This window comes from Lichenostomus cassidix, chromosome 26 (genome assembly GCF_008360975.1).
Source record: "Lichenostomus cassidix isolate B80296 chromosome 26, HeHo_3.0, whole genome shotgun sequence".
In the NCBI taxonomy this organism is placed as follows: Eukaryota; Metazoa; Chordata; class Aves; order Passeriformes; family Meliphagidae; genus Lichenostomus; species Lichenostomus cassidix.
In genome coordinates this window covers 1,442,234-1,578,899 of record NC_139506.1, presented here as the reverse complement: position 1 = coordinate 1,578,899, position 136,666 = coordinate 1,442,234, and the positions used below count along the sequence as shown (strand labels likewise).

The window sequence follows — 136,666 nt, the reverse complement described above, 5'->3', positions numbered from 1 at the left end:
GGAAACCATTCTCAGGGGCTATCCCCTCAGCCCAGTGGTACTGCTCAAGCCCACAGTGTAGACTGGATTCCTGAAACCAAAGGGGGAACACAGGGCTGGGCTTGCTGAGAAGCCGTGGTTCCTGTCTGGAGGGGAGTGGGGCCAAACTGAGCTGTACTGCTGCACTCTGCCCACAGTCCTTGGCCACAGCTGGGTGAAAGGCTTTCTTTCTACTTGGTGACCCTGTCTCCACTGTCAACCCTAAGAACTGCTTTTCAGGGTGGGAGGCAGGAGAATGCCCTACAGAGTCCCTGGGCAGAGGTGCTTCTGCTTGTTCCTGACTAGGATGGTTTTGTAACCAGTATTCTCTCTTCTGCCATGCTGAGCCCACTTTGGCAGCCAGGGAAGTCCTTCTGCTCTGTCCATTTCCTCACATGCCCCTTGTTTTCAAGCTGAAATAGAGCCCAGAGACATGTCAGCCTCAATGCTTCAAGCTACACGGGCAGTTGTGTTGGCCCACATGTCACTGTTCTTGCATTCTGGTTGCAGCCAAAGGTTTTCCCAGGAAACTGCTGGGCTTTCAGAGGGCATCAGGGCCAGGTGGTCATCAAGTTGCCAGTACGAGTCCAGCTGACTGCCATCACAGTGCAGCACATCACCAAAGAAGACTCTCCAAGTGGGACTGTCATCAGTGCCCCCAAGGACTTTGCTGTCTTTGTAAGTCTGCTGGGCACTTCTGGTGGGAATCTGGCCCTGGGGGGAAGTCAGGGCAGGGTCTTGCTTTTGTGGATCCTCTGAGCTTTGTGTCCTGTGCTGTCCTGAGCACTGCTGTGCCCCAGCGTGACACTTCAAGGGCTTGAGAGGTCCATCCTTATTAAGACTTGTTCTGGCCAAGCACTTAAGAGTTATTGACCAAGTGCAAGGCAAAGACTGAGCTCTGCCAGTAGCCAGACTACTGCTGGAGCCTGGGAGAGGCTGTACATAAGAGGGCTGATCCAGCCTGTACATTCCCTCCTTGTCGGGATGAGCCCAACTTGCTCTCCTTGTGCTTTGCCCCTGAGGGAGTGGATGCAGACAGAGAAGAGGAAACTCTCCTAGGGATGTTCACCTACAACGTGGAAAAAGAGCCCAAGCAGACTTTCCTGCTGAAGGTATGCTCCATGCATGGGAGCCAAATGCCAGGGAGCAAAACAGGTTGCTCACAAGTCCGTGGCAGGACGGGTGTGAATGTTTCTTCCCCGGGCAGAGGGTCTTGGATCACTGCTGAAAGAGATCTGGTGGGGCTTGGAGGGCTGAGTAGCACAGGGTTGTGGTAGCCAAAGGACAGGGTCAGGCCCATGGCAACACAGCTCCTGGGAGATGCCTGGCTGCAGCCACTGCCTTCAGAAAAGCCAGATACACATGCAGCTACTGCACCCAAACAACAAACGAACCTTGTGCCATGGAGAAACAGGGACAAGTGATGGCAAAGCTGTCAGGCACCACTGTTGCTCCACTCTGTGCCCTGCTGACAAGCTGGACAGTGTCGTCCCAGCACAGCATGCCCCTTCTGTCCCAGTGCTCTCAGCCTGCCAGGAAGAAGGCAGGCAGAGCAGCTGCTCAGTGGGGTGACACACCAGCCCCATGCACAGGAGCATCTCCCCAGCCCCTGTGTCAGTGTCGCTGTTGAGCAGCTAGCAGAGTAATGAAGGCACCAGTTCTCAGTGGCAAGAAGGAATGACCTTTATTGTTTTGATTTCATCACATATATAGAGTTCTCAAAAGTCACCCAGATTGGTCAGTCAGAAGCCTTCCCCCAGGCCTGATTGGCCAGGCCTGCACTGTCCAAGTTCTGGGACACTGTTCCAACAACATCCAAACTTTATTTATAAAACACAAGAAAATTTCTCATGGGAAAAACCTGTGCTAGCCACATGTCAGCAAGGGGCAGAGGGAAAGGAGACACAGTCCAAGCCAGGCCAGCATGCAGAGGATGTCAACTGCCTTCCCTTGTCCCCAGTGTCCCCAGCAGCCCCAGTGCCAGCACTGAGCTTCAGATCTCTATTCCTTCTCCCACCTACTTTAGGGAGCTTTTCCTGAGCAGAAACAAGGCTGGCAGGGTAAGACATGCTGATTTCACTGTTGCTTTCAATGGACCCCTTTTCTCTCTTCACAGAACATGCTGCTTCCCAGAGCCTTTTCACATGTCAAACTTCTTGTTAAGAGCAACTGGGGAAACCCGTGGTATACCTGCATTTACCGTGTGCAGGTTCATGGAAAGATGGAAAACCAGAAAGCCTCAACTAAGGGCCAAGATAAATAAAGACGAAAATGCAAAAGAAGAAGAAAGGTGTTGGAGGTTAGGATGTCTCCTTTTTTTTTTGTTTGTTTGTTTCTCTCAGGGAATTTCCTCCCATTTGTTGCCTAAGACGTGGTAACAATGGTACTTATGAGACAAAAGATGTGGCTGTGAGGGGGAGGAGGGGGAAGGGTGAAGTTGGCTACTTTCCAGGCTGGAGGGCTTTTTCTTGGGAAGTGCAGAGATACTGCGAGATTTTGGCAGTGGTTGAGGCTCAGCTCCTCGCTCTGTCTCGCTGTTGGATCTGAGATGAGATGGTCAGGCTGCGGCTGTTGCTGTGGACAGAATTCACTGTCACTGCAGAATTCTGTCCTTTACTGCTTCTCCTACTGTGTGAGAGGCTTTGCTTGTAAGAGCAGCTGTTGAACTGGGACCTTATCTCACTGGAAAGGATCCTCACCATCTACTTGGGTGCCTCAGGGGAAAACTTGTGACCCTGAGCCCCTCCCTTCTCTGGAGGGAGCATCTCCCAGCTGTTTGAAGGAGCCTGGCTGCTGCTGCCCAGCCCTGCTGTTTTCTGACACCGCTTTGGGCTGTTTGCTACACTTTAACACCATGACACTGACACCACACCTCCACCCAGACCCCCATGGCTCCTGCCACAGCGTCAGAGTTTTTGCTACACTTTGTCACCTTGGGGTGTGCCCATCTCCACACTTCCAGCTTGCTGCTCTGAAGTCCCTGCTAGAGCCCATCTCACCACCCGGAGCGGCACTGGCACTGGCTGTCCCTCTCCTGAATTTGCAAAAGAAGCCTCTTTAGTCTCTCCCGCCGGCTGAGCCGCCGTTACCAGGTGGAGAGGCGGCTGATCTCGCGCCACAGCGCCCCCTGCAGCCGCGGGGGAATCATTGCACCTGCCCTGCCTGGGTGACTGTAACTGCTCCAAAGGAGAAAGTGCCTGACAGCCCGGAGCTGTTACTGGGTCTCTGTTTTGGTTTCTTGTTGCTGCCCTTGTTGTTGTTTGCTTCCCTTGTTTTAGATATCTATATATATTCTAGGAAAGAACTGCTATTCCTTTTCCCATATCTTTGCCTGACAGCCCCATAATCTCACAATTACAATAATTTGGAGGGAAGGACATCATATTTTCCATTCCAAGGGAGGCTCCTGCCTTGCTTGGCAGGCACCTGTCCCTTAAACCAGGACACCATGCAAAAAAAAAAAAAAAAATCAATTCAGAGAACAAATATTCTTCCACATGACCGATATATGGAAGTAGGTCACTCTGCTCTGTTGATTTTCAAGTCTAAGATGCTGGGGAAGCCTCTGGCAGCAAAAGCTCTAAGAAGTGTAACTGACACTCCTTATAGATCAGAGAAGTAAAGAAATCCTACATGGAAGCACCAGAAAGTAGTAAGGAAGTCCAAACTATGGCACAGAATGAGCAGTTGAGCAGTGAATCCTGCTGCTACTAAAAGCTATTCAGGTGTCACATTTTCCCAAAGAATTCCCACTGTTTCTCAAATAATGTAGGAAACCTATTGTTGGAAATGTGAGGCTCTTTTTTTTTTCATTTCATGAAAGATTTCAAGTTTAAATCTTACCTGACAGTTGAATGTCAAGTCACAAAGCTGTGCAAAACTTTGTTTAAAAAGTCCAGCCTTCTATACACACTGGGTCTTGATAACAAATTCTGCACTATACAAGGGTAAATAAAATAACAAATACATATTTCATAATTATTTACAAATTTTATAATACCTGTCACTCATTTCAGAACCATTTACTCAATTGTAAAGCTAAGCACGGATGTTTTACACTGAACAAACTGTCTCTAGGCAACACTTTCTAAAAGTGCCTTAGTAAAGGAGATCCCTTTCCCAGAAAGAATAAAAACTTGCCTAGAATAAACCACAGTCACAGTAAACCAGGCAAAAGCAACCACTGGATTTAATGTATCTTAAAACCCGCTCACACTTCAGGCTCGAAACCACCGAGAAATAAAAAGTAAAAATTGGCCACATTGATATTTATCACAAATAGCTCTATACACATCGGCTGTATAGCAGATTTAGGATTTAGGAGAGAGAATGATGGCATCCACTAGAATATGAGGTCACCACCTCAAATAATGGCAAACCTCAGCCAACTGACACCATTTAAAACCAAATTGGAAATCCTCTGCAGAAGACTAAAAAGCCCTCCTGCACTGGCAAAAAGCTCAATTAAATATGACATCCTTCCTATGAGATAGCACAGTTCTCAACATTATAAACTATGGTTTAAAGCCCACCAACACTTGGGTTACTCGGGGCAGAGATCACCTGAAATCCTAACACATTATCCCAAACCCACTGAAGTTTCTCTGATCAGGCAGAGCAAAACTTCCCCCATCACCACCCCACGCACACTTCGTTATCCGGAGCACTGATCACTTTTTCAGGGGTGCCCACCCCCACCCCAAAGATTAACATCTCACAGACACCACTTTAGGAAAAAACCTGGTCTTAACTGATACTTAACAGTCATTAGATTGAGCCTTTCAGAAGTGGATAAATTCTGTGCTATAAACTTTACCTTATTTTCATTCCCTTAAACTACCCCAAAAAACGCTACCTCCCACAGCACAGTATTGCTGCTCTGAGAGCACCTGGGCTGGTCTTGCTTTGGTTACACACGGTTGCACTACAGCCTTAAAACCAGGGTGAACAGGAATCTTCCCAGCTCCCAACCAACTGATACAAATGAACTGCATCAGGACAGCAAGCCAGGGATTTTAAATCCTGCTTTCTCGCTTCATTGGTTTTTTTCTTTAAATCGGTTTAAGACTTGCGTTACAGCTAAGCAGTTCCTCATCTGCTGTGTCAGACTTGGGTTCTGTCACATGGCATCTACACACTCACTCACTCCCTTGCCAGAAGGATTGGGGAGAAATTCAGAAAGGTAAAAGCTGGAAAATTCATGGGTTGGGATAAAGACAGTTTAACGTGGAAAGCAAAAGCCACACACACAAACAGAGCAAACCCAGGAATTCATTCCCTGCTTCCCATGGGCAGGCAGGTGTTCAACCATCCCCTGGAGAGCAGAGTTCTGTGACACACAGCAGTGACTTGGGGAGACAAACACCATCACTCCAAACATCTCTACCTCTTCTTCCTTACAGTGAGCATGATGTCAGATGGTCTGGAATATGCCTTTGATCAGTTTGGGTCATGCGTCCCAGCTATGTCTCCTGCCATCATTGCACTGTGGAGGGGGAGCAAGGCTGTCTGTGCCCTGCAGCTATGCTGTCTGAGTGAGTGGCACAGGCAGAGTGCAGGAACAACCACAAACCACGGGGAAATTGCAAAGAGTAAATTAATGTTTATTACCTGGCCAGCTGGAGGATCCCCAAAGCAGCTGCCAGGCATCCATGGGATGCCAGCATTGTGGAGCTCGGTCCCTGACAGACCATCACCAAACCTGCTGCTTTCATCTGTTGTTCAGGGATTCACACAGCTGCAGGTTACCACTGTGTCCTTTTTTCACAGCAAATCCAAGGCCTGTTTTGGAGGGTCTGTAGGGATACACTTTTATCAGTGGAAGCAGAATGATGCTATTCCCCTTGGAAGAGGTGCAAGAGGACTCCCATAAGCACCTCACTGAGCAAAAGGGTTGTAGAGGCTAGGACTCCTTTCTTCTCTGGAGTTCAGGGTGAAGGTGAAGCCTTTGCACAATTTCCTCCAGCCTAGGTGTGGTGTCAGTTGGCATAATAGTCCGCAAAGAAGCCAATGAAATGATTTCTCCTGCCAATGCCCTCTATGACTACTACAGAATAAAAAAGAAGCTCTTTCATTCAACACCTCACCCACAGCCCTCTCCCAAAAATACTGTTTACCCTCAATCCTTCCTTCTTCAAAGCTGTATGGCAGCAATGTTAGTATGAAAGGATAAAGAGCTTGCTTTGGAGCTAGAGGAGGAAATAAGCCACAGAGGGCTTGGAAGTCCCCTTTCAAGGATTGAGAAACCTGAAAACATGGAGAGGGAACATAATTCCTGCATCCTGAGTTTGTCAGCCAATGTCATGGTTTAGCCCCAGCAAGTCACCAAGCCCCACACAGCCGCTCACTCACTCCCTTGCCAGAAGGATCAGGGAGAAAGTCAGAAGGGTGAAAATCATGGGTTGAGATAAAGACAGTTTAATGTGGAAAGTGAAAGCCACACACACAAACAGAGCAAACCCAGGAATTCATTCCCTGCTTCCCATGGGCAGGCAGGTGTTCAACCATCCCCTGGAGAGCAGAGTTCTGAGTCACACAGCAGTGACTTGGGGAGACAAACACCTTCACTCCAAACATCTCTACCTCTTCTTCCTTACAGTGAGCGTGATGTCAGATGGTCTGGAATATGCCTTTGATCAGTTTGGGTCATCTGTCCCAGCTATGTCTCCTCTCAATTTCCCATGCACTCCCAGCCCCCTCACCAGCATGGCAGCATGAAAAGCAGAAAAGCAGTTACCACTGCTCAGCAGTAACAAAAACATCTCCATTATCGTCCCTACATTCAACACAAATCCAAAACACAGCCCCGTGCCAGCCACTGGGAAGGAAATTACCTCATCCAGACCCAGCACAGTCACCTTTTGCTATTTCTTCACTGGACATGCCAATATGAGACACTCCTGCAACTCAGCTGTGACACATCTTCTTAGGTTTATGTCTTTGATAACCATCGCCTCTTTTTATTTCTACCTTTCAAGATTTTTTCTTATCCTTATTTTCTTGAGCTTTTTGATGCATACAGTATGAGAAAAAAAACTGATGTCAAACACAGCCTTCTTGAGGTAGTGACCAATCAACTTAATGTCCAGTGATCGGCCATGGCTCATAACATACAGTCCATGTAAACAAAAACATAATGAATCAGGTTTCTTTCTATCGTATGTCTTTTATATTTCAGAAATATTTTACAAGGGATAGTAGGAGGATTAATTAAAAACATAAGGTTGGATCCTTCTTTATTTCCTTCACAGGAGGTTCAATTCAAGGACATTTTTCATGGTTGATTCTTAACTCATTGCTGTTCCCATTAAATTCTTTTTATCTTAACCTGTGATCAGAGAGGCTGAGGGGAGTGGCTTGTGGTCTTTTTAATGGGACTACTAAATAGGGGAATATTATTCCTAAACCATGATGGGGGAATGCAAGGGAGACAGCTGACCCCCACTGACCACGGAATATCCCAGATCATGTGTAGTGTTATGCTCTAAGTATAAACCAGAAGGAAGAAAGAGGAAGGAGAGGGACTTTTGGAGTGATGGTGTTTGTCTTCCTGAACCACTGTTAATGTGGTGGAGTCTGGTTTCCTGGAGGTGGCTGAACATCTCCCTGCTGATGGGAAGGATTGTGTTACCTTTTTATTTTGCTTTTTCTTGCATGTGTGACTTTGTTTGCCCCATAAATCTGTCTGTATCTCAACCCACAAGTTTTCTTTTACCTTTCCCATCCTACCTGGGTGGGAGAGATTAAGTGACTTAGCAGACTGCTGGAGTTAAACCATGACACACCCACACAAGTCAACTACAGCCTTTGATCCATGACATTTGGAGTAATATCAAACTGAGGATTGCTGGATTGTCTGTAGAACACACATGCTCCAGCCTTGAAGGACCAGTGAAATAGGTACTGGCACCCTCCAGGAATTTGGTTTGGAGTTTGGCCCAGTTCTTTATTGGCTTGTTACCGTAAAGACCGCCCAGACTACCCAGACATGCTTGCTTAGCCAGCTGATCCTCCTCCTGGGAGCAGGAATAAAAGGCTGGCATTGCAGGCAGTCCTGACAGACAGACAGCTCAAGTTGCTTTGGCACGGCATGACGAGAAAGTCGATGCTCTTCCTTGGCTTTCTTCTAGTGTTCCTTGGGCTGGCTCTGCCAGGCACCCAGGGAAAAATCATCCCCAGATGTGAGATGGTGAAGATCCTACGTCGGAATGGCTTTCAGGGCTTCGAGGGCACAAGTGTTGCTGACTGTGAGTATAATGAGCTGCCACAGCACCTCTCTGCCTGTACCACCTTTGTCCCTCTCAACTTCTTTTAGATCTTCCAGCAGTACTATTCTGTCTCCATTTCTTTGACTTCGCCTTTTCTCTTCCTCATCCCCCTCTTTGCTCCCTTCTATAGCTGACACAACAAATACCCCTCTAGAGCTTTGTCCTTCCAAGCATTTCCCCATATAATTCTCAAGGTTATGAAATCACCAGTTTAATTACTTCTCCAGCACTTCATTCATCCTCGGTCCTTTCATATCTTTCCTCTTATTTATGTTATTTATATGAGCATACCTTAATGTTCTCCTCTGGATTCTCTCTTCCTCCTGCAGGGATGTGCCTGGTGAAATACGAGAGTGGTTATAACACTAGAGCATATAATAACAATGGTCCGAGCAGGGACTACGGCATCTTTCAGATCAACAGCAAGTACTGGTGCAATGATGGCAGGACCTCTGGATCCAAGAATGCCTGCAATATCAGTTGCTCAAGTAAGTGGTAGGACAGAACAAAGAACATTTCTTTGCTCATTCCATGAAAGCACCTGCTCTGTCCACAACACCTGCCTAGCAGCTGCTCCAGGCATTTTTATCTGTCCTACTATACATCCATCTTCTCAAGTGTTCCACCTACATTTCCTTCCTGATGGACCCTTTTCCTTCTGCTAATCTGTCCCTGCTCTTCCTCTGCCCAACTTTCCTCTCTACTGATCTTTTCTCCCTTCTCTACAGAATTCCTAGATGATAATATTGAGGATGATATTCGATGTGCCAAGAAGATTGCTCGAGAGGCTCATGGCCTCACTCCCTGGTAAGGACATTTGCAGTGGACACTGGGGAAGAGTGGGCAGAGGTGATCAAAGACAATCCTGCTATTGACTGAGGGAGGCAGGGGGATCAGTGGGTGGGAAGCTTTATTTGGTGGGTGTTTGGCACAGTCCTTCTCCTAAAGCTGAATGGAGAAGATAGGAATCCTGTCTCACAGCACCTGCTCTAATTCCCTAAATTTCCCTCGTCTCCCAGAGCTCTCCTTTTTGTTCTCTTCCCTTCCTCCAGCTCGCTTAGATTGAGCTCATGATAATTTTCATTTATTCATATCTTTCAGAGATATCTTTGAGAGTCTTCACCCAAGACTCTAAAAGACTAAGCAAGTCTGTTTTTATAAGCAATTCAATCATTATCTAACTCCTCAAATTACATGATGTATTTGTTTTCCAGGTACGGCTGGAAAAGCCACTGCAGGGGAAGAAACCTGAGTTCCTTTGTCAGGGGTTGCTAAATCACTCCACAGGCGTTGATCCTCAGGACCACCAGAGTTGAAGAATGACAGTGTTTGTAAAGGAGGCAGGGGAAATGGATGGGTGTGGGAAATTAAAAGCAGCATATTATTAAGACAGAGAGGGTACTGGCTAGTGCTAACTCTGGAGGCCTTTGCACTGCTGCAATGCAAACAGAGAACTTACAGCTCGTAGATTAATACAAACAAGGTTTAGCAACAAGCCACTGCACATGGAGTTTCAATCATTGACTTGCATAATCCTGAGTCAAGATTTTGTTGCCCTGACTAACAGGGCTTAGCAATATTTAGGGATTCTCTCTCTTTTTGTAAGTTTTGCTGTTCTCCTTCACCCCTCCCTTCCTCCTCTCCTCCCTCCCCTTAATTTTTTTGCTCATTCTTTTTGGAGTGTCTGTCGTAGTGAGAAAATACAAAAATTAATGAACACTGTATAAGACCTGCAGAATTGTGTTGCCTTTTGACTAAGACAGTCACTGATGGAGGTGGGGAGTAAGTTCATTGACAGAGAGAGAACACTATGCTGGAACATGATGCTGCTCCTTAAATTTATCTGAGCATCTACTCCTGGCTGGTATGAAGGACAGGACACTGGATCGTATCTGGCCTGAGTGAATACAGCTTTTCTTATCATTCTTTGAGGAAGCCAATCAAACTCAGCCTAAAATGCAGGCAGCATCTCTGTGAGGAAACTACGGCTTGGAAAGCCTATTGGGAAAGGGAAATATTTTGCTGTTTAGTTCACAAGTCCTTTCTCCAAATGAAAGCTGAATTCAGAAACAGTGCATGAATGAAAGGTGATAACATTTGCTTCTTTATGTGCTTTCTGCTGCTGCTAGGGGAGCAGTGACTTCTTTGGTACTTATGCAATAAAGGGATGCTTATACTCTTTGTCTTGTGTGAATGTATAAACCAACCATGAAAGATGGCTGCATCTTAAAAAAAAAAAAAGAAGAAGGAAAAAAGCTCAAAGTAGACTTGCCAGAAGACCCTCTTCCCCAGCCTCTTCCCCTCTTCTCCAGCTACAGGACAGGCAGTGGCTCTTTCACTTCCTGTGACCCACAAGACTTAATTCTCTCATCAAATAACTCAAGGCAGAGCTATTTTACATGCTGGCGTTGTCTTGGTTTAAGACAATTTAAAGAGGTGGGCACTCTGAAATGAGTAACCTCACCTTAATTCCAACCTTTCCACCACTAAGGAATTAAATATGAGCAGATAGAAGTGAAAAAATAACAGTTCACTAACAATGAGCAGCAACAGGCAAAAAATAACAGTAATGAACTGCTAGATATAAAATTGCTAAACCTCACAAACCCCACAGGAACAAAGAGAGACCCAAAATATTGGAAAATACCCTTCCCAAGTTGGCACCTGGCAGAGGCTTTCATGTGGCTTGAAGGACAAAGGGACAATATGGCATCAGATCCTTCCCAGGAAGGCAGGAGCTTACGGAGCAATTCCAGCATCAGTCAAATTCCTGTCAGGTCGTCTGACTGTAACAGGAGTTTTCTGTGACCAACTAAAGTGGAGAACAAAGGATTAGCAGCTATCCTTGTCATTAGCCTTGGTAAATCATTTACCTGGATTGTAATGAGTGGAACAGTACCATTGTTCCCATCTTGGGTTTTGGCCAGGATGGAAACTTAGAATTTATAGGAACAATGTGACAGGAAAGATGGATGCTAATAACTCAGTGGGTGAGGGTCTTTAGGAGAAATAGGTGTTCATGTCTTCAAAATGGGTCCAAATGTCTCTACAAACACCAAGCCTGGGCAATTTTTTTACAGAACCCAGACAGGTTGAACTTCTAAACTTTAGGGTAACAGGAGAAATGGGTCCATGCAAAGTCTATTGCAGAACTCAGTCTGAACTTTTGGTGGATTTGCAGAACCCAGATAGCCTGAACTTCCAAACTTTGGGGGGAAATGACAATAAATGTGCAAGGTGGAATATGTAATAGGTGGCTTGGGAAGGCTGTACCTTCCTAGTACCTCCGCCAATGGGGAAAGGAAGAGGGCAACTTGTGGCCCTGAGTTTAGGATAAAAAGAAGCTCCTGCCTCTCAAACCTCAAAAGAGAAACCCCACGGGGTTTGTAGTCTAGTGGATTCTCTCCCTTTACTCGAATAAAGTTGCAGGACTCCTCTGTCTCCTTTATGGACACTGGCTTTTCACAGCGCGATTTTCCGTACACTCTCTCTAGCTAATCAGTCTCTTGTGTGGAAAAACACATACACACACACACCCTCACACGCGTGTAGGTCTGTGCACACACACGTGCGGATCCATGTGCACACAGGGTGTCAGAAGCCAGGTCAGCATCTCTGCCCGCCCGGCAGCTCTCCCTGCATGCCGCCCAGTCTCTCAGGGCAGCTGCGGGCACCCGCAAGCGCCAGGCCTCGCTGCCCCACACGAAGGCGGCCCGAGCGAGTTGAGGGCCCTGTGGGGACGAAACCACCCGGGCAGCAGCAGCTGCGGGCGCGACCGCCGTGAGGGGAGCGGAGCGGGATGGGGAGGGGAGCGCGGGGCGGGGAGAGGGGCAGGGAACGGGGCCGGGAAGGACGGGACGGGACGGGACGGGACGGGACGGGAGATTGATCGGCAACGGGACCGGAGAGGGAGCCGGGAGCGGGGCGGGGCGGGGAGGGACCAAGAGGGACTCGGAGGGTGGGACGGGGGAGGAACGGGGAGGTATAGGGCGGGGTGGGAGTAAGACCGGCAGCGGGGCTGGAGTGGGAGCCGAAGCGGGTTGAGGAGAGGGTCCCGAGTGCGGCCAGCAGCGGCAGGACGAGCCCGAGAGCGGAGTACGGCAGTTTGTGGCTCGGTTCGGCGGCAGGAGATGCACCTGCGGGAGTCTGACCCGTCACGGCCCAGCTCCCTTTGGGATCTTTCCCAAGGCCGGGCCAGTGCGGTGATGGGGCGGCAGAAGGACGTGAAGGCCCAGAAAGTGTGCTTGGAAGAGGAGAATGGCCGTGAAGAGGTTTCGTGAGGAAGGAGTCTCTCCCTGCCGAGCCGGTAGGACACGGCTCCGTCGGGCAGAGCGCTGAGGGCTGTGTTGGAGCCGTGCCGGGTCGGTGTGTGCCCTGTGCCCAGGGGTGTGCCAGGCTTTCGGCATCCCCTGCACAGCCCCTTGCTGTGCAGCTCCCGCCGCCTTCCTCCTCCACTTCCCAGGGCGTCCCGGGCAGATGCTCCTGCTGGAGATGCCCGCTAGATGGGCCCCGCGGCCTTGCGGTGCCTGGACAGGCTCTTCTGCGCAGGCAGCAGCGGGAACACGGCTCCTGGCTTTCGTTTAGGGTTTAGGGGGAAAATGACGGCTGAGTGAGAAGCGGGATCTGTCTCAGACGGAGATGGGGCTGGACCCCGCAGCAGAAATTATTTGACTCTGATTTGAGCAAAATACACCAGAGTAGTGTGGAAGGGGGCAGATGGCTAATTTAACCCTAGTGGAAGGTGCCCCTGGCCACGGCAGGGCGGTTGGGACGAGATAATGTTTAAGGTCCCTTCCAACCCAAGCCATTCCGTGATTCTATTAACCCCTTTACAGCCGAGGGCACCCTCCTCCAAACTACATCAAAACTGGCTGGAGCAGCTGCAGGAGTTGCTCTGCCATGCGATCTCCCTGCCGTGGGCTGGGATCAGCACAGCTGGCTGCACACCTGGCAATCATTTCCCTCCCCAGCAGAATGACCCCCCAAAGCAGAGGAAGCTGTGAGCAAGGCAGCACAGTACCGTGGGTAGAGCAGCACCCTGCGATGCTCAAGGTGGAGTGGAGCACAGCTGGTCAGTCACACCAACTGTAACATCTGTAGGACAGGGATGCCATTTGCTGTGGGACATTACTGTAAGTAATTAGATCGGTGCAGTTGTTTTGCTTACAGTCTAGAAAGCCCCAGGAAAACCCCCATGAATAACACTTCTGGTGCCTCAGTCCCCTGCTGTGCAAGGTGCTGATAACCTGCCTCTATCCTTACCTCAGCTCGGAAGTTACCATACCATTCATCCAGATTGGCTTTCCCAGGCCCAGCTGGACTTGGTAGGACAAAATCCAGCCTAGGCTTGTTGGTTTCCTCCACACCCTGCGTGCAGGAGTTATCTGAGCAAGTGGTTGTTTAAATGACTGTTTAAACAGCCAAGGGTTTCCTCTGTGCCTCCAGAACAGCAAGCCAGAGCCCTGTTTGGACTCGCCATGATTCCCCGGAGCTCTGAGGTTGGACTCTTCAGTCAGTGAAATGGACCCAGCCTCAAAGACCTTACAGCCCCAGTATCACACGGTCCAGGGCGCAGGTGAACAGTGTGCCCCAGCTGAAGGTGAAATACTGCAGAGGAGGGGCTGATTGGATGAAGGGGGGAAACTGTCTTTGGGAACTGGCCAGAGCTGGCTTCTCCATCTCACCCTGAATAATGTGATTCAGCAAATGCACCTTGCTCCAGGCTGCCCGGCTGCTTCCCGGTGCAGGTGGGGAAGGTGGGGAGAGAGCTGACTTGGGACACAGGCGCTTGCTTCTCTTTTGGGGACAGTGTGCCCAGCCCCGGGCAGCCTGTCCCACCCCCAGCCCAGACAGTGGCACGCAAGGCACTCGCCCAACTCCCCATGTGCTGGGTAAAGAGGGAACAGCTGCAGGGGCCCTTCTGCTGCCTCAGGAGCTGGGACAGCACCCAGAGTCAGGCCGGGATCTAAATTTAAACTCATGCTCTGTGTGTTTGTACATGCGAGTGCAGGCTCCAGCCCCCACTCCCGCACTACCTCCCCCGTTGCACGGAGGAGACAGAGACCCAGAGGAGCTCCATCTGGCTGGGACCTGGGGGAGGGGGGCTCAACTGCAGGGCAGGAGGGGAAGAGACAGCTAGGGGAGCAACACCATGGAGCCTGCTTCTCCCCAGGGTGACGTGAAGAAGAGGCAACAGAAGGAGAAGTCCAAGAAGCCGGTACCACCAGTAGCGCCTCGTCCACCCCGGGCTCTGTTCTGCTTAACCCTGGAAAACCCTCTGCGGAAGGCGTGCATCAGCATCGTGGAGTGGAAGTATCCTCTGGCTGCAGGGGCTTGGGAGCAGTGTGTGTGTGCCTGGGAGCAGTGGGTTTGGCATGGGTGCTGGGGGGCAGGAGAGCTGTCAGCCTGTTTCAAGCTTGTGCTGACTGTCTCATCAGGCCTGTAAAAGGCAGTGAGGTGCTCAGGGAGCACTGGTAGGATTCATTGGCAAAGGCAATGGCTGTGCAAACTGGTGAATGAATAGGCGGGTGGGGAAAGCTGGGGCTGAGGAGTGGGTCAGGCCATGGGGCCTTTGGTGGGGTGGGGCAGGGACAGGCAGGGACAGCCTGAGGGTAAGGGACTTGTGGGAGTGATTGTGTTGTGTGTGTTGTGTGCCGGGGAGAAATGGGGGACAGACCATTGAGGGGAGGGGGTTTGGTGTGTCAGGAGGGGACACAGTGCCCATCCTGGGGTGGGGATGGGGTCAGGCTGGGGGATTGAGGGCTAGGGACAACATGACACTCTGGGAGAGAGGTTTGGGGGAGGGTAGTGCTTGAGATGGCTCTTTGTGTCTCTCACCATTTGCCTGATCCCACAGCTGTGCTCTGCCCTTTGGGGGGGCTCCCCCAAATCCTTGCTGACACCATTGTCCTCTCAGCTCCCTTTCCCATTCCTCCCTGGTACTGCTGTCACAGGTGAAGGCTTTTGTGGGTGATACTGTTCAGAAGGATAGTCTTTCTTTGTGCCTTTGCCTTAGTGTTGTAGTTTGGGTGTTGCTCTTTGACCTTTTCACTCAGGCATTGTAGCTCAAGAATATAAAAATGTCATGTTTGTGCCCTGCATCCAGGAACTATCACTTTGTTCACCTATATTTTGTGTAAGGGAAGAGAGTGGGAGATGAAACATTTCGTTTTGATTTCAGCAAAACATCTAGGCTCTAGCAAAAATGATGGACTGGGGAATGGAATCAAGTTCTTCCACCACAACTTTTCTCATTTCAGTTGCTGAACCTTATCTGTGTGTTCCTGGCAGGATGATCCCAGCCCTGGCCAGGCTTTACTCCTCTAGGAGGTGGCTTGGTCACATTAGGTTGACTGTGTTGCTGTGGAGATACCAAAACCATGCCCAGAGATGCTGCTTGGTCTGAAGCCCAGGGATCCTGTTGGCAGGCAGGAGGGCATGCTCTGGTGGTGCTGGAGTTTGAGACCTCATTCTTTTACTGCAGGGGGACTCTGTGTCCTTCAGGGAGTGAGAGCAGCGCCAAAATTGGGGAATTCACATTTTCTGTGTCTCTAGCAAGAGAAATGATGCTTCTATGGGCACATAGAAGGGAACTGTGCCTGTGCCTCAAACAGGCACTGAGTAGGGAAGAAACTTGTGTGTACACTCAAGTGGCAGGGGAAGAGCTGGAAATAGAACTTACATCTTCCAGCATGCTCAAATACATTCTTCCTCCTGGGCCAGCACGTGCCAGAGCAAGTGCATAGCACAGTGGGGTCTGTCCTACATCAGTGCTCTAGAAGGGGAGAGGGGTATGGAGAAGTGGAGAAAGGCGGCTTGTGCAGGTGGTTCTGACCTGTGCAGGACAAATGATCCAGGGAATCAGCTTTCTCCAGTGCCTGGCTGTATTTATACCCAGATGCACCTGGCTGCCCTCAGTCAGGGATCAGGGTATGTGAGGCGTGACAGGGTCGGGTCGTTCCAGTTCCCGTGGATTATTATGGTCTGCAGGGCCATGCAGGCTGCCAAGGGGAGATTAGCTGTGATCCTCTTCTGTGGAGATACTGGGCTGTAGGTTCAGTGTGGCTGTACATATTCCTGTTCCTTGGGCTCATCACTGCTGTGTAGCTACTGCTGTCAGAGTACAAAGCTGAGCCATAGGAGTGGGACAGGGTCTTCATCAAGCAGTTGAAGGGTGGGGAGAATCACTCCACTCAGCCCAGGGTGGGTGAAAGTCAGACTGACTTGAGGCAGAGGGGATTTTATGCTGAAATTTGCTCATATCTCAAAAAAAACAACATTAGAACAGGGAGATCTGAATGTGCTGCAACTTACTGGATGTTGTGTGCATGACAGCTGGTCCAACAGCTTGGTAGTTGTTGGGACATGTCTCTCTTTGTTACGTCACTCTGGTATTTCAGGTCATTTTGTAGCCAGGAGAACTTCAAGGCAGATGGGTGAGAAGTCTGGGGACCCTGGAGTACCACAGAGCTGCAAGACACAAAGTCCTAATTCATGCTGCAAGGCAGATGTGGGCACCCTTGAATGCTGTGTGGTGGGAGCATGCTGGAGAGAAAGAAGTTAGATTGCAAGCCAAGGAGATGAGGAGGATGCTGAGGCTCTGGGTCAGTGGCAGGAGGCAGAGACACTGTACCTGGTTACACCACATGTCTGGTTTTTGGTTCAATCTGTCCCATGCATTTCTACCTGATAACTGTGTCAGACTCACAGAATCACAAACAGCAAGTGGATTCCAGCTCTGGTTACAGGAGCTCCAGTTGAGGTCACCCTTCAAGGAGGGCTCATCTTACCCTGTCCAAGCAGGCAGGGAAGCCTCCAACCCCTGGGCTCTGCCTCATTACCTGGACACAGAGGGGAGCAGCTTTTCCAGCTGACTTCAGACTTTAAGTATCATCAGGTTGATGGATAGAAAGGTTCAGAAAAGGTAAAAAAGTCCATGATGAGCCCAGTACACACCTGTCAGCCAGCTCAGCAGGCCAGTATGGATAGCATGCTCCCCAGGTGCTCCTTGCTCTGTAATATTGGATTTGGACAGGAGTATGGCCACCAGAGTCCAAGGCAGCCCTCAAGGGAGAGTGCTGGGGGAAACCTAGAGTAGGGGTCCCTGGAGGGAGAGCCTGGCTGCAAATGAGGCCCTGGAGCCAGAATTTGAGCTCTGGAGGCTCTGGGAAGAGCCTGAAGCTAAAGTTTGTCCAAAGGGTTTCAGTGGCCCAAGCAGAGCAGTGACAGGAGAAGGATCCTTGGTCTTCATGGGGAAATAGTAAGTCACCCCTTTCATTCTGAGATGTCATAGGGCCCAAATGGCACAGTTTCTACCTTGAAGAGGGTGTGACAGTCCTCAGGCTGAGCATTCTGTTCACTCCCAGCCCCTGGCACTCCTGGGGACAGTCACAGGGGTACTGCCTGTACTGGGGCACTGAGGCTGTGAGGACACCTGGGGATGTTCTGCTAGAGGACACCCTGGATGAGCTGTCTTGCCCCTAGATACCTTCCTTACCCACATGAGACCTGAGCAGCAGGTGACTCCCTGATGGATGCTGAGTGCAGAGGGAGCCAGGGCCTGCTTGCTCTGGATTGGGATGCTTAGGTTCAGTGCCTACATTATGCAAAAGGGTCCTGACCTTTCAGGGTGATTTCAGTGAAGGATGAGGAGGTGGAAACTTCCAGCTCTCCATCCCTTTGTTATTCCTCCACTGCAGCCTTTTAATCTGTGCCCTCTCCCCATATGTGCTGTGCTAAAGCTGACCCTCTGCAGCAGCCATGTACTGAGTGTCCAGGCCCTGCAGCACCTGAGGATGTGCCTGCTGAGGTCTGGCTGCTCTCTCTGTGCTCTGTCCCCGTGGTGGGCTGGTTCTCCTCACCCACCCAGGCAGGACAGGGCAGGGGCAGGGTTATACTGCAGGAAAAACTGCAGGTTTTTCTTTCTTGTCTCCACTCCTTAACACCTCCTCTTAGACCCTTTGAGATCATCATCCTCCTCACCATCTTTGCCAACTGTGTTGCTCTGGCCATCTACCTGCCCATGCCTGAAGATGACACAAACGTGGCCAACTCCAGCCTGGTAAGGAGTAGCCCTTCCTGCTTTCCTGGGCGGCTGAGGGCTCTGCAGAGCTGGGTGCAAGGTGTGACATGGGTGCAAGGTGGCAATACCTGTCCTGGGGACATCTGCTGCCCTCGGGGTGGAGTCAGGCAGAGTTGGTCCAGCCAAAGCTGCTGCAGTCAAAGTTAGGCAGGGGTGGGAAGAAGTGACTGCAAAATGGGTTTTCAGAGGGGCTGAAACCACCTCTGGGGTTAGATTACAGGCAGCAGGTCAGTGTGGGAAGTGCACGTGAAGGAAGAATTGATGCTAATAAAAGATAAAATTCCCTCTGGTTTTTTTTTTATCACGCTTGCAAAAGGAAACATCTTGTTCCAGAAAGGCTCAAATGGTTTGTTTCAGCATTTTGGAATAAATTTTTCTGACCTTTCCTTTCAAAACTGTAGTTTAATTTTGTTCCTTTTTATTTAAGAGGGGAAAAAACCTGTTTCTGTTTGGCAGAAAGGTCACTCCTTTCCAATCATTCCATTTTCTTCCTCAGTCACTCCAGTTTTCCTGGAATATGATGTTTTGATGTGACCCAAATCAATAGTTCGCACTATTTTTAGTTTGTCACTCCTTTCTGCTCTTCAGATCCCCACTGTGGTTCGATCCACATTGATTTCCATTGAGAGACTGAGCATGATGACTGAATCAAAACATCCAAATACGCCTTTTTAATGAAACGTTCTTTCCTGCTGGTTTTGGGACTCCTCAGGGTGAATGCCCATGGAGGGTTGGTTCCTGGGGTGTTCTTCAGCCTCTTGGCTCGTCTGACCAGCTTCTCTAATTCCTCAGACTGGTTTTGGTTTCTTCCCTGGCTGAGGGAGCACAACAGGGTTTGGTAGGTGCAGTTATCTCAGGTGAGAGGTTAAAGAAGCAAAGCAAAGCTGGGGCAGGTTGACCATGGGAAGCAAGAGATGAGGACAGTGGGGATAGGGACTTCCCTCTGGGAGGGGGCTTGGAATGTGGCTCAGAGCAGTCAGCTGTGAGGGCAGAGCTGGGGGAATCTCAGCTGTGTGTGGCACCTTGGCATGACCTGGGGATGAAGTGGCACCAACCTCCCAGGGCTGCCAGATGGGCTGGTGCTGCCCAAGGACCAGCAGCCTTGGCCATGAGCAGGAAGCAGGTGGGCAAGGACCAAGTGGTGTAAATTCATGGCATAAATGAAAATCCATCTATTTTTCTTTATTGTCTATTAGATTACTTACGCTATACCCTACTGGGGGATTTTTAGGCTGTTGCCATGTCAACAGCCCTTGGTATCAGGAACGAGGTAGCCCCAGGCTGCTGTTCTTTCATTCCTGCTTGCTGTCCCTTTGTCATGATGTTCTTAAAATAATGAAATAACCCATAAATTTTCTGAGAATCCATTTTGCTTTATCCTGGAAGAAGTACAGTTGTTTATTTTTAACACATTTCATTATTATTCTTTCTATATTAGATTTCTTTTGATCCAGAAGGTTTTTTAACCCTGTTTTTATCTGATTTTTCTTTTTCTAATGGAATCAAAATATTTTCTTCAACCCTGATGAAATTATTTTGACTTTTCAACTTGTTCAATAATTCACAGCATTTATTTTTGCTTTTACTTGAGTTTCCAGAGTTTCAGATTCCACTGTTTTTCACTGGAAACTTTACTCCAGGAGCAAGCAGCTTTGGAGTGTGTTTAGCAAGGCAGGTTATTAACAGGGATTCAACCAAGAAAATACAGATGGCTGTGTGTGACCTGGCTGTCTGACCTCTGTATGTGACCTGGCTGTTTATGAGCAGTGAAGAAATAAAGTCAAATTTAGAGTACAGTTCATCTCGCAGGGCAGTTGAGCCATTTCTGCAGTTCCAGTGGGTAGTGTTTGACATGCTGCACCCATTGAAATACCTGGTTTTCACTGAATCATAGAAGTGTATGGTTTGGTTTGGGAGGCTCATTCCACCCCCTGCCCTGGGCAGGGACACCTTCCACTATCCCAGATTGCTCCAAGGCTCATCCAGCCTGGCCTTGAACCCTTCCAGGGATCCAGGGGCAACCACAGCTTCTCTGGGTACCCTGTGCCAGGGCCTCGCCTCACTCACAGGGAAGAATTTTTCCCTAATATTTAAATCTACTCTCTGTCAATTTAAAGCCAACTCTCCTTTCAGTTTAAAGTGTTTTCCCACTAGTGGGACTCAAGGGTGACTGCTTAGAGGGAGGCCACCCTTCCAAACCACCAAAAAAACAGCTATCCTGAGTCCTATGGGTTTTGTAGGAGTATCAGGAGTATCATGGGGCCCAGGGAATGGGGAACAAAGTTGGAGCTCAAGCTGTCAAGGAGACGATTTAAATAGCACAGGTAATGGCCTCTGTGTAGGCACACTGCAGGTGTCACAGGTAATGGCTTTAGGTACTTTTTAGGTAGAATGGGTATTTGATGTCAAGGAATGTGCTTCTGAAAATCCTACCGTTTTGGGTTGTATCTCAGCCCTGGGGTTAAGGAATTCCTGTGTTTTTAAAGCCTGAACATAGCCTCAGGTACAATTCAGTGACAGGAATATAGGCATCTGATGCAGTCAAAGGAGTCTCAGCTTTTCATCTGCTCTGGAGAGCTGTAATTACTTGTGAGTCCTGCATAGTGTCTGTCACCCCAGGACTGCATCATGGGCATCTCCAGGAACAGTTGCATTTTGGCAGTTGACTTGTGTCCCACAGTCCCTGAGCAGAGTTTGCTGGTCCATTGCTGGTTTTGAAGAGCTGTGCCTGGAGGTTGGCATGGGTTACTTGCTGCATGAGAGTCATGATTGCATGTGGCTTTCCTAGAGCTTGGGGTCACCCTTGATCTCCTGGAGTCTTCCAAAAGCTGTGACAACAGGCAACACACCTGCATGTCTGCATGCACAGCTTGATGACTGAGCTGCAGAAAATGCTGCTGCTCTGCTGCCTGGCAGCTGTATGAACTACCCCTGCTTCCATCCTCCCCCTCACTCTGGCCTGGGGCCACTGGCAGGGGCTGGCACCCTGCCCAGCATGTGGCTTGGCCAGCTCTGTGGTCACTCTGGGGTTTTGGGTAGGCAGAAGAGCCCCTCTAATGTCACCCTCCGGGTGGACCAGCAGAGCTCACCATCCTGAATGCTACTAATGACACTGCAGCCTCCTTCATGCAGTGTGGCCCTCATGCCCTGTGGTCCCCAGCTCCACAGCAAGGCTTCCTTGGAAGGGACCTTGCTGCCCCTCTGCTCCCAGCCCTGGAGAAGGCCAGCTTGGCTGCAGCTTCTTGAGATTTCTGTTCTTCCAGCTGGGCTCTCCATCAGGGAGATGGCAACCCCAGGTCTGACAGGCATCACTGAGCCTTTGCCCATACTGTGGTCAAATCCTTCTCCTGTTTTTAGTGACTGAGCTAGTAGCACCCACCAAAGCCTTTTCAAACCAAGCAGACCTAAGACATCTAGTCCAGGGAGAACCCTCAGCACTGCCACCAAGGTGTCTCACAGACATCAGAACAGATGTGGGACAGCTGGTGTGACATGAAGCAATGAGGAGCTCTGGATAGCCAGCGAGGGAGATGCAGTGGGGAGCAACTTGTAGGATCTGGCCACTCTGTGCTCTCAGAGCTGCTGTAGGGGGTTATGGCTTTCCTGGTTCCTGTCTCTGCAGCCCTGGTCTGTCTCTTGTTTGTGGGAAAGGAGGAGCTGTGGCTGGAGAATGTGGGAGGAAAATCACAGCATTGCAGAGCAGCTAGGGGTGGAGTGACCTCTGGAGATGATCTACTCCATCTACTTGCGCTAAAAAATCTGTGCAAACAATTCAAAAACTCTCCCAAATTCTTTCCTGCGCATCTTCCCATCCCAAGTGCTTCCTGCGCTATGTCAGAGGCCATTGTGGAGAGCAGAAGTGTTTCCCTTGATGTCTGTTCTTGGGCTGCAGCAGTCCCAAACCCTGCCTGCCTTCCACTGTGCCCTTCCCAAGCCAGGTGCCAGGGTTTCCCACCACTCAGGGGAGACTTCCTTCGCTCCATCCCTCATTTTCATCTTGTTTTCCAAAGGAAGGGGATCCTGTGAGATTGCTGTAAATGTGTTCCCATGCATTACCTGTCTTCTCTGCCTCACATCTGCAAGGTTTTGTTCACTTCCGTTCAGGGGAATGGGAGAAGGACACTAAGCTGCTCTGTTTTGCAGAGGATGATTGCTGCAAGCCTCTGGGGAACACTTTTATGGATGTTTTATGTTTACAAAGGGCTCAGAAAGACTTTGGCAGTGCAGCTCCCTGTCCTGCATGTCGGTGCTCCAGTCCATGCATGTGTCCTGGTCAACCCATTGGTGCAGCTGCAAAAAACGTTTTTATTAGGGTGGGCTGGAGCTGCAGGAGGCTCGAGGGGAGGTGCAGGGCTGATGGTACAGGAGCAAAAGGCATGGAGCAGGGCAGAGGGCTAGGGACAGTTTGGAGGAGCCAAGGGGAGTGTGAGGGCTGTGAGGTCTTGCTGAAGGTGCATGTCTTCTGCTGGGAAGCAGGGGTAGCTATCCATCTGTGTTGTGGTCTTGCTGTGCCCTTACCACCTATCCCTGCCTTTGCCCAGCTGGGAGACTTCATTCAAACTCTTCTTCCCCTACTCCCTGGTCGAGGGCACCAGGGACATAAAGGTGGGACTTGTTCCAGAGTCCTGTGTGGCTGTTGGGACTGGGAGCTGGTGATGCTGAGCAGGCTGGGGCTGTGTCATGTTGCATCACACCAGCATAGTGCTGTGATGTGAAATAGTGCACACTATTTCCCTGCTGCTCCATGGCTCATCCAGCACCATGGGTCGGGTTACTGTGTGCCCAGACATGGGTGGAGCATGTGTGTGTGTAGAAGCCCAGTGTGTTACAGAGACCTGGATGTTTTCCTAGTGGCTTCTTGAAGACTTGGCTCTTCATACCCCCAATCCCACCTGTGCAAGACAGCCCTGTGCCCTGCCCTAAGCATCCCACAGTGGGGAGCCAGCTCTGAATGCTGGGGTGAGGAGGGGACAGTGGGTGGCAGTGGCACACAGTGGGTCCCCACCTGCTAGAAGAAGTGAAGTGAAGTCAGCAGAGCTGAGTCTGTCCATGGTGTGTGCCTGGTGTGCAGGGTCTGCAGTGTGGCCCTCATGGCATGGACACAGGGTGCCAACTGGGCCATGAATGGCAGTCCCTGTGCTGACCTGCAGCATGGGCAGCACCAGGGCTGGAGGAAGTGTGTGGCTGATTTCTCCCCAAATCAGCCTGGGCACAGGAAGTGGGCTCTTCACCAGTGCGGGACACACAGTTCTTGACCTGGTGTAAAGTCTGCCAGGGTGAAATATCCTTCAGCTTCTCCCTGCTGGTCTCTGGAGACTGCACTAAGCTTGCCCTGGCTCAGGCCATTGCACTGTAGCCACGTAAATTTGATTGCCAGGACTCTACTTGATCACACTCCAAAGTGCCACCAATGTGCTGGTCTCACCCCCACAGCAGGTCAGGGGAGCAGGTGGTGGCAGGGATTCTGCCCTTCTGCTCTGCTCAGGTGAGACTCCACCTGCAGAGCTGCCTCCAGCTCTGAGCTCCCAGCACAGGAAAGACATGGACCTGTTGGAGCAGGTCCAGAGAAGGTCACAAAGATGCTCCAAGGGCTGGAGACCCTCTGCTCTGGAGCCAGGCTGGGAGAGATGGGGGTGATCACCTGGAGAAGAAAATGCCCTGAGAAGACCTCATCTCAGCCTTCTGGTACTTGAAGGAGGCTTATAAGAAAGATTGAGAAATTTTTAGCAATTTAGCAAATTTTTCTTATTAGTTATAAGAAAAAATTCTTATACATTGAGGGTGCTGAAGCTCTGGCACAGGGTGCCCAGGGAAGCTGTAGCTGCCCCATCCCTGGAAGTGTTCAAGGCCAGGCTGGACAGGACCCTGAGCAACCTGGGATAATGGAAGGTGCAGGGATTTAGACTAGATGACCTTTAAAGGTTCCTTCTAAAACAAACTATTCTGTGTGGCCTGCAGCTACACCTACCACTTGGAGAATCCAGGGAGTGTTTGCCATGACCTGCCCCACTGAAAGTGTAGGCTGAGGCACCACCTCAGCCCACTGATAAAGGTGTTAGTCTTCATAGCCAGAGGCCTGGCTCCTCTTGCTTTGCTGGCACCAGCACTTCCCAGTTTACACCCAGATAAGCTGGGGGAACTGGACCCACAACTGCAGAACCAGCCAGCAGTAATTGCTGCATGTAACCTTCCTACAGGCCATGCCAAGGCTTTTCCTTGTACTAGAGGGGTTACTCCAGCAGGACAGATCAGAATGATTCAGCTCCAGATGTGTGGCTGTGTCTGCAGGGCACAGCAGTGAGCTGGTGCTGTGAGGGAATTTGCAGTTGTGTCCCTCCCAGGCTGGGACAGAAGGCTGCCTTCTGCCTCTTCCTTGGCCCAGGTTTGGACCCTGCTGCTCACTGGCTGGACCTGGTGGGCAAAAACCCTTGAAGATGTCCAAAGCACTGTTCATCTACTGTGGGCTTCTCAAAGGGAACTCTGAGGAGCAGCAAGTCACCTTTTGATTCTGGGCAAGGGGTTTTCAGAGGAAGATCCCTTTTAGTGAGAGACCCTGGAGCCTGAGTCTGTTCTGCTGGAAAGTCAGGGCATGGAATTGACTTTTGCAGTGCTGGATCCTGACACTCATCAGCCTCAGCAGCTGCAGGCCTGCTGTTGCTTGCAGTGAGCTTTCCTGCTTTTCCTCTGCAGCTGGGGAGACACCCCACCACACCACTGACTACTGGCATGGCTCTGAAGTCCCTCTGTACCTAAAATGATCCTCATGGCAGTTGTATTTGCGCAGGATTGCAAAAACAGGCGTTGGGGGATGGTCTAGGGGGCATTTGTCCCCTAAGGGTGGGAGGTCAGCAGTGTTGAGTTGCCCATTGTAAAACCTTGGAGACAGAGGCAATGCTAACATCTCTGCTCTTACTCTAGCTGCCCTCAGATCCAACAAGAAACTGGCACTTGTAAGGGTGACAGTGGCTTGGGGACACTCAGCACAGTCACTGCTTTTGGACGTGTTAATTGAGTGAGCAATGCTTCTGTCTTGAGCTCTAGCCCTGGCTTCTTAAAAGGAGAGGAGTCTCTATTTGGCAGGGCATAGGGATCCTCCGAGGAAGGTGTGCTCACAGCACTGCAGCATTCCCCAGTGAAGACCCACTCCCAGTTTGGTCTCAGAGAGGGGTTTCTGCCTTCCTGAGGGCAATTCCCTGGAGATCCCAAGCAGGGATGCTTCTTGCCCTTCAGAGGATATAGGCTGAGGAGAGGGACCATGGAACACCAGAAATATAAATACCCCAAACACCTGGCTGCTTCAGAAAGCTTTTAATCCCAGTCTGGAAGGGACATTGGCAGCAAGGGCAGTGATGGCAGTGACAGGCAGAGCCAGGTGGGCACAGGCAGCTCCTGGCTGCACTCCAGGGACAGATGAGCTACCCTGGCCCAGCAGCAGCAGGGCTGTGCCAAGCCCCTGCAGTGGGGTGCCAGGTCTTGCCTGGGAAGGAGTGCAGCACCTCTGCCCAGGGAGTCCTAGGCCCATTTCTAGCAGGTCACTTTGCCAGGCAATTGTCTGGCATTAGGCAGGAGGTCTTGAGCCTAAGGCTTCCATTTCCGGGAGCTTCCTTATCATCCCAGGCAAAAGGGAAGCCATGATTCATCTGGCTTGTGCCATGGTGAGTGTGTGGGGTTTCCAGGACAGACCCAGCAAGCCCTCAGCTGGAGAGGATGAGGAGAAGGTGACAGTGCTGCCTATAGGAGGAAGGCTGTGGGGAAATAGGAGGGTGAGCAGCAGGGAGCCACAGAGGAGCAGAGGCCTGGGCCAGGCACCTTTGGGTGCTGCCTTGAGAAGCAGTGGCTTTGATGGAGCTGTTTGTAGGAATGGGGTACCCACAGCATCAGGGTCCTGGCAGGGGCCACTGAAGGGATGGGGGGATCATGCTGCTGGCCAGAGAGTGGCATGTGGTGGCTCAGTGTGCCACCCCTTGTCCCCAGGGTGCTGCTTGGTGTGTGTCGGGCAGCACAGATGGGATGGCAGCAGGGGCTGATCCAGAGTCACAGGGAGGTGACTGTGCATGGAGAGGGTACCAGGGGAGGTGATAGTCTGTGCTAATCAAGCATTCTCTCCTGCTTGCCTTTGCAATCCCCAGGAGAAGATCGAATATGCCTTCCTTATCTTCTTTGCCATTGAGGCAATGCTCAAGATTATTGCCTATGGCTTTCTTTTCCATACGGATGCCTATCTCCGAAACGGCTGGAATGTGCTTGACTTTTCCATTGTGACTCTCGGGTAAGGAAAAGTGGGGATTCTGCTGCTGTTCAGCTTGTGCCAGCCTGTTCCACAGCCAGTCAGGGACTAGTTTTTCCAGTGATTGCAATGTGTTTGGGGACAACTCCTTGACTAAATTCATGGCATTCTCCCATGGGCCTCCTTTCCCTGCTGTGACATCCAGTGGGATCCTCTCTAACTCCTGTTTCTTCCTGTCTTGACTCCTTCATGCCTCTTAGGTCTCCTTGCCCTGGAGAGAGGGGGTGGCATGGGGTCCTGCAGGGTTTGCACACAGGGGGTGGGAGGTCCCTGGCTGTCAGCAGTGGAGCTGTGCCCAGGAGCTGGACTTGCCAAGAGCTGCCCCCTGGGTGAGGCTGGCAGTCCTAGCCTCGCTTTTCTGCCTGCAGAGCTCTGAATCCTTGGCTCAGATTTCTTGGTCTCCGTTCTCACACCCTTCTCTTTTTCCCTGTCCTACCTTCTGCTTCTCCTCCTTCCTTCCCTGTGCCCTGGCTCTTTCAGGCTCATCACCATGACCCTGGAGCAGATCAACGAAAAGCAAGCAGGAAAAGGCGGCGTTGATGTGAAGGCCCTGCGAGCGTTTCGTGTGCTGAGACCTCTGCGCCTGGTGTCCGGAGTGCCGAGTGGGTGCTGGGTGCCCTGCCATCAGCAAGGGCTGGTGGGTGGATGGAACTCCTGGGTGGGTGGAGGGAACCCCTGTCCCTGGGAGCCATGGGGTAGGTTTCTTGTTGCTGCTGGATCAAGCCCAGCCACAAAGTAGGTGTAGAGGGGGTACAGGTTCTTGCTTGTTCCTCCAGCTCCTAGTTGTCGGCCCTGGGGATCTGCAGGTTGGCACACCTGGCTGCCTGCATGGCTCAGTGTTAGTACCTTTGGGTGGCCAGGGTGAAGGGGGCCAGGACCTCGCTCCTGTTTCTCAGAGCAGGGATTTTGTTATTCCATAACTCATGTGAATACAGCCTGGATGAGAGCAGCAGAACAAATGGAGGGGCATGAAGCAGCCTCCAGCACTGCTTGGCTGTTGTGCTCTTCCACGGTGGGTAGAAGAAAGGATTTCTTGCTTCAGAGATTTCAGTCCCACCCTACCTGTGCCCCTCTTCCCTTGGCAAGTGGCATTTCAAAGGCTGCTTGTTGGTGGGCTGTGGCTAGCACAGGTCTTTCCCATGAGAATTCTTTTCGTGTTTTATAAACAAAGATAAAGTTTGGATGTTGTTGAAAACAGTGTCTCAAGATTTGGACAGTGCAGGCCTGGCCAATCAGGCCTAGGGGGAGGTTTCTGGCTGACTAATCTGGGTGACCTTTGAAAACTCTATATATATGTTGGATTCAAACAATAAAGTACTTTTTCTATGCCACGCTGAGAATCGGGGCTTTCCTTCTCTGCTAGCGGCTCAACAGCGACAGTGGGCTGGCAGGGATGCAAGGTGCACCCAAAGCTGTTTAGGAAGTGGTTGACCTCCTCTCCTTTCATCTTTGTGCAGGCCTTCAGGTTGTCCTGAACTCCATCATCAAGGCCATGGTGCCCCTGCTCCACATCGCCTTGCTGGTCCTCTTCATGATCATCATCTATGCCATTGTTGGGCAGGAGCTCTTCAAGGGCAGGATGCACAAGACCTGCTACTACATTGGCACAGGTGGAGCTATGGTGGAGCAGAGCTGTGTCTGTGTGGCTGCTGTGAGACTGCAGGGATTCTGGGTTTAGCAGAAAGTGTGGTCTTGCCAGCATCAGGGCTGGGAGTGTGGCAGGGCTGAGGGATGTTTGAAACAGCACACAGCTGGGTGTTAGGGGTGATAAAACAAGCCCATTTGGAAGGTTTCTGCAGGAGGCATTGGGGGTCAGTGTGGACTGCTGTGTTTGTTTGTTTGGCCTGACCTGCTGCTCACACCATGGCTTTGCTCCTCAGATGTGATTGCCACAGTGGAATCAGAGATGCCAGCCCCATGCACCAGGTCCGGCCACGGGCGACACTGCACCATCAATGGCAGCGAGTGCCGCGGGGGGTGGCCAGGGCCCAACAACGGCATCACCCACTTCGATAACTTTGGCTTTGCCATGCTCACTGTCTACCAGTGCATCACCATGGAGGGCTGGACTGAAGTTCTCTACTGGGTAGGCTTCAGCACTTTGTGCCCTGCTGGGTGGAGGTGATGTTGGTCTTGCCTCAGGGCAGGGAATGCCCTCCTGGAGACAGGACCCCATGGCAGGGCTCAGTCTGTGCTAGTGAAAGACATCCTGCCCTCACCAACCTTCTTACTGTGATACACACCCCAAAACACACCAGTCAGGTCTCTGCATCCCTGCAAGCACTGCCTAAGCTGTCCTTGCTCTCCAAGGAGATTGCTTCAGCTCCTATCTTTGTGAAGGGGTATGGGCCAGGCACAGCAATGACTGCTGGATGCTCCTCCAGCAAAGCCGCATGTTTTGCAGTCCTTAGGAGACAGTTGTGCTGAAGCTTAAGCTTGGGGCTGATGTTTAAATCTGCTCTCAAAATGCTTGGGTCTGGCTGTAAACCAGATACAGAGTTCTAGGCAAGTTTATCTGCAACCATCCCCAGCACTCCCTGTGGAGGGGGCAAAGATCCCAGAGGCTGTTGAGGGGCCCTGAGCGGAAACAGACAGAAGACAGTGCCTGCAGAATATTTCAGCTGCATCTCTCCTTGCCAGGTAAATGATGCCATGGGGAATGAATGGCCCTGGATCTACTTTGTCAGCCTTATCTTACTTGGCTCCTTCTTCGTGCTCAACCTGGTGCTGGGGGTGCTCAGTGGGTAAGTGCCACCCTATCCTTTCTGCCAGCAGAGGAATTTTAACTGGTTCAAACTATACAAGAAAAAAGCCTGGAAAAGTTCTGTTCTTTTTCCTCTCTCATTCCTCACCCTTTTTTTGTTTTGCATGCTCAGAAACACTGAGACTTGAGTTACTTTTTGTGTTAGTGTCCATGGCTTTCTGAGGTTTTAGCTCAACTCTCAACACAGAAATCTTTTCCCTGTGGCAAAAGCAGCTGTCAGCAAGCCCAGCCTTGGAGGATGTGGGTTGTGATGTGTTCTGCTAGCACACAGCAAATGGAACTGAGCAGGGAGCAGTTGTCACTCCAAGGCTGTGGGTCTGGACACTCCTCACTGGTGTCTCCAGCTGCCCTCCTGCTGTGAGCACACACAGTTTTCTCATGGCCAGCCTGAGGAGAACATTTTGGATACGAGTGCTAGGGATCCAAGAAAATGATTGTTAGTATAATTACTGCTTCAACAGTCTTGTCCAAATACACCAATGAGCTGTCATCAGTCTGTTACGACAATCTAGGCCAAATTCAATTAGTGTTAATTCCCCCAGTAGTACAGTTAAATACCTGAGATGTTACACTCAACCTACCATGCATTGCTGTGGGACTGCTCCCACCCCAGTTTTGTTGCAGGGAAATAGGTGTTTTCCTGGGGAGTGTGGGGAGCTTTTCTCCTCAGGGCTGTGCAGGGTCAGGGTCTTTCTTATATGTTTCAATCCTTGTTTGTGCATGTGGATCACACTCATCATCTTCATTAGTTCACAGGGTTAGTTATACCCTAATTACCTGGACTTGTTAGACTTCTTTTATGACAAGAACCATGTCAGTGCAGCGTTAAAACAAATTGGGTATTACTATAACTGAAACAAGTTCAAAGGCACAAGATATACCACAGGAATATGACTCTTGGGTAGAGTTGGCTATAACAACAGGACAAGCTGGACTATAGTCATCTGATCCTGGAGTAAGTTTCAGGCCCAGTAAAGGTTCTGAAATATTTTTGCAAATACAGCTAAATTATGTTTGAGATCAGGAAAATTATTGTTATAGTGTGTGAGACCTATAGTTAACACATGGCAACATCAGCATAGCTGGGCAGCACGTCTACAGTCCCGCCAGACACCAGGAGAGAAAAGAAATTAATTGAAACAGAGCAAGAATAGTGGATAAGGACATTGGCAGACCTGTCCTTTCTATCTGACCATGAATAGAGTGTTCTGTTTACCTATCATATGATGAGCTCACCTTCTCCATATGGAGATTTTGGGGCAGGTTTTTGCCCCCCAGATGGGCAAAACCCCATTCTGATCCTTAGCAGGAGTGGGGAGCTGCCCTGGCCTCCACCATCTGCTGTCAGTTGGCCTGTCCAGCTGCACACCCTGCAGCAAAAAGCTCCCAAAGAGCAGCAATGGTGGGGAAGGAACCCTGCCTGCCATCAAGTGAAGGACTCCCATGGTCTTGCATCATGGGCCAAGAAAGAGGAAAGTCACTGGAGCAGCCCAGTGGCAGTGCTGGTGGCAGGGTATTTCAGGACTTCAGCTTTCTCCAGGGCCTGGCCTTGCCCAGAGCTGTGGTACCTGAGCTCCACACCATCCCTGCCTGAGTCTCTGCTGCTTGCCTTGTCCCAGCGAGTTCACCAAGGAGCGTGAGAAGGCCAAGTCGCGGGGAACATTCCAGAAGCTGCGGGAGAAGCAGCAGCTGGAGGAGGATCTGAAGGGCTACATGGACTGGATCACCCATGCAGAGGTCATGGACAGTGATCGGACCAGGGGAGAAGGTACCAGCTCTGCTTGGTCGCAGACCCATAGCGTGAGGGTTGGGTTCCTAATGCTGACCACCTAGAGAGGCAAGGTGGAAATCTTTGGAGAAGTCACAAAGACTCATTTTGCCTGAAAACCCATGAAACAAAGTGCTTTGATTTCTGCAGAACAGTTTCCTTCCTTTTTTTGTCATTTCCTGAATAATTTTGTTGAATCTGACCTAAAATAGGAATAATTTATCCCCAATGCCACCTCAACCACAGTATTGAATATTTGCAGACCACAAGCAAGGCCTGAGTCTCCTTTGACAAAAAGGCACTTGAAATGGCCCTGAGGAGTGTGTGCCCTTGGTGTGCCCTTGGTGTGCCCTTGGTGTGCCCTTGGTGTGCCCGTGGTGTGCAGGGGTACAGTGCAGGGTCACAAGTTCTTAACACTAGCAGATGCATGATTTTCTTGCCATCACTTGACAATTTCAAGGGATTAGAAGTGGCTCAGGGAAGGAGGTGTCTGGACAAAAGCTAGCAAAAGTCTAGCAAAGCCTGGGGAGCTCTACCACAGAGCCACAGTGTCTGCTGTGCCACCCTGCCTGCTGAAAGTGGTTTTGATGCCTCAAGCTGAGTGATGCATGTGTGCAAAGAGCCTTGGGAAACAGTGGGACAGACAAAACACCTCTTCCAAAGCTGTGGTCCGTGTTGTTAGAAACCTCTGTTCAGCCTTTGCTCAGATCCCAGCTGGCCCCAGTTTTCTCCATGCTGGGGTACCTGCTGCTGTCCCTCTCTGAGCTACAGCTGCTCTTCCTGTAAGGCAGGAGTTCCTGGTGCCTTGTGTTTGGTCTGCACCTGACCCTCAAAGCCTTCTGCCCAAAGTTTGCAGACACCCTGGGATAGCATTGTTTGGCATTCCTCCCTCATTTCTGATGGGGAAGCTCTTCCTGGTATGCTTCTAGATGTTCCCTCACACATGTTCCTCCCAAGATCTCCAAGAAAAGCCCTTAATTGTCATTTCCTCCTAGGTATGATGCCATCAGATGAAGGAGGGTCAGAGACAGAGAGCTTGTATGAAATTGAGGGCATGAACAAGTGGATTCTCTACTTGTAAGTATGCTCTGGCTGAACCATCTGCTTGCATGTGGGCTTCCACTGTCTCTCACTTGCTGGCCCAACTGGGTCAGGTTTTCCTGGTCAGCCACCAGTTTCTGGGAGAGAGACAGGGACTGATGCTTGGGGGAAGATGCAACCATTGGGGCTGCAAACAGGGAATTTGGCTATGGTGCTGGCAAAAAGCTCTTCAAGGTGAACAAAGTCTTTGCTGTGGGACCAGGCTCCAAGCATCCTCCCATGGCCTGTGCAGTATAGCATATAATTCAGGAGCTGTGCCTGCAGCCCCCAACCAGAGGTGCTGGAGGCCAGAATTAAGCCAGGAGGGTGAATGAACTGCAGTGCCCGAGTGAATGCACCGAGTTCCAGGGGCAGGCTCATCCTTTTTCAGGGAAGGCCCCCAGAAGAGGGAGCAGGGGTGCCTTTGCCCTTTGGGCAGAGCCCAAGGACCTGGGTCTGGCCTGCTGGCCAGCTCTGCTGATCCTTTGCCATCTCTCCAGCCGTCAGTGGAGGCGTTGGAACCGAATGTTTCGCAGGAAGTGCAGGGATGTGGTGAAGTCCAAGTTCTTCTACTGGCTTGTTATCCTGGTGGTGGCACTGAACACCCTCTCCATCGCCTCTGAGCACCACTTCCAGCCAGAATGGCTGACACAGGTGCAAGGTAAGCAAAGGGTCTAAGAGAAAAGGAGGGCCCAGGACACCCTGCTGTCCCAGAGACTTGTGTGAACTCCTGCTGTGAGTGCACAGCCACACTGGCATGGCACAGGGGCTGTTACACACAAACACAGACACACAGAGCCTGCACTCAGTGTGTGTGCAGGACCCTCATCACACAACTCACACTGATCATGCACAGCATATGTACTCTTAGGGACATGATCTTGAGTGTTGAGCACACACAGAGTGTGTAGATTGGCACCTCTACACATAAACACACATGGCACACATAGAGCGTGTACATTGGCACCTCTACACATAAACATACGTGGCATGCACTCAGGCAGGACAGCCACACACAGTTATGCATGCAGCCCCACTGACTGCACCTCCACTCACCCCACACACCCACAGAGGCACATGGAGTGCAGGTGTGCACACACACACAGCTCAGCCCCATGTACAAACGCATATGCACAGCCCAGGACACGTGTCCACCCTGCATGGACTCACATGCACTGGACATTCATGTGCTCACATACAAACACGCAGTTACACTTCAACCCTCTCATCTTCCTCCCCTGTGTGGTCCCCGAAAAGCAGCAACTCAGGGCTTGGTGGGCCAGAGGAGGGTGAACAGCACTGCCCTCCTTCCCTGCCTGCCCAGCACGCTGGGATTGAGGTCCCTGCTCTGACAGGCTGGATCTCCCACCCCAGACAATGCCAACCGGTTGCTGCTTGCCCTCTTTGTGGCCGAGATGCTGCTGAAGATGTACGCACTGGGGCTGCGCCAGTACTTCATGTCGCTCTTCAATCGCTTCGACTGCTTCGTGGTGTGTTCAGGGGTCCTGGAGATCATCCTGGTGGAGCTGGGCACCCTGTCCCCTCTGGGCATCTCCGTGCTGCGCTGCATCCGCCTCCTCCGCATCTTCAAGATCACCAGGTTGGGGAGGGAGCTGTGGGGGTGCTGGCAGCTCGAAGTCCCCAGGCAACACTCACAGTCCCCAGACTGCTCCTGTCCCTGGGGAAGGCTGCAGCATGAACAGGGCTGGTAGCTGCTGGGTGGAGGAACAAGGCCAAGCTGGGGATTTGTGTCCAGGACATGTTTTGACTGGGAGTGGCGGGTAGGACAGAGCTGAGGCCCCACTCTAACTCTGGGTTCTAGGATGCTGTGAATGGATGAATAGGCCAGGACTCCTAGCCCTTCTTTGTGGCCCCAGCCCACTGTGTGTTCACTCCTCTTCCCCGTCCTGCTTGCTGGTGTCCTGTGCAGGCAGCAGCATATCTTGCCTGTCACATCATGTCTGCAGCTTAATTTCCTCCTCCTGGAGCAGTCCCAGAGCCCAGCCTAGGTCCAGAGTCCCTCTTGTTAGGCTGCTGGCACATCACCTTGGTCTGTCTGGCTAGGTTCCCTGTCCCTGCCTGGTTCTGCCCACAGCCTTCCCCACTCTTTCACCTCCCACATGCTCCTGACTCTCCTCTCCCCAGGTACTGGACATCTTTGAGCAACCTGGTGGCCTCTCTGCTCAACTCTGTCCGCTCCATTGCCTCTCTGCTCCTCCTCCTCTTCCTCTTCATCATAGTTTTTGCCCTGCTGGGCATGCAGCTCTTTGGGGGCAAGTTTGATTTCGAGGACATGAAAGTGCGGCGCAGCACGTTCGACAACTTTCCCCAGGCCCTCATCAGTGTCTTCCAGGTTTGGGGCTGTGGGAAGGGCAGTGGGGGGCTGCAGGGCAGGGGGCTGGTAGTCTCACCTGGGCTGTGGGTCTCCAGGCAGGAGCTGGGTCTCAGGGGGATGTGGGTTTGTGGGGTTCACGTGGCTTTGAGACAGGAACAGGGAAATGTGACTGGAGTCATGAGCAGTAGTTCAGGTTCAGGGCTGAGCAGAGGGGAGAGTTTGACCATGGGGCTGGAGGGGCTGTGAAGGTTTGAGGCTGGAGCCAGAAGGGTAGGATCAGTCTGGGGTTCTGTCATGCTCTGCTGGGGATGCTCTTGAGTCTTTATTACTATTCTGCTCCCAGATCCTGACCGGAGAGGACTGGAATTCAATCATGTATGATGGGATCATGGCCTTCGGGGGCCCATCCTTTCCTGGCATGCTGGTCTGCATCTACTTCATCATCCTCTTTGTTTGTGGCAACTGTATCCTCTACCTCCGAGGATAGGCCCCGGCCCCTGCACCCAACCCCACAGCATGAACTGCACAGGACTGGGAAGGGGAGAAGCAGTGTTTCAGTGCTTGCCTTAAGCTTTTTGGTTCTGAACAACAGTGGAACAAACCATGGGTTTCAGGGCTTGCACTGGTGGCGGCTGGAGGCTGGGGTCTGGAGGAAAGTGTGTCTGGAGCAGGTCTGGATGTCTGGCAGGCAGAGATTCAGCCAGAGAGGGCAGCCAGCTCAGAGCTCAGTGCTCATGAGGGATGGATGCTGGTTAGGGATCACCAGCCAGGGTTATCACGAGGGCTAAGCTCCAGGAAGGTTTCTAAGGGCACCCTGGAGACCATGGATGGCGCTGGCCACATCCTCCAGACAGGAACCAAGTCCATGTCCTTAGCACTGTTCTTCCAGATATCCTCCTCAATGTTTTCCTGGCCATTGCAGTGGACAACCTGGCTGAGGCTGAGAGCTTGACTTTAGCCCAGAAGGCCAAAGCAGAGGAACGCAAACGGCGGAAGATGTCCAGGTGAGTGCTGCCATCCCTGGCCATGGGAGCTCCCAAACAAGGTGCTTTGGTGTGAGGGGACAGAATGACTTTTCCCATGGCCCTGCCCAGACTTCAGTTCCTGCTCTCCCCTCCTCTCTGCTCAGAGGTTATCCAGAGAAGTCTGAAGAAGAGAAGCAGACGCTGGCAAAGAAACTGGAGCAGAAAATAAAGGGAGAAGGGATTCCCACAACAGCCAAGGTCAGTTCTGGAGGAGGTGAGCCCCGGACAGCTCCTGGGGAGGGCCCAGGCTCCTCCTCCTGCTAGCCAGGATAGACAAAGGCTTGGAGCCAGCCTGGGTCTGGACTCTTGACCGGAATCACTCCTCGCCGTAGCATCCACTGGTGATGGGTGCTCCTGGTGATGGGGGCTGTCTGGACCCAGGCAGCACATGTTGCCTGGTGAAACAGCTCCATTGCTGGGGATTCTTTTTCTCCAATTAATTTCCTTGGCCACAGCCGGTTGTCAGTGGCTGAGATGGTCTGGTGCTCACCAGAGTGGAGTGGAGCAGACCAAGTCAGCAGCATCCCACACCAGCACCCCCCATATGCAAACCCCTCTGTCCAGCTGTGCTGAGTGTGTGCTGAGCTGCCTCTGAGAAGCATCTGGCCAGCAGCTACTTCCCTAACCACTTTCCCAAGATGCCCTTAGACACTCACCCAGGAGTTGCTCTGTATTTTATCCCACCCCTGGCATATTTGCATGGCTCTAGGCTCTTGCCCAGCACACATTGCCATTTCCCATGCTCTTTGTTTCAATTGCAGCATCCCTTCACCTGGCTCCAGCCTGGGCCAGCACTCCATGTGCTTGGTGCTGTATGGGCCAAATGCAGAGATGCTGCTTGTCCCACATGGCTTCCAAAATGAGAGGGTCTGGCCAAGTGGCACATGCAGCTGCACATCCTCCTCTCTGTCTCTCCCTTGTTTCAGTTGAAAGTGGACGAATTTGAATCCAATGTCAATGAGATCAAAGACCCCTACCCTTCTGCAGACTTCCCAGGTAAGACTTGTTCCTGGCAGGGCAGCAGGAAGGCTGAGGAGGCACTGCAGAGGGATGGTGTGTGAGGAGCAAAGGATGGGGTGACCTTTCACCAGCCTTGGGGTACTGAGGTCCTTCTGGCATGCTTGCCAAATCAGGATCATGGGATCAGAAGATTGTCCATAAGGTCGTATTCCTTCTTCCTCCCTGGGTGATTCTTTTCTTTTCCCTTCTCATGGTCACCCTGCAGGTGATGATGAGGAAGATGAGCCTGAAATCCCTCTGAGTCCTCGGCCCCGTCCCCTTGCAGAGCTACAGCTGAAAGAGAAGGCCGTGCCCATGCCTGAAGCCAGTTCCTTCTTCATCTTCAGCCCAACCAACAAGTAGGTACTGCCCCTTCTCCCTGCCCTGTGGAGCCAGGTATGGTCTCTGGCACCAGCTGTTCACAGCAGGGTCCTGTTTGTGCATGACAGCCAGTTCTGAAGGGAACCAGCTCATGAGGGAAAGCCTTCTGTGTGGAAGGATTGGTACAGACATGCTTCCTTGCCCAGGGCCTTCCTGTCCTCAGGGTTTAGCCATAACCCTCTGCCAGGCTGCCATGACCTTGTCTGATGTCCCTCTGGCCCCTTGCAGCATCTCATGGCTTTTCTGTCCCTGGCAGGTTTCGGGTCCTGTGCCACAGAACTGTTAATGCCACCTGGTTCACCAACTTCATCCTGCTCTTCATCCTCCTCAGCAGCATCTCACTGGCAGCTGAGGATCCCATCCGAGCTGAGTCCTTCCGCAACAAGGTGACCACAGAGATGTAGAGGGTTGGGATGGGTGGGGGAGACCTCATGGAGACTCCCAGCTCCCCACTAAGCAGGGACTTGCCAGATGCTATGCCTAGGCTGGGATTCCAGCCCTGCCTCTGGGAGGGCAGTGCACTCTGGCAGGGGAGGCTGGATGTGCTTTCCATTCAGGGTGCAGCTGGGACAAGTTTTTACTGCTCCATGCCTCAGTTTACTTCTGGGTGAAGCGATCCACCTGACAGGGTGTGCAAGATTCTTTTGGTTTGGAACTGTGGTGACTTACTGGGGATAGAGACATCTTGTGAAGGAGCAAACTGGATCTCTGGAGTGTGCAGTGCCCTGGAATGCTGCTGGCATGCAGCAGTGGGAGGCACAGCTCCTGTCCTGCAGGGTACCAGTGGGTCTGGCAGGGACTGGGGAATCTCACACAAGACAGCTTCCCAGGGCATTTGGTGGTTTTGGGGATCAAGCCTAACTCAGCTGGAAAGGGAGAGCTTTGTCCCAGCTGCAGGCTGAATCATGCACTGGAGAAGATCAGCAAAGCTGGGTGAAGATCAACAAAGCTGGGGGAAGTTCAGCAGTCCTCTTGGTACTAGGTTTACAGACTCTGTTGAGCTAGATGGGCTCCCCAGTGCACAGAGTGGACAGTTCCAGGATGTTTGAACACACTGAAGCATTTCCAATGTCACCCAAATCTCATCCAGTACTGGTGTCTCTGTCCTCAGATTCTCGGATACTTTGATATTGGTTTCACCTCTGTCTTCACAGTTGAAATCGTCTTGAAGGTGAGTCCTTCGCCCCATGGTCCTGCTGTGAGCATGGCCCAGTGCATAGGATTAGACTGTTGTGGCCGTGGACACTCACACTCCTTAGGCATTCATGCTCCTGAAGGTCTCAGTGTGGAGGAACAGCCAGCTGATCCTCCTTGAGAGTTCATTCATGCAGTCTGGGTGGTGTGTGACCTGTCCCAGAGGCCATGTGTCCTCTCCAGTGAGGTCAGGCAGCTAAGTCAGCTGTGCTGTGACAAAGGGACACATCAGCCACAGCACCAGCATTTTCATTCTGACATGCCATTAAGAAAAAGAAAGAGAAAGCAGTGAAAATCTGTGGACAAAAGGCACAATCCAAGCTGCTGCCACATGTTGTTTCACTTTGAGTGTCTTTATTATTCTCTTTAATTTGCTGACTGACTGGGAGAGTTTTGTCTCCAGCCAGTGCTGCACCAGAAGTCAGCTTCCTGCCTGGCTGCTGAGGTCTGAGCAGGACAGGGCCCCCAGGCCATGGAGCTGTGAGAAGTCCCTTGTGCCTCATCCACCCTTTTACCTATGGAGTGACCATGCCCCTGAGTCCTGCCCAGCCGCTTTCCTAACTCCTTCTGCTCCCCAGATGACAACCTACGGTGCTTTCCTGCACAAAGGCTCCTTCTGCAGGAACTCCTTCAATATCCTTGACTTACTGGTGGTTGCTGTCTCCCTCATCTCCATGGGAATCGAGTAAGAACTTCCATGTGCCACGATGTGGGCACTGATCTGTTCAGGCTGGTGGGGCAGCTGGGGATGGTGGGTGGAGAAGGAGCAGCTGGCCCAATGGCTGCCCATGTGTCTGTAATGTCATGTTTAGGGGACATGGACAACTGGGAGGCAGGCCAAACTCCTTGAGTGTCAAAGGTCAAGGAGGTCAAAGAACACTCCTTGAGTGTCAAAGGTCTATGGGTAGAAATTCAATTTGGATCTGCTTTCTCCAGCTGCCAGTGTCACTTGGCCTTATGTGGGGTGATGGTGACATCTGTGTGTCTCTGCCATCCCTTGTCCCTCACTGCTGGCCCCAGCCTGCTGCTACTGCTTGGTGGGGCTGTGCCAGCCTGCCCTGGGCAGGGAAATTGCCCCGTCTCAGCTATGCCTGCCTCCCCAGGTCCAGTACCATCTCTGTGGTGAAGATCCTCAGAGTGCTGAGGGTGCTGAGGCCTCTGCGAGCCATTAACAGGGCAAAGGGGCTGAAGGTAAGCGAGAGGCTGGGACTGGGGGACCTCCTCCCATGGCAGTCCTACCAGGAGGTTATGTGGCAGGCATCATGCCCTGTTCCCAATTCCCACTACTCATCTGTGGAAGGGGTCTGCCCAATCCCTCTGCTCTTGGCAGGCTCCCACTCTTCCTGGAGCCTGTCCCTGCAGTGGGAGGGTGTGGGACACAGAGCAGGGGCTCACCCCAAACATGGTCACATGTGCACTGTCCTCCACCTCTGCAGCACGTGGTCCAGTGTGTGTTCGTGGCCATCAAGACTATTGGTAACATCGTGGTTGTCACAACATTGCTGCAGTTCATGTTTGCCTGCATTGGAGTTCAGCTCTTCAAGGTGAGTGGTGCCTCAGGTGGGCAGGAGGGACCTTCTGCTCATCCTGGACAGGCTGTTCTAGACAGCACCTTGGCATGGTGTCTGCCAGTGTTGGGGTCAGCACAGGCTGTGCTCTCTGTGCTCAGACAGAAGAGCCTGCAGTGAGAGGAGGGCAGGAAGCACCCAGGGGACTGTCAGGTCCAGACAGCACCTGTAAAGGGGCCAACTGCCTCACCTCACTTCATGCCTCAGTTTCCTCTTTCTAAGGCAGCAGGTGCTTCTGACTGTTTCTTCTGTGCTTTGATTGTGAAGGGTTTCCTTTCTCACAGCACTACTCCTGCTCCCTGGGCCTCTTAAGGCAGAGCTGGCCCTGGCTGAGCTCAGTTTTGTTCTAATAACAGCTTAAATTCTGAGATGATGTGGGAAGAGCTTTCAGGACACCCTGCAGACTGAGCAGAGCTGTCAACATACCTTAGCTTTAAGTTAATTCTCTGGCTACTGCTTTCTTCCCTATTTTCCAAATAGTTGGCTTCCAGATGTCCCTCACCAGATAGGGTGAGCTAGGTAGGCCTCAGCTCAGGACCATGGGAGGTTTGTTCCCATCACTAGGCAGTGTTTCTTGATCTCAGCCTGGGACTGACCCCAGGTCTGCCCTGACTCCTGAAATGCCTTGTGAACTGGGTTGTGTTGGCAGGCACAGTGGGGAGGCCAGAGGTGGTGGGAGGCCAGGGCCAGAGTCTGCATGGAGGTGGCAGAGCAGGGACTGACTGTGGGCTAGCAAAAAGTCAAAACTCCCCAGAGCTTCTGAAGTCAGCAACACTATGGCCATTTCTGGTCTCTGTTAAATGCAGGGCAAGTTCTATAGGTGCACAGACCCATCCAAGCTGACAGAGAAGGAGTGCAGGTAAGAGCTCTCTGCAACTCCCAGGTGGGTGGTGGCCAGGGATGGGAGCTGGGGCGGATGTGGTGAGGGATGCTTGTGTTCCTGCATGGCAGTGTTGCATCCAAAAAGTGGACCTGAGGTGTTGTCCTGTTCTTCCTCACCCTGGGGTAAATCAGGACCAAGCACAGGGCTCTCCTTCCCTCCCAGGGAGGCCCAGGCTGGTCCTGCAGCCTGTGGGCTGAGGGGGCCCTGGCAGTGAGCACTGTGTCCCTTCTGCTGCAGGGGTCAGTTCATCAACTATGTGGACGCAGACCCCACGCAGATTGAGGTGCAGGAGAGAATCTGGGTGCACAATGACTTCCACTTCGACAATGTCTTCTCGGCCATGATGTCACTTTTCACAGTCTCCACCTTTGAGGGCTGGCCACAGTGAGTCTGTGCTGAGGGGAGGTCTGTGTGGGGAGCAGGGCACTGCCATGGGCCTTGGCCAGGGTAAAGAGAAAAGAGCTGTCCAGGCTGAGAAGCAGGACCAGTCACCATGGCAGTGGCTGTGGGGTTGGCAAGGTTACCCAAGCAGTCCTGCCCCACTGTTGTTGGATGTTCCCAAAGCTCTCCTTAACCTTTTAGAGGAGACATGGTATTTCCCTCCTAATTAGGATTTCTGTTGCCTCAATTTCGTTCCTATAGGTTGCTGTACATGGCCATTGACACTAATGCTGAGGATTCAGGCCCTATCTACAACTACCGGGTGGAGATTGCAATGTTCTTCATCATCTACATCATCCTCATTGCCTTCTTCATGATGAACATCTTTGTGGGCTTTGTCATCGTCACCTTCCAGGAGCAAGGGGAGAATGAGTACAAGAACTGTGAGCTGGACAAGAACCAGGTAATGGGGCTGCTGGGACAGGACAAGGAGGACCAATCCTGGATCTGGCACTGCTGGGGCCAGCTGATTTGGATCAGCCCTTCTTTGTGGTGACACTGCTGAGACTGAGGAGTTGAACCTGCCCCAGTTCTGTTTGCTGCTGGGGCAAGGCCAGCTGGACCCATGTCTAGCACAAAACAAGCCTTCTGAGGGAAGGGCAGAGGGGACCAGAAACTGGGAGTGGGCCTCCCTGGACAGGTAGGGTGCCCATTTCTGAGCTGGAGCAGATGGTTGTGCCCATTTCTGCGCTCCCCAGTACAAAAGCAAGATGGATGTACTGGAGTGAGTCCAGCAAAGAGATGATTGAGGGTCTGGGAACCAAGTCTGGTGTTGAGGAGAGAAGGCTCATAGGAATCTTACCTATGGCTATAAACACCTAATGGGAAGGTATAGAGGAGATGGAGCCAGATTCTTTTCAGTTGTGCCCAGTGGCAGGAAAAAATGCAATTGACACAAACTGAAGAAAACAAAAAATTCCATTTAAAAGGCCCTTTTTTAATGGTGATGGTGGTCAAGCACTGGAACAGGTTGCCCTGCAGAGAGAGGCTGTGAAGTCTCTATCCTTGGAGCTATTCAAAAACCGATTGTCCTGGGCAGCATGTTGCAGTTGGCCCTGCTTTGGGCAGGAAACTGTGGCTAGACTATCTCCAGAGGCACCTTCCGCTGCCAGCCCTTCTGTGGTGCTGTCATGCTGTCATTCTGGCTGGAGACAGCAAGGCTGAAAGCAGCAGAGGCATTGGCAGAGGATCTGGACACACTGGGGAGGACACTGGACAGGGGTGGCTGCTGGCCCAGGAGTGCTGTCATGCTCCTGCACTGAGACAGCACAGACAGCTCGAGCTGGGGGTGCCAGGGTGATGTGAACCACACAGAAACCCAGCAGAGATGGCCCTGGGCTGCTGGGGAGGGACAGGCTGTGCAGCCATCTCAGTGTCCCCTTCCCCCTGGTTCATGTGATGTCTTCAGGGTGCTCTAAGCCAGTCCTGAGAGACTGCGGGGAAGTGCTGGGATCAGCAGGCAGGCCCTGGGCTGGAGGGGCTGGGCTGAGGGCAGCATGGCCATCTTTGAAGGCAAAAGATGACTTTGGAAACTTGTCCCATGTGGGTGCTCTGGGGTGTTTTTGTGGGATGCACAGCAGTTCCATGACCCACTGCTGTACCTGGCCCGTGTGGTTGGGCTGGGAGAGACGGGCAATCCAGGTTGGGTGTGTGGGGATGTGCAGTGTTGCTGGTGGTGCTGAGGCTGTGCCCTGCAGTGGATCTCACTGCCCTGCCTCCCTCCCTGCCCTCCCCAGCGCCAGTGTGTGCAGTATGCACTGAAGGCTCGTCCTCTGCGCCGCTACATCCCCAAGAACCCCTACCAGTACCAGATCTGGTACGTGGTCACCTCCTCCTATTTTGAGTACCTCATGTTCTTCCTGATCCTGCTGAACACCATCTGCCTGGGCATGCAGGTAAGGGGCACGGGGGGGTGGAGGGGTGGCTGTGGAAGGGCACAGGCTGGCTTAGCCCTGCAATCCCTGAGAGAGCCTCTGGACAAGAGGTATTTCATTATGGTAGGATGGGGCAAAATGGGATTGGTGGGATGTGGGGAGCCCAGAGAAGAGGCTGCAGGGGGAAATTTTTTCTGAGCCATAGGCCTGACTGTGGGAGAGGGCTCTGCATCCAGCACAAACATCTGAGCTCACAATGGAGGCTGGATCTGCCATCAGCTAATGGCTCCTTCTGCCTTATATTCAGCATTACAACCAGTCTGAAGAAATGAACCATGTCTCAGACATCCTCAACGTGGCCTTCACCATCCTCTTCACCCTGGAGATGGTCCTCAAGCTCATGGCCTTTAAAGTCAAGGTGAGAGAGGAGCATGATAAGCATGGAAAACAGGCCAAGCCAGGGGTCCATTTATCCTGCGTTTGGCATCTCTTGAGTGGCATCTCTCAATCCCCAGCCTTGCAGCTCCAGGGAACTTCTCCTTGTGAGACCCTTAGGGACCCCCATGTGCAGGATCTTGGAGTTTCTGGAAGGACTACTGCTTGTTAGAGCTACCCTTGCTAGCCAAATGCCACCCAGTCCAGTTGGCCACTGTTCCCATCTTCAGGGTGATGTCACTAGTGGGGTCATAGCTCTGGCCACCCTGATCCACCCTCCTCATTTCACTGCACTGCAAGACAGGACAAATAACTGAGCAGAGGGTGCAGGGTCTGACCACTATCCAGTCTTCTGAGGGTCAGAGTCACTGAAGGACATTCTGGTACCCCTTCCTCTGGGCTGCAGTGTCTGTCTCCTCCTTGACTTATACCCTTGGATGTTCACTCTTCTTTGGCTCCTCCCTGACAGGGCTACTTCGGAGACCCCTGGAATGTCTTTGACTTCCTCATAGTGATTGGCAGCATCATTGATGTCATCCTCAGCGAGATTGATGTAAGTGTCAGGGGGCTCAGGCATGCCAGTGTCCCCTTGTCCCCTGCCCTGGGATGAGGCAGGGGTGCTGGGATGCTGTCCAGCTCTGCAGGGGGATGGTGTCCTCTCCTCTCTGCTCTGCTTGGTTCTGGGGAGGGACAAGCTAAGATCAGCACATGGCATGAGTGCATGGAGAGCACAGCTGTGGCCCTTTGAGCACTGAAGCACTATTTAAACATCCCCAACTGCCCAGCATGTCGCATTGCCCCTGCCCCTCTGGTCTCCTCGATCTTTCCTGCCTCACTTCTGACTCTCTTGTTCTCTTGACAGACTATTCTTGCACCCAGTGGTGGATTGTACTGCCTGGGTGGAGGCTGTGATGGCACTGTAAGTATCAGCTGCATGTGCCTGCTGTGCATCCTGCTCCCTCACTGGCCTGTGGCCAGCGTTTGCATGTGCCCTGCATGTCACTGAGGCACACCAGACCCTCTCTGGGGTGTAACTCTGTCCTTGCTGAGAGGGATTTGGGGTGACACGCCACACACACAGACACTCCTTCCCACCCTAAGAGGTGCAAGGCTGTTCTCCAGCCCTCTTGGGCCCATGTGAAATCCCAGTCCTGCCCTTCACCAACCCATCCCCTGGAGCTGCCATAGCAGAGGACCTTCCCAGCTGCAGGGCAGGAAAGCTTCTGCCCATTACCCACACTGCCTAAGGCCTGAAGGGATGCAGCCTCTGACACAGCCAGAGTTAGCTACACCCCACCCTACAAATAGAGGATGTGCTAGGCAAGAGCCTGGTGGGACTAAGCCTGTCTCTGGTGGCCCTGTGACCCACAGCTCTCCCAGTCCATGTGGCAGCATGCTTTCCTCCCTGCAGTATCCCATTGTCAAAGGTATGAGCATAGAGGACTGGGGAGATGAGATCCCTGGAAGGCTATGGGGAGAAGTGCCAGGGGGAAAAGTGCCAGCACATCTTTGCAGTCTGATCCTGTGTGGGTCAAGGGCTGCAGGGACAATGACTGGTGCATGGGGGTGGGATCTCCTTACCCTTCCTTACCCCAGGACCTGGACCCCTCCACCTTGAAAACCTTCAGCACTCTCTGTCCTCCAGCTGTTGTGCTCTGCCTGCAGGACCCTGATGACAATGGCCGCGTCTCCATCACTTTTTTCCGGCTGTTCCGGGTGATGCGTCTGGTGAAGTTGCTGAGCCGGGGTGAAGGTGTCAGAACCCTGCTGTGGACCTTCATCAAGTCCTTTCAGGTCTGTCAGGAGCAGTGCTCTCCTCCCAAACACACACATGCCCTGGGCTGGCAGCAGTGGCTGATCCTCAGGCTGGTAGGATGAGCAGCCTGTCCTCACCAGGCAGAGGAGAGGACAGTGCTGGCAGGCTGCTGACCTCAGACTGGGCTGGGGGCTTGTGGTGTGGAGAACATTGCCCATGTGGGTGGGAAGGCGTGTGGGACTCCCTGGCTGACAGCACTGTGGGCCAGAGCTGGGCCAGCTGCTGGCAGTACCTGCCTGGGCCCATTCATGCTGGTCCCACTTGGCTGGGATCTCCACCAGGTTGGTACCCCAGGGCATGCTGCAGCATCAGCTCAGAGCCCTGACCTGGGCAGTTCCCTCAGCCCTGGGCAGCCATGGGGTGTGCTGAGCCTCTGTCCTAGCCACAGAGAGCAGTGCTCCCATGGGGGCTGACATCAGTTTCCCATGGGTGAGAACCACAGGGAAGGGGCCAGCAAGAGGGTGGTTAGAGGAACAGGTGAGTTGTCCCCTCCCCACACAGGGACCTAGACACTGGCCTCATGCAGCACCTCCAGAGCTGACACCCTGTCCCTGGGTTGCCTTGGATGCTGGGCTGGTGTCTCACACAAGCCATGGTCCTTCTGTTATAGGCTCTGCCATATGTGGCCCTGCTGATTGTGATGCTTTTCTTCATCTATGCTGTGATTGGGATGCAGGTGAGAGGCACTGGGACAGAGGGGTGGGAATTGGTCTTCATCAGATGCCCTGAGCCTGATGGTTCCTCTGCTAGGCCCTCTCTGGGGCTTTGCACATGATGGGACCTGTTTGCCCTGGTCTGCAAGGATTTTTGCCACCCCAGCAGCCTCCCATCCCTGGGCTTTAGCCAGGGCAGCTGAGGCACACAGCAAAGAGCACTTTGGGAATCAATAGCACAGCCTAGACACACAGGCACCAGTGCTTGTGCTGGTTCAGGAGACCTTGTCTCCTTGGCCCAGATGAAGTGCAGTTGTAGTCAGGGGTGTTTTCAGCACTGGCAGGAATGTCTAAGTAGCTTCTAAGCCCCAGAGCACCCACACCCCAATCTCAATCTCTTCTGGGGATGCCCAAGGCCAAATAAACAACAGGAAGTGGAGCTCAGGGTCCAGAGTGCTCTGGAGGGTGGTCAGTGCCCGAGAAAGAGTGGCACACTGGAGACCTCACACTGTGATTTACAGATGTTTGGGAAGATTGCCATGGTGGATGGGACCCAGATCAACCGAAACAACAACTTCCAGACCTTTCCACAAGCTGTGCTGCTGCTCTTCAGGTCAGTCTTGTCCTGTTGTCTGAGCAGCTCCAGAAGGAGGCTGGGCACTGAGCCTGTGGGAACACTCAGCTTGGAGTGAGGGAGGACCAACATTTCAGTAGTTGATTTCTTTTTTGTCCCACAGAAAGATCTCCTGCAGCAGTGGGAGCATTTCAGGAGAGGCTGTGGGTTTATCTGGAGTGTCTGGGCTGCCAGAGAGAGGGGCATTTTGGGGTTGCTATTCTGAATATTTCCTTCCCAGACTGGATTTTAATTTGTGAATTGTGAGGAAACACATGGGAAGCAGGAGCTCAGCCCAAGGCTTTCCTTGACTCCAGACACTTCACTCTGAATCTTTCAGTGGCCCTACAGCAGCAAGCCCAGAATCCTGACTGCTCCTTTCCCAGCAGCTCCCCTGTGCTCTGGGCTGGCCTCAGCCCTCCCTGCATGCCCAGCTTATCCAGGACAGGCAGAGACCAACAGGTATCCATCCTCTCTTCCCAGGTGTGCAACTGGTGAGGCCTGGCAGGAGATCCTGCTGGACTGCAGCTACGGCAGGCGCTGTGACCCAGAGTCGGACTATGCTGAGGGCGAGGAGTACACCTGTGGCACTGGCTTTGCCTACTTCTATTTCATCAGCTTCTACATGCTCTGTGCCTTCCTGGTATGCTGGCTCCCACAGAGCCCCTTTGGCACCCCTGTCCTGCCTGGGCAGCCACTGTATTATTAGCTGTGTGTCTCATGGGGTGAGCCCACAGCACCTCCCGTGGACATCACCCCCAGCCCACCTACCCAGTCATTCTGTAAACTGGCACTGCACTCCTGGGGGACCCAGGATCCCCTTTCATTTTCTCCCCACAGGCTCCATGTGCTGCCTTCCAGATATGTTTGTGTTGGTCTTTGCAAGGGTGGAGAGGGACAAGATGCCCATGTGCTTGTCCTTTCATATGACCTGCTTGAGCAGGAGGTTCCTCTCTGCATAGGAAGACCCTCACTCTGATTCCAGGAGATCCCAAGCCCCTTCTGCTCCAGAACACACCTGTCCATATTTTTGTGCTGCTGGCCATCGGGTCTCTCCTCCCTGACTGGGTCCTTCCCTTCTGTTCCTCTGCCCCCAGATCATTAACCTCTTTGTGGCTGTCATCATGGACAACTTTGACTACCTGACCCGGGACTGGTCCATCCTTGGGCCTCATCACCTGGATGAGTTCAAACGGATCTGGGCTGAGTACGACCCTGAGGCCAAGTGAGTATCAGTGGGTGAATGGCATGGAGAGTTGTTCCATGGAGTGGGTTGCCCAGAGATATTCATGGCAGGGTAAGCTGTGCCACTGCCTAGGAGTTAGATTCCAGCATCTCACAGGTGGATGTGGGCTTGCTGGAATATTCCAGGTCTGATAAAAGCCATCAGGATATTTGGGAATATAAGACTTTCCCTTCCCACTTCATCCAGCTGTGGTGAGGCTGCCAGCTCTTCCCATGCCATTGCACACCTTTACCAGCTCCCCAGTGCCACAGGGAGCAGCTGCTTTCCCTAGGAGGAGCACAGGGAAGAGTAGGGATTTGCCCACCACAGAAGCATGGGGCAGACCCCAGGATGAGCCCCCACAGCCCCTCCTCAAGCCACCATCAAGCAGATCTGCTGCCTCAGTGCTGAGCTGCTGTTTCCTCTGCAGGGGGAGAATCAAACACTTGGATGTGGTGACTCTGCTGAGGCGTATCCAACCTCCCCTGGGCTTTGGGAAGTTCTGCCCACACCGTGTAGCTTGTAAGGTGAGAGCCAAGGGGTGACAAGGTGTGTGGGCACAGGGACACCTTCCCCAGGCTGTCACTGTGTCCTCGCAGGAGGTTGAAGGTGACAGTCCAGCCAGCTTCCCAGTGCCATGGCTAATATTCAGCTCTGACCTCTCCTTTTTGATGAAGCAGTGTATTCGGGGGTCAAGGAGAGGCACACTGGCCTGCACAGAGTGGATCAAGCTCCTGAAGATCAGGACTCAAGTTTAGGGAGCAGGAAACCCCAATTCTCTAGGCAGAAATACACTTTTCCTGGCTTGGCTCATTCTGAACAAACCCAGGGCCTGTGTGAGGCTCATGTGTAACATGTATGGGGAGGAGCTCAGGCATTGGTGTGATCCCTCCTGGGTTTTGGGCAAACACATCAGGAGAGTTGATCCCCAGATTCCTCACAGCAGCCTGGGACATGTTTTGGAGCAGGGAGCACAATGCAAAATGACTCCTGTCTCTCTGAAAGCAGCTAGGGGGATTCAGCCTGGAAAAGAGGGGGCTTAGAGGAGACCTTCTTGCTCTCTACAGCTCCCTGACAGGAGGTTGAAGCCAGGTGGGAGTTGGTCTCTTCTCTCAAGTAACAAGTAACAGAACAAGAGGAAACAGTCTCAAGTTGCAGGATGAGAGGTTTAGGATGGATATTAGGGAATTTTTTTTCACCAAAAGATTGATTAGGCCCTTGGACAGGCTGTCTAGGGCAGTGGTAGGTCACTGCCCTGGAGGGATTTAAAAACCATGTGGATGTGGCTTATGTGTTTTTTCTGGTGGCCTTGGCAGTGCTGGGGTAACAGCTGAACTTGATGATCTTACAGATCTTTTCCAACCTAAACAATTCTGTGATTCTCTAATTTTTTCCCATGGCACCCATGTCCCTGTAGGTTATTTCCCCTAACTCTACCCCTCACTTGCTCTGGTTCAGCTGGATGGGACAAGGGATGTCACTGCCTCTGGCAATTGTGGTACCAGGGGTGGTGCAGAGCCCCTGGGCCTGGGCAGGGCAGGTAGGGCTCCATGCCCTGAGCAGAGCCTCTGCCCAGGACAGGCACTGAGTCTTGGGGCTGCCAGCCTACTGTGCCACCTGGGGTCACAGGTGTTGGTTTGCTGTGCAGCGCCTGGTGTGCATGAACATGCCCCTGAACAGCGATGGCACTGTCACCTTCAATGCCACCCTCTTTGCGCTGGTCAGGACAGCCCTCAAGATCAAGACAGAAGGTAAGTGGTGATCTTGTCTGCCTCTATAGCCTGACAGGGACCTTCTCTGTGGTGCCAGGTGCAGGTCCTGGCATGCTTTGTCTTCATTCCTGTTCACATCCCTGAGAATGAACTGCTCTGTCCTGCTCCCTTCCCTCACAGGTAATTTTGAACAGGCCAATGAGGAGCTCAGAGCTATTATCAAAAAGATCTGGAAGCGAACAAGTATGAAGCTTTTGGACCAGGTCATCCCACCTATTGGAGGTATGTCACCAGGTGGCACTTCCCAGAGGGACAGGGTGACTCCTGGTCAGGGTGTCACTGCTCCAGCCACTTGGGATCTTGTGACAAGCAGAATCATGTTGGTTTTCTCCCTCCAGATGATGAGGTGACAGTGGGCAAGTTCTATGCTACTTTCCTGATCCAAGAACATTTTAGGAAGTTCATGAAGCGCCAGGAGGAATATTATGGGTACCGGCCCAAGAAAAACGCTGTGCAGATCCAGGTTGGTGTGTGGGTGGTGCTGGGGAAGTGATTCTTCCTGGAGGTGGGCAGAGAGCTCTGCAGGGCAGGGAAGAGGCTTCCCCCAGCCTGGGGAAGTCCAGGAGGACTCAGAGAGCTTCAGTGACACACAGGGACCCCTGTGCCTCAGGCCTCTGGAAGTGAGGGGACCCCAGGAAAACCAGCACTGAACTGCTGAGTGTGACCTTAGTGCCCAGAGTGCAGGTGACTCTGAAAGCAAAGGAGGATTTTGTCTCTCTGCTCCACTAACTCCAATTGAAGAGAGCACTTGGCAGGATCTGGTGCCTCACCAAGTAGTTTCAAGACCTGGAAACTCCCACCACAGACCATTGTGCCAAATGCTGCTCACTCAAGCCCTTACCCACCTGCTCTGCTCCAATCCCAGGGCCTTCCCCCTCTTCTCCCCTTAGCAGTGTCTGATTGATGATAATTCCATGTGCCTGGCGTTCTCTATGTTCTCTCAGCCTTACAGAGCATCAGGTGGAGGGGGGGGTCAACGTGGCTGACTTTGACTGGGACCACTGCAGTCAGAGAAGCACAGCAGGGGTGCTGGTGGAGGATTTGTGTGCCTGGCCAGAAGGCTGGGATGTCCTGACTTCATAGGGAGGAAAGCACCTGTAGAGATAAAAGACCAGGCCCCAAAGGCACAAAGCAAGGAAAAGAGCCAGGTCCCAGATCAGGGACAGAGGCCCAGCCTGCCCTTGGCTGTCACCAGCCTGACACTCCATCAGGCTGCCCTTGGCATTCCCTTTTGGGGACAGGATGAGCCCAGAAACTGTGGGACAGCTGTGGGGCAGCTGTGGGACAGGATGAGCTCAGAAGCAGTGTCACCAAGCACAGAGGCAGTGCAGGGTGTGACTCATGGCCTGTCCTTGGTAGGACACCTGGCAAGGTGAGTGTGGCTCATGTTTCCCTCTCCACAGACCAAGGTGAGAGGGGTGGTGGGGCATGGTCACATCAGCCCTGCCTTCCTGTCCCCTCCAGGCTGGGCTGAGGAGCATTGAAGAAGAAGCTGCTCCTGAAATCCATCGGGCCATTTCTGGGGACTTGACTGCTGAGGAAGAGCTGGAAAGAGCCATGGTGGAGGCTGCCATGGAGGAAGGGATATACAGGGTGAGTTCAGCCCTCAGGGCACTACATGGGTTGGTGGTCCCACCCAGCCCTGATTTCAAAGTGGTGGTGGTGGATCAGGTTGGCTACTAGCACTGGGTCTGCAGCGTGGGGACCACAAGGATGATCAGCATTTCTTTCCTTTCTGTGAGCATCAGGACATCCTGGTTGTGTCATCTTGGGCAAGCTGCTTTCTGCCTCAGTTTGCCCTCTCTGAAAGGACCCAGCCCATGTGCCTGGCAGGGCTGTGCTGAATGCTCACCTCCTGGTTTGGAGGTTCCCACACACAGGTTCTGCCAGGCTAAGGCAGGACAGCTCTGGTGTCACAGGAACTGATGCACTTCCCACTCCCTGGGAGTCTCAGAGACAGCCTGGGCAGCTGTGGGGCTGCAGAGTTGCATCTCCTTCTGTGTCCAGAGGTGCCACCACCCCAGGCTGTCCCACAGAGGTGACAGGGTTGTAATGGGCTGGCTGTGCTGTTGCATGGCCATCAACTCTCAGTGCCTCAGTTTCCCCACCTGGGCAGTGAGGTTTTGGGAAGGACCATGTGGTCTGCAAGGCCTGAGCAGAGCAATTGCTATTTCGACATGGGAATGACTCCAGAGCAGCCTGGAGCTCAGCCTTGCCCTGATGCCCTCCCTGTTGGTTGCAGAGGACAGGTGGCTTGTTTGGCCAGGTGGACAGCTTCATGGAGCCCAGCAGCCCCCTGCAGCCCCAGGTGGCCAGCCAGAGGCCCCTGCAGTTCACTGAGGTGGGCAGTGAGGACCTCGACTCTCCTGTGTTCCTTGATGACTTCCCCCAGGAAGGCAACACCAACATCAACAATGCCAACAGCAGCAGCTGGCTGGAGGGGTAAGGGAGCCCAGCCTCAGTGGGCAGGCATGGAGGGGCAGTGCTGGCCATGCCACTGTCCTCCCCAGGGCTGTCCTGGGAGCTGGCTGCACCCTGGCCACCCAGGGGCTCCCATCCCATCACTCCTTCATCTCAGTGCAGTGAGGATGGAGGTGGACAGCAGGGCTCCAGACTTGTAGGAACCATTCCCCACCCCTTACCTGCCAATCTCTGAGGGCCAAGGCCCAGGCTGGGGCCACCAGCACGTGCCTGGGCACAGGTAGAAGGGACAAAGATTGCCAAGATTGACCCCACTTCTCAGGGTTTCCACCCTGTTCATCCATTCCAGTTGTCCCTACAGGTCTGTCCCCCCAGGGTGGGGAGGTGAGGAGGGCTGTACCCCCAGGTGGAGCTGGGCTCAGTGAGTGGTCCCCACTCAGGCTGACCTACCTGCCTGCCTTTGCCAGGGTGGAGTACGAGGATGAGGTGCTGAGGAAGACAGTACCAGCAGCACACAGGCGTCCAGAGTGGGGTAAGTCTCATCTTTGTTGTTTTCCTGGGGGACTGGGACCAGCTCAGGGGCCAGGGTAGGGGATAGGGTCTGATATTGATGGGTGGGAGGAGCAGATGCAGGCCCCAGCAAGTTGGAGGTTTGCTGAGAGCACTGAGCACAGCAGGACCTGTCTGGAGAGCTCCAGGAGACCCTTCTCCCTCCTTCTGCCCTCTGGGGTGATAAACCATGGAGACACTGCCTCAGGCTGGGGGAGCACTGGCCATCCCAGGGCAGCAGGGCCACAAGACCACGTTCCTTCCCTCAAACAGGAATCTTGGGTGCTGCTGAACTCCTAAGTCCTTTGTTTTCCCCAGTCTAGTGAGCCCATTTCCAGCTCTGTTTGGCAGTGGGGTCCTTGTTCTTGTACCCATTTGATGTCCCTACCTTTCCCTCCCACAGAGCTCAACCACCCCATACCCATGCCGAGGCCAAGGAGGAGGCGAAGGGCCACCTCTGGTCCCTCATCATCAGGGCCACTCCTCCTCCCTCAGGTAAAAGGGGCAATGCATGTGCAGAGGGGACATGTAATGTGGGGGACATGGGTGAACCTCCCTCCCCTCCTGGGAAAGGCTGTCACAGCTGGGCTGGGAAGGAGCCACTCTCTAGGGCTCACTGTATTAATCTAGCCTTGCTAGAGCTTCTCCTTTGGATCAGCCTGGACATGGAGCTGAGCTCCCACCCCACTGCTGTAGCAGTCATGGGGAGCTCCTCGAGGCTGGAACAGCTGGAAGCACATTCCTCTGGCTCCTGGAAGCACATTCCTCCTGCCTCCCCAGAGCCAGGGCAGGCAGAAGGGGTGTGTCAGATTTGCCCACATGCTGCCCATGCTGCCCTTTGCTGTCCCCAGTACCTCATGCCAGAGCAGGGGGCCAGGGCTGGTTCCCAGCTCTCTGTTCACTTCGCCCTGCTGCTCCCATTTTGGGGTTGCCCAGGGGCTCCAACAGGGTGGCATGGCCTGTCCAGGCACTAGACAGGGGACAGAACCTGCTGCCCTCACACTAACATGGGAGAGGTCTTCCCTGGGCAGTGTCTGAGCCCAGGCTGCAGCTCTGTGCTACTCTCACCCAGCTGCCTGTAGAGGATGGCACTGTGACAGGAACAGCATCCAGCTCAAGGTTCCAGCAGGGAGAAACTGATGAGCCAAGAACATCCTCCACCCCAGCCATCACCTTCCTCATTCAGGAGGTAAGGCAAGGGCAAAGCTGGGCAGAGGGCACAGCAGGGATGGCAGGACATTCCAGGGATACCATGGTTATGCCATGATGGGGGGCAAAGCTTAGCGACAAGGGTGAGCAGCACAGAGGGCAGAAGGGAGGGAGGAGAAGGGGGTGGGTGCCTGCAGCCAGGGCACCTCCCCAGGCTGAGCACCCAGGCTGTGATCTCACCTTCTGCACAGGCTCTGATCTCAGGAGGCCTTGGGGCTCTGGCCCATGACTCATCATTCCTAGCGATGACCAGGGATGAGATGGCAGCCAGCAGCCAGTTGGAGATGGACGAAGTGGAGAAAGCAGCTGTGGAGCTGCTGAAGGGAAGAGAAACACTGCAGGGCACAGAAACTGGCTCTGCCCCACTGGACACCTCAGCCACGCCACCAGCCAGCTCCCCAGGGCTCCGTGCAGCTCCCTCCCAAAAGACTGTCACTACCACTCGCCTGTGAGCTGCTCAGGGTCCCTGGAGCAGAGCCACACTGCTCCCTGCTCCTGCCTGTGGCCCTGAGGTACACTGGCCAGCTGTGGTATTATTTTTGGGACAGGTCTGTGGGATGCTGGTGCAGAACAGGACAATGCTGTTCCAGTGGGGTCTTGCAAGAGCTGGACAGGTCATTAAAGTGTTCCTGCTGTGTGACTCTGGATCCCCCTCCCCTCCTTCCTCTGCCACCCTGCCTGCACAGCCTGTGCCCTCAGCTGATGCCCAGCCAGCAGGCTGCAAATGTGAGACCACATGTAACCAGAGCTGGCAGTGATTCATGTGACAGCCTCCAGTCCAGTCATTTGGAGGTGCCAAGCTCTGGGGGTCCCTTGACATCCCAGTGACTGGGCCCAGCATCTTCGTGTCTCTGCTGGAGCCTGCAGCCTCCTCCCTGCAGCCAAGTCTGACCTGTGAGGAGATGATGTGCCAGGGGCTGGGCAGCAAAATGGGGCCTGAGGGCTTCTTGGCTCCCTGTCCCAGCTGTGTATGGAACTGGGGATGGGGCAGAGCTGTGACAGATGTTCAGGCTGGGGCAGCAGCCCTGGGGCTGACCAAGAGGAGAACTGGACACTGTGATGCCATTTCTGCCCCTTCTGCTATCTCCACACTGTGCTCTTGGGGTCAGGCATCCATCCCAGTATCTGGGAAGGTCACATTCAGCCCATGTCCATCCCCACAGCTCAGTGGGGCATGGGCCAGGAGAGTGTGGAACTGTTCCTGCCAGTGCTCCCAGCACTGCCTGGGAGCCTTGGCACTAGTGCCAAGCAGCAGCTGAGGTTATTCCTCTCTGGGGCTGCCCAGGGGGTGGTGTTAGAGACCCCAGTGCCCTCCATGGGGTCTGGGTGCTGAGCACTGGGGCAGCCCCATCTCCCAGCCCAGCTTTTTGGTGGGATTTGGCTCCCAAGGGCCCCCAGCCCACCCTAACTGGGAACTGGGGGGCTTTTCATCACCTAATAGATATTAAAATGCAGAGAGCAGATGGGTCCCAGGGGAGGAGCAGATCAATGAGCCCAGCATGGCTTTTATTAACTCAATCAAGGGAACTGTCTGAGTTCCAGCTGCAGCCTGAGCACCAGAGCCAGTCTGGTGCCCAACCATGGCAGTGCAGCTTCCCCCACAGCACGCAGCCTGCAGAGATGGATGGTGTGAGGGAAACTGCTTCATCCCTTCCTCTTGCTTCTGTGCCCTGGGGCAGGACCTACACCCCTTCACACTTGACACACACACTGCTGGAGAAGGTGCACGGGGGTTGGCACTGCAGCTCTGGCAGCTGCTCTGCCAGGGGATGTCAAGGACATGTTATGGGGTGAGTGGTCATGGTCTCCTGTGGGTTTAGGGAGATTGTAGGACAGCACAGATCACTTGCCAAGACAGGTGGATACTCACCAGAGACTCTAAACATGAAGGGTGACACCATGGTGGGGACAATACCACTGTGGTGGGGGCTCTGCACCCTGTCCTGGGGTCTGGGGCTGCACAGGGGATGATTTGCTCCATCTGAGGTGTGTGGTGTGTCTTTCTTAAGTTGATTGCAGCTGAACTGGGGGACAGATGTGATTTGTGGTACACAAATATGGCACATGGGTGGGAGCAGGAAGAGAACAACATCACAGCACAGTCACTGCCACTCTCTGCCTGGAGCTTCAGTGGGGAAGAGTCCAGCCAGAAAAACCAGCAGCTCAGGGTGGGCATTGCAGCATGGACCAGGTGCCCTTGCAAATATGGGACAAAGAAAGAGCAATACCAGCTCCTCACATCCTTGCAGGAAGACAGATAGGATATGTCCTGCTCATCCCCATGATTTTGTACCAGCATACAGTGCCCTGGGACTTACCCATCCCAGCAGAAACTGAGGAGCTCCTGTAGGATGCAGAGTCCTGTGCACATGCTGCCCATGGTCCTGGCACCTTGGGAGGAGCATGAGTGGATGGGGTTGAAGGGACAGTGCTGTTGGGGTGAATGTAGCCAGACTGCAGAGCAGAGGGCAGGTGCTGGACTCTGTGCCAGGCACAGCACTGACTCACTGGCTGTCAGCCAGCAGTGCTGGCATGTCCTGGCTATCCCTCACCCAGGATACAGCCTGGACTCCTCAAAAGAAACCTCCATGTGCCTCAGTTTGCCCTCATGCTCCATTGCTATTTGCCCTGACATTGGCACCAACCTGCAGAGCTAGGAGTCCCCTGTAGGTCCCACACGTGCTGGAAGATGTTTTCTTCTGCAGAGCCAGGGCCCATTTGTGTCAGGCTGCCATCAGCCCCAGCAATGGGAATGCAACTCAGGAAAGCTGTAACAGGGACTCTTTCAGCTCCCCAGTGCTTACCTGTCTCCAGTCCTGCCCTCTGATGGCCTCTGCAAGTGTCTCCCTCACCAGCCTCCCAAGACCAGCTCCTAGGGGGGAGCCAATGGCTCTGTGGGCACTGCCCTCTGCTGCTTGGTGCCCAGCTTGCTGCGTGGACCCCAACCCTGCAGTATGGACTGTGCATGCTGGAGACCTGCATTGGCACCTGGACACCCTCCTGTCATGCTATCAGCCTCATGCCCTGTCCTCTTGAGGCTCTCACCACAGCCCTGGATAGCCCAAAGGGCTACCGGACCCCAGTCCCAGTGGCTCTGTCAGGAGCACTGAGCTCACCCCAGCCCTGCCTTGTATCCTGCTGCTCCATGGTGTCACCCCGCAACACCACAGAGGGGACGGGAACCAGTGGAGCCGAGGAGGTGTCTGAGTGATGCCAACCATGCAGAAAGATGCCATTCGGTACAGTCCGGAGCAGCCCCCGGTGTAGCCCGGAGAAGCCCCGGCAGAGCTCCGATAAATCCCGGAGCAGCCCAGAGCAGCACGTGCGGCAGGCGGCAGTGGCGCCGCTGGCCCGGCAGGGGGCAGCACGGGCTGACGAGTGTGAGTGTGAATGTGAATGAGCGTGAGAGAGGGTGAGGGTGAGTGTGAATGGGCGTGAATGTAAATGAGCGTGAGCGTGAATGAGTGTGAGGGTGAACGAGTGTGAGTATGAGTGTGTGTGAGTGTGAATGAGTGTGAGCGCGAGCCGTGCCCGTGCCCGTGCCCGTGCGCGCGCCTGGGCTCCGAGCGCGATCCCGCACCCTCTCCCGCGTGCTCGCGGTCTGGCTCGGGGGGCGTGTCCCGCCCCGGCCCCGCCCCGCACCTGGCCCGGCCCCGCCCCGCCGCGCCGCCCCGCCCCTCCCGCCCCGCGGATGCTCCGGGGCAGCGGCGGCCGCGGTGCCGGCGCGGGGCCATGGCGGCCCCGGACAGCTGCGTTAAGGTGGCAGTGAGGTGAGAGCGGCGCTCGGTGCTTCCGGCGGGGGAGGGCTGTGCATCCCGCGGGGCGCCCGGAGCTCGGTGCGCCCGGACCGATGCCGAAAGGCGGGGCGGGCGCTGCAGCTGCGGGTGCGAGGCGGGGGTTGGTGGGTGCCCCCTGGGCTCTGAGCCCCCCGGGGCAGTGAGACCCCGCCGAGCCGGTCTCTGTCGCGCCCCCCACGCCCCCGCCGCTCTCTTCCGCACCCCCCGCTCCCCGCCGTTTCGGGATGTGTCCCCCCGCTCCCCACCGGCTCCCGCGCCGCGCAGCCCCGCTCTGCGCTCCCCTCCACCGCCCGCCATCCCCCGTGGCCGGCGCTGGGCGAGGCCGGGAGCCCCCGGCTCCTCCACCTGCAGAGCCGCCCGGCGCCCAGCCTGGGCAGTTCCCAGCTGCTGCGCGGGTGGGTTTGGCCGTCCGAAGTGTCACCAGGATGCTGGGGGTTGTGGGGGCTCCCTGCCCGCCCCCCGCGGGGTGGTGGGAAACGATGCGGTATCTCGGTGTCCTTTGTGCTGGGAACAATGCGCCTGCAGCCCCGCACCTCACCGAGGAGCTGCTGGCGGCCTCGGAGCCCGCCGGGGCTCGGGGGGCTGCGGGAGCTCGGGGGGCGCGGGCCGGTCGAGGCCGAGCCCCGCGGGAACGGGTGCCACCCCCTGTGTCACCCTCGTCTTTGTGAGCGCCGTGCCCGGGCCGGTGCAAACGGTACGCGGCGGCGGGGCTCTGCCGCTCCCTGCCCCTCCAGGAGGAAGGAATCCCTGGGAAAGAGGGACTCGGAATCCCTCGGAGCGGCAGCGCGGGACCCTGCCCGGCTCGGGACCCCGCCGCGCCCGGAGCCGCCGTCAGGCAGGGGAAGGGACCGGCTGGTCCCCGCTCACCCCGTGCCCGTGCCGGGGCAGTCGCATCTGCCGGGCCCGTGGTGTGGGAGCGGATCGGACCCCGTGGGAGCCTGCCTGGCCCCGAGCCCCTCCCGGCCGGCCGTGCCTGTCCCCGCTCTGTCCCCTGTCCCCCCGCCGGCACGGGCAGAGCGGGGTCTGCGCTGGGGCTCGGAGGGCACTGCCCGCGCCCTGCCTGCTCGAAGCGGGAGCACAAAAGATGCTGCTGGTGCAGCGGCAGTGATGGAGGGAGAGCGGGTGGGTGTGGGGCTGTGTGTGCGTGTGCACGCGGATGTGCAGGGCTGTGTGCGTGTGCACGCGTGTGTGAGCACCACGACACCTCCCAGCTCCCCCTGCCCCTCCAGCCTGCTCGCCCTGGGGGCAGCCGGGGGGGATTTTTTTGCCGTTCTCCTCCCGAGAGGCCGAGGGTCGAGGCCAGGCTTTGGCTGTGAAGGATGGGGGAGCTGCTGGAGTGACGGCAGCCCCTGCTGCGGTTGCTGCTGGGGTGGCTGCACAGGGGCAGGGAGGGCTGTGCTAAGATAGAGTGGCTGTGCCAGGACACTGACCCGGGAACCGAGTTAATGCCGACGCTGGGGGTGGAGATTTCCTGGCCAGACTCTTCCCGTCTCCATCCTGCATTTCTCTCGAGATGATGCCTTTTAACACCATCCTAGAGATGGGGTGGATGCCCCACGGGATGGCGGCTGTGGAGTGGTTTCTGCTGAGCTCTCCTAATCCCTCAGGTCCCCAGTGGGGTCCTGGGCTGGCTAGTGCTTGGGTCGGGGATGGCAGCTGGGAGGTGACTGGGGTGTGCAGCATTGCAGTGGGGCTGGAGTGGTCATGGTGAGGAACCAGGGAGGGGGGAGAGGTCCGACCCTCTTCCACCCCCTCCTCGAGAGTCAACATCCCACTCAGTGCAGCTGGTGGGAGCTGGGCAGGTGGGGGGATGTGGTGGTGGAGGTGAGTCGGGAGGACAAAGGAGAGGGGCTGGGAGCAAGGAGGCTGCAAGACAAAGCCGTCAGGTCGCAGCGCCATGCAGGAAGGTGGCTCTGATGCTGAGCTGAGTGTGCAAGGGCTGAGCTGCTCTCGATGCAGACCACACACCTTTTCTGCCACAGCAGCCCCGGGGCTTGGGCTGGGTCCCCTCCCGTCCCTGGGCTTGAAGCAGAGCGAGGTTTTCCTTTGTGAGTGCTGGTGACACCCCGCTGGTGGAGCAGCCAGGCTGTGGGATTCTCTAAGACCCTTGAAGTAAACCTGCCCCAGATCCCACCTCTCACAGCTATCAGAGCATGGAGGAGATTGAATATTTCTGGGATGCAGCAGGACACGGATCAAAGCTCCCCTTTTGTCCCTTGATACTAACATGAATGGGCCAGCTGTGCTGTTTCTTTGGGGTCTCTGTGTCTGTGCTGCTGGTGGGAGTGAAGTGGGACCTGGAGAAGGGGCCAAGGACATTGGGAGGTGATGGTGGTGTTGGTGGAACGCACTGCTGCCTGCTGGGATCAAACAGTTGGGGATGATCCAGCTGATGTCAAGGGGTGCCACAGCCATCAGGATCCATCTCTGTGGTCCCACAGAGCCTTAGGGTGGGAGGAGTAGGGACAGTTGAACAGAGATGCTGGATCTGTATACCCCAATTCTTGCTGTTGTCTTGGTCTCGCAGGAGAAGGCAGGAGTGATGCTGTGGTGTTTCACTGTCAGCCTCCCATCTTCCTGTGCAAACACCCTCCCTGGTGCTTCACAGGCTCCCATCTTCCCCTTGAGACTCTCGCCTGCCCCAGTTGCACTGAGGTCCAAAGAACCTGTGTGCTGAGCCACCCATTGCAGTGTGGGGACATTATTTCATCTTTCCACGTGCTGAGAGGGAAATGGCTGATACCTGCGGCAGCGCTGCTGTCAGCAGAAGGAAATGCAGGCCCAGCAGCTCCTCCTGGCCCAGGGGCCGATTTGTGCCTATACCTTGTATCTGCAGCTCAGAGCTGCAGTGTGTGCAAGGGCAGGGCTGGATCCTGCCGCGGCCCTCGCCCTCCCTGCCAGCAGGGTCTGCCTTTGCTTGCTCCTGAGCCCCAAACCTGACTTGCGGCTCCATGGGCGGGGAGGAACCGGCAGGGCTGAGCTCCGGCAGCAGTCAGGCTGGTGCCTGCGTGCCCTGCTAGCGGTCTCAGCAGGAAACAGCCTCCTGTCGTGGTGCTGAGCAGGGCGGCTTGGGGGCCAATCCTCCTTAGCCAGCACTGCTGCTTCCTTCTCTAGGTGACCTTCAAATGGGTGTCTGCAATGCAGCCAGCGCAGCAGCTCCCCACTCCTGCCCGCTGTCTGGGAGCACAGCCTTGATTTGAGGCTTGTGGCAGGAATTTGAGGCTTATGCCTTGAGGCTCAGCAGCCCCTCTCCCCTCAGCCCCCTCCGAGACTGCAGGCAGGTGCTGCCAGCCCCTGCAGCGGCAGTGAGCTGGTGAGTGGGACTCGCTGTGCTGGGTGCAGGAAGCAGTGCTCAGCCCAGTAGTTTTGCAGTGTCAGGAAGGGCTGATGGCATGTATTGACCCCAGAAACCATTAAACTCCTTGGCTGGAGCGCTGAGTGGCCTGGCTGGCTGCAGAGCTGCTGCCTGAGGGCACCTCCAAACTGGCTGGCTCTTTGAAGAGAGAGTGGCATCCCCCGTGCCAGAGCTGCCCGTGGCACTGAGCATGCCTGGCCGGCTGCAGAGATGCAGGAAACGGAGCTTGTGAAATTGGGGAAGGAAGTTGAGTCGTATTTCAAGTTTATTTAAACTCTGCAACCTCCAGTGCTCTGCTGCTCTCGCAGGCACTCCTGCTGCGATGCTCTGTGCTCCACACCAGTGGCCCATTGCTGGCTCCTGCCTTGGGGAGTGACTCCCAACTCCTCCCCGGAGTCCTCCCTCCCCTCGCCCTCGTGCACCCTTGGGGATGCTTCAGTCAAGTGACTGAGCTGGCAAAGGCCTGGTGGTGAGATCAGCTGGGCTCCAGCCCTGCCAGCACCCTGGCATCTCCACTGCCACATGGCTGGGGCTCTCTGCCTGCTGCTGGGATGCTTTCTGTGAATCCAAAGTCTCTGCAACCAGCTGGGGTCAGTCCCCGAGGAAGTGAAGTTGTAGCCCTTCCAAATCAGCTCTTCTGGGATGGATTTGGGTCCAGCTGGAAAGGTGTTGTGAACCCAACTTGTGCCAGTGTCTGTGCTGCCCAGTGGGGAAAGGGAGGGTACAGCCCTGCTACCTGCTGCCCACCATCACCTGCTGCTGGAGCTCAGAGTCCCTTTGGTGTGTGGGGGGCACTGTGTCCTGCCAGCTCTGGCTGGTGTTGGGCTGGCTTTGCTCAGATGTCACAGGGCCATGCAGGGAGAGTTAAGGCAATCAATTCTACCCCCAGGCATGGGATGTGACTGTCTCCTGGAGGGGGAAGGGTAAGGGAAGGGGGGAGGGGAGCAGCCCATGATGTTGGTCACAGCCCTGGGGTGCTCTGTCTCCCATCTGCAGGGTCGGGGAGCAGCCCTGATCCCCGGAAGGAAATACCTCAGGAGGCTGCTGTTTCCTGGGGATACTGGGCTGGCAGACCACCGGTGTGGGCACCCTTTCTCCACCCTTTGCACCTACTGAGTGCAACTCAGCCATGGCACTGGGCCCCTGCCCCATCCTGTGAGTGTTTTGCTGCTGGGCTGAGCCCACTGGATGAGCTGCTGCTCTTCACTTTCCCTTTGGGACTCCCCAGCCTGCTGTGAGTTCAGAGAGCAGGGAGACACTGCCTCCCGGGTCTGGAGGGAGGTGCTGGGGAGCATGGCCGGCCGGCACTCCACGGGAAGTGCTGAGCCCAGGTGTGTGGATGCAGGGGGCTCTGCACCTGGCTTCAATCAGACACTCAATCAGCTTTTACAGCGGAAATGTTAGAAAGGGGATGGAGCTGGTGTGAGGGGGGAGCAGGTCACCCCACGGTCCCACCAGATGTACCACTGCCCACAGCAAAGCAGGGTGAGGAGGGTTTTGATGCCTGCACACATCACCCATGGGCTAGGATTTAATGGAATTCCATGGAGCCTCAGGAGCTTGGGAGGCCAGGGCCTCCCAAGGATCAGCCAGAGGACGGAGCCAGCTGCTGCCTCAGCAGTGAAATTGGAGGCAGGAGAAAATTGCAGGAGATGAAGCCCCAAACAAAGCTGTCAGAAACATGGCTCCTGGCCCCAGGAGAGGGAAGGTGATATCCCCTGTGAGCCCAGTGAGAACCACGGAGCCAGCCCCGGCCAGTGGCTGTACTGCTGTTCCTGCTGGGGGTGGGGGGCTGGCCCCGGTGGTCCCACAGGGCTGTTTCCTGCTGGAGGCTGTCAAAACACTCCATGCCACTGGTTAAACAGCCGGCAGATTTGGGATGTGGTGGATTGTGAGGGCAGCTGCCGTTGGGATCTGCTGCTGGAGATCAGTCTGCAGTGGGTGACTCTGCTCTCTGCTCAGTGGGTGATGGGTTTTACTTTGGCTTGGTGGAAGGAACAGTGCCTGGCCACCTGTCCACCACCCCTTGCCTCTCTGGGCAGAGCAGGAGCCAGTCCAGTGCTGCCCTGGTATGTGCTTGTGTCCCCAGTGGCACTGAGGCTGCCCCACCTTGCTTGGGATGTGCCTCTCTGCTCTCTCCATATGATGCCATACAGTTGTTACCCCCATTTCCAAGTGAGGATTCAAGGCTGAGCCCGAGGTTTGGGGATTCCAGTGGAATCTCTTTCCCTGCTCTGCAGCTCCCTGGAGCCTGACATGGGTGGGGGAGGTTTCTCATCACAGCTTGCTGGAGTGGAGCCTGGTGCCATCTCCCCTGTCCTGTGGTTCACCTGCCCCATGGAACTGTGTGGGACTGCAGACACCTCCCACTGCCCAGGCCCGACTTTGGCAAAGTGAGATGTGTCCATCCCTACTCTGGTCTGGGAGGAGGTAGCTGCTGCTGGCAGGGAGCTGAACTGCTCCTCCTCTCCCTTTGCCCTTCGAGCACGGAGCTCCCTGGCCCATTGTTGCAGGGAAAGCACAACCCAGCCCCTCCTGTTGGGGGAGAGGGGTCTCAGTCCGTGGTGTTGTGGTCTCTGCTCATCCATTATTTCAGGCTGCAGCCTGAGGGAGACATTAGGGCAAAACATTCCCTGTTCCTTGCCCAGGCAGGGGGCTGGGTTTGCTCCTGGGTACTTCACAGCATCCCCTATCGTTCTGGCCAAGGGCTTGGCATTTATTTGTATTTTGGGGAGAGGCTGGAGAGGCACCTCCTTTGTGCCACCTGCTCCTATATCTTGTGGACAGGCTCACTCTGATGTTCCCAGTGGGCTCTGGGGCTGTGATATCTTCTGCCAAGCTCAGGTTGTTTTTTCCCCAGTGGCAATCAGAGTGCGCTGGGAGGCTGCCAGCATGCTGGCTCTGGGGAAGCCTTATCTCCAGTATGATCACATCATGCTGGTACCAGGGTGGAAGTGGGACATGGGGACCTTGCAGGGACACCTGGGAAAGGGAGAGATCCTGTGGATGTGATTTACTGACTTGGGAGCAAATGGGAGCCTCAGTACTGGGGTGCAGAGTTGGGTGGGGAAGTGTTTCCATCTGTCTCCATCAGACCTGTGGTATTCCTGTGCCCCTCAGGACCAGGCTGGTCGCCTGTCAGGCCCAGGGTCTCCTGGTGAACCATGGTTTCCTTTAATTCCCTATTAATTGCTGATGCTGCTGCTAAGCCAGTGTTTTTGGGACTGGAGGGGAGTGGGGGCCCTGCTGGGGCATATAGCACATTGTGTGTACTGCCACACGTGTGTTTCCCACCCTTCCTGGGTTTTTGTGACATTGCACCCTTTACAGGTGACTGCCCTGGGTCTGTTGTTTGCAAACATCCCCATGGGCAGATCCCAGGCATCGAGGATGAAGGTGGAGTCCAGGGAGATCCCGAACTGGATTGGCACCTGCTTCCTTCTAGGCTGAGCAGAGCAGGATCCTGTGCATCCCCTGTGCCCTGCTGGTCTCTGCCTGCTGCCACGAGCTGGGCGTCCCCAGGGTTGGCCTGTGCAGGCAGCATGTCCTTGTCCCTGCCCCACCATGGGTCTCAGCACAGAGCAGATGGTGCAGCTCAGAGCTGTGTGCTCCTGCCAGAGCTAATGAGCAGCACATGGTGCCTGCCAGGGCCTGATTTAAAGGTTTCCCTAAGCCTGGGAAAGTCTGGAGTGGAGGATTAGGGGGAGCCCAGGGGGCTCTGGGGTCCAAGGCAGTGGGGTTTGCCCTGCAGGGGAGCAGGCTGGGTGATACTGGGGTGGCTTCCCTGGGGGATGAGTAGTGTGGAGGCATGTCCCCACTTTGAGCTGTGCCCAGTGGGCCTCTGGGTGCACCCCAGCTCTGTGGTGTCCCCAGGCTGCCCAGGAGCTCTGTCTTGCCCCAGTGCTGCTCCAGTCGTGCTGGCTGTGACACCCTCTGCCTTGGCAGGGTTTGGCTGGGGCACGGTGGCACAGGGGGCTCTGTGCTGTGCTTGCTTCTGCTGGGAGGTGCTTAGCTATATCTCTTAATTGGACTGTTTGCTGACCAGACCTGGCAGTCCCCGGGGAGCCTGATTCAATTTTCTCTGATTGCTGAGCCGCTTCCCTGCTGTGGTAATTAAATGCTGAACTTTGTCTTGGTTTGTGTCCAATATAACCTGTGTGCAAAGCGCCAGCCCTTGGCAGCAAGCCTTCTCCTGGGTCCCCCATGCCCAGGGAGAATGGGGCTGGGAGATCCCTTCCCTGGCAAGGGGGCAGATTCCCCATGGGGTCTGGGCCTGGGGAGCCACATTGAGGGTGGGCAGCCCCATGCATGCTTGCAGTGCTGGCCTGGAGATGTGGGAAAACCTGGAGCACTTCGTTCTGATCCTACCCTGGGGGGCTGCTTGGCCAAGCTGAATGTCCCACACACCACCATGCTGCACCCCATGGGCCTCACCTGTTGGGTCTGTGGTGCCTGGGCTGTCCTTGACCCATGAGATGTCCTGGGAGAGCATCAGAGGATGTGAGAGCTGCTCCTCCTGCCTGACCTGGGCTGCTTGGTGGGATCACAGGGCAGCAGCAAAGCATGGAGAGCAGGCTTGGGGCAGAGGAGAGTGAAGCAGGCAGGGAGCAGAGAGGACAGCCAGGCTGGCAGGGAGGCTGTGCAGGCCTGGGCTGCTGGGCAAGTGCTCCTGCAGCCCTGATGCTGGGGAGGCTGGAGGGAGCCAGTGACACGGGGAGCAGAGCTGGGGTCGTGGGAGGAGTGGGGATGGGAGCAGGGCAAGCACAGGGGGTGTGGGGGTAGGAGTGGGGTGAAAGCAGGGTTGTTCAGGAAAGGGAAATGGGATGAACACAGATGATGTGGGAACAGAGACAGGAGCAGAATGAGTGCAGGCAATGTGGGGAGGAGAGCCAGGTGCTGTCTGGGCTTGCCCAGCCCACCTGTCCTGACAGGCTTACAGAGCTGGGCTGTGGGGTCTGCCAGCTCCAGCCTCTGCCAGCCCAAGGTGGCTGATGCCTGTGGCTGTGCCTGTGGATGCCTGTGGCAGTGCCTCACCAGCATTGCAGTGGGCAGCCTTGCCCCTCTGCAGGCAAGGTGGACAAGAGGTAGTGGCTATGAGCCTCTGAACCTGGCACAGAGAGGGAAAATCCCACGGAGCTCTTCCACCCACCACTCTCCAGCTCTCTGGCTTTGCTCCCTGGGAAACCAGCCCTTCCTGGCTGGGCAGCCTCCTTGGGAGGGAAGAGGAACAGCTTTTTGTAGAGTCTGCAGGCAGCTTGCAGAGAGGTCTCGGAGGGACAGGAGCTCTTTGTGACCCCCCCAGTCTGTGAGTGGCTGCCCTACAGCTCCCTGCCAGGGCTGGGAAATGTTGGAGGGTGTGATCTCAGGCTCCTTGGGAGCTGGAACAGCCTCTGTGTGATGTGGGTGATCCTGGGTGATGGATCTGGGTCCTTCTGCCCCTGTGCCCACCCTCTTTTGTGGGCTATGCTTAGTGGGATGTCCAGGTGAGATGGATGGCTGCCCTGTGCTGGGGCAGCTGTGTCTCAGCAGGATGCTGTGGCCTGGCTTGTGCCTGGCTGTGGGTACAGGCAGTTTGGTGGGGTGGGGCTGTCATGGCTCTGGCTCTGTTCCAGTGGGGCTGTGGGAGTTTGCTGCTGTGGCTTTGGCAGAGTGCTGGAGGCCAAAGGATGCTCCAAGCCCCTTGGGGATGCTGTGGTGTTGGGCTGGGAGACAGGAAGCTGAGATAGTTGGGTGAGGCGGATGTGAACACAGCAGTCCATGTCAGCCAAACTGTGCCTTCCTGAGCAAGGAGACAGCCTCATTTCAGAGTTCAGGAGACTGGTGGTGTGTCCAGCCCTGAAGTGGGGATACTGGCTGTGCCTGGTGTGGTCAAACCTATCCTCTTGCCTCTTGTAGGGCTTGAGATGCTGGGATGGGCAGAACCCGCCCTGGGAGGCTGTGCCTGCTGCGATCAGGGACCCCCAGGCTGACACTGCCTCTGGAGCTGCCTCGCAGTGCCCACCTGGCACTTGGCTCTTAGCCCCTCCTGCACTCCCCCAGCCTGGCATAGGGCAGTGGAGCAGAACAGCTCACCCTTTGTGCCTGCCGAGGCTCCTACCCCTCGTGGTGCAGGACCCGCTCTCCCCCCTCTTCCCAGATGCTCGGTCTGCCTGGCAGCTCAGCCGTGGAGACGGCGCTTTCAGAGCGTGCCAGCCTGGCAGGGATGGGAAGGGGAGCGATGGAGACGCTCCAGCCGAGGTCCCCTTTGTGTCCCTGTGTGGCTGCAGCTCTCCTGGCACGCATGGTGCTCGTGCTGAGGGCTTTGGATGCTGCTGCTGGATCAGGCTCCTGCTGCGATGCCCATCATCGCCCCAGCGGGAGCTGCCGGTTGGGAGGGATGTTCTCCACCCCTGCCTGCTCCTCTGTGTGTTGGTCCATCCACCTCCTGCCTGGTGTGCTGGGTGCCTGGGAAGGTTTTCTTGGCAGGAGCATTTGGCTGGGACTGTGCAGCTCTGTCCTGGCTCTCTGTCCCTTGTCACTGTCCCTTCACAGGGAGCTGAGGGGATTGTGGTTGGTGCAGCCATGGTCCTGCTGGCTCTCTCCTTCCTGGGGTGTTGCCTGTGCTGAGGCTGGTGGGAGGGAGACGAGCACTGAGCAACCTGCTGGCCTCAGGACAGACTGGATCCCATGCCAAGTTTGGGCAGAGGTGGTCCCCAGTGCCAGTGTGGGGCTGGCTGGGCACAGACTGGGAGAGCTGTGACTTGGGTCACTGCTGCCAAGCTGGAGGGTGGAATGCAGCACCCTGCTGGTGAAGTGCTGGTTAATTTTGGCTGCTCCTTAGCAGGTGGGTTCCTAAGTGTCACATAACCACAGGAGTCTGTGACATGGGCTCTCAGGAGGGCAGCAAGGCTCTCGGTGGGTGTCCCAGTCCTGGAGGCCAGGGCACCCCAATGTGTTTGGCTCTGCTGTTTGTCCTGTTGGTTGGCATGAGCTGTCCTCAGGGACAGCTTGGCTGTGTCCAGATGCAGGTGAGGGAGCATCTCCAGCATTCATGAGTTGGACCCTGACAGCATCACACCCAGCTCTTCTGGGCCTGTGAACAGACAGGACGTGGCCAGGATCTTTCTTGGTAGCAGTAGGGACAATGAATGCCAGAACACACTCAGATGATGACTTCATGGCCACCAAAGTTGCTCATCTCTGTTGGAAAACTCAGGCAGAGGATGGCAAGCTCTGTGACCTCCCCAAGCATTACCAGCGGGGGTTGAGAACAGGGCCAAGGAGAGAGCTCTGTAGGTGATTGACATGTTTGGTTGGAAAGCTGCTGGCAGGAAAGGAGCTGGGGGATGCTGGTCAGCGGTGGCTGAACGTGAGCCCAGGTGGCCAAGAAGGCAAATGATACCTGGCTTGTACCAGCCATGGTGTGACCAGCAGGACCAGTGACTGCTCCTCTGAGCTGGGCACTGCTGAGGTCACACCTCCAGTCCTGAGGGCAATCTTGGGATCTTCACAACAGGAAAGAAACTGGGGAACTGGAGCATGTCCAGAGAGGGGAACAGGGCTGGGGAAGGGTCTGGAGCACCAGGAGCAGCTGAGGGAGCTGGGGATGCTCAGCCTGGAGAAAAGGAGGCTCAGAGGTGACCTTCTGGCTCTGCACAGCTCCAGACAGGAGAGTGGAGGCCAGGTGAGGGTTGGGATCTGCTCCCAGGGAATAAGAGACAGAACAAGAGGAAACAACCTCAAGTTGTCCTGGGGGGGTTTATGTTGGAAACTGGGGAAAATTTCTTCCCTGAAGAGTGGTCAAGCACAAGCTGTCCAGGGCAGTGGTGGAGTTGCCATCCCTGGAAGTGTTCAAAAGATGTGTGGCACTTGGGGACATGGGTTAGTGGTGAATATGGCAGAGCTGGGTTAATGGTTGGACCTGGTGATCTTAGAGGGTATTTTCAACCTAATCAATACCATGATTCTGTGTTTGGAGGAGGTGTTGTGGTGCCTGGCATGACATGTGAACACCTCCCTGACCCAACCCCATGCTGCCCAGTGCTCAGCCTGGTTGGCATCCTGAGAGGGCAAGGGTGTAACACTCTGGTGCAGGAGAGCTGGGGCAGTTGGACACTGGGGAGCAGGAGAAGCAGCTGCCCTGGCCTAGAGAAACCCTCTGAGATGTCTCCTGGTGGCCACATAAGACCCCCATGACGCTTTGTGATGTCTCTGTGTTTTCCCACATGAGTTTTGGCAGGTGGTGCCAATCCTTGCCCTCTTGCTCCAACCCTCCCATTCTCATAGCAGAGTCTGTAGTGTTTATCCATCAGCTGGCAGCAGCTCCCAGGGACATCTCTGGGTGATGCTTGGCCAATTGCCTGAAGAGCAGGACCTTCTCGGGGGATTCCTGCATCTCCCATGTTTTTCTTGTGCTGGGGGGACAGGACAGGATGGCATGGGGGAGCACACTGAGGACTGACACCTGGGTCCTTTCCAGCACCACAGGTCCCCTGGCTGGGAGTGCCAGGGTGAGGGATTGGTCTGTTGGGTGCTTGGAGCTGGCTGGGCAGTGAAGTTTGGGGAATGGGAGTGGGGCAGATGTTGGTGTATGGACACAGGAACAGCCCAGCATGGCCAGGCTCACAGTGGGCTCCTAAATGCCCTGTGGAAAATTCATGTGTGCACACTCCTCCAGCGCTGCTGCTCATGATCTTGCAACCTCCACCTTGCAGGTAGTGGAGAGACAAAGAAATATTTTGCTGAGAACCTGCTCTCATTTTTCCTGAGAGGAAAAAAAATTCCCAAACGCATTGTGGCTCCAGTGTGTTCCCCTGCCCGTTCCCTGGGGCTGCAGCTGCTGTGCATGTCTAGGGTGGGGATGGGGGAAGCACATCATCTTGCTCCAGAAGTAATTAAAGTCAGGGATAATTTTTCTGGAGAAGGGTGGGACCCTGGGAAGGAGACAGGAACGAGTCTGGGACTGAGCACATCAGAAGCTGCTTTTTATTGTGGCTGCTGAGCTAAATATATCCACAGAGGCACAGAGCTGTTCCCATGCGTCTGCTGCGTGGGGTGAGGGGGTGAAGGGATGCTTGTGCACTGCCTGCCCTGCCAGGGCTGCCCTGTGCCCCCAAAACAGCCATGGGGTTTGGCCCTCCTGGGCTTTGTTTGCTGCTGGGTGGGTGGGTGAGGAGCAGTGAAGCTGTGCCAGGAAAGGGTCAGGCTGGATGTCAGGGAAAGGTTCTTTTTTCCCAGAGGGTGGTCGGGCACTGAGCAGCCTCCCCAGGGAATGGTCATGGCCTCAAGGCTGCCAGAGCTCCAGGAGTGTCTGGACAAAGCTTCCAGGCACAGGATGGGATTGTTGGGGTGTCTGTGCACAGCCAGGGGCTGGACTGGATGATCCTGGTGGGTACCTTCCAGCTCAGGAGATTCCATGATTCGGAGTCCCAATCCACACAGCGGCTGCTCAGGTCTCGATGCGGCTTGCCAGGGATGTGGTTTGGAGGAATTAATAGCTGTGTTTATGGAGCACCCGGGGACGGGAGCTGTGCAGTCATTAGCACTAATGAGAGCTATTTGCATGGCGCTTGGCTCCAAACTCCCTTTTTCTCCATGAGTCCCCTGGGAGCCCCCAGCTTCCTGCAGCCGGGGCATCCACCGACAGCAGAGCTGTGCAGCTCTGACACGGAGCAGTGCCTGTGCAGGTCCAGCCGCTCTGCTCCCACATTTCTGGGCAGGGGTTGAGTGCAGTAGGTGGGATGTGGTGGGTGGGTCATGCTCTCTGCCCAAGCCTGTCCTGGTTCTCTCAGCGAGCCCATGGCTGGGGACAGCTGTTGGGCTGGGCGGAGGTTTGGTTCAAATGGTGGGGACTGTCTTGTCATGTTTTTGTGTTTTGCATTTCAAGCCTTTGTAGCTGCTGTTTGATGTGTCTGTGTCGGGAGTGAGTTGGGCTGTGCTGGGGCCTGGCTGCCTGACTGCCCCAGTCCCTGATGGGGCTGTTTGATGTCATGGCCCCTGTGTGTGCACAGCCCTGCTGGGACATCGGGGTGGACATCAGAGTGGACATCAGGGTGAATGAGCCAGCACAGGGTGAGGGCTGCCTGGCCTGGTGGCAGTTTGTGTTGCTACCAGCTCTGTGCCCAGCCCTGTCTGTCACCTCAGTCAGAGATGGCTGGTGGTATTTCTGGGATGTGCCAACCTCTGTTCTCAGCTACAGACAGGTCAAGGTTATAGCTGGCTGCAGGAGGTGAAGCATCCCCTGCCCTGTATGCTCTCTGCTACAGAGGTGCTGCTCATCCCCTGCCTGCATCAGCCACGTTTCCAGCAGGGATTGTAGAATGTCCTGAGCTGGAAGAGTCCCACAAGGTTCACTGACTTCAATTCCTGGTCCTGTGCAGGACACCCCAGCAATCCCACCCCAGGCCTCAGAGCAGTGTCCAAATGCTCCTGGGGCTCTGGCAGCCTTGGGGCTGTGACCATTCCCTGGGGAGGCTGCTCAGTGCCCAGCATCCTCTGGGGTAAGAACCTTTTTTTAATGTCCAACGTTTTTTTAATATCCAGCCTAAACCTCCCCTGGTGCAGCTGCAGCCCTTCCCTTGGGTTCTGTCACAGAGCAGAGATCAGAGCTGCCCCTTGTGGGGAAGCTGCAGACCTCGATGAGGTCTCACCTCAGGCTGCTGTTGTCCACTCTGAGCAAACCAAGTGACCTCAATTGCTTCTCATGTGGTTCCTCAAGGCCCTTCAGCACTCATGTCCCTCCTTTGGACATTCCCAAATACCTTTATGTCCTCCTTATATTGTGGTGCCCAAAACATGCAGCTCTCAAGGTGAGGCTGCACCAGTTCAGAGCAGTGGGGAGCAGTCTTTTCCCTCCTCTGGTTGTGCTGGATCAGACCCTGTAGCACATGGCACACAGCATGAGCTGTGCTCACATCCTCAGGACCAGACCAGTGTCCCCCAACACTGGGCTGCCCTCAGCCTGCTTCTCTCCCCACAGGATCCGTCCCCAGCTGCCTAAGGAGAAGATAGAGGGATGTCACATCTGTACCTCGGTGACACCTGGTGAGCCCCAGGTGCTGCTGGGGAAGGACAAGGCCTTCACCTACGACTTTGTCTTTGACCTGGACACATGGCAGGAGCGGATCTACACCACGTGTATGGGGAAGCTCATCGAGGGCTGCTTCGAGGGCTACAATGCCACTGTGCTGGCATATGGACAGGTACAGGTCCTGCCTGCTCTGAGGGCTCTGCAGCAGCACTGGGGACACTGAGAGGGCACCTGCAGAGGTTAAGGAAGGTGGAGGGTGTGTGAGATCCTGGGTGTGGAGAGAACAGAGTTGTGCCTGGTTGGGTGAGAGCTGGGGGCAGGGGTGGCCTTGGGTGGGAAGAAGGGTGGCAGGGCTGGGATGGGAGTGTGGGAATTGATGTGTTGCTGGGGGCCACAGTGGCTCAGTGAGGGTGTGTGGGGAGCCTAAAGTAGCAGGGGGAAAGTAGGGTGCACTGGGCAGAGCTGAGGCTGGGAGGGCTCAGCCAGCTCACCCTCACTGTCTGTGCACAGACTGGCGCAGGGAAGACATACACCATGGGCACTGGCTTCGACATGAACATCTCAGAGGAGGAGCAGGGCATCATCCCACGGGCCATCACACACCTCTTCAGCGGCATCGAGGAGCGAAAACGAGCAGCACAGAGCAAGGGTGTGGCAGCACCCGAGTTCAAAGTCAGCGCCCAGTTCCTGGAGGTGGGTGGTGGGACGTCTGAGGGACACCATGGCCCTGCCCTGTCCTTGCTCCACTCCCATGCCTTGGGCTCCTTGAGTCCTCCATGTCCTGGCTGCTTCCCAACAGAGCTGGGCCCTGTGACAGGCATGGGACTGGGGATGTGTGCCAGTGAGATAGAGACTTGAAGCACCTAGGTATTGTTGTCCTCATGATGGTTACAAACTGGGTGGAGGGAGCTCCCACCATGGGGAAGGCCTTATGGATTGGTCCCCAGGGGATCTAGGGGCTCTGGGCTGCCTTAGCCCTGTTTGAGATCAAGGATAGTGGGATACCTGATATGCTGGACCAGAGTTCCCAGTGAAACAGGAAGAGAAGAAAGTGCCACTCTTGGGAGGGGTTGAGGAAGGACTGTGCTATTTTCCATGTCCTTTGTGGCATCTCTGACCTTGAGAATGCATCTACTCCTGCCTCTGGCCTGGCTTCTCCTATCCAAAAGCCTCTTCTGTTAACTGCTTCATTCCCTGGAGAAGTTTGTCCCAGGAAGCCCATGGGCCTCATGTATTGGTAGCATTGCTCCTGGGCTGAAAGAGTAAAGAGCTGCAAGTGGGAACTGGTTTAAGGCTGCAGTGAGAAAGCACTGAGCAAAGCTGATCTCCCGAGCAAATTTCATCTGGTTGAGGTTGTGACCTGGGATGCACCCAGAGGAGATGGGCAGGGAAGAGCCCTGTGCTGTGATCTTGCCTCCAGGTGGCTTTGTTGGCCATCACATCTGGGTGTCTTCAGAAGATGATGACTTGGAGAGGCCCTGAGTCACCTCCTTTCTGGATAAATCCTTCCCACTTCTGTCTCCATCTGCAGAGCCCTTGTTAGCTCCTTTGGTGCTGTTGTGTCCTCCCGTTCCCATCACTTGGCCTACCCAAGCTCCTGGTTGCTTTCCCAATTGTGCTTAACTTGTGGGGCTTCTCTTTGGGGATCCTGTATGCAGGAATGGAAACTGGGGACAATTTCCAGCCTGTCCTGAAGTCCTGTGGGGATAAAGGGGCACGTGGCCACATCAGGCACTGGTCACCAAGCCTATTGTCCTGGCAGGGGCACAGGACTTGTTCTGGCTGATCCCTGCCGTGTGACTGCTCCTGGGAGCAGTTTAAACCTTCAGGGAGCCTGGTTGCACCTGGGGCAGCCAAGGACGGATTAGTCTGATCTGTTCTGCTGGCCAGGAACCTGCAATCCTTGGGTGACCCAGTGCTCTGCTCTGGGATGGGGGTGCAGGAGGGTGACATTGAGGGGACAGATGGGCAGGGGTGTCCCTTCACTTTAGGGTGAGAAAGGATGCTGCATGGTTAAGATAGGAACAGAGTCAGCTCTGGGGCAGCAGTGTTTTCCTGCTTGTCCAGCACTCCCTGGTCCCCTTTATGCCCTTTCCACCTGACAGAGATGACCTCAGGGAGCTGTGAAGAGAGTGGCATTTCACTGGCTCGTGTGGCCAGGAGAGCCACGAAGGTCGGGGGGACGTGTAGCTCCTGGGTGTCTGCTCAGTGGAGCTCCTTGTGTGGGCCAGGGACTGGACAGAGCTGGGCGGGAGAAACCAACCCAGACTGCAACTCAGAGCTGTGCAGGGCAGGTTCTGGAGCAGCAGTCTGATGAGGAGTGGCTAAGGGAATTGGGGAGGCTCAGCCTGGAGAAGAGGAGGCTCAGGGGGAATCTTCTCTCTCTCTACAACTCCCTGACAGGAAGGTGGTGCCAGATGGGAGGCAAGCTCTGCTCCCAGGAAACAAGGGACAGGACAAACAAACAGCCTCAAGTTGTGCCAGTTGAGGTTTAGATTGGATATTTGGAAAAATTTCTTCCCTGAAATGGTTGTCAGGCATTGGCACAGTTGCCCAGGGCAGGAGGGGAGTCACCATCCCTGGAAGTGTTCAGAAGATGTGGGGATGTGGCACTTGGGGACATGGTTTAGTGATTAACCATTAATTTAGTGGCAGTGCTGGGGTGAATGGTTGGACTTGATTATCTTAGAGGGCTTTTCCAGTCTGAAGGATTCCATGATTGTGTGCATCATCTCCTCTCTGCATGCACATGGTTGTGCTCCTCTCTTACACTTGTACACACAGCAACTCCCCTGCTCAGCCTTGTGAGCACAAACACATCCCCAGCTGTGGCTGCAGGGTGCCAGAGGGCAGCTCCTGCCAGTCCTGCAGTGCCAGGCTTGAGCAGCCTTGTGCTTCCTCTGCTCACCCCATGCCCACTGCCCTCCTGCTCAGCTCTACAACGAGGAGATCCTGGACCTGTTCGACAGCACGCGCGACCCTGAAGCACGGCACCGCAAATCCAACATCAAAATCCACGAGGATGCCAGTGGGAGCATCTACACCACGGGGGTCACATCACGCCTCATCAGCTCGCAGGATGAGGTGGGTGCAGGGTGGGACAGACAGAGCAGGGGTGGCAGCTGGGTGCCACTGGACAGGGATGTGCTGCATGGGGGTGGCTCAGCGGGGGGAGATCTCTTCCAGGATGGGACAGTGCAGTCCCAGGGGTGTTCTGGAAAAGGTTGGTGTGCCCTCTGAGCTGCACAGGGTCTGTCCTGACTCCCTGGAAGGATGCTTTAAGGTTTCCTTCCCTGCCTGGTGTCGTTGTAGCTGATCCAGTGCCTAAAACAAGGAGCTCTTTCCCGCACCACTGCCAGCACCCAGATGAACGTGCAGAGCTCCAGGTCCCATGCCATCTTCACCATTCACCTGTGCCAGACAAGAGTGTGTGCCCGCCCAGAGCTGGTGAGATGTGGGCCTGCCTCATGGCCAGGCTGTTCTGGGTTCTGTACCCAGGTGATGCATGAGGAGAAGGGGAGAGGGTCTGAAGTCTGGCAAAGAGAAGCAGCAATTTTTCTGCCTTCTTTCCAGTCATAGCCAGAATTAGGATTTAATGGGAGCTGCGGGTGAGCTGATCCAAGGCAGGATGGCTCAAAGCAAGCTGCTGTTGGGATTCTGTCCCCATCTCTGAGGGGCTGGATACAGAGGGTGAATGCTCAGGCTCTCGCTGACATCTGAGTGAAGCCAGCGTAGCTTCTGCCTGCTCCAGTCTGGGGTGGTGACCCTTCATGTGTCTCTGGCTGCAGGTGAATGGGGAGGTGACCAGCCTTCTGGATGGATCCCAACCTGCCACTGAGTACGAGACCTTGACAGCCAAGTTTCACTTTGTGGACCTGGCTGGCTCGGAGAGGCTGAAGCGGACAGGCGCAACTGGCGAGAGAGCAAAGGAAGGGATCTCCATCAACTGCGGGCTGGTATGGCACTGCACTGGGCCTGCACTGGTGGGCAGGGGCAGTGGCAAGGCAGGGCCTGTCTGAGGAAGCCTGTGACACTTCTGGGTCTTGCTCAGAGCTCCCCCTGGCTATTGGGGTGCTGCTGTCTTGGCTGGGGTTTGTGCTTCCCATGATGGCAACAATATGCACAGTGCCAGTGGTGAGAGCACAACTCTGCTGCCAGAGGAGACTTGTGCTGTGGGGAGGGTGCAGCAACTGGGCACAGTGCTGCAGGTCCCCAAAGGGTGAGATCTGCTAATGGGAACTAAAAACCCCTCTCTGGAGCTTGATGCTGCTTCTCAGTGCAGCATGGGAGAGAAGCACAGCCCAGGCTAAGGGAAACACCATGCCTGCCCGTTGTGCAACCCAAACATGTGCTGCAGTGCATGGCCCAGTGATGTCCTGGCTACATGGCAGCTGTATCCTCAGCCAGGGCTGAATCTGGGGGGGCTTCCCTTTGTGTTGGTAGCTGGCCTTGGGGAATGTCATTAGTGCCCTTGGAGACCAGAGCAAGAAGGTGGTGCACGTTCCCTACCGTGACTCCAAGCTCACCCGCCTGCTGCAGGATTCCCTCGGGGGCAACAGGTAAGGGGGTCCCAGGTGGGGGCTGAGCTTGGGGTGAGGGCTGCAGGGGAGGCTGAGGGGCTCTGGAGCTGTGTAGGAGCTATGTCAGGACTGTGGTGGCTGCCTGGTGGGGAGGGGATGCCTTCTTCCAGCACAGCATGACTTTGCAGATGTAAAGACTGTGGCTCCTCATCAGCCTTGGGCACAGTTAGCAGCTTTGGCAGAATCAGCTGGTGCAAAACCCTCCTGAATTCTCACAGATCTGGCACTTGGCAAGTGGTGGTGCCCAGCATGGGATGGATTGAATTCCCTGCCTCTTCTCCAAAGAGGGAAGCATTGAGAGATGGCTGCCTTTGCCCAGTGCTGTGTGATGTGCTTGAGGGGTCTTGTGGGTGCTCTGGCTTTGAGAGGGATGAACCCAGTTTATACCTTGGTTTTAAAACACAGAAGGGTCAGGATTTAGGATGGGTGTCTGGGGGCTTGTGCTCTGTGCTGAGCCCTGAGTTTCCACCTGCTGGGTTGCTAAATGGTGCATCTTTCACCCTGCCCTTGCATCCCCAAGCCAAACCATCATGATTGCCTGTGTGAGCCCCTCTGACCGGGATTTCATGGAGACCCTGAACACGCTCAAGTACGCCAACCGAGCTCGCAACATCAAGAACAAGGTGGTGGTGAACCAGGACAAGACAAGCCAGCAGATCAGCGCCCTGCGGGCTGAGATCGCCCGGCTGCAGATGGAGCTGATGGAGTACAAGGCAGTGAGTTGTCCCTGATGGAACCCTGGCCAGCAAGGGAACCCCATGCAGCCAGTTGTTCACTATCCCACCAGTGGGATGAGGGAGAGAATTGGAACAGTGAGAAAACTTGGTTGGTTTAGGTAGTTTAATAAGTAAAGCAAAGCAAGGAACTCATTCCCCACATCCCATCACAGGGAGGTGTTCAGCCATCCCCAGCCCAGCAGGGCTCTGTCAAGTGTAACAGTGACTTGGGACAACACTCCAGGCATCCCCTGTTTCTTCTTCCTTCTCCTGGCTTTATACGTTGAGCATGATGTCACACGGTTTGGGATATCCCTGTGGTGAGGGGTGGACAACTATCCTGGCTGTGTCCCCCCAGCAGCTTGTGCACCCCTGGCCCAATGCTGGTGGGTCAGGGTGAGGGACAGAGCAGCCCTTGGCTCAGCAGGAGCTAAATCATCCCTGTGGGATCAGTGCTGTTTTCAGCACATATCCCAAACAGCACCACACAAAGCTGCTGTGAGGAAAATTATCTCCACCAAAGGCAAACCCAACTGATAGAGCGACCCTGGTGAGGAGGTGGAGACAGATGCAGAAAGCCCCATCCTTGTGTTTGAATTGGGGCAGGTTTAGTGGGACAGACCCTCCTGCCTCCCATCCCCTGCCCCTGTGGATAGGGGTAACTCCTAGGAGGAGTCAGAAGGCTTAAGAAACAGGATTTCACCTCCTGCCTGTCAAGGCAGGACCTTGGCCAAGTTTTGGGGGTGTTAGGGCAGGAAGAAGCCCTGAAGCATCTCTCACCCTCTGTCTGTTCAGCTCAAACTCTCTTGGTCCCTAGGTTTGTCCCTGCTTTCATGTCTGGGGTTTCCCTAGGGATGCAGTGGTGGGTCCCTGTGTCCCAGCTGTCCCTGCACTCAGGGACCTAACTCCTGTCCCCACAGGGCAAGCGTGTCATTGGGGAGGATGGCTCAGAGGGCTACAGCGACCTGTTCCGGGAGAACGCCATGCTGCAGAAGGAGAACAGCGCCCTGCGCATGAGGGTCAAGGCCATGCAGGAGGCCATTGATGCCATCAACAGCAGGGTCACCTACCTCATGAGCCAGGAGGCCAACCTGATGCTGGCCAAAGCAGGTGAGGCTGGGCTGATATGTGGCATGGTGGGTCAGCCCAGGCAGCACCTGAGGCTGTGGTACAGCCTCGATCTGCCCGTGCTTGTGCCTCTGCAGGTGATGGTAACGAAGCCATCGGCACTCTGATCCAGAACTACATCCGGGAGATTGAAGAGCTCAGGTGAGTGGGCACATGGCTGGGGAGTCACTGGGGTCCTGTGTCGGGGTCTGAGCTGAGTGGCTCACACAGCTCAGTGCCTCTGGCGTTGCTGGAGTGAGCTGCTGATGACACTGCTGCTACATAGGGTTGAAGGAAGCCCAGCCTCGGTGCCAGGCAGTGCTTTGGCTATTGTTGTCCTTGGTGTGGGCATTGATGGAGGGGGGGGATCCTGTTTGGAGTGCCTGGGGTCTTCCAGGGACTGCTGCCTCCCAAAGTTGGGTCCATCCCAGTCTCTTGCATGATCCTGACACCCTATCTAACAGCGTTGTGGCTTTCTGACTCATCATTAGCGGGAATGGCTTGGTAGTGACTCTGTCCCTGGCTCACACCATCCAAGCACATCATGATCAGTCTGTAGAAGACTCTGGGGAGACTTTAGAGCCCCTTTCATTGCCTGAAGAAGGCTTTTAAGACAGAGAGAGAGTGCGGGATTTTTTTTGTTTTACATGGACAGATAGTGATAGGACAAGGGGGAATGGCTTTAAACTAAAAGTGGAGAGATTTAGATTAGAAGTTAAGAAGAAATTCTTCCCTGTGAGGGTGGTGGGGCACTGGCACAGTTTGCCCAAAGCAGCTGTGGTTATCCCATCCCTGTAAGTGGATGGAGCTTGGATCAGCCTGGTCTGGTGGAAGGTGTCCCTGCCCATGGCATGGGTGTGGAATGAGATGAGGTTCAAGGTCCCTTCCACCCCAAACCATTCTGCGATTCTAAACCCCAGGCAAGATCCCCTCCTCTAAGGGCAGTGGGATGACCCCTGCTTGACTACACCCTGTTTCCTCTCCCTAGGACAAAGCTCCTGGAGAGTGAATCCATGAATGAATCCCTGCGCCGCAGCCTCTCCCGTGTCTCTGCTCGGCCCCCCTACTCCCTGGGCTCCTCACCAGCTGCTGGCCTGGCTGGGCTGTGCAGCCCTGCGGCACCACTGGACACAGAGGCCTCTGATGTGCTCCGCCGGGCCAAGCAGGACCTGGAGCGCCTGAAAAAGAAAGAGCGCAGGCAGCAGAGGAAGAGGTGAAGGCAGCTGCTGTGGGATGTTGGGAAGGGGGAGGCTGGATGAGGTCTGTCTGTCCCTGTGGGGTTGGGTGCCCTGTTTCCCCCATCTGTGCTACAGCAAGAGCCTGGATGCCTGGGTTCCCCTCCTAGCCCTGCCTTGCCCTTGGTCTCCTTTTCACATTATTCCAGAGGCTGTTTTCTCCAAAGGTTCCAAAAGCAGCAGGGCAGGTTGTCCCAGCAGAACCCATTTCTGGCCTCTCTCATGCTGGGACTCACCAACCCCTCTCTGTTCCCCCAAGCCCAGAGAAGGAGGCATTTAAGAAGCGGCAGAAACTGCAGCAGGACAATGGAGAGGAGACAGATGAGAATGAGGTGGAAGAGGTGAGTGGGCATTGTCCTCACACTGCAGGGGTGTCTGGGTGTGGAGCATTGTAATTGCCACGTGTGGGAAGGGGACCAAGCTCAGCCTGGCCCTGAAGCAGGCTGGAAGGGCTGTTTTGCCAAGGACTCCATGCTGGAGCAGAGGGGAAGTTGGATACTCCCCAGTCAGCCCTGCTGTAGAACAAGGAGTCCACATTTTTGGGGGCTTGGCTTCAATCAGCATAGATGGAGAGGGGTCTGGCAATGCAGGGCTGCTCAGCTGGGAAGGGATGGATGCAAGAATGGATGGGTCAAATTGCTGCTTCTCTCAACACTGTGCACTGGGGGTCCAGAAATGGTGCTGCAACCCCTGGGAATCCTGTTTGGGAGGCTGAGTCCCACTTGGGGTCTGTGGCCCATTGCTGTAGGGTGAGCTGAGGTTTTGAGGAGGGAGAAGCTGCAGGGAGAAGGACAGACCATCCTGCTGGCTGAGATTAGGCACTCATCTCTTAGGAGGAGGAAGAACAGGATGAGAGTGGCTGTGAGGAAGAGGATGGGCGCGAGGATGAAGATGAGGATTCAGGCAGCGAAGAGAGCCTGGTGGACTCAGACTCGGATGCAGAGGAGAAGGGTAAAGGGGAGATCTGCATGCAGCTGTGGGCATGAGGGGGACACTGCTGGTATCTTTGGTAATGAGCTCAGCTCCTGGGAAGGCAGAGTTCACCAGGATGCCCCAACCGTGTCTGCTCTGTGGGACTTGGAAGAGCCCCAGGGTGGCTGCAGTGCTCTTTGGGGTGCTGCTGCTCCCCAGCAATGTGGGTTCCCGTTGGCTTCTCTGCCCTCTCTGTGTGCTGTGACTCAGTGGGGCCATGGAATTGATGCTCCCCCATCCCTCCCAGCCTGACTTTCTCCCCTGCCTCCAGCCGTGAATTTCCAGGCCGACTTGGCGGATCTGACCTGTGAGATTGAGATCAAGCAGAAGCTGATTGATGAGCTGGAGAACAGCCAGAGGCGCTTGCAGACCCTCAAGCACCAGTATGAGGAGAAGCTGATCCTACTGCAGAACAAGATTCGGGACACGCAGCTGGAGCGGGACCGAGTCCTGCAAAACCTCAGTGAGAACCACCTCACCCCAGGGATCCTATCCCTGCAGTGTCAGGCCCCAGTTCCAGTTTGAGCCCAGCTAATTCTCAGTCAAAACATCCCCTCTGGCTCTGGTAAAGCTTTGTCATCCCCTTGCCTCTGCTTGAATCCCTGGCACCCCCAAGGCTCTGCATGTCTTGCCATGGGAGCAGCATCAGTCAGCTGCATAGCTCTGGACCCTGCTGGTGCTGGAGAAGGATGGAGAGGCAAAGCCTCTTCCAGCCTCGAGCACCACTTCCTGAGCTGTGGGGACTCCTGGGGAAACTGAGAGGCTGAGGGGTGAAAGACCCAGTGGTGTGCCTGATCTCCAGGCATAAACAGAGCAGGGTCACCCATCCATGTGGCTGTGGGTCTCAGTCTGCAGCTCTGCTCAGCCCAGCCACTGTATCTCTACTCTGTGCTGAGCTCTTCCAGTGGGTATTCCCAGAGAGTCCTCAGCTCACAATGGGGTGAGGGGGCTCTGATGGGATGGGGAGGGACATGGACACAGTGCCTGGTGCCTTCAGGCAGGGTATGAAGGTACAGGAGAATCCTGGGGTGCATGGCTATTGCAAACTCTCTCCTCACCTAACCAGGCACCATGGAGTGCTACACAGAGGAGAAAGCCAACAAGATCAAAGCAGACTATGAGAAGAAGCTGAAGGAGATGAACAGGGACCTGCAGAAGCTCCAGGCAGCCCAGAAGGAGCACGCTCGCCTCCTCAAGAACCAATCCCGCTACGAGCGGGAGCTGCGGAAACTGCAGGCAGAAGTGGCCGAGATGAAGAAGGCAAAGGTACCTGGATGTGCCAGGGCAGGGAGGAATCACCTCGACAAGCCAGGCTTCCTACTTGGAGCAATGTTTTCCACTCTGGAGGCCCAGGGACAGTGGGCACACAAAGATCTCTCCCTCACAGGTTGCACTGATGAAGCAGATGCGGGAGGAGCAGCAGCGGCGGCGGCTGGCAGAGACCAAGAGGAATCGGGAGATTGCACAGCTCAAGAAGGAGCAGCGCCGGCAGGAGGTGAGAGCCTGGCTTGCCACATGTCACCAGTGGCCCCGAGCAGGGGGCTGGCCTGGCTGGGGAGGTGGTGTTTGTCCTGCTCTGGCACTGGAGGTGCTCACAGATGAAGCTTGGTGCTCTGCTGCACTCATGGTCTCACTGGAGCCTGCACAGTCTAAGCAGAGCACAGCTGGCTGAACAGTTCCCAAAGGCTTCCTACAGCTCCTGATGTAGTTGTGGGAGATTCTGTTGGAGGGGGAAACGTGCAGCCAGATCCAGCTCAAGGCTGGGAGCCTGCTTGTTGTTAGAATCAGGAGTGAGACTGTTTGTGCCAAAGGGACCACTGGGACTGCGATCACCACTGGGCTGGACCTCAGGGGTGTCTTTTTCTTTCTCTCTTGTGCAGTTCCAAATCAGGGCTCTGGAGTCTCAGAAGCGGCAGCAGGAAATAGTGCTGCGGAGGAAAACTCAGGAGGTGAGAGAAGGGCTTTCCTCCACATAGCCCCCATCTCCCAGGGAGGTCTGGGCCCCAGTGCTTGGCTCGGAGAAATCCCTTCCTTCAAACAGGGCTGGCTTTGGAATGGGGTTCCCAAAAGGAAAGGAGGGGTTTTATGGCTCAGGAACTGGGTGGGAAATGGTTGTAGGCAGCAGCAGAATTCCATGTTCCAAGCAGTAGAGCCTGGTGGCAGGGGTGGGCTAGGAGGGAGGAGAGGGAAACTCTTGAGGCACAAATGTCCCAGGGCTTTGGATCTACAGAACTGCTGCTCTCAGACCTGTGGGGACCTGGGGATGATGCCAACAGGCTTAGGCTGGGTGGGGCTGCCCACCTGACCCCCTCTCTTCTGCCCTTCCTCCGGGCAGGTGTCAGCGCTGCGCCGGCTGGCCAAGCCCATGTCAGACCGGGTGGCAGGCAGGATGAACCAGAAACCAGCCATGCTGGACTCAGGCGCAGAGGTCTCAGCCAGCACCACCTCCTCTGAGCCTGAGTCTGGCGCTCGCTCCGTCTCCAGCATCGTGCGCCAGTGGAACAGGAAAATCAACAACTTCCTGGGAGACTCTTCCTCCTCCACTAACGGGGCTCGGCCTGTCAGGTCAGGGCAGGGGCTGGGTGGTAGGGGGTGAGACATCCCAGGCGCCCCCATGCCTGGATTTTGGCTGGTGGTGGAGGTTGAAGGGTGGCTTCTTAGTGTCCACTTGACCCATATTAAATCAGTGACACTGTGATAAGCTGTGCTGGCAGAGTGTGACTGTCACTTGGGCTTGAGCCCAAAGCTGGCCTTCCACAAGGATTAAATGCCATGGCACAAACCCTGCTGGGCTCATCTCTTGTCTCACTTTGCTACAAGGCAATGGAAAAGTTGGGCAATGTGGAAACAACACAGATACATCCTCTGTTTCTGGCCAGCCACATCCCAGACATCATCCTGGGGCAAGCCTAGCTCTCCAGCATGGTGTGGCCATCTGCCCATGTGTCTCTTCGTCCCTCTGGCTGTAGGAAGAAGTTCCCCAAGAAGGGGTCGAGCCAGACCTTCAGCAAAGCTGCCCGCCTCAAGTGGCAGTCGCTGGAGCGGCGCATCTTTGACATCGTCATGCAGAGAATGACCATCGTCAACCTGGAGGCAGACATGGAGAGGCTCATCAAGGTGGCTGTGGCACTGGGGACGGAGAGGGCTGGGTGGTGGGTGTGGGGCAGGGAGGTGGCCATGTGGGCAGGGCTAATCCCCCTTCCTTTTCCCCCAGAAACGTGAGGAGCTGTCACTGCTGCAGGAGGCGTTGCTGGGCAAGCGGGCAAAGCTGCAGGCAGAGAGCCCCATGGAGCAGAAGGGGCTGCAGGAGCTGAATGAGGAGATTGAGGTCCTGGGGGCCAACATTGACTACATCAACGACAGCATTTCAGACTGCCAAGCCACCATCATGCAGATTGAGGAGACCAAGGTGGGCAGTAGGACTGGCTCTGGCTGGCAGGGAGAAAGTGAGAGAATCCCTCTGTGGAAAGAGCATCCTTGGGCACAGCCAGCTGTGTGACCCAGAGTCCTGAATTGTGTCACACTTGGTGGGGCTTCACCCACACAGTCATTTCTCATTAGGTAATCAATTATGGAGAGGAGTTCACTAATTATGGTAGGTCCTTGCATGTCCATGGATAGGCTGCTGGTGTCCTGCTGCCCTGGAATTACCCTGGGGAAGCTGTGGCCTCCATTTGCCCGTGGGACTGGTGACCACTTGCCCCCATGGTTACTTCATGTGCTGGAAACATCCCAGGAGGACTGGCTTTTTCCCAGCAGAAACCATCTAGGTTTTGTGTCCAGTTGTGACACTGGGCATGCCACTGTGCAGCTCCCAACTCCCCTCAGTGCCTGCAGCCTGAAATGAAGGCTGTGTGCTGTCTCTGGCTTGTCCCCAGCTGTCACCTCGATTAGCAGGGAAGGAGGGCTGCTGTTAATTCACTCTAGGCTTTGGGTTGTGAATTTGGAGGAGCCTGCTGTCTGTTCAGTGTCTAGTTGAGTGTTGGAACCAGAATTTCTGTGGCAGTGCCTAAGCCCTTCAGGTTGCATTGGACATCCCCATGACCAGATCTCCCCAGTAGCCACTGGGCAGACTGGGGAGGGCGAGTGTTGGACTGGGCAGTGCTTGCAGGGTGATGGAAGTGCTGTGCTGGCCATGGAGACCCTTCCACCTGTCCCACATCCAGCAGCAAAGCTACCCTGCTGCATCCAGCACTTGTCTCTCCCCGTTTCAGGAGGAGCTGGACTCCACGGACACCTCGGTGGTGATCAGCTCCTGCTCCCTGGCCGAAGCCCGGCTGCTGCTGGACAACTTCCTGAAAGCCTCCATCGACAAGGTGTGGGGCCAGGCTGGGGTGTGGATGTGTGCCAGGGTTTCTTGCTGGGTGCCAGGGTGGTGGCAAGGACCTGTGACACCTGCCTGAGTGGTGGCATTTCCTCCGCAGGGGCTGCAGGTGGCCCAGAAGGAGGCACAGATCCGCCTGCTGGAGGGACGCCTGCGCCAGACAGACGTGGCCAGCTCCTCGCAGAACCACGCCATCCTGGACGCCCTGAGGGAGAAGGCTGAGTCCCACCCTGAGCTGCAGGCACTGATCCACAACGTCCAGCAAGGTGGGGCCTGGGGTGGGTGCATTCTCAGGCCAGTTATGCTGCCTGTGGTGTGGGGTGCTCACCCTTACTGGCCCCCCAGAAAGTGCCTGGAGGTGCTGTGGCTGGGACCCTGCCTCAAGGGCCACGTTGGGTGGGGCCCTAACCCTAACCGTGCCCTGGCCAGCAGATAAGAGGGACAAGGACCAGGTCACCCCCCACAACTGCGTGGGCTGCCCCCTTCCCTGTATGATTTGGGTGGGGCTGGTGACAGTGGGGTCCCCTCTGTGCTGCTGATGTGTTGTCTCCCTCTCACACAGAGAATGGCTACACCAGCACGGATGAGGAAGTTTCAGAGTTCAGCCTGGCCTCAGATGGGAGGTAAGCAGCCAGCCTGGTGCTGCCTGAGGTGGCAGTGGCTGGGGCAGGATGCCTGGTGCCATTCATGGGACCTCCTAAAGGGGCATGGATGAACAAAGCCCTGCCTGAGCTTTTCTGTGGTGCCCAGCCCTTGGTGGGGGGAGCAGGATGTCTCTTGGACATGAGCAGGGAGTGAAGGCTTGGTCATTCCTTGGAGAAAGGGTGCTGGGGAGCAGGGGGTGACCTAAGGAGTCTGGTGGACCAGTGGCACCAGCTTTCTGAAGGGAGTTTGGCTCAGTGGAGATTCATCTTTGCTCCTTTCTCCTTGCAGCATCTCCCAGTCTTTCACCATGAAGGGCTCAGCAAGCCAGGATGACTTCAAGTTCAAGGTTAGTTGGCCTTTTTGTGTGCTCTTGTCACAGAGACTGGGAGGAGGGTTGGAAGGATGTTCAGTGATGCTCCAAGCAGTCTGACCCTTGCGGAACGTGCCTGGCCCTGAGCCCTCTGCCCTGCTCTAGGGAGAGCCCAAGCTGTCGGGGCAGATGAAGGCAGTGTCAGCTGAGTGTCTGGGACCCACGCTGGACGTCTCCACCAAGAACATCACCAAGTCCTTGGCATCCCTCATGGAGATCAAAGAGGATGGGATTGGCTTCTCCATCCGAGACCCCTATTACAAGGAGAAGGTGTCCCGCACCATCAGCCTGCCCACGCGAGGAAGCACCTTGTGAGCATGGGGAGGTAGTCTCTGGGCACTGGGAGGCTCATGGAGGTGTGGGCCTGTGGGAAGCTTGTGGAGGTGCAGAGGGGTGAAGGTGAGCCCAATCCTGCATCTAGCCAGGCTTGGCTGCAGCATGCAGTGGTGAATTTCTTCAGCAGAGCGTGGAGAGTGTGTAGGAGTGTGTTGGTATCCTTTGCAGGTGGAGAGGAGAGTACTTCAGGAGGAGGGAAAGAAGTGGGGTGTGAGGGTCCCCAACTCCTTGCTCTGGGTTACCAGCCTTTTTGAAGGTTTCTTGGGTTGCCAAAAGCCTCTGCACTCATGGGCTTCTTCAAGATTGTGACTCCAGGGTAGCCCAATCTCTTGTTTGCTCTTCTGGGGGAAAACACAGATGTTCACTGTAGAGGGATCCTAGTGCAGGGCAGGCACCCACTCTGCTTTGTTCCCTTGCTTCAGTCCCAGGCAGTCTCGGGGCTCAGACACTTCACCTCTGACAAGGCGGAAATCCTATGACCGTGGGCAACCTGCCAGGTGAGCTTGGGAGAAATGGTGACATGGGCAGGGGAGGCTGTGTGGCCCAGAGCAGTGTGAAGGATGCTGTCTGGGCAGCTCTTCTGGGCTCTGGTGTGCCAGTCAGGTGAGCAGCTCCCAAGTCATGTCCCTCTGGTCCTTTTGGCTCAGGCCTACAGACATTGGCTTCACACCACCCTCATCCCCACCCACCCGTCCGCGCAATGACCGCAACGTCTTCTCCCGTCTCACGAGCACCCAGAGCCAGGGATCTGCCTTGGATAAGTAAGTCCTGGTGGGGTGGGAGTGTCTGAGTGAGGGGGACCCAGACATGGTAGCACATGGCATGTAATGAGTCCTGTGGGGGTAAATAGGAGCATCAGGACTTGGGTTGGCTCCAGCCAGTGTCCTGTCACCACTTTATTTCCCTGTGGTGGAGCAGCTGCCATGCCAATGCTGTGCTCCTGCCCACTGTGCCCCCTCTGAGCTCACAGTCCTGGCCTCTGCCTGGAGACAGGCTGGTGCCAGACTTGCACCCCTGGAAAGGCAAGGGAGATGGGTGAGGGGATGAGGGCTCAAAGGAAGCTGATGGACTGGCATCCACCCACTAATGCTGCTCCAGCCTCCCCCAGCAGCAGGTCAGGTGCCACTCTTGGCTCGGACATTGCTAGCAGCGCTGGTGTTCCCTGATGGAGACTTGCTGTCTGATCCTCACACGCCTTCCTGCTCTTCTGCTCTCCCCTGGTTCTCCATGTGTGCTTCTCTTTTTCCCTCTCTCCACTCCTCTCTGTCCTACACTGGCTTGGATGCAATAACAATCTTCCACCTCTGACTTCACCGCTGCCTCCTCTAGTCTGGGTTTTCTCTCCCATAATCCTGCTAATTTTCTGCCCCTAGGTCTGATGACAGCGATTCCTCTGTCTCGGAGGTGCTGAGGTATAGACAACTTTCTATTTATTATCCCTTTCTCCACTCCTCCTTCTCTCTGTCAGATGCCTGCTCTCCCTGTCCCCACATGGCCTGCCCTGCACCTTGCTGCTCTCCCCACCTCCCTGCTTGTGTGTCTGTTCCCTCCTGGCATGCCACCTCTGGTGCCTGATGCTGTCCCTCAGTTGCAAGTTCAAACTGTTCCTGCTTGGATTAGCCCTTGGTACATCGTGCTGGGCTCATTTGTGGGTACTGGCTGGTTTGGGTTGGCAGCATGTTCTCCTCCAGCTCTGATGGTTTCTCGCCAGCATGAGGCCACCATGTCCCATCCCTCCCCAGCTCTCCAGCAGGATGGTGGGATGATGGGGGAAGGGTGCTTCCAGTATGTCCTTCCTGCAAGCTTCCTCCAGGCAAATATCTCAGGTTCAGCTCATGCCTGGTTGTGTGTCCCTGGTGCTGAGTTTGGGAAGGTCAGTCTCTTTCCCAAGGAAGTCAAGTCAGATTGTGGTGCAGAGCTCAGCCTGGGAGTTAGGGTTCTCCTGGGCTTCTCCCCCTGCACCCACCTGACTGCAGAGGTTTCCCAACACAAGGCCCACCTTTCCCCCATCCTTTAGGAACATTGCAGCCTTCCAGAGCCTAAAAGAAGCTTATAGAAAAGAGAGAGAGCAACTTTTTTCACAGGAAGATAGCGACAGGACAAGGGGGAACAGTTTTAATCTGAAAGAGGAGAGATTTAGATTGCATGTTAGGAAGAAGTTCTTCCCTGTGAGGGTGGGGAGGCCCTGGCACAGGTTTTCCAGAGAAGCTGTGGCTGCCCCATCCCTAGAATTGTCCAAGGCCAGGCTGGATGGTGGCTTGGAGCAACCTGGGATAGTGAAAGGTATTCCTGACCATGGCAGGGGCGTGGAATGAGATGCTGTCTGAAGTCCCTTCCAACCCAAACCATTCCATGATGCTGTGATCAGCCCTCCAGCACACAGCTGTACCCTCACTCTGCCTGTGCCCTGCAGTCCCCAGTCAGCGGGGAATTGACACCACACCTGTCTGAGCTGGGTCACCCTGGGCAGTTTGTAGTGAGGCAACCACACAAAGTCCATGGAAGATGTTTCACCCTGCAGCACAGGGATTTCCCCTTGGATTCAGTGTTGCTTTGAGACTGGTGGAAGCACTAGGGGTGAGGGGAAGGCTGTTGGCTTGGCATTGCTAAGTGCAGAGCTGAGGAACATCACATGCATGCGATCTCCAACCCCAAATTAATCAGCCTGTGCTTGTTCTCATGACTAATGCAAACCTTGCCCTTCTCTAGCCCCATGCATCAGTTCCCCTGCCTGTAAGAAGAAACTAGCACAGCTCGGGGTCTTGCGGCTGTGCTTGATGAGCAGGCACATCAGGGCCAGGGGTCACACATGGGAGGCTCAGGCTGGTGGTCCTCAGCACCCTGAGCACGTCTGAAGTGGAGGGGATTGGCAGGACAGACAGTAGTGTCCCTTGGAAGCAGTTTGGCAGGGGTAGATCCTGTCCTGCCCAGAGACAGCAGTGGGTGTGGGAGCAGCCATTGCAACAGGGACATAGGGTGCAGATGCTGGTGCTGCCATTTGTCACCCTTGTGGTCTGTGTAAAAGAGTGAGACGCTGTCTCCAAATGTCACCAGCCAAAGGCTGACAGCCTCCAAGGGATCAGAGTGCTGATACTGGTACCCTGAAACATTTATCCCAGCAGAGCTTCAGCTTCAGGCTGGAGAGGGCACAGTTTGTCCCAAAATGGACCTCAGGGCTGATGAGCTGAGTCTCCTGACCCGCCCTGGGTCTGTGCTGGTGAGGAACAAGAGGTTTGGGAGGAGAGCAGAGGCCACTGGACAGCCTCCCCCTTTCCCAGTCTGTACCGTTGGGGCAGAGGGAGGCAGGGGCTGCCCATGGGGACATTCCTGGGGTTTCCACAAAGACCTTGGCTCAGACATGCCATGTTCAGGTGGAAGAACCCATCTCACTGCTGGGCAGTGGAAGAGGCTTGGTGTGACACAGCTCAAGGTCTTTCATGCCCTGGGACTGTGGGCACAGTAGCTCTCCAGCCCTGCACTGTACTGTTCTCTCTCTCCATAAGGGGCATCATTAACCCAGTGGGTGGCACCAAGAATGCCCGGACAGCCCCGCTGCAGTGTGTCTCGGTGGCAGAGGGACACACCAAGCCTGTGCTCTGCCTGGATGCCACCGACGAGCTGCTCTTCACTGGCTCCAAAGGTGTGTGATGGGCAGAGGGGACAGGGAAGATGCTGTGGGAGCAGGTTGGCATTGGGAATGTGGGAAGTGTTGGGCATTACAGGGATGGTCCCTGTCTTCAGCACTGAGCCCTGCCCTGTCCTGCCCTGCTGCTGGGGCTGGCTGGCTCCTTTCTGCTGGCCCTGTGGGTGGGGGGAGATGCTCAGAAGGCATATTGTCCCCAGGCCACCACCATGCCCTTAGAGGAGAACCCCCGACACTCTTGGTCATGTTCTTCCTCCCACAGACCGGAGCTGCAAGATGTGGAACCTGGTGACAGGCCAAGAGATCGCTTCTCTCAAGGGTCACCCAAACAACGTGGTTTCCATCAAGTACTGCAGCCACACGGGGTTGGTGTTCACCGTGTCCACGTCGTACATCAAAGTGTGGGACATCCGCGACTCGGCGCGCTGCATCCGCACCCTCACGTAGGTGCAGCTTGGGGGCACTCTGGGCATCTCTGGCTCTGCAGAAACCAGTTCCAGAACCTGCAGGGGCAGGGGGTGTGGCTGACTGTCAGCTTCTTTAGCTTCTTTAGCAGTTTGCCATGCTGCTTCCTTAGGGATGTTGGGAGGGAGTTTGGGGTGAGGGAGCTCCTGGGGACCTCCTGCAGCAAAGACTCAGGGTCATAAAATCATGGAATATGCTGAGGTGGAAGGGGCCCATCAGGATCATCAAGTCCAACTCCTGGCCTTGCACAGGACACACCAACAATCCCACCCTGTGCCTGGGAGCATTGTGCAAATACTTCTTGAACTCAGACAGCCTTGGGGCTGTGCCCATTCCCTGGGGAGCCTGTTCAGTGCCCAGCATCCTCTGGGGGAAGAACCTTTCCCTGATATCCAACCCTAAAGTCTCCCAACTCAGCTCCAGCCATTCCCTTGAGTCCTGTCACTTGTCATGAGAGGGAATAGATCAGTACCTGTTCCTCTGCTGCTCATCATGAGGATGTTGAAGATCTCAATGAAGTCTCCCCTCAATCCCCTCTAGACTGAACAAACCAAGTGACCTGAGCTGCCCCTCATGAGCCTTCCCCTCCAGACCCTTCACCATTCTCTTGGCCATCTTTAGAATGCTCTCCAGTGATGCCCAAAACTGCCCCAAGGACTTGAGGTGAGGCTGCCCCAGTGCCTCTCCTCTGACCAGCTGGCAATGCTGTCCTGGTACCTCCCAACACATGGATGTCCCTCCTGGCTGCCAGGGCACTGCTGACTCATATTCAAGTTTCCATTGACCAGAACCCCCAGGTCCCTTCCCACAGCTGCTCTCCAGCCTCTCATTCCCTACTGTATACACACATCCAGGGTTGCTGAGTCCCACGTGCAGAATCTGACATTTGCTCTTGTTAAGGGTCAAGAGCTTTGAAGAGATTTTGCAGCTATTCTGGGGTTGAGCTGGCAGCTCCAGTGCAGTGGCACAGCCCCAAACAGCATCGTGGCTGGGTAAATCACAGGCTCTTCAGGGAAAACTTGGTTCTCTGTGGGGAGTTTGGGGACCAGAGAGGAGCATGGAACAGACTGTAGCTGTGGCTGCCAGTCTGGAGTAGTGCTCAAAGGTTAGGATAGTATGGTAGGTCAGACTTACCCACTTGCTCTGGCACAGAGCTCCTTTCTCCATCCAGCCTCAGCTCATCTGCCTGGCCTGAAGGAGCTTCTCTCTTGGTACAGAGGCCAAGAGCTCTGCTTCCCTGTGCTGGCTGCCAGCACTCCAGAGCTCATCCTGTAGGAAGCAGAGAGGCATGGGAGGAGAGCAGAGTGGTCCTCAGCTGGAAACCAGGGCAGGATGCCCTGAGTCAGACATAGACCCTACATCCTTGGCTGCCTCTGCAGGCCTGGCACTGGACAGAGCTTTTGGTCCCATTGTGGCCAGAAAGACAGGGACATTTCAGGGCCTTTCCCCAGTGTGGGAGCCAACCTGTGCCACCCTGGATCCAACAGCCCCCTGCAGTTCCTCAGTGGCTCTGATCTCCACTCATCCTCTCCCTTTGGACTCTCCCTCCTCCTTTAGGTCTTCTGGCCAGGTGATCTCTGGGGATGCCTGTGCTGGCACCACCACCCGCACTGTCACCAGTGTGCAGGGCGAGCACCAGATCAACCAGATTGCCCTCAACCCCACGGGCACCACGCTCTATGCTGCTGCTGGGAACTCTGTCCGTGTCTGGGAGCTGAGCAGGTGAGGGGGGAGTGCTGGGGGGCGCAGGACATCTCACAGGTACCAAGTGGACACCAGCTGCTCAGAGGGGCCTGAAGTGATCCCCCTGGGGCAAGCGAAAGGCTTTTTCACAATGGAAGTTGCCTAGAAAAAGGATTTTCAGGACCCTATCCTCTGGGACCCTGGGGGTGATGAGCAGCTTTGGAGCTACTTGGGGTGGGGGGTTTGTCTGTGCACTGGGTAGAACTTGGCAGAAGGGAAAGGATAAGTGGGATGAGCAGCAGTGCCTGTGTTTTTCCCTTGTCCTCCTAGCTGCCCAGTGGGCACTGGGCTGTGAACCCCTGTGCTGCAGCCTGGGCTCTGCAGCCAGATGTTGGCCCACTCAGCTGTGTAGCCAGATGTTGGCCCACTCAGCTGTGTAGCCAGATGTTGGCACACTCCAAGGCTGCCTTCCTTGCCTGGAATCACCGGGAATGGGGTCTCCCTGCCCACTCTGCCCCAAAGGGAGCAACCCCTAATGGGGTGCTTTAGGGCTGGGGGAGGCTCTGCTTGGGAGGGTCCTTGGATGAGCTGCAGCACTCAGGAGGAGCTGACCTGTGCCTTTGAACCCAGGTTGCAGCCCGTGGGAAAGCTGAGTGGCCACATCGGGCCTGTGATGTGTCTCACAGTGAACCAGACGGCGAGCAACCACGACCTGGTGGTCACAGGCTCCAAAGATCACTATGTCAAGGTACTCTCCTCCTTGGGGAGCAGCACCCCGAGTTCTGTAGGGAAGCCCAGACATTGGCAACCCCTAATATCTCTTCTCTCCTTTTGAAAGCTGAGCACAGATTCTGTTTTCACCTCTGCTTGTGAGGTTTTCACTTGTTTCCTCTCCCCAAATCTTGCCTTTTGCTTGGTCCACAATGCACCTTTGGAGAAGAAGTTGCATTTCTCTCATGCATCAGACTCTCTGGCTGGGACTTGCATGTGATGGCTGACCCAGCTGAGCAGCTCACCCTGTTCTGCTCGATAATATCCCCCTGATAAAGATGCCTTGTGCCTGCTGGGTCACAGCTCCAGCACAGCAGGAGCCTGGCCCTTCCTTTCAGGTTTTAGCAGGTTGAACTAGGGCTGTCACCAGGGAAGTGAGGAGGGGTGGTGAGATGGTGGGTGGGACAGGATCCCACTCAGCTGCCAGCTTGGCTCATGAGTGTGAAGGCTCATCATGAGTAAAATGCTGCAGAGTGGGGCTGTCCGTGGTGGCAGATCTCCTCTGCTTGTGGCAGGACCCTCAACCCCAAAAGGCCTCCAGTAGCCAATGCCCAGTCCCCTTTCCAGCATCACTCTAGGTGCCCTGAGCCTAGAATACAAAGGGTGGTGGCCAAACTCCCCAGGAGATTTCCAGCTCTGTCCCCAGTGCCATCTGTGGTCTGTTACCCACTGCTCTCCCCCAGGTGTTTGAGATCACAGAGGGCATGGTGGGTAACATTGGCCCCACTCACAACTTCGAGCCCCCTCACTACGATGGCATCGAGTGCCTGGCCATCCAGGGAGATGTCCTCTTCAGCGGCTCCAGGGACAACGGCATAAAGAAGTGGGATCTGGAGCAGCAGGAACTTATCCAGGTCAGTAGGGGAGCAGAGCACAGGTCCTTCATCACATTGGGAGGAGGGGTGCTGCTGCTGGGGCCTGGGGGGTTGTCCAGGAACTAATGTCCTGCATGGAGCTCACCAGGGAGGGCACTCCCAGTCCAGGGCTGTGTGTGGGTGAGGGTGTGCTGTGCCTCCATAATTTGTTCAGCATGGTGCTTGGGATCACCAGCTCTCCTTCAGACAGGCTGTGGCATCAGCTGCAGTGTGGGGCTTGTGCTCCACCCTGAATTCTGGGTGGCTGTCTCCTGCCCAGGGAGAAACCAAGCCATGTTTTGAGTCCATACCCTTTGCTCCTAACTGGGCATCTCCAGTTCCATGGTCCCAGTCAATCCCAGGGTGTCAGTGAGGACCTGAACTCCCTGAGACACTGAGGACTCAGCTGCCCAGGCTGGGGCATGAGGCTTCTCGTGGTGCTGCAGATGAGCTTGGTCACACCCTCTGCTCTGTGCCTGTCCCTTCAGCAAATCCCCAATGCCCACAAAGACTGGGTCTGTGCCCTGGCCTTCATCCCCGGCCGCCCCATGGTGCTGAGCGCCTGCCGAGGAGGAGTCATCAAAGTCTGGAATGTGGACAACTTCACCCCAGTTGGGGAGATCAAGGGGCACGACAGCCCCATCAATGCCATCTGCACCAACTCAAAGCACATCTTCACTGCCTCCAGGTGAGCCTCGGACTTTCTGCCCCCACGGCCCCTGGGAAGGGGGAGACCCTGGGTTTGAGCCGTCCCTGCTGGGCCTGGGTGGGTGTGTGCTGGGTGAACAGGGAGCGGGGAGGGAGTCTTGCAGCTTCCTAGTCCCTCCACTCTTCTCCTTCATCTCCTTCTGCCCACCGTAGCCTGCCCATGGCACGGCCTGCCCACCGCAGGGCCAGGAGCTGTCCCCCCCATCCCCTGCCCACAATCTGGTGATGCCCTGGGTTATCCCCATGCAGGGACCCCTCTCCCTCGGGGCTGGGCATTTTCTGCTGCTCTCGGGGAGCTCTTCAGCAGCAAGACTCTGATATCCTCTTTTCGACCATGTCCCTTTTCTCCCTTCCTTTTTCTCTGTCTCTCTCTGCCTCTCCTTCTCCCCACCTCCCATCTGTGCCACAGCGACTGCCGGGTAAAGTTATGGAATTACGTGCCTGGGCTCACCCCTTGCCTTCCACGACGCGTCCTTGCCATAAAGGGCCGTGCTACTAGTCTGCCTTGACCCTCCTGCTCTTTGACTCTCTTGCTCATACGCTCTTCTTCTGTCTCTCCTTCCCTTTTCTCTCCATCTCTCCCTCCCTCTGTCCCTCTCACTGTTGCTTTTGCTCCTCTCTCTCTTCCCCCCACCCCCTTCTCTCTGGTCTGAGCTGCTTCTTCACGGTATGAAACTATTCTGCGTTTTTCCCCACTTGATAAGTCTTTGTTAGAATGGACTTGCCCCCTTGTCCCAGTCATACCCCCACCTCGGTTTTATTTGCTTTTTGGTTTTTTTTTTCCTTGCCAAGTGCCCACATCTACTTTGGCAACTCTGGAAGCCATGGCCTGCCCATGCCTTTGCATGGATAGTGGGTGGGGAGTCAGCAGTCACCCCCAAATCAGCCCATGCCCCAGGAGCAAAGCAGCTCCCTGGATATCACTGCTGGGACCTAGTTGGAGCTCATTCAAGGGGGGTAGGAGTCCTGGTGTGGGGTCAGCCTGGAGGTCACCATTTCCCTTTGTCCCCAAGTGCTGCCAGTGGGGTGAGCTGGAGGCTGAGCCCCATTGGGTGTGCCTTCTCCCCAAAGGGCATCGGACAACCTCCTGCCAAGGGAAAAGGGCCTGGAAGTTTGGGGGGCTGCATGCTGCCATGGTGGGGAAGGGGGAGCGAGTGTGTCCCCTCGGGGTGCCTCTGGGGCAGTGTCTGTGGGGCTCCTGCCCCAACCCCTGGGTCATGCTGTCCCTCTCACCTTTGTTCCTCAGCGACTTGACAGTGAAGCTCTGGAGTGGGAGGAGGTTGCCTGCGGGGTCAAACTAGGAACTGCAGAAAGACTGGAAAGCAGGGGAGCAGGGTGAAGGTCAGGCTGCCTCCCCTTGCTATCAGGACTCAGTCATCTCCAGGAGCTCAGCCCAGGACAGGGATTTCCTTGTGCCTGACCCAACGGGGTGGACATTGCTGCATCTGGTACTTTGAGCACTGTCAGCTCCTGCGAGGAGGCAGCTCTGTGGGGCACCAGCAGCTCCACCTTCCCTCCTGCTGAGATTTCTTGTGGCTCTCCAGTGAACAAGAAATGTTTCATCTCTCCTCTCACCCATCCTGCTGTAAGGACTTCTAGGGGTCAGAGTTCCTTGACTCCTTCTCCAGTTCCCTCCTGCCACTGTGGGCTTGTGTGGCCTGTGCTGTGATGTGCTGCTCCTGGGCTGGATCCTGCAGGAGTCTTTCTCCACTCCACGAGGACATTTGCTGTCTGCTGGCCAGGACCACAACACAGATGGTGCTTCTCTGGAGCCTTTACTCGTGGGACACCTCTGCTGTGGGGGATACAGAAGGATTTCCTGATTCTCCTAGCCTTCCCTACCCTCTGTGGACCTGTCCCCAGTGGTTAGAGGTGTGCACCTCCAAGCTCCTTTGCCATGTCCCATCTCATGAGGCCTGACAATCCTGGGAGGATCTCCGTTGGGCAACTTCCAGACACACCTGCTGCAGTTCCCTTTGACATTCTCCAAACCCCAGTTGTAAATTCAACTGCCCCATGGCTCTGGGCTCTTCCCACGTGCCCAGCCTGCTCTGCAGTGGGAAGGGCTACTCAACCCTGCTCTGGACATCATGACCCCCAGCAGGGGTTTGTGGTGAGTTCCTGCAGCAAGTTGACTCCCTCGAGATGGAGAAATGAAGCAAGAATGGAGGTTACAGGGCAAAAAAGCCGCAGCTGGATTTGTCATCCCACTGCTGTGGCCCTGTCTGTCCTTCCCTTCGGCTCTGCCCTCAGACCTCTGCCTGGATTGGAGCTAGCTTAGCTTGGGCCTGCTGGCCTGCGTGGATCTGAGGATGGAGAGGACCCAGCAAGGCACGGAGCAGCCAGAGTCCACTGTGGCAGGAGCAGAGTGAGGAGGGGTTTGCACACATTGATCTCGCACAAGTCCCCTGATTCCCCAGTGCTTGAAGGACAATCCTGCAGCGGATGATGTTGCACAGTTTCATCTCCTTGAGGGTCTGGAGTCCCACCTAGGAGTGTTTCCCCAAGGACGCACATTCTGCAGGCTCCTTACTCTCTCCTGTCCAAGGGGGGTTGGTAAGGCCCTGGTCTCACACTGGAGCTTCCCTCCTTCTCTCCTGCGGCCTGTTGGACCATCCCCTGCTCTGTCCTGCCCTGGGCCACCCAGGGCTCTTGTGGGATGGCCAGGGAGACCCCAGGATGGGTGTTCTTGCCTCACACGCTCTCCTTTCCCCTTTGTCACAGAAGAAGCAGTACTTGAACTCAAATTCAAGGATTTCTCCATGTGATCCCACCAGCACTGAACTGGGATCTTGGAGGCACCTGCCCCATAAAGCACAGACCATTTCTCCTCTGCTCTCTCCCACCACAGTGATACCTTGACCAGCCCCAGGTCGTTTCCCACCAGCCTTAGCCCTTGTTCTGAGTATTCTGGCTGGAATGGGGGGATTCCTCTGCATCATGAAAGACAGGAGCATCTCTATTGATTTGATGGGGGAGGGGGGTTGCCTTTTTTTGGGAAAAATCCCATCCTGCTGGCTTGCCTTGTTGGAGGGTAAATGGTACATGTGTGTGTGTGTGTTTGTGTGTTTGTGTGTGTAACCCTGCCCAGGACAGTCACTGGTCCCCTGTGATTGTGGCTGAGCCCTGCACAGCCAGGACTGATGACTGTGTTGAGGAGAGGAGCCCATCCATCCTGTGTGACCTGTGCAACTGAGGGTGCAGCCAAAAGTGCATGGAGCCCTCAGCCACCCAGCAGCACACAGATATGGGGTCTGGAGGAGGTGCCTCCCCCCCAGGCCTGTCCTGGAGAGGATTTCTGTGCTCATTCCTCAGCTGGTTTATCCTTTGCTTGGCTGGAGGGGCTGTGTGTGTGTCTGGGGTGTGTTTGGCTGTACCAGGTGTTGTGTGAATCAGTGTCTGCTCTGAGATCTCCAGTGCCTGCCCTGCAGCCTTCCATTGCTCACTGCTGCCATGGGCCAGGGGGGCTCTGGGGGTCTAGAGTCAGACTTGCCTTGCCTTTTGGCACCAGTTTCTTCCTGTGTGCAGGCTCCAAGTGCCTGTTTAATATTCCAGGCCAGTCCTGGATGATGCTGAGCCTCTCACTGCTGTGCCCAGCAGCACCTTGAGGGGCTCCAAGGCTCTCACAGCTGATGCTGGGGCACTGGCATCCCACTTTGAGCTGAGGGTCTGAGGTCAGGGAAGTTCTGGTTTAGGAATAGTGTTCTCCAATTTGGTGCTCCCACTAAAACCATGCACCACTCACACCCCCATCCCCTCCCCATCCCCAGCTGGGTGGAGAGGGGAATTGGAGGCACAAAAGATGAAGATCACAGGTTGAGATAAGAGCAATTTCCTGGAAACAGCAGTGAGATAAAAAACCAAACAGTAACAGCAACAATATTAATAACAAAATTATACAAAAAAGAGAAAGATTCACATGCAAAATGCTCACCGTGGAGCACATGAGCTGACTGCAGCCATGTTTTCCTAACCAGAACAGACCACTTCTACCTGTAAGAGAAGAAATGGGTTCTGCCCCTAGTATCTCAGTGGCATCAGGGTACATTGTGCATCAGTGTCAACTAAAGCCTTACACTCTTGTGGCTCTGCAGTGTCAGGCCATGGGATCCACACAGTCCAAGAGATCCAATTACCCCTTTCCCCACCTGGCTGGAGGCAGGGCCCCTCTAGTTCTCTTGCTCACTTCTAGTAAATGTGAACAGAAGGTGCATTCAGGAGGATCAGAAGTGACATCAGCCCTTTTATTCTGTCTGATCACGTGCCCACTGGAAACTGGAGCGGCTTTTATCCTTGAAGAAAGGATAAAGCAGCATTTATCCTCCTTTCCTGCCGTTGTTGTTTTTCCTCTCAACTTACTCACCCATGCTGCCAGGGCAGGGGTGGTTTTTCCATCCCACTTCCTCTTGTCTTCTCTGTGGTCATGCAGGTAAAATGTAGGTTGTCTTGTGGAAATCCCCTCTCTCTTGAGCAGGGGCCAGTTGCTCCCAGTAGCAGAGGCTCTGCTCCATACTGGTGTGATATGGGACGTTTCCTCAGCCACAGTCCACAGTCTTAGACAGTCTTCTTACACAGTTGAGACATCTTAGGCAGTCTTTTTACACAGTTGAGACACAGGGTGGTAGGAAGGAAAAAAGATGATCTTCATATTGCCAGGGTTGGGGAGTCACCTTTAATATTTTTTGTTCTCCTTCCGTTGGCATCAATGCCAATGAGTCTGTGCTCTGTACAAAATTCCATCACATGGACTGTGCACACTGGACCTCATCTGCATCTACAGGGGACTGGTTGGTATTTGAGTCCCTATGGAGTCCCTCCAACACAGCGAATTCCCTCAGGTCCTGGGTATCTCCTCCATGGTGTTCCATCTGCTTGGGCGTGCTACTGGATCATCTTTGATGGAATACCTTTCTCTCATGCTTGACTGGAATTGCTTCCAGAGGCTGAGAGTTTCTGTCCTCTTCCCAATCCCCTTGTCAATGGTCACATCCTGGGCCAGGGATCCCAGTTAGTTGGCTTCACCACTCTCTGGTTCCATGCATGAGCTGCAAAACCGAGCATTGGATTTCACCTGAAATCTCACATTTCCCAACTCACCTGGGGATAGGGTGATCATCTCCAGCCCTGCCTCTTTCTCCTGTTGTGAGTGCTCTGCTTCCTCTTTATCCCTCCCTATGCAAACTGATTTGGTCTTGGATTTCTTCTTCTGTATAGGGGTGACTGCCCCTGGCATGGGTTGTTCCTGTGGTTCAGCTGCAGTTGGAGTGGTCACAGTGCCTGTTGCTCTGCTTTCCTCCTGCTCCCCCTCAGGGTGCTGTCCAGTGAAAAGCAGTGTCTGATAAATGCTAACCAGAGCTCAGCACACTGCAGTAAGTCACTCCTCTCTGGAACTGCCACAGCATTGTCCCTGCAAATACTCTGTCACTTCTACAAGTGTAAAAGTGTCTTGTACTTGTACTTGTTCAGGAGGGAACTTCCAAACCATTGGAGGAGAGATTTTCTTCCAAGAGTGGCCCATTTTCTCCCACATTCCATGGCAGTCATGACTATTCTCCCTCAGGGTAAATCTCTGAATAACCTCCCTAAAAATCTCTTTCTTGACTCCAAACATGATGTGGATCACACTGAGGAGACCTGGCAGACTGAGCAACAAGAATATGATTTCCTTAACATCCAAAGGGAATTCAGAACTTCAAAAGCTCTTGTAACAAGCCTCAAGGAGGAAAAGTGGGTGAAAGACTGAGGACAATCATCCTCCCCTGTTCCCCCCACAGGCTGGTTATGATTGCTAATGGACTCCCAAAGGTAGTGCCCAAGGTGTGGGTAGAGGAGCAACAGGGAAGACACATCCCAAATGACCCTCATTGCCCTTGATGTCATAAACTGATACCCCACAGTACATCAACAGAGCAGTCCTGATCCCTCTCCATGCCCTGAGAAAGAGCACTGTGATGAGAATATACAGAAATATATAGAGGGTTAGGTACCCACATGAGCAGGCCAAGCAACATTGTGACCAGTGACTCCTAACCTAATACAGAAAATGTTTACATCAACTTTGTTTCCAGCCCACTCTGGGCAGATCTGTTATCTCAACCATTTGAGCCCTACCTTGGATGCCAAAAAAAGCTGTTGTGGTTTAGGAATGGTATTCCCCAATTTTGTTTTCCCACTAAAATCATGTGCTGTCCATTACTCTCCACCTCCTTCCTTCCGTCCTTCCCTGTGGTGGGATGGAGAGGAGAATTGGAGGCAAAAAAGGTAAAAATCACAGGTCGAGATAGGAACCATTTACTGGAAACAGCAATGGGATAAGAAAAAATGAACAGCACCAATATTAATAACAAAAGTGCACAAAAGTTAAAAATCACAGGTTGAGATAGGAACAATTTACTGGAAACAGCAGTGGGATAAGAAAAAATTAACAGCACCAATATTAATGAAAGTGCACAAAAGAGAGAACGAATCATGCAAAATGCTCACTGCAGTGCATGCTACCCTGATTGGAAGAGATCCTTTCTCCCTGGAAGAGGCTCCCTTCCTCCTGTACTGAAAAACTAACTCTTTCCTGGCTGGAACCAGGACGGGTGACTGTGATCCCATAGCTCTCTGTGTGTGTGAGTGTGTGTGTGTGTTAGTAGCTGTGTGGTTGATGTTTCTCATGCAAAAGAGTGTTTCCTGGGTGTTGATCTGGTTTAGCTACCTCACGGTGCAAGCTGGGTGCTGTCATTGGGTTTCGTATTGGGGATGGGGGGGGGACTTTGTGGTGTAAGACTTTTTTTCTCTTAATTATTGTTGTTGTTATGGTTTTGACACTTGAATTCGTCCTGGGGACAGGTGGCCTCAGTCCCACCTTGCTGCATGTCTGAGCCACCCCCTGTGATCCCCTCCTGGGCAGGGCAGCAGCGTCCTGCTCCCCTGCACTGCCAGCTCCCACCTTTGCAGTGGGATTCCCCAGCGCAGTCGCAACACTGAGATTTGGCTCCCATTGCTAGTGGGATTCTTGGTCTGAGGCTCTGTGGTGTTGCCATTGGTTTTTTGGTTGGTTGGCAGCCTGGATGTGGTTCCTGTCTTGTCCCTCGGAAGGGTGGAAAGGGAACTCTGAAAGGCTCAGCTCAGCCTGTATTTCTTCCTCTGCTCTCACAGATACTCTCTGTGGATGCAATGAAGCTCTCGATTGGGAAATGTCTGTAAAGCACATTGCTGGAATGGGCTGGTTTTAGCCAACATTTTCCAGAGTCAGCTGCAGGGCAGCAGGGAGCTGGTGCTGTAAAAACCTCTGCCCAAGCTGAGGATGGTCTGTGAGAAGCTGATTCTGGTGTGTGATGTTTGATTTTTCACTCCCCAAAAACGTAGTTGTGTCTAGATTCAATCCCAGGCATTGAACATGACCAGAGGAAGCTCTGGAGCCCCCAGCTTACCCCTGCCTGAGGCTGGGGAGCTGACCTGACACAGGGAGGTTGGGAAGCTCTGAGCCACATGCTCAGTGTGGGGGTGCAGGTCCTCCCAAACGTTAAAGCACAAGGTCCCCACATGCAGGGGGCTAGGAGGGGTGACCTCTTGGACTCTGAGCTCCTTCAGAGCTCAGATTGGGAGCATGGGGTGAGACAGCTGAGGAGAAGGTGGGCTGGGATGAGGGCTCTTGGCCTGCCAGTGGCCATGGGTGAGCTGTTCCATCCCTTTGCACTGTCCTGGCTGCTCCCTGGAGCTCAGGAGCCCTGCTGCACAACTGAAGTCCCCTCTGGTGGTCTCAGAGCCACTCTGACAGCCCCTCCAGGGCAGGGACAGTTTAGAGCTGCCTTCGTACCACACACCTCATTTTTCTTTGCCCTTGGGCACCTTGATTTGTGCCAAGGGTGTGATCATACCTGCAGGCCTTCCTTAAACTGCTGGGTTATGCTTTTTTCCCCCAGGCCTGACTCTTGCTCTGGGGGTCTCCTCACCCCCAGCACACAGAGGCCAGCTCCAGGCTCTGCAGAGGGTGCAGGGCTGCTCCAGAGCTGAGCTTTGCACAACAGGGGTGGAGAAGAGTCAGGAGCCTAAAAGCACTGGATCCCCAAACCACTGTGAGCCTCCCTGAGCAGTGTCCCCTCCCTGTCACCTACAGCTCCCGTGACACAGGATGGGCTGGCCAGCTGCGAGGATAGGAGCTCCAGAGTCCCATCCTGTCTCCCCCAGGTGTGTTGTTCTCCCCACCACCTCTGAGCACAGCTGCTTCAGGGCCTCAGATATTGCCTCCTGCCTTGGTGCTGCAAAACCAGTGCCTGCTTCCCCAGTGCTCCCCCAGTGCCCCACACCAGTCCTTCCCCTGCCCCATGCTGGAGGGAGTCCAGGTACGATCCCTGCAAAGCACAGGGCTCCAGCTTGCTTTCCAGCAGGCTCCCTGGAGCTTCACTGTCTCCTGCAGGCTGCATGCCCTTCTGAGCCCCCCTCACCCTTCTGGGAAGGGATGAGGACCCCCAGCCCCTCCAGGTGCTGCACGGTGCTCCAGCTGTAACTGGGACAGAGGCCAGCACAGACCCAACTCCCAGAAAAGAACAGCCCTGCACCTTCCTCCTGCCCCAGGGCTTGTCCCCTCGTCCATCACAACTCTGCCCTGCTTCCTACCAATTGCTCCACCTGGCCTGGGACCCCCAGGTCCAGCCCTGCACAAGGCTGGGGCAGCTGCAGCACTGTGTCACCTGCTCCGTCACTCCTTTCCGCACAAGGAGCACAATAGCAGATGCCTTTTCACACTTGGAGCTTTTTCCAGAGGCCAGCTGCTGTGAAGGCTGGTGTTGTCTCTGTGGGGGTTGTGCAGCCCAGCCCTGGTCTGGGTTTGTCAGAGCACGAGGTGTGTGCGTGTGTTTTATACCTTGGTGTGTTCCTGTAAATAGTGTAAGTTATTGTGGTCTCCTGCTGTACGTTTTTCAATGGCTGTGTTTGTTTCTTGCCTTTTTGTCTTTGCAAATAAAATGTTCTTGACATGAAGGGATGGAGCACAGAGGTGGCTTTGACGAGGGGAAGAGCCCAGCCAGGAGCCTCCCACCCCTCCTGTTCCCACATTCCTGGCCCAGGGGCTGGGGAAGAGATGAGGAGGGGTGACTGTGGTTTCAACCCTTCTGGCCCTGCCTGATGGAGTGGGACGTGTCCCTACCCATGACAGGGGATTACACTTGGTGGCCCTTAAAGGTCCCTTGTACCCCAAACCATTCTGTGATTCTATAATCCTGTGGGTTGGGAGAAGATTGGACAAGAGGAAAAAGTCTCTGCAGTTGTACTGGGGAGGTTCAGGTTGGATACTGGGGGAAATTTCTGCCAGGTTGCCCTGCCCTTTCCATCCTTGGAAATGTTCAAAAGACTTAAATGTGGCACTTGGGGACATGGTGAACATGGCAGTGCTGAGGGAATGGTTGATGATCTTAGAGGGCTTTTCCAAACTAACAATTCCATGATTCTAAGGTGACCTTGACCCCTACAGGCAGCAGGTCCTCAGGCAGACAGGGCAGAAGTGATCTTAGTCAGGGAAGATTCAGGGGCTGAGGTGGAGGAATCCCAGACTCAGCCTGGCTGGGCTGCCCCTGTCCTGGCGAGGAGGAGGAGGATTCCAAGCAGGCAGTCCCAGCCCAACGTGACAGCCAACGCCTGCACAAGTCACAGCATCCCTGACCCTGCAGCATCGATCAAATCAGTTCCCCCACTGATGGGATCCCCAAGCGGGCAGGACCCTGGCACTGCGGGAAGGGGGACAGGGGGGACAGAGCCGTGGTGGCTGCGGAGGGGAGGTGGCTCAGGGGGGACAGGGCCGTGGTGGCTGCGGAGGGGAGGTGGCTCAGGGGGGACAGGGCCGTGGTGGCTGCGGAGGGGAGGTGGCTCAGGGTGGACAGGGCCGTGGTGGCTGCGGAGGGGAGGTGGTTCCAGGTGGCTCCAGGTGGCTGCAGGTGGCTCAGGGGTCAGAGGCGGCCGAGCGGCGCAATGGCGCATGGCGGCCGGCAGGGGGCAGCGCTGGCTGCGCGACAGCGGCGCTCGGCGGCGCGCGGCCTGGGGGGCGAAAGGTCCTGTCAGGGGTGTGGGGAGATGCTGGTGGGGGGCGGGCACAGGGCCCTGGCAGGGGCGAGGGGAGAGGCTGGAGGGGCACAGGGTCCTGTCAGGGGTGTGGGGAGATGCTGGGGGGGGGGCAGGTGCCCTTACCAGTGCGGGTTGCTGTGCGGGGAGATGCAGGAGGTGTGTGTGACACGGTGCCAGGCTGTGGTGCCTGTCGAGCCCCCCGAGGTGACCCCCTGATGCTGGAAGCAGATTTTGCCCCCAAAGACAACGGGCAGTCAAGCTCCCCCGGGGATGAGGGGGACAGGGGGGGCAGCGGGCTGTCCCTGCAGCCCCTCGGTGCCGAGCTCAGCTCCTGCAGCCTTCACTTTCTCTTTTCCAGGCAGCACTGGTTGAACTGGTCAGACACAGCAGCAGAGCTGCCAGCCTGGGGGCTGTGCCCACACCGACCCCAGATGCAGCTCTTGCCCCACACACTCCAATCCCTGCCCCACACACTCCAATCCCTGCCCCACACACTCCAATCCCTGCCCCACACACCCCAATCCCTGCCCCACACACCCCAATCCGTGCCCCACACACCTCTGTCCCTGCCCCACACACCCCAGTCCCTGCCCCACACACCCCGCTGCCTGCTTGGGGCACCCCGACCCTGAGAACTTGGGGCTGCAGCCTGTGACATGGCTGTCACCTTGGTGTGAGCCTCTGTACCAGCAGTCACCATGGTGCTGCCAGGGCAAACGGCAGCCTTGGGCTACAAACATGGGGGTGTCATGGGCCCGATTACCCCTGGCAGGGCAGGGGACACCACAGCATCCCATTCCCACCTGGTGCCTCAGCCATCCATGGCACCACAGACACTTTTTCTTGCCAGTCGTCATGTCACCATGTCCCTCCACACTCATGGCTGCAGCAAGATGCCAAGCCTGGGCTGGCAGCACCCTGTGCCATGCACCCCACATGCCTAAAGGCACGCTGGGAGCTTGGACGAGCAGCAAGGGGACAGCAGAGACACTGCCCTGGGAGCTCCCAGCTCTGGTGATGAGGTGCTGGCAGCTCTCTGCCACCCATCCTCAGGCTCGAGGAGGAGTTGCTCTGAGCCCATCAGAGCCGCAGCTGTGCCTGGGCAGGAGAGGATCCCATGGGCACCATCCTGCACCTTGCTGTGCCCTGTGGCTCTGGGGAGGCCGTGAGGAAACCTCAGGAGAGGCTTATGCCCTCCTAAGCTCTCAACACAGTGCTTCAGCATCTCCAGGGAGTTGCCCACGGTGATCTCCCCAGGGCCCATTGCAGAGCCCAGGCTGTGGCACATCAGTGGGCATAGGGATGGGAAGAGCATTCCTGCAGGCAGGAAAGCTGTAGGGTACCTGCAGGGGGTTGGGGAGGATTGCTCAGGTCCACTGGCCTCCTGATTCCCAAACCCTAGGGAGGGGAAGGGGCAGGCTGAGCCACAGAAGGACCTGGAGGGCTCCTGTTATTCCAAGCACACACAGAGGCTGAGGTATCACCCACTGAGAGCACCTCTCCCATGGGTGGCATTGCCTGGGCGCCTGGGCTGACTGTGCTGCTTCCCTGGGGTTACTGCAAGTCTGCAGGGAAGGGAGACCTGGGAAAGGGGGTACTCAGTGTGGTTGTGCCAGACAGCCCTGCCAGGCAGCCACCAGATCCCCTGGGGTGGGAAGAGCTTGGGCAAGAGACTCCCAAATGCCACATGGCCACCCCATCACCCCTTGGGTGTGTGGCCCAGGGGAGGGCACACTGTTGGCATGTCCCACCCTGCTCCAGGGACAGCTGCATTGCAGTGGTGGGTGGAAAAAGCTTCCCCAGGGGAAAGTGTCCAACCACAGGCACTGCAGCCCCGTGGGCAGCCAGGTCCCCAGGGCAGCCGTGGGCTCAGTCCCTGGCTGGATGCATGTTCAGGCTCTGTCTGCCCAGCACCACTGCTTTCCCTGGTGGCAGAGATGGACAGGGCTGCTTCCTGGCATGGGGATGTCCCTGTGGGATGCAGTGTCCAGGAAACAAAAGGGCCTGGCAGCACCCAGCACTCGTGACTGAGCTGCGCAGGAATGAAGCTGGGGCAGGTGATCGGCTGGTGTGACCCGGTGCCTCCTGGCTGGCACGCTGGCTCTGCCTGCCCTGGGGCTGGGGGATGTGACGAGGGGGACAGGACAGAAGCCACCCTGCCCTTGCTGGTCTGTGTGCCAAGGTGGAGTATCCGTGTTTGCTACAGTCTGTCACCACGGTGTCACAGGAGATGGTTGGCTGCCAGCTGCAGGTTTGCAGTGATAAGGACCCTGAAGTGACAAGGAGGCAGCTGTGCGATGCCAGGGTCTGCTCTGCTCCCAGGTTTGCCTCAGTCTGTGTGTGGCATGGATGTGGCTGGCTTGGCAAAGCCCAGGCAAAGGGGATGACCTGGGGCTCCCTTGCCAGCACAGGGCTAAACCCAGCAGGAATATACCTCAAAAAGGCCCCAGGTGCCCCTCCCCAAGGGCCAGAGGGGCAAGAGCCACCAAAGGTCCAAATACATCCCACAATCCTGCCTTGTCCCTTGGCAAATGTGCCTGGTGAGTGTGCATGTCTGCCTGTGCCAGGCACGTGTGACATGGCAGGCAATGGGCTGTCATGGCTCTGCAGCCTGTCCCACACCTCCCCCAGGCAAAAATCTACCCATTCTGACAGAGCAGCAATCCTCAGGCACTTGCCTGGTCTCTGCTCCACCCCCACAAAGACCACCTGTCCCCACCTGAGTCCTGCTCCCAGCACATATCCTGCTCCCAGCATTTGTCCTGCTCGGTCACTGAGACCCTTTTCCTGCTCTGGGAAAAGCTGTGCTCCAAGCATGGCCAGGGCACCACAGCCACACCTGCTGACCACAAGGGCTGGGCTGCCCACCGGGCAGGGTGAGTGCCTGGGGCAGCGTTCCCAACTCCTTTGCCCCAGGCAAACCCCAGTTAGGGATCTGTGAGCCCCAGGGCCTGCTCCGACCCCATGGGTGTTTTCGGCTGCAGGAGCCGAGTGAACCTGCTGCTGTGAGCAAACAAACAAGAGCCTGGCAAATGGCAGCGAAGAAAACAGCCCGTAAGCCAGTGTGGGTGAAACTCTGGGCACCGGTGGGGCACGGGCTCTGACAATGATTAAACTGGCCAACCCAGATTTCCCGGCAAGGCAGCGCAGGGCTGGGACCCGGTGGTTCATATTATGCAAATCACCTGGATCTGGGAGCATGAACGTTTGGGGCTGGAATTCCCCTCGGGCTGCCAGATTGTTACGCCGCCCAAGCTATAAAAGCAGAGACGCGGGCAGGGCTTGCCCATCGGCACCAGCCTCCCGGGGCCCATGAGCAGTGGCTAGCGGCCAGCAGGGCTCCGTCTCCCCTTGCTCCTCTCTGGATTACCTGCCTCTCCTGGAGTTGCCATCACAGAAGGTACCAAAGCTTTTTTTGCCGAGGCCTGTTGACGTCCCTGAGCCCAGGACAGCTGCTTTGCTCTGCTCCCCGTGCACCTTCGCTCTCGCCGGGGGATGCGCTTCGGTGTTTTCTCGCTCCACGTTTGCTCTCCCACCGCAGCTGACAGCCTTTGGGGGCCAGCGGGACAGCAGCTCCCCTCCAGCCCCCAGGGTTTGTAAAGCGAACGGCATGATTTTGTGAGGGCCGGGCAAGGGCTTGGTCCCCTCCTGGCTGCAGTTTTTGGGATGTGTTTCTTGCGACTGGTTGAGAGGACTGGAGTTGCTGGCGCTGGAGTCCCAGCAGTGGGCAGAGGGGCAGCCGTGGGGCTCAGGAGTGAGCAGTGTTTGAGTGCCTGTGCCACGGAGGGGCTGTGTGACACTGTTTTCTGCCAGCCACCTTCTTGCTGTCACCTCTCGCTGGCTGCCGGCAGGGTGAGGCCAAGCTGCTGGGGACAGGGCTCTGCCCAAGCACGGTGACGCCACGTCCCCAGTTCGCTCCGGCTCAGCCTCCCTCTCTCCTGGCCCCTGAGGAGGTGGTGAGTCAGGCCCCAGCCCCAACCAGCAGGTGCTGGGTGGATATTTCTGCACAAGTGACCTGAGAGGTGACGATGGGTGGAGGGAGGGACAGGCTGACCTCACCCAGCCTGACCCTGGGGTGCTGCAGGTGCTGCTGGATCCCCCTGCCTGCTCACCGGGGCTCACTGTCATCTCTCGGCACAGAGCTCCATGGCAGGATCTTGTGAGATCAGCAACATCTTCTCTAACTACATCAGCGCCATGTACCAGCCGGACGAGGTGCAGCCAACCTTGGACATGCTGGGACACCTTGGGGATGACAGCAGCCTGGGGCTTAGCCTCCCTGCCAGCCAGCCCCCAGCACAGAGCACAGGTAGGACCAGGACAGTGGCAGTGGCAGCACTGGGGAGCAGGAACTCAGGGAGCTGTGAAGCAGTGCCACTGGCTGGGAACAGCACTGCAAAGTCCTTGTCCCACTGGGACAGATCAGCGGCTTCCACCGTGCCTCAGTTTCCCCAGGGAAAGGCCAAAAGGCTGTGGGAGGAGACCCTGGGTGGCACAAGGTACAGCTGCTGGGAGCACATCTGATTTATACAGGACATGGGGGAATTGTTGTCTTCCTCCCCCAGCACAGCATAGGGGACAGGCTGCCAGGGCTTACCAGGATCAGTTTGGAAGTACAGTCCTGGTGCTGGGGACCATCGTGTGGTGGTGCTCAGGGAGGCATGAGAAACACCCCAGCAGAGCAGGGTGGATCACAGCACAAACAGGACAAATGGCACCAAAACCAGCGGTGGGGGGAGTGTGGGGTCATTGCTGTCTGCAGGGCAGGGCGCTAAGGACCCTTTAGTCCCACAGCTCTTCCAGTGCAGGGCCTGCAGGATCACCTCTGGACCTGACCAGTGTCCAGTGGCCACCAGCAGCCCCCACGAGGCACATGGTGCTGGCACAGCCGCCCTGTTCTGAGCCCTGCTCTCCATCCCTTGCAGACAAGCCAGAGTGGTTCAGTGAACTCCCGTACTTCTGGACCAAGGTGCAGGTGCTGGAGTGGATCAGCTACCACGTGGAGAAGAACAAATACGATGCCAGCTCCATCGACTTCTCCTGCTGCAACATGGATGGGCACGCGCTCTGCCACTGCAGCAGGGACCAGATGCGCCTCATCTTTGGGCCCTTGGGGGATGAGCTCTATGACCGTCTGCACGAGATCAGTGAGTGTACCAAGGTCTCCCTCACCTGCAGGCCTGGCAGCTCGAGGAGTGAGACCAGACCAGAGTCCAGGCATGGCTGGGCTCAGCTCCCAGTATGCACTATTCCCTCTGTATGGAACAGGCATTGCTAATCCCAGTCCTTCACCCCTTGTAGCCTCTGATGAGCTGAACTGGATCATTGACTTGCTGGAAAAAGAGGAATCAAATTCCCAGACCTTACTGAACTCCAACCACCTGGGTAAGAGAGGGGCCCTTGCCAAGTGTTTTCCCCATGGACCACACATCGATGGCAGCAAGGCTAACGCCTTCTTCCTTTCTTCTCTTCTCTGCCCCTTCCAGAGCTGGGAAATCCCTGTGCCAAGGACTCCCTGGAGGACTTAAAGCCCACAAACCCTTTCCTATCCACAGACTTCACCTGCTTGCCAGGTGCAATGTCCCCAGGCAGCTCTGATGTCTCAGGTCAGTGTTTTGACAAGGGTGAATTTGGGTTTTGCAGCAGTAAGGAAGGGTAGGGGAAGCAGTGGGAACTAAGGGGGAAAGTCTCCAGATGCCAGCAGCGAGTGGTCTGAGCCCTGATCCTTTGCCTCTCAGGGCCTATGATGTCCCACAGCCCCAACTCTCAGGACTCCGGTGGAAGTGACCTTGACCTCGACCCTGCAGAATCAAAGCTCTTCCCTGATGGTGAGTTGTTTGCTTCCAGACAGGAGCTGGGAGGGGAGGGCTGGCTCCTGGGCACTTCTGAACATCCTACCTGGCAATGATTTAGGGACAACACCTAAACACCCATCCTCACACTGGGAAGGGGAGGGAAAGGTCTGTTTCCCTGAGTGCTCTGCTTGTGTTTCTCTCCATTGCTCAGGGTGATGGGCAGGGCTGGGATAGCTGGGCAGTGGTGATCCTGGTGGGAAGGGGTGGGTGAAGACTGCAGGTAGAGATCCTGAGCACAGAAGTCAGTGTTTGGTGATGATCCTGGGAATACCAGCAATGCAAGGAAGCAGTAGGGTTTGGGGAAGGAAGAGCATGCTGCCTTAAGCACAGTGCCATGGCTGAGGGTGGAATGAGGCTGGAGGGAATGGGGTGACCTTGCTCTCAGGGGATATTTCCCTGATACCTGGGCCTGAAAAGAGGATGCTCCTGGTCCCCAGGAGGACAGGGAGGGGGCTGCAGCCCAGCATGTGCTGCCCAGCCTGATGCGTGTCCCTCTCTGTGTGCACAGACCACTGTTCAGGCAGCAAAAAAGCGGACAGCAAACACGGCAAGCGGAAACGGGGACGGCCCCGAAAACTCAGCAAGGAGAGCAGAGACTGCCTGGAGAACCGGAAGAGCAAGCACTGTATGTGAACCTTCAGCCCAGGAGCTTGGACTGCCAAAGTCCCTCTTGGCTTCATGGGGGATGATGGGAGGAAAGGCCATAGGCCTTGGTAGCAGGGTTTAGGGAGATCCAAAGTGCAAGGAACCTGCTGGAGCTTCCCTCCTTTACAGCTCGCTCTCCTCTTTCAGCCCCAAGAGGTACCCACCTGTGGGAGTTCATCCGGGATATCCTGATCCACCCCGAGCTGAACGAGGGGCTAATGAAGTGGGAGGACCGGCGGGAAGGCGTCTTCAAGTTCCTGCGCTCGGAAGCAGTGGCTCAGCTCTGGGGCCAGAAAAAGAAAAACAGCAGCATGACCTACGAGAAGCTGAGCAGAGCCATGCGGTAAGTGCTCTCCCCTGTCCTGGGGGTCCTGCCCCACACAGCTGGCTCTGCCTGAGCCCCCCAGCAGCTTCTCAGTGCATCAGAGCCCTGATTCCACCTCCATCTCCTGCAGATATTACTACAAACGAGAGATTTTGGAGAGAGTCGATGGGCGACGGCTGGTGTACAAGTTTGGGAAGAACTCCAGTGGCTGGAAGGAAGAGGAGGTGCTCAACAGGAACAAGGAGCTGTAGGAGTCCTGGATGAGCCAGGGTCTGATAAGCCCCTCAGGGCCAGCCCTGAGCTGGGCTCCTTGACAGGAAACTTTGCCTGCAGCTATGTCTGGAAGCTGCTGCCCCGTGCAGCGGAACTCCGACCCTCGCATGGGCATGCTCGTGCCCTCTGGGGACTGCCAGCACTGAGGTGTTTAGAGCCAGTATTTTGGCTCCAGTGGGTTATTGCAAACTGTGCTTTCCCTTGCTGGATTCGTACCTCCACTTGGAGCCGCAGGGACTGTGGCTGTTTCAAAGCCTGGACAGATGCAAAGGGGAAGAGAAGTTCAAGCGGCAGCTGGCCCCACTGTGAGAGCCCAGCAGGTGTCCTGCTGTCACCCACCTCCTGCCTGGGCAGAGGAGCAGCACGTCTGTGTCACCTGGATAGAGCTTGTCCCAGCTGTGGGGTCTTCCCTCTCACTGCTTGCACCGTGCTGAAGGTGCACCCCGTCCTGTTTGCTGTAAGTGGGTTGGGTGAAGCCCCCTTTGTGTAGCAGCTTCTCAGTGTGGCACCTGCTGAGAGAAGATGGAACATCGTGGAGCTTCACCTGGCCCCAGGAAGCCCTCAGTGAGAAGAGGACATGGGACAGCAGGGCCGTGCTGCATTTCCAGCCCAGCTGCTGGGCTGTGTCTAGAGACAGGCCTTTTCCTCAAAAGTAGCTTCTAATTTATGTAAGACCCAAAATAAGAGGACAGAGTGAATGTACAGATATATTTTTTCATGAGTAAGATGTTCCTGTGTGAGAGTGTGCGTTGTGGGGCACACAGGTGTGTGGTGGCAGGTGGTGATGCTCAGCTGGACTGAAGTGATGTCACAGGGCACAGACTGGTGCTGTGCCAGCCACTGAAGGAGACGCCAACCCAGCCAGACACCCAGCAGGTGCATGTGGTTTCCTCCTTTTCAAATGGGAGTAGAACATGAATAAATTGTTGTTTTGTTGGGTTTTTTTGTACCTACCTGTAATTTTTCTTGTTTTTCTTAAAGACGTGGTGAGGACTGGGCTCATGTTACTTGGGATGAACCACATCTGCCACCATCTCCTGCTTGCTGTGGCCTGGACCTGCCTGGTCATCCTGGCACAGGGTCTTCCTCAGCATGAGGTGGGCTTGGCCCAGACTGGCTCAAAGCCACCCATGGAGGGGGCATTTGCACCCATTCCCAAACCCTGGCCCTTCTGAGGACCCTTTAGAATTCCAGCCCTGGCACTTGCCTTTCCTGGAGCGCTGCCTCCAAGCCAGAGCTCACCACTTGTAGGCTGATAGGAAGCAAAGTCTGGGGTGACCTGGGGAGGAGTATCTCTCAACACCCTCCACATTAATATTCCCAGCCTGGCTGGGGGTCACAGCCTGTAGGAGGACCTTTAGCTCCTCTCTGGCCTACCAGGGAGACATGCAGGGACATCACGAAGCAGCACAGGCACTACAGTATGATTAATGCTCATCTTCCAGTCTGGCTGCTTTCTGGCCTCTTCCCCGACCTGGGTGGCATCAAGGACCACATCTCAGGAGGGGAAACTGCACTGACCTGGGCAGCCCAAACACATCATGTTCCCCTTCTTGCCCAATGCCATCATGCCTCTCCCCAGGGAGGAGGCCAGGAGGTTGTCCCAGGGGTGCCAAGATGATCTCTCCAACCCACAGGATGTGTCTGTGGGGTGGCAAGAAGGAATTCAGGGTGTTGGAGGCCAAGCAGACTCTCAGATATGTTTCTAAAGTGAACTTGGCAAACAGCAGTCCATGCATGGCTCCTGGCTGGCACACACTGCATTTCACCATGAGCCTGCTGGGCACCAGAGGATCTTGGTGCCACCCTGACCTGCTGCTGGTGCCCAGGCCCTGCTGAATGTGGGCACACAGGGCACTGGGTGCTGCTCATTTCCTGCTCACCCGCAAAGAGAAAAGGCCTGGGACCTGTCCTCTGAGCTTGGAGCTGGACCAGGCCTGGGATGCCCAGGCAGAAGCTATGCTATGTCCTTCTGGATGGTTTCGGCCACTGCCTGGAGGAACTAAGGAAAGAAGGCAGACCACCAGCAGGAGGGTGAGGGGAGGTTGTCAGGTGCCCCTAGACTGTAAAGGTGCCTTGCAATGCTTGAGATGCATTTTTGGCAGGGGGATCCAGCCATTATCATAGAATCCTAGAACAATTTGGGATGGTAGGGGCCATAAAGCTCATCTCATTCCACCCCCCTGCCATGAGCAGGGACACCTTCCACTATCCCAGGTTGCTGCAAGCTCTGTCCAACCTGGTCTTGGACACTTCCTGGGGCAGCCACAGCTTCTCTGGGCAGCCTGTGCCAGGGCCTCACCACCCCCATAGGGAAGAATTTTTCCCTGATATCTAATCTAAATCTCTATTAATTTAAAACCATTCTCCCTGTCCTCTCACTATCTGCTCATGTTCCCTACTGCCCTTCATTACTGCCAGAGACATGGTACCGTTAAACATCCCCCATCCTGCACTTGCAAGGGTGAGACACATTGCAAAAGAGAGCAGGAAACCCTTCAAAGCAAGGTGTTCTAAAGCAGGAAACCCTTCAAACCCTCACACAGACCATTTGGGCTGTCCTCCATGAGCTGTGCTGGCTGAAGGAGCTGGAATTGCTCCCAGTTTGCCTGGCCTCAGCCTGAGTGTGAGGTTGGTGGCTCGAGCATCCTCCTAGAGATGCTGCAGCAACATCAAGGGCATGGCCCACCTGCTTTGCAGGGGCAGAAGGTGCCCATGGGCCAGGTCCAACTTCTTTTTTGTGGGTTTGACTGCTGTTTATATGTGGAGTCGCCCTGCTGGTCCACCTGGGATGCCTGGTCTCATATGGAAGACCTCTTTTCCTTGCCTTCCAGTATGCTGGGCTGAAGTTGTGTTGCTCCCAGATACACGCTGGGATGAGGTGATCAGGGCTGCCCTGTGGTGCAAGAAGAGGTCCCAGTCCCTGGGTGTGAACCTGGAGCCAGTCCATGGTCTGGGCTGCAGCCAGACCTCCGTCAGGTTCCTTGCGTAACTCTCCCCAGGGAACAGGTTTTCCTGGCTGGTGTCTGCTGCCTTCAGAGCATGGAGGCTGCTCCAGGTCCATCCCTGACCTCCTGGAGCTCCTGCAGAGAGCAGGCTGGAGGGATGGCAGGAGGGACAGTGTTGAGCTTGCTGCCTACACCAGCAGCACACAGGCCAGACCAGTGCCCAGTGACAATCAACGTGTCCATGAGGGGACAGGGGGAGCAGGGCAAGCCCAACCCCAGGCTGGAGCTCACAGGAGCCGCCTGTGCTGCTGGCTGCTGTCCCTCAAGTTTGGGGTTATGGGCGAGGTGTTTATTCTCCGTCAATAGATAACCCCAGCAGGTTGGCAGTGAGAGGGGAGCACTTTGTCACGCAGCCTGGTGCCCTGCCAAGTGCACCTTGTTTGCTCAAGCAGTTTCATTTCTTTCCCGCTGCAGTTTGTGTTACCTAACTGGCCCGGGACAATGTTTAACCAGCACCAACAGCAGCAGGGAACCTGTCTGCCTCGCCTCCTGTGCCCCTGGTGTCCCCACTGGCCACTACTGCCACCCCACTGCCATTGCTGAGTGGGTGGCACACTGGGCAGGAGGCTTGGGGCAGAGGCAGGGGGGCTGTGGATCATAAAGTCTGAAAAGTTTGGAAGGGAATTTACAGATCACTGTGATCCACTCCCTCTGCCATGGGCAGGGAACTTTCCACTATCCCAAATTGCTCCAAGCCCTGTCCAACCTGGCCCTGAACATTTCCAGGGATGGGGCAGCCACAGCTTCTCTGAGCACCCTGTGCCAGCGCCTCCCCACCCTCACAGGGAAGAATGTCCTCCTAAAATACAATCTAACCCTACCCTCTCTCAGTGTGAAGCCATTCCCCCTTGTACCTTGAGGTCTCCCAGCTGTGTGAGTACCTTGTGAGAGAGGAGGAGGAGGCAGGAATGAGTAGGCACAGATCCTGCAGCCTCTCATGGAATCTGTGTGGGTCTGTGGGCTGAAGAGCCAGGAGGGACTGGAGAGAGAGCAAGGCTGGAGATGTGCACACACATCCACCAGCAGATATGCACAGCCAGCACACACTTGGGGTATCCTCTACAGTGACCTCCAACTCCATACTGAGCCACCCCAGCAGAGCCTCCCAGCACACTGGCATGAAAAACATGTGGTTTGTTTATTTTTTAATTCTCTTTAGAGGTGCCTGGATTTTATGGCTGTGGCAAGCCATGACAAGAACTGAAGAAAAAGAGGATTTTCCTCCAAGACAGCCTCCCCTCACACTTTTACCCTGGGGTCTGTTTGGAGACTTTTCCCATCAGGTGGCCCCAAGCTGAACATGCTTCTGGCACACAGTTCCCATGGAAATATCTTGGGCATCCTTCAAGTCTCAGCATGAAGGTGTGTTTTGTCTCCCTCAAGACTTCCCAAAGGGGCACAAGGACCATTGCTCAGCCCTGGTCCCAGTTAGGGAAGAAGAGAACAGCTTGCTCTGGCCTCTGCTTCCCTAGGACCTGTGGCCAAAATTGAGTTGCTGTGGCTGAAATGTGCTGAGTGGGAGCAGAGAAATTGGGTGAGGGGAGAGGTTTCATCTGGACCAGCAAGAAGGTGTCCAATATCCTACATGCCAGACCATGAACTGCCCCTAAGCACAACAGCATGACCTGATTTTCCAGCCCAGCCAGCCTGTGGCCATCCTTGGGCAGATCAGAGTAGATGGGAATGCAGTGGGGATGGAGACAGCCTGTGGGAGGCAGGAACCATCCTTCTGGTTCCCACTGCTCTCACTGCTTCAAGCTCCCTGCAGTCCCTGCTGGCTTTCACCTTGCCTTCCCCTTCTGCCTTTGCAGCTGAGCTCAGTGCTCAGGAGGGCAGAGCAGGGAAGGCTCTACAGGAACCACACACACCTTGGGGGCCATGGAGGGGAATCACTGCCCAGCTTGGGAGAAAAGGGTGTGGAGCAGGTGGAACCACTCCACCTGGATGGAGCTCTAGGGCCTGTGCTGGGGACAGGAGGGTGAATGTTTGGGGGGCCATGCTGTGAGGGATGGGGTGTTACATACCTGCACTTCTGAAAGTGGAATTGCAGAGGGGAGGGCAGAGTTGCTGCCCAGAGCACCTACATCACACGGGAGCTGGGCAGGGCAGTGCTGCCAGGGGTTCACAGCTGGGTGCTGCCATGGCAGGCTCTGACCCAGCCTGCTTTCAGGGCTGGGCTGGCATGCCTGGGGCTGGGCAGGCCCCTGGGGCTGCATCCCTGCTCCCTGGGGATACTGCACCCCTGCTCCCTGGGGATACTGCACTCACCTGGGCTCCTGAAACACCCTCTCCCCTGCCTTGCAGCCTGACAGTTTCCTTGATAATCACTTCCAGCAGGAGCTACCAGGGCTGGCTACTAGGCCAGGGCAGCAGGCTGCTGCCAGGAGTTCATTTGGCAACCCTGGGCTGTGTGGTTGTTTAACAGGGAATGGCTGTTCCCACTGGAGGAATGGGGAAGCTGTGCAGTTGCCTGGAGCCAGAGGCAGCAGGGAGCCAGTGACATTGGGTAGCACCCCAGAGCATGAGGGCACCACCCTGGAGAAGCAGGGTACCTCTGCCTGTCCATGCCCATCTTCCCCTCTCCCTGTGGGCAGCACTGCATTTCAACTTGTGCATCCCACCTATCCCTTGCTTCCAGCCAGAGCTCCTGGGTTCTGTGCTAGGACATCCTCTGCTTGTACATCCAGGATGGGACTGGAGGGTTCAAGCTCCCAAACGGTTGGCTCCTGTTTTTCCACTTGCTGATTCAGCACCAGGCATTTTCCCTGCAGCCTGAAAGTAAAACAGAAGCTGCCCTATCACCCATGGGGAAGAATTGTCACAGCCTCATGGCTCCATGCTGTGCTTGCTGCTTCTTTGGGACCAGAGCTCTGCTTGCACTCTGGCTCCAGCTGACCAGGCTGGTCTCTGCTCCTCAGGGACAGACTTCATGAACAGTTCACCCAAAAATGTTGTGGCTGTCCCTGGATCCCTGGAAGTGTCCAAGGCCAGGCTGGATGACACTTGGAGCAACCTAGGATAGTGGAAGGTGTCCCTGCCCATAGCAGGGGGGTGGAACTGAACAATCTTTAAGATCCTTTCCAACACAAACCATTGCATGGCTCTGATTACATGACCTGATTCCAGCCCAAAGCTTTATTCTCACACAAGTTTGACAAAGCTGCATCTCTGCATCCTCTCTAGCACCTGCTCCTGCTCAGATGCTTCCCCTCCTACAGAAAATACCAAATCTCCACTGCCCAGGTTGGGATACATGTTCAGCCCTTGCTTTCTGGCATCCTGAAAAGGGTCTCCTTGGGTGGATCTCCCAGCTTCCTTCATTCTCCTCTCTCCCTCGTTGCCACCAAGAACCCCAGGCCCATTTCATTGTGGAAGAAAAAGAAATGCTCATTGCATTCTTGTTTCCTGGCCAGCCCTGCCCTTTGTTATCCACCAACCACGATATGGAGCCTGGCATTGCACCAGCCTGAAATGGAGTCACTGGGCAGAGAGAGTGAGCTGGGGAGTCCAGGAATGGGAAAGCACAGCTCACAGCATCCCTGGTGGGCTGGCAGATGCCACAGAGGCTGTCAAGGGCTACTGCAGCTTCCATCACACTGACATTTCACTTCAACTCATTAATGCCTCCTGAGAGCTACTACCTTCCAACAGGCAATCAGGCACCTCTAGCTCTTCTCCCCACTTCCTCCTGAGCAAGCCACATGTGAACAAACCCAAAAGCCTTTTGCCAAGCCTTCACAATGTGTGCTCCTCAAAGCCCTGTGCTCTGGAGAGGCTTGGGGCTGGAGCCTGGGGCTCAGTGATGAGAGCCCATGGGGATGGGGGCAGCTGCAGGTGCTGTGGCTGTAAGATGGGGGACAGAGCTGTGGGACAGAGCTCTGGGAACTCACAGGCTGCAGCTCCCAGCTGCTATTTTCTTTCCTTCAGCCTCTGGGGATTCATTTCACAGTGAGGTCACCAGGAGCCCAAATCTCCTCCACTCGCTGCCCACCTTCCCACCCAGTTGTGGCCACATGCTCATCTGTAAGTTTTCACTGAGAATACACATAGTAAACTAAGGTGTTTGAGCCCACCAAAGCATTTTGGGTACATTCTGGTCCCAGTTCAGCAAGGCACTAAGTAGCAAGAGCTATTGTTCTAAAGCTGGAATGTTGAAAGCTAGAGTGGTCAGGACACTGCCCTGCTGCAGGTGATGCCTTGACAGGCTGACCTAAAACAGAGGCTAGACAAAGTTAAGAAAATAAAAAGCAGTTAAATTTATTGAAGGGCCTTCAGGTGCATTTAGGACAAACACAACCCATCCAAGGGTTACACCCAAAATGGGCTGAGTCTGAGTTTTTCATACTTTATGTTCTGTCCATTTACATATTAAGGCTTAATCCTCCAATTACTGCTTCAGGTGATGATGTCAATTACTCCAAGTTTGCTCACCCCCAATTCACTGTTGTTTACATATTTTGGGGCCTGAGACAGCAAACTGTTCTTGGATTCTAATCCTTAGAGGAATTATTTTGTCTAAAAATGCTGAGAACAGGAGCTTTAGCACCCTGTATGGAGTCCAGAGTTATACACTAAATTGCAGATACACAAAAAATATAGAAGCAAAAATCCTAAGGCATCACAACTGTGTGAGGGATGCTGTCCCAGCTCCCTACCTTCCCCTGCTGCAGCATCCCAGCACGGGAGCACAGGCAGTCAGAGAGGAAGGAGAGCAGAATGATGGTGGGGGAGAAGGAAGATGAGGAGCAGTGGTGTCTGAAATGCCTGGGAGAAAATGCAAGGGAGCAGTGAGAACTGGAAGATAGCAGCTCCCACCCTGCTGCACTGCAATGATGCCTAATGTAGCCAGAGACACAGGGAACCCCTTGTTGAGCATTTCGTTGTGTCCAGCAAGGGAATGGATGGAATGGAAAGGGAAATGTCTGTCTCTGGGTGCTCCATGAAGAGTTCTGGGAGTTCCTGACCTGCAGCACTGTGTCATGAAGGCTGTTGATAGCCAGAGGTGTTACAAGAGCACACAGGGAGGAAATGGAAATTATCACACAGTCAGTGTAACCTTGTGGCAAGCCAGGCAGTTCAGCACCACCATGGCCATGGGCAGGAGCATCACAGTCCTCCTGTGTCTCTTTCTGGTGGGATTCCAAGGGTCAGAGAGCAGAGATAGGAGACAATTATAATGAAACATCCAGCCTGCTGTGCCATGTAGTATGTTGTGCTGTGGGGTTTGCTGTATTACTCTGCCTGGTCCCCTGAAACATAGAATCAGTGGGTTGGAAGGGAACTTAGAGACCATCTTGTTCCACCCTCCTGCCATGGGCAGAGATACCTTGCACTGGACCAGGTTGCTCCAAGCCCCATCCAGCCTGGCCTTGGACACATCCAGGGATCCAGGGGCAGCCACAGCTTCTCTGGGCACCCTGTGCCAGGGCCTCCTGACCCTCATAGCCAAGAATTTCTCCCCAATATCCCATCTATCTCTGCCCTCTGGCAGTGCGAAGCCATTGCCCCTTGTCCTGCCACTCCAGACCCTTGTTCCAAGTCCCTCTCCAGCTCTCCTGGAGTCCCTTTAGGCCCTGGAAGGGGCTGTAAGGTCTCCCTGGAGCCTTCTCTTCCCCAAGCAGAACAATACCATATTCCCTTAGCCTTTCCTGTCAACATCCACAAACATCAGAGGTTTCCATGTGCCCAGTGTGCCCGTTGGGCAGGACAGGGCTGGTGGCACCCTGAGAGCTGCAGGCACACCCCTGAGCACAAGACACACTTGCGTGTCTCTTGCGTCAGCCCTGCTCTCCACCAGAGCCCCAGGGCAAAGGTCTGCTTGGGCTTGAGGTGTCAGAGCCCTTCCATCTCCAAAGGATGGGGTGAGCCAGCGAGATGGAGAGCTGAGGATCTAGTCCTGGTCATCCCAACACAAAACCTTGGAAGGTATCACTTCACATTGATCTGCTGGGAGCAGATCCCCCTGCCCAGGCTTCCCTCATCCAGGGAACTCACCTCTTGGGTGGTGGGGTCTGTCCTGCTACAACACAGGGCAAAGTGACCCTGGACGACTCTGGTGGCCACAATGCCCAGGCCATGGGTGCCAGCCTCAGCTGGGGCACATCCAGCTGGCCGAGGGGCTGCCATTGTGTGGCTGCCAGGTGGCAGCTCCTGTGTGATCCTCAGGCTCCCTGGAGAGCTGGCGCTCCTCCAGCCTTTGCCTGCAGGACTGCAGGCGAGCAAGTCCAGGCCTGAGCCTGCTCTTGGGCAAAGGGTGGGTCTGACACGAGGATCTCATTGCTCCAGGCCTTTCTAAAATGAGCTGAGTTTCAGAGCACTCTCCGTGGGAGCCACAAACACCACTGCCCTTACATAAGGCATGTCTGGGGGGTGGGCAGCAGGGTGAACTGAGGAGAAGCCCAGCTCCTGGGCCATGGTGGTGGTGCAAAAACAGGGACTTCAGGGCCAGGTCCTGAAGGATGACAGTTGTGTTTTCCCCCTGGGATCTGCATTGTTCCAGCACCAGGATGACGAGAGCCTTGGCTCTTTCCAAGCTTGAGCAGCACCTGAGACAGGGGACACAGTGTGGTTTGTGCCATTGGGAGGTCTGCACAGGTTCCTGGGTGTGGAGATGCCTATCCCAGTTTTCTTCCTTGCATATTCTCACCAGGATGCACAGAAAGTGTTTGGCCCCAGGTTTCTCCTGGCAGTGACCAGGATATTCTGTGTAGGATCTACAGGGGCAGATGGGCACTGAATCCCTCAGGGTGTGCAGAAGCTCTTCACCTCCTCCACCCCAAGAGGCTGGTGGGATCCATGTGCAGGAAACCCTTCTCCAACACCAGGACTAAGAGGGAGGGAGCCCTGGGATGTGTCTCAAGGGTTGTTTGAGCACAGCAGGAGAGGAGATAGGCACATGGAAGAGCTGATTGTCTGTCCCCTTCCCTGGGTACACACAGGGAAGCCCTGAGGCTTCCTAGGGACCGTGGTACTGGGAGCCCTTCCCAAGCCACCCCAGACAGCAGGTCCCAAGGGTCACTTTACCCAGGGCAGGTCCTCAGCCTTTGTGCAGACCCATCCCTCCCTCATCCTCCCTTCCCAGAAGTGACGGTGGCAGGCGGTGGCAGGTGGCCAGCTCCACCTGTCTGACAGGTCGAGCAAGGGTGGGGGCAGCGGTTGGCACCCTCTGCCTGTCCCAGCCTGCCGGGGTCCTGCCAGGAGTCACCTGCTCAGCAGCAGGAGGAGGGGTGCCACCAGCCAGCAGTGTCACCCTGCAGGGACAGCTCTGTCCCACCACAGGGGGAAACCAGGAGGTGATGCACTGCTGGGTGAGGATATCCTGAGAAAGGGAGTTGGGGTTGTTCATCCTGGAAAAGACAAGGCTCCAGGGAGATCTTGAGCACCTTCCAGTGCCTAAAAGAAGCCTATAAAAGAGAGCAACTTTTTACACAGGAAGATCGTGACAGGACAAGGGGGAACAGTTTTAAACTGAAAGAGGAGAGATTTAGATTAGATCTCAGGAAGAAATTCTTCCCTGTGAGGGAGGTGAGGCCCTGGCACAGGGTGCCCAGAGAAGCTGTGGCTGCCCCTGGATCTCTGGAAGTGTCCCAGGCCAGGTTGGATGTGGCTTGGAGCCACCTGGTCTAGCAGAAGGTGTCCCTGCCCATGGCAGGAGGGTAGAACTGGATGATCCTCAAGGCTCCTTCCACCCCAAGCCTTCCTTCCCATGATTCTGTGCCTCTGTGACACTGTGACACTGCCCCATGTCATGTAACCCACAAGCACACTCAGCTTCACGTGTGACACACGCAGGGAGCCACAGAGTGTCAGACACCTGCAGACACACAGTTATGGGCACACACAGAGTGTGCTACACTGGAAACACTCACAGACACAGACACACAACTGATGCAGGCAGAATGTGAGGGTTCCACACAGACACACACTGGGCACTCCATGCACACACAGAGCTGTAGGTGCACACAGACACACACAGAGAGCCAGACTGCATTACTCAGGCACGTCAGCAGTTACCACAGGGTTACTCACCAGCACTTACTCACACAAGTCCCCACACCACTGCTCACCCATGGGCACACGCCCTCAGGCAGGTTGCACCCAACATGGTGGTGGCCCAAGTCACATGCATGTCCCACCTCCATCAGCCATAGAAGATGCCCAGGTGTCTGCCATGCTGTGGCCAGCCATACACACCCCAGCCTGTCTCTTTGCTCCCAGCTCCCAGGATTGAGAAGGGCTTTGGGATGGGCAGAAATCCCTGAGGAGTGCTGACGGGACCAAGGAATCCCTGTGGTGTGTCATGCCCTGCTCCAGCCCAGCTGGAGGCAACAGGGAAGGGCATCTGATGATACAGGGTGAGTCCTCCCTGTTTCATGGCAGCAGAACCCCAAACAGTCAGGAGCTGACCCCCAGCCTTGTCTGGTGAAGGTGCAAGCAGACCATGGTTGGACTCTTGCCCTTCCCTGGGCATTTTATCAGGAGATGGCGAAGACAGGCTTGTTGTACCAGCTAGCCTGCTGGCTAGCTGTCACCCATCCACACAGTGTGTCCCCAACAGGGGCTGTGAGGGCCCATTTGGGGCATGGCTGGGCAGTGTCCAAGGGCTCTGTGACCTCCCACTGTATATTTTCTGAGTTTCAGTCCCCACAGATTGATGGCCTCAGAGCTGCAGGGACAGGCTCACATGGGGTCAGAGACCTCCAACATTCCCAGCACCTCCAGCATTAACTGAGAGTCACAAACACCCTCCTGGATCTGGCTGGGCCACTCCAGCCCTGAGTGACAACCCACAGCATCTTGCCCGGCCGCTTCCAAACAAGCCAAACAGCTCAAGGTCTTGCAAAGGTGCTGTGGACATCTCAACCCCCTCTCAAACCAAGCTGAAGTCTGGGCTGTGCCTGTCTCCTCCAGGGAGAGGAGAGAGTGCCATGGCAGCTGCCCAGATGCAGAGGTAGGTGGGTACCTCTCTGCCCTGGCAATCCAGCCACAGTGGGTCACACACACCAGCCCAACTGACTGATATTTATCTCAGTTTGCCCAGACAAAAGCCACCAAGCGTCCCTGGGGCTGTGGGGTGTGGAGGACATGAGTCCCAGAGCACAGGGGTAGGGTGATGGAGCTCGCTGGGATGAAAGCAGCAATCAGGTCTCCATGGGGCAGACACGCTGGCCAGGGTTCAAAGCAAACTTCTGCAGCTCAGGGAGGTGAGGAGGGCTGAGGGTGCAGCACAGCAAGAGGTGACCTGGCACTGTGCAGAACTCCTGGTGCTCAGGGTTCTGGGGAGACCAGTTCCTCCTCTTGGACCTTAACAGCATCTCAGTGCAGAGCCTACAGCAAGCCTTTAGCTTGGTTCCCCCCCTTGACCCCAAACAGCAAGCAAATCCCATTTATCCCGAGGAAACAGGCACCTAACATGGGGTGTGCCACAGGGAAAGCTGGACGGGGAAAGGGCCAGCGGCTGCAGCTGCGATGACCCTGCGACTGTCCCACAGTGCCCCCGGGCTGGCGATGAGATCATTCCGCTGCGGTTACCCTCCGCACTGCATGCCAGGTGCTTTGTCATGAGGCAAGAGGAGGAGGGGGAACAGGTTATTCAAGGTCTGCAGGGCCCAGGGCACGCACAGGGGGAGGGCAGGGGCTGGGGGTGGGAGAGCTGGGCCGGCAGGCAGGGCGCAGCCCCCTCCCCTTTCCACAGGAGCTCCAGGAAAGGGGGGATCAGGCAGGAAGCAGCGCCAGGCACTGCGGTACAGCCACAGGGCACGAATGGAGGGAGCAGCAGACTTTGCCCCCGCCTACAAGGTGTGGCAGAGAGACTGAACAGTCTGCAGGGCATAATTATCATCAAAGCCGGAACAGGTGGGTTGGGATCAGGACGGGTCATATTTAGGTCAGGTCAGGAGACCTGACCTGCATGGGATCAACAGAACCCCCCTGTGATGGGTTTTGCAGCATGACAGACTCACTCCATGCCCGGGGCAGGATGTCCCTCCTCAACAGCCAGTGTGTCCCCCACTGTCCCATTGCCAGCCTGAGAACCAATGTGCCCAGATGGACCAGAACAGTTCCACAGCCCTGGCACCCTCCTGCCCTCCCCAGGCTCTTCTTTGCCACTTGTTCCCCAAGCTGGGCAAACTCCTTCTGGGGACCCTGCAAGGCACAGGGACAAGGCACAGCAGCCCTTCTGCTCTGCCATTGCAGGACATTGAACCCTCTGGACATCTTGGAGAGCTCGTGATGCTTTCACAGGGTATTGTTCCCTCTCTTCTCCTCCAGGTCCTGTTTTTCCTGCTGGCAGATGCCACAGCCAGAGCCCCTGTGGACCCTGTGCTCATCCCACATGCCTTTGGGGTCAAATCCCACATGCAGGGGTGTCAGGTGCTGAGCCCTTCCCCTGCATCACCCCCCTGCCTCCACAGACCCTCTTCTAGCACACACCCCAGCCCTGCACACACACACTCACCATCCTTGCCCCTATCCTTCACCCCATCCATGTCCCTCCCTGCTCTGCCCCCTGGGCTGGAGGTTGGGGTCTTGGAGGGGATCATGACTGCTGACACAGAGATTGTCTAGGATGGCTCAGGGCTGGAAACATGTGGTCTGTACAAAGACTTGGCATCTGCCAAGCTCTCCAGAAAACAGAGGAGGGGCTGGGGAAGCACTGTGAGAGGTGAGGATGCTCCCAAGGCTGCCATGGTGTCCCAGAGCCAGCCCTGTCACTAGCACACAGTCAGACACACGCAAAGGACTGCTGGGGCTCCATTCTTAGCCCAGAGCAAGAGCCAGCAGGGACCTCTGCTCCCAAGGGCTGAGGGACTACTAGAGTCCTCCTTCTTGTGGACAGGTCAAGCATTGCCCCAGCAGTGCATCTGCTCCTTGCTCCAGACACTTGCCTGGGAAATGGTTGCAGCTCCTCCTTGCCCTGATGATGGATAGAAATTTTCTCTTTTCGTGCTGAAGTATGGCCAGAGACACTGTTGTCCAGTCACTTCTCCTGTGACCTTTGTGCATGGCTAGAAGAGCTGTCCCCCACTCCTGATGGCTTGTTGGAGAGCATCAGCCTGGGCTGCACCCACACCCCGAGATCTGGGGATGGAGGGCAGGGCAGATCTGAGGGCACCTGCCCTGGATGGGGGCAGAAGGATGCCCTGCAGAGGGATGACCCCATACAGAGAGCTTTCAGGCACCAGCCCATGTCAGCAGTGGAGAGAGGGCCTGGGAGACCTCCAAAGCTGACACCCTCCCAGCGGCACAGCCAGGCACGGTACAGCCAGGCATGGTGCCGCCAGCACCACAGAGGGTCCCTGGGTCCCTCCTGACCTGGTTGGTGGAGGGAGCTCCTTGCAGAGCCCCCCCCGTTGTGGTGTAGCCCAAGTGCTGTTTGTGTTGTGGGAGGTGTGTACGTGTGGGCAGGGCCCCCGAGCATGGAGCTGGCTGAGAATGCCATGTCAGACGGGTTGCGGCACCACCCATACATTCATTTTGCAAACAGTCGTGGGGTCATGAGCTACATAAAGGGCAAGTGTAGGTTGTGCCAGCGCCCATGCTGAGCCGTGCCTCCTCATCTAGGTCACCCCGGGAGAGCCAGGATGCAGGGAGTGGATGGAAGGATGCAGGGAGTGGATGGAAAGATGCAGGGAAACTCTTTGCCCTGGGATGAATAAAGTGCAGCACCAACTCATGCAAAACCGAGATGAGGTTTGCATTGAGCACTTGGCTAGGATTCCTCCAGCCAAGTGCCTGGTGGGTCTGTAACAGCTGGAGCTGCATTCCTGTGCTCCTCCCCCGGCACTGGGCACAAGGATCTGGGGTTCATGACCAGCTGGCGGGACTCCCGGTGAAGATCTGGGAAGCCAGGGAGGTTCCTGGCACCCATCCAGATCTCCAGGGAGCTGGGAATCTTGCAATCCTGCTGGGTCTCCCAGGGCTGCTGGGGGTGGCCAGGCTTTTAGCTCAGTTTAGCCATAGTGACCTCAACACCCCTTACCTGTTCCTTGGTGCAGCAGCCAAAGCCAGGGCTGGGTGTTCTGGCTGAGGTGCTTCAGCCCCTGCCCTCTGTGCTCTCACAGCAATCCTGCAGTGACTGGGGATCCCACTGTCTGCTATTCCACCTTCCATCCCAAACATTCTGCAGGCAGGGACATCAGGGCACAGCCCAGGGAGACCCAAGGCCACCTCATCAGCCTGAACTGGTGGTTCCCCAGAAGAGGGATGTGGAAGCCTTGACCCAGCCCTGCTTCTCCAGCACCTTGGGTGGGTCTCTCAGCTGCAGAGGGCATTTAGGGTGCAGGGGTGGCTCTGTGTCCCAGGGGTGGAACCCTGTGGGGCTGCAGACTCTGGGGAGCTCTGTCTCTTTTCAGACATGTGCTGATCCTGAAACTAATTTGCCTTCAGACTTGCTGCTCATGGAAATAAAATGCAACACTGAAAGTGCCAGTGCAGACCCCAAACTGAGGCCCATTCTGAAAGCCCCCCTTTCCCACAGCCTGCAGCCCTACGGTCCTGCTCTCACAGGTGTTCTCCTGCCCCTGCCCTCTGACAGAGAGCTGTGCAGCCCCTGGACAGCAGATCAGGGGCCTAGCAAGTGTGGCAGAGCTCTTACTACTTTTTGTGCAGGACTGGATGAGATATCCACTCGGATGAAGGCAGTGCCTCACCCCCATTTCCCGGAGAAAGGAGGAGCTGTCAGGGAGGGGAAGGACTGTAGGACCCTCTGAACTTTGCTCCTGTCTGCCTGGCAGCAGGGCAGTTCTATGGCACCCTTGGGTCCTGCAGCCCCAGAGGCACTGCCTGATGCTGCCACACGTGCCATGGAGTCTGGGGTTTGTCCCCAGCCCTGCACCTTGCTGTGACCACTGCTGCCTTGCTGCCTGACCTTGGGCTGCCCACCGCGGCTCCCTGTGCCATTGGAGGACTGGGCTGGGCTCAGCTGCAGGCGTCTGGCCGTGGAAATTCCCCACCTCCCTCCCATCCGCAGGACCTGCTCCACCTCAGCACCCAGAGAGCCCCAGGGCTCTCCCCAGGCTGGTCTGTGCCTCTCCCTCGTGCCTGGAGAAGAGCCCAGCCCGTGTCCTGACTCTGCAAAAGCCTGGGATGAGCAAGCCCTGACAGCACTGGAGGAGGAGCTGGCAGCTAACAGTGGCCTCTTTGTCATGGCCGGGAGCAGGCGGGTGCCATGCTCCTGGGACTGATTTATTTATTTATGGAGGTGAATGCTTACAGCTTGTTTGAAAGGAAAACAAGGCACCTCGGGGCCCTGCAGGCAGCAGGGCTGCCCCACAGTCAGGTTCGGCCACCCAGAGCTGGGCATGTGTCCTGGAGGGTGGGAAGGGCTCAGAGCACCCAGGAATCACACAGTCCCAGTGCAGAGCCCACCCCAGCCCTGCTGCAGGCTGTTTGGGAAAGGGGACATTGAGGCAAGAAGTAAAGGAGAGCAGAAGTCCTTGCCCAGGATCCACTGTCCTGTGGCTAGAATCTGAGGCAAACACCACATCCAGCCCTCCAGGGCTTGTCTGGATGTGCTCCAGCCCTGACACAAGCTCATCCCACACCTGGACCAGTGCATGGAGTGCTGCACCCACAGCAGGCAGCTCCTCCCTGCCTTTGGCTCACAACCATAGTGAAGATGCCACTGGGCTGCTGCAGAATGGCTGATGTGACACCTGATGCCATGTCCTCCAGCATCTCTCTGCTCCTGGGACTGGGGGCAGTAAGCAGGGAAGATCGGGAGCCAAACTGAGTGAGGTTGCAGTTAGGAAAAGGAATGGTCTTGATCAATTTTGGGCTGTCCTGTGGGCAGAGTAGCTTCATGTTTACCCAAACTACAGGTCTTAGCTGCCATGAGATTTCACTCCCACAGCCTGGCAGCAGTAGAGTTCTCCATGGCATGTGCTCAGCTGGCCAAACCCCCCCCCACAATGTGCAGCTCAATTGCATGCAGAGAGGAGTGTCTGTGTGTTTTGGGGGGCAGGCCATGTTAGAAGCTGGTAGATGTACTGGAGGGAACTATGTGTAACCTTAGGCTGTGGAGGGAAGCTGCTGAAATGTTTGTATTTATCCTCCATCAGTGAGTGTCATCTCACTAACCACAGTGTCACCTTGGTCACCCTTTGCCTGGTACACCTGGGTACCTTCCTCCCCGTCAGTGAGGATGGCACAGTGGTCCTGCCTGTCCTCCATCTAGGAGCATCATCAGATCCTTGAGGCAGTTCCTGGTGGAGTCCCATCCAGGTGGTCCTGTGGTGATCACAGCCACAGGGATGACTCCATCCAGGAGATATGGTAATTTTTGGCCCAGGAACTCAGGGAGCCTGAGGTATTCCAGCAGCTTGTGCTCATTCTTCAGTGCTAGTGACCTGCAGAGGGAAATGTGTGCTTGTGGGGACATGCAGCTCTGCAGCCCTTGGTGTCCTGTGGGATGATGACCAGCAGTGATGGTGTGAGTGTGTGGGTCCCGCCCATCAGTCCTGCTGCAGCTTGGCTGGTACTCCCAACAGCACACCATGATGGCCCTCATGTCTAGCAAGGTTTGGGCAGTTTTGGTGGGAGCAGGTGGGATTTAAGCTCATCACCAAGAGAAGCTGATGGCCAGCAGTGCTTTAGGATGAGGTCCAGCAAATCTGGGGTGTGAGTGGAGCTGTAGGAGCACCCTTGCCCTATTGCAGCTGCTTCTCTGAACACTGCTGGTGCTAGTGATGGGGTGGCCAGAGCAGCCTGGACCGTCTCCAGCCTTCTGCACACACACAGAGCTGGACTTGGCTGGCCTGGGAATGGCCACAGGAGGGCAATGACCACACAGGACACCTGGACAGCACTTGTAACAAACTCTGTCAATTGAGACCTGTCCTACATGGAGCTGGTGAGCCCACGTAACACTGTGGGCCACCCTCCAAGCACAGAGCTGGCTGTTTGTTCTTTTGCTTCTATAGCACCAGCTTGCTTCCAGTTTGGCTTCAAAGAGTTCACAAGTGACAGAAATGAGCACATCAGCTGTTCCATTTCTGCTGAAAAAAGACACCTGCAGCAATCAGAGCATAACTTTCCTGCTTTGAATTCATTGCAGACTGAGTCTGGAGAGGTTTTGCTCTGTCACTAGACTGGTCTGTAGATGTCTTCATGTCATCCTTCTGAACAAGGAGAGATCAGTTCAAACCAGCCCAGCTGTTTGATCACTGCAGTTTGATTCCCAGTGGCCACTTGCCTGGGAGAAGCCTGACAAGTCGATGGGGTGCTTGAGCTCTCCTCAGTCATCAGCTGTGGACAGCTATCAGTCTGCAGCCACCAAACAGGAGATAACAAACCCTAAGAGCAAAAAGTGGAGTTCAGTGCCCTGTCATGGCTGAGACCATGGGACAGTGATGGCACAGAGGAGGGGACAGGTTCAGGTGTCATGGCTAGACTTGCTCAGACCCAGGGTACACCTTTGCTCCCAGCACCCACTCAGTCAGGGCTATTGCCTTTCCCATGCAGAAATTCTTGTGTCATCCCCACAACCATCATACAGGGATGACAGCATCTGCAGGATAATGCAGACCTGTTCAGCCTTGAAAGCAAATGGTGAATCCCTCCTGTGCCCCACAAGAACCCTTCTGCTCTGGCAGTCATGGCTTGCCAGTATTCCCCACCCTGCAGCCTCCCAGCTCAAACTGGATCTGTGTTTTTATTGCAAAGAGTGCTATGGGGAGAGCAGGGGAGGCAGGCCTGGGGACACAGCCAGTGCTGTCCCTCCCTGCCAGCTGCTGGCTCTCCCCATGTGCTGTTTGCACAGCACTGGGTACCGTGTGAAGGCAAACACGGCTGTGCTGGGAGGAGCAGAAACGAGGGCAAACAGAGGCTGTCTCAGTCCTGCAGCCACCGGACATGGTGAGTGGTGTTTGGGGGTTTCCAGGGCACTGCCAGAACTGATGGTACCCCTACAGCCCCTCACCTCTATCAGTGGTGTGGGACACTGCCCAAGGGTGCCCACAGCCCCAGCAGTGTCCCCTGCTCAGCCCCAAACTGCTTTCACAGAGTGCAGATTTAAACTGTGCCATGTGAACCAGGCGGCCAAGCTCCCCAGGACAGAGCTTGGTGGTTCCTGAGGACACAGAAACAGTCCCCAGCAGGAGGGTGGTTAATGTCATCACACTAGATTGGCCATCATTGTGTGCCATCCTGAGAAGCAGAGGACTGGTCAGTGACCCTGTGCACCATCAGCAGTGTCCCCCCAACCCACACACAGAGCCTGTCCCTCCTCTCTAAGCCCCAGGCATGTCCTCTCCTGGTGTCACCTCTGCAGCCCTGTCTCCCTCCACTCTCAGCTCCCTTTGGCTGCCCTAGTGGAGGGAAGGGAAGGGAAGGGAAGGGAAGGGAAGGGAAGGGAAGGGAAGGGAAGGGAAGGGAAGGGAAGGGAAGGGAAGGGAAGGGAAGGGAAGGGAAGGGAAGGGAGAAGCATCTTTCCAGTCCTGCTGGGGAAGGACAGGCCAAGTTAAAACCAGGAGCACCTGGGGCAGACAAGGTGCCCATCTGACCTGTGAGATGGTGGCACCTTGCACATCTGGCTCCTTAGGAGCCTGCAGCCCACAGCCAGAGCTGACCCCATGCCAGGCCAGGACCTGGCTGACCTTTGGCCATAGGAGCCTTTGAACAATGCAAGTCACCTCCTCTTCCTCCTCTAATTAGCACAACTATTTGCTGTGGAGCTGTGCTAATTTTCTCCTATGACATCTCAGGTCAGGGACAGTCCTAGTTTTCCTCCTAACACCTCCTGAGCCTGACCTGCTGAGAACAGAGCCCACTCATCACATCTGTGCTGCAGCCAGCTTTGCTCTCTCCTGGACCTTCTTTGGGAGGCATTTTTACACCTCTGGAAAGGGGACCCAAAATAACTTCTCAGCTCCCCCCATCTACCCCACAGGTAGTTGCAGAAGGGCCACAGTGTACCTGCCAGGAGCCACCCTGACCTGGGCCACAGGGTTGCACAAAACCACAGGCATTTCCAGCACCACCTCTGCCAGTTTAAAGCAGAAAGAGAAATCCAGTGTTCACAGGCTGAGGTGTGTCTGCAGATACATTATCTGTCCCACGGTGGGGTCTGAAGTCCAGGAGATAAGAGGTTGGGGAAAACACTCTGTGGAGCTGCTGTGGGAGAGATTCCAGTCTGGCAGAGGGTGTGGAACAGGTTCCCACTGCACAGTGCTGGTGCTGCCAGGTTGTGCTGGGAGAGGTCAGGTCCCCAGTGGCACTGGTCCAGCGCAGGGCTGGCTGCCTCCACTCTGCCCAGCAGTGCACAGGGGCAGGGGGACATCACTGGGACTTGGGAGCTGCCCAGGGTGGTGGGAGGTGGGAGAGGGCAAGAGACATGGCTGGGGCTCACAGCAGGCAGAGGGGAGCAAACGCTGCTCTGCCAAAGCTCCCTGCACCCACCCATCTCCACACAACAGTCCTTTGTTCCTGCCTGTCGCAGCAGGGACCATGTCCCTGTCCCTGTCCCTGCTGCTGCTCCATGAGAGAGGGATGAGCCCCACGGCCATGGTGACTCTGGCAGGCAAAATGAGAATAATTAGAAGGAGGTGCCTTTATTACAGATGTCTGTGAGGGCCTGCAGAGTCTGACCTGGAGGGCCCTTTGATCTCAGCTTTTGAAACCCTATAGCTTTGCTGACAGAGCTGCTCTGTATTTCCAGGTCACCAGGATGATCATTTCCCTCTGGGAACAATGAGGGCTTTATGCTGCCCTGTGCTGGACTGTCCCTGTGTGGAACAAGCTGGTGTGCAGGAGGATGTGCTGCTGCACAAGCCCTGTCAGCCTTGATTCCTTCTCTGGGTGGATGAGGGACAGCAGCAGGAGAGCCCACCTAGCCCAGCATCCTCATTCCCAATGGAAAATGAGAGGCTCTTAGTGCCAGGAGGTCAAATTTACCCAATGTACAGCCCTGTGAGAGGGCCTTTAGGCCCCAGGATGTACCCAAAACCTGCCTGCTCCTCTGGGGAAAAGCCCTGCACATCCCCAGCCCCAGTGGCAAACCCAAAGTCGAGCCTCTGGGATGGGTCACACAGGGAGTCTGCACATGGGGAGTTTCTGTGCCTCCCAGTGCAGTGGACCCAACATCTCATGGCAGGGAGCAGGAAATGTCAGAGTTCTTGAGCAGGTCCCTGAGCCAGGGCACTGCAGGGTGGGCACCTCTGTTGTCTGCTGTTTGGAGGGCTCCTGGCATAACCCCAAAACAGCAGGTCCCCAGGCACTGCCCTGGGTCTCCTCTCTGCCCCACACTCTGGCTCCTGTGCTCTGCTGGTGCCCAGGCAGTAGGAAAAAGCCCTAAGTGTGAATTTCTCAGGGCAATATGGACTTTGCTGGTGGGAGAGCCATGCTGCAGAGCCTGGAAGCTCTGGTCACCTGGGGACAAGGCAAGGACAGAGAAGCACTAGGGGAGGAGAAGCCCCTCAACACCCCCTTGTCGCTTTGTCCCACTTTGGGGCTTTGTCTGAACTGAAAAAGCAGCATCTGAAAAAAACCAGCATCTTCCTGGTTGATGTGGTCTGTCTGTGCCTTTTCCAGCTCCGCAGCCTTCCTCAGCCTGGGAATCTGCAGTGACAACTTTCTCTCCCTTTCCTCTCCTGTCAGGCTCTCTGGAAGTTCATACCCCTCTCCTTCTGGTCCCAGTTTGGTTGGGGCTGCTGGAGGCTGTGGTTTGCTTTTGCCTTTGTCAAAACAACACATTGTTTGGTGGCAGCTGCAGGCGTGGGGACCGGTCCTGCCAGTTCCCTTGCTTGGGACAGTTTTTGCTGGGCTACAAAGTAAAATTTTGACTGGATAAGCTCCAAGGCCTGGTCCCTGGGGAACAGGGTGTCCCCACATGTGCACTGGGGACACCCATGGCGTTCAGTCTGACCCTCTTGGGCTGTGCTTGGGTGATGATTTCATCTCTCTACAGCTGATGGAGTGTGGCTGTTCCCAGCCTGAGGAATTAAATGAGTTGTCCATGTAGAGTCCAGCAGTGTTGGCCACTGTCTTCCATGTTCCAGCAGCAACTGGCTCCAGTGCCAGAGACCAGGCCACCTGTCTCCTGTCCCCATGGTAGGCACTGTGGGATGGGGCATGCTGAAGCCAGAGCACAGATCCTGGGCAGCAGCTGCTCTGGACATCTGTGGTGATGGGTACTGCCTGGCTGATCGATTCGTGGATAACAGGAACACAGCCAGCAGTGTGCAGTTTCCATGTGTGCTTGCTGCTCTCTCCTTGCACCCATGTCACCTCCTGGTTTTGCAATGCAAATCCTGGCTGTGCAGGGGCAATGGAGTGGGGACACCTGCTCGTTTGACAGATAAATTCCCAGGGACCAGAGCTGGAGCCACCAGTCAACCCCTCTGTCAGTGGGGTGTGGAGTTGAGGGCACACACATCCCACCCTGCTCCCTCTCCCCACCATGCTCTGGCAGAGCTGTCTCCAGGCACCCCAGCCAGAGCAAGGAGTCTCTCCCCTGCTGAGGTGTGCTGGTGCCACACATACCTCACATACCTGGATGCAGGCATCACCAGGATCACTAACCCTTTCCTATTCTCCACACAGCAACGCCAGCTGAGCACTGGTGTCCCAAGGTCTGGCTGCCTCCAGACCCAGTTCCAGCTCCCTGAGGAGCCAGCATGGTGTAGGTAGTGCTGGCATAAACCTAGGCAAGGAGCCAGGAGCCTCCATGGTGTCAAACCTTGGCTTTGCTGCCTCTGCATGTGTCCTTCCAGCCATGAGCAAACTAAAGTGCAGCTCACCATCCTTGAACCCTGTCTACCCAAAGCGGTAGTCTGCTTCCACCCCTCTGGCACTTTGATGCACCTCTCTCCATCATCCTCTCTGACAAGGATGCTCCCAGCTGCCTTAGAGAAACAGAAGTCATAGGTTTGGGTTGGAATGGACCTTACAGATCATCTCATTCCACCCCCCTGCCACGGGCAGGGATGCCTTCCACCATCCCAGGTTGCTCCAAGCCCCATCCAACCTGGCCTTGGACACTTCCAGGGATGGGGCAGCCCTCACCACCCTCACAGGGAAGAGTTTCTTCCTAATCTCTAATGTAACTCTGCCCTCAAGGTTTGAATCATTTCCCTTCTCCTACATCCTAATTCACAATGCAAGTCATGATGTATAGAGTCCACCGCAGGTGGGAGCTTCCCAGAAGCTCTTTGTCTGCCCTAAGCAGTGCTCAGGGGGATCAGACTGGATCCCTGCTTATCTCCAGGATGCTGAAAGGTCCACCACATTCCCTGCAGCATTTCCCACTCCCAGATGCAGCATGGCCAGCTATCCACTGGCTACCAGTGGCTGCTCCCAGCAAGCATTCATGCCATGCTCAGGTCATGGCAATCTGACATGTCCTGCACCCAAATCTGGAACATGCAGGACTGTCAGGAAGGGAGCCTGGGGACAAATCAACATGAGCTACAACTGTGTGGCTCTTCTGGTTCATTGCAAACCTCCCAGCCCACATTTCACATCCTTGGAGGAGGAAGGTGTCCAGGGCCAGGGATGGGGGGCAGTTTTGGCTTTTTTTGGTAGGTGTTTTTGAAGCCTCTCTGCCCAGGCATTCCATGGCACTGTGCAGTTTGGTTTTACTTGGCTAGCTTGGGTTTTTTTGGCCCAGGCAAAAACCTTTTCTCTTCCCTGGCTTGGAGGAGCTGCAGCAGCAATCTTTCAGCTGCCTTGAGGTGAACAGAACAGCTGCTGGTCTGACACCAGAGGAGCAGGACCAGTGGGAGCATGGCCACCCCATTGCAGCTCCCAACTGCTGAGCCGGGGAGAGAAAATACACCAAGAGACTCCAGCCAAGCTGCTTCATCTGCCCTGGAGAGATGTCGATGCCAGAGAGCCACCAGGCTTTTGCCTCCTGCTGGAACTCCTCTGTGGAAGCTCCACTTCCCTCAGTGTGAAAGCTGGGCCCATCTCATACCATGTGTTGGGAAGGGGGATTTCTTCAACATTTGCCCCATTCTCAGGGCATTTTTGGGTCTTTGTTCCTCTGTGTGTGTGTGTGTGTGTGTGTGTATGTGGGGTGTGAGTTCTGACAGTTTGGTGTTTAGCAGTTGTTTGCTTTTCTTCCTTGCCTTGTGGGCATTGTTGCTAATAAACTGTTGGGGTTTTTTTCTCACTTTCCTCATTAGCATTCATTTTTCTATCGGTGGAGGGGGATTGTTGAAACTACTCATTGCAGAGTGTCTCCTCTTAAATTTGTCTCAGAACTGAGACACCCACACTGCAAGCTTCTGCATCCTCCAGCCTGCTGTCTGCCTGGCTTCAGGCAGCCCCTGCTGCAGAGTCTGATACCCTGAGACTGCCTGAAGTGATTCTTCCCCCTGAGCCATCCTATCCTGACCATATCCAGACACTCATGCCACCCAGGTCCACACTCCCAAGAGCTCTCTACCCAAAGCCCTAACATCACAGGGGTGTGGGGGTGCTCTGGACACCCTCAGCCTCTCTGCTGCAGCTCCAGCTCCTCAAAAACCTGCACAGCTCACGGTGGAGCAGGAGGTCTGCAGGATGGAGCAAAACCACGAGTGGAATGTTCTGTGCCTGAGACCAGAAAAGCTTGTGTTTGGAACAGAGAACCAAGCATCAGGCATGGCTCTCAGGGGTGCTTGGTGTTACCCCCACAGCACAAGCAGCAATATTTTGCAGCCCTAGCAAATGGCACAAAGAAGGAAAGGGGCAGGTAAACCACAAAGCATTGCATGAGATCAGGCAGGTGCCTCTGGAGGACACTAAAGGTGAGTACCCAGTACACTCTGTGCTGCAGGTCCTTTGCTAGGTAGAAGGGTAGGATGGAGTCTGAGCTGCCCAGGGGTCCAGATTTTTGTTTCCTGGAGAGGTGGATCCCAGGAGACTTGTGGGACTGCTAGCCCAGACTCTCCTTAGCTGTGAGTTTTGCCCACTGGCCCTGCAGTCCAAGAGGCTCTGCTAGGTGGTGGCTGGTCCAGGCTGAGCCAGCCTGAGCACAGCTCTCACCACCAGCACACTCTGGCTCATGGGTATTTCGCAGGTGTCTAATGGAAGCACCCAGGTGACTGATGACTGAGGGCAAACTGAGCTGGGGATGCAGGTCTGAGTGACAGAGTTCCACTGCAGTGCTGAATGCTGGGGACACAACATGGAGGTGAGCAGGGAAAGCCAGGCAAGGAGCTCAGAGCACCTGGAGCAGAGACAGGTCTGGCACCTGTGCCATATTTCCATCTCCTCAGGTGTTGCTGCTGTTGCAGTATTGCCAGCTCTGGAGTGAAATGAGTTTAGGGAAACCCCAGCTTGGTGACGAGACCAGATTTAGA

The 136,666-nt window shown here is 55.3% G+C and overlaps 5 protein-coding genes and 1 long non-coding RNA gene across 12 annotated transcripts in view; 5 read left to right on the top strand and 1 right to left on the bottom strand.

Annotated features, from left to right (window-relative positions):
* LOC146426880 (sperm-associated antigen 4 protein-like) overlaps nucleotides 1–2,311 on the top strand; it is a 5,375-nt gene extending 3,064 nt beyond the window's left edge. For all 3 annotated transcript variants that reach the window (XM_085082949.1, XM_085082948.1, XM_085082950.1), the window contains exons 8-10: nucleotides 529–696; nucleotides 1,041–1,130; nucleotides 2,135–2,311. In XM_085082949.1, coding sequence (XP_084939075.1) covers nucleotides 529–696; nucleotides 1,041–1,130; nucleotides 2,135–2,281 — 405 coding nt within the window. In that variant the 3' untranslated portion in view covers nucleotides 2,282–2,311. The remainder of the gene's footprint in view (nucleotides 1–528; nucleotides 697–1,040; nucleotides 1,131–2,134) is intronic.
* A 3,458-nt stretch (nucleotides 2,312–5,769) lies between these two features.
* LOC146426879 (uncharacterized) lies at nucleotides 5,770–8,621 on the bottom strand. Its single transcript, XR_014856587.1, has 3 exons — nucleotides 8,577–8,621; nucleotides 5,895–6,064; nucleotides 5,770–5,813 (listed from the first exon to the last, which is right to left on the bottom strand). It is a non-coding gene; the product is annotated as an uncharacterized LOC146426879 (long non-coding RNA).
* LYZ (lysozyme) lies at nucleotides 8,062–10,461 on the top strand. The gene is made up of 4 exons (XM_085082931.1): nucleotides 8,062–8,264; nucleotides 8,615–8,773; nucleotides 9,014–9,092; nucleotides 9,500–10,461. Exons 1-4 carry the CDS (start codon nucleotides 8,108–8,110, stop codon nucleotides 9,558–9,560), a joined length of 456 nt encoding a protein of 151 aa, XP_084939057.1. The 5' UTR covers nucleotides 8,062–8,107; the 3' UTR covers nucleotides 9,561–10,461.
* Nucleotides 10,462–12,329: 1,868 nt separating this feature from the next.
* On the top strand, nucleotides 12,330–54,298 carry CACNA1S (calcium voltage-gated channel subunit alpha1 S). Of its 2 annotated transcripts, XM_085083177.1 has the most exons (45): nucleotides 12,330–12,591; nucleotides 14,458–14,597; nucleotides 18,240–18,345; nucleotides 26,496–26,635; nucleotides 27,134–27,255; nucleotides 28,111–28,263; nucleotides 28,534–28,739; nucleotides 29,294–29,397; nucleotides 31,037–31,185; nucleotides 32,181–32,262; nucleotides 32,766–32,926; nucleotides 33,640–33,865; nucleotides 34,411–34,618; nucleotides 34,944–35,064; nucleotides 35,490–35,604; nucleotides 35,730–35,823; nucleotides 36,552–36,621; nucleotides 36,851–36,983; nucleotides 37,262–37,391; nucleotides 38,117–38,176; nucleotides 38,778–38,884; nucleotides 39,303–39,390; nucleotides 39,636–39,743; nucleotides 40,574–40,626; nucleotides 40,888–41,034; nucleotides 41,293–41,494; nucleotides 42,828–42,986; nucleotides 43,273–43,383; nucleotides 43,870–43,953; nucleotides 44,263–44,319; nucleotides 45,066–45,194; nucleotides 45,827–45,892; nucleotides 46,391–46,482; nucleotides 46,966–47,125; nucleotides 47,580–47,707; nucleotides 48,138–48,234; nucleotides 49,356–49,458; nucleotides 49,600–49,701; nucleotides 49,818–49,942; nucleotides 50,944–51,072; nucleotides 51,722–51,921; nucleotides 52,368–52,432; nucleotides 52,853–52,944; nucleotides 53,522–53,638; nucleotides 53,850–54,298. In XM_085083177.1, exons 3-45 carry the CDS (start codon nucleotides 18,307–18,309, stop codon nucleotides 54,108–54,110), a joined length of 5,295 nt encoding a protein of 1,764 aa, XP_084939303.1. In that variant the 5' UTR covers nucleotides 12,330–12,591; nucleotides 14,458–14,597; nucleotides 18,240–18,306; the 3' UTR covers nucleotides 54,111–54,298. The 2 variants fall into 2 exon arrangements, with proteins under 2 accessions (XP_084939303.1, XP_084939302.1); XM_085083176.1 differs by lacking the exon at nucleotides 12,330–12,591 and having other exon boundaries at nucleotides 14,291–14,597.
* A 3,038-nt stretch (nucleotides 54,299–57,336) lies between these two features.
* Nucleotides 57,337–103,197, top strand: KIF21B (kinesin family member 21B). 4 transcript variants are annotated; one of them, XR_014856623.1, is made up of 36 exons: nucleotides 57,337–57,428; nucleotides 71,768–71,990; nucleotides 72,329–72,511; nucleotides 74,753–74,902; nucleotides 75,131–75,265; nucleotides 75,607–75,774; nucleotides 76,262–76,377; nucleotides 76,919–77,114; nucleotides 78,035–78,224; nucleotides 78,320–78,383; nucleotides 79,210–79,434; nucleotides 79,716–79,797; nucleotides 80,290–80,407; nucleotides 80,700–80,891; nucleotides 81,495–81,694; nucleotides 81,816–81,923; nucleotides 82,309–82,377; nucleotides 82,764–82,993; nucleotides 83,398–83,545; nucleotides 83,643–83,837; nucleotides 84,643–84,744; nucleotides 84,853–85,018; nucleotides 85,315–85,375; nucleotides 85,686–85,743; nucleotides 85,873–86,078; nucleotides 86,526–86,600; nucleotides 86,751–86,864; nucleotides 87,477–87,515; nucleotides 89,607–89,743; nucleotides 90,009–90,189; nucleotides 91,769–91,933; nucleotides 92,525–92,642; nucleotides 93,349–93,519; nucleotides 94,008–94,207; nucleotides 94,637–94,894; nucleotides 95,474–103,197. XR_014856623.1 is itself a non-coding variant. In XM_085083140.1 (35 exons), exons 1-35 carry the CDS (start codon nucleotides 57,391–57,393, stop codon nucleotides 95,526–95,528), a joined length of 4,878 nt encoding a protein of 1,625 aa, XP_084939266.1. In that variant the 5' UTR covers nucleotides 57,337–57,390; the 3' UTR covers nucleotides 95,529–103,197. The 4 variants fall into 4 exon arrangements, 2 of the variants coding, with proteins under 2 accessions (XP_084939266.1, XP_084939267.1); XR_014856624.1 differs by lacking the exon at nucleotides 87,477–87,515; XM_085083140.1 differs by lacking the exon at nucleotides 94,637–94,894.
* A 4,321-nt stretch (nucleotides 103,198–107,518) lies between these two features.
* ELF3 (E74 like ETS transcription factor 3) lies at nucleotides 107,519–112,318 on the top strand. The gene is made up of 9 exons (XM_085082853.1): nucleotides 107,519–107,674; nucleotides 108,415–108,583; nucleotides 109,200–109,421; nucleotides 109,576–109,659; nucleotides 109,761–109,880; nucleotides 110,013–110,102; nucleotides 110,638–110,754; nucleotides 110,922–111,117; nucleotides 111,230–112,318. The coding sequence occupies exons 2-9, from the start codon at nucleotides 108,421–108,423 to the stop codon at nucleotides 111,348–111,350; spliced, it is 1,113 nt and encodes a 370-aa protein (XP_084938979.1). The 5' UTR covers nucleotides 107,519–107,674; nucleotides 108,415–108,420; the 3' UTR covers nucleotides 111,351–112,318.
* The last annotated feature ends 24,348 nt before the right edge of the window (nucleotides 112,319–136,666 follow it).

Bases quoted from the DNA above. Each gene is read 5' to 3' on its own strand.
- KIF21B (XM_085083140.1), top strand. From the start codon at position 57,391: ATGGCGGCCCCGGACAGCTGCGTTAAGGTGGCAGTGAG. The intron at 80,892-81,494 runs GTGAGAACCACC...TCACCTAACCAG, and splicing joins CCGAGTCCTGCAAAACCTCA to GCACCATGGAGTGCTACACA. The intron at 89,744-90,008 runs GTGTGTGATGGG...TTCCTCCCACAG, and splicing joins GCTCTTCACTGGCTCCAAAG to ACCGGAGCTGCAAGATGTGG.
- ELF3 (XM_085082853.1), top strand. From the start codon at position 108,421: ATGGCAGGATCTTGTGAGATCAGCAACATCTTCTCTAACTACATCAGC. The intron at 108,584-109,199 runs GTAGGACCAGGA...CATCCCTTGCAG, and splicing joins GCCCCCAGCACAGAGCACAG to ACAAGCCAGAGTGGTTCAGT. The intron at 109,422-109,575 runs GTGAGTGTACCA...CACCCCTTGTAG, and splicing joins TGACCGTCTGCACGAGATCA to CCTCTGATGAGCTGAACTGG.
- LYZ (XM_085082931.1), top strand. From the start codon at position 8,108: ATGACGAGAAAGTCGATGCTCTTCCTTGGCTTTCTTCTAGTGTTCCTT. The intron at 8,265-8,614 runs GTGAGTATAATG...TTCCTCCTGCAG, and splicing joins GGGCACAAGTGTTGCTGACT to GGATGTGCCTGGTGAAATAC. The intron at 8,774-9,013 runs GTAAGTGGTAGG...CCTTCTCTACAG, and splicing joins CTGCAATATCAGTTGCTCAA to AATTCCTAGATGATAATATT.
- CACNA1S (XM_085083176.1), top strand. From the start codon at position 14,437: ATGGAGCCTGCTTCTCCCCAGGGTGACGTGAAGAAGAGGCAACAGAAG. The intron at 28,264-28,533 runs GTGGAGCTATGG...TTTGCTCCTCAG, and splicing joins CTGCTACTACATTGGCACAG to ATGTGATTGCCACAGTGGAA. The intron at 32,927-33,639 runs GTAAGCAAAGGG...CTCCCACCCCAG, and splicing joins ATGGCTGACACAGGTGCAAG to ACAATGCCAACCGGTTGCTG.